Source organism: Pholcus phalangioides, unplaced genomic scaffold, assembly GCF_987345545.1.
Source record: "Pholcus phalangioides strain wild (caught in Gottingen) unplaced genomic scaffold, Ppha-v1.0 ptg000008l_1, whole genome shotgun sequence".
In the NCBI taxonomy this organism is placed as follows: Eukaryota; Metazoa; Arthropoda; class Arachnida; order Araneae; family Pholcidae; genus Pholcus; species Pholcus phalangioides.
The window spans coordinates 13,810,617-13,954,795 of NW_028301601.1; the positions used below are offsets into that span (position 1 = coordinate 13,810,617).

The window sequence follows — 144,179 nt, forward strand, 5'->3', positions numbered from 1 at the left end:
TCTCACATACTCACTAGGTCACTTACTCACATACTCACTAGGTCACTCACTCACATACTCACTGGGTCACTCACTCACATACTCACTAGGTCACTCACTCACATACTCACTAGGTCACTCACTCACATACTCACTCTCCATATTCACTAGGTCACTCACTCACATACTCACTCTCCATACTCACTAGGTCACTCGCTCACATACTCACTAGGTCACTCACTCACATACTCACTCTCCATACTCACTAGGTCACTCACTCACATACTCACTAGGTCACTCACTCACTCACATACTCACTAGGTCACTCACTCACATACTCACTCTCCATACTCACTAGGCCGCTCACTCACTCACTGGGTTACTCACTCACTCATTCAATTACTAGGTCACTTACTCACTAACTCACGTACTCAGTACGTCACTCACTCACTCCTCTCTCACTGACTCAGTAACTCAATCGCTCACTCCCACGCTAACTGACTCGCATCGAACTGTTGTCGGTGAATTATTAGTCGATGAATTTTCCTAGTGGTGAATTGTTGTCGGTGAATTTTCCGGACACGAATCTGAAGACCCACACGTCGTTATGCCTGAAAAGAAAAAGTGTTTAACCAGTGCGTGCTACCAGCACTGACATACGGAGCTGAAACACGGACACTCACAAGCATGACGATACAAAGGCTACGGACAACACAAAGGGACTTGGAAAGATGTATGTTACGGCTCAATTACATTGGGCGAGTTTACTAGCTATTTTCCGGCGAGTGAGTGAGTAGCTGGCGAGCAAACCGGTTTTGACTAGCGCAGCGAATTTTAATTACACAGGACTAGTAAAATCGCTCACCAGATGAGCGTGCTAAAGTGGCTCTGTAGCTCCTTTCCCCCCCCCCATCGATTATGACGTGATATTTGAACGGCCCCTTATATACTGGGGGGGGGGGGAGAAATGTACACGTAATTGCAATTAGAAAATATTTTACTGATATTTTCAATAGTAATTTATATTAATAATGCATAATAAATTGAAAAAAAAATTGAATTGCAATCTTTTCTCTCTCTCTCATTCATTGATGATTTCTTGTTGACAGGACCGCACTTGTACAAATTTCTCCTCTACGAGCAGCCGGAAAACGCCGACGTGTCCATCAACCCGATAACAGCATTCGTCAGGACGGGATTCAACATCAGAGAATTCACTGAAGAAAATCGTCTCGGGAATCCTGTTGCTGGTAATTTCTTGAGCTCGGTCTCCGGTGTGTTTCACGGTTAGGGCGTATTAAACAGCCCGAAGCGACGATGATATCAACTATTGACAAGCATCTGAGAAGATGGCATCCTAAAGATATTCCAAGTGCTGCGATAAGGTAAATAAAAATAAACCGTGTTTTTGCCTGATAAACTGTAAGATCAGTCGTGATCCAGGCTCTGTCCCAAGAGGGATATAAGCCTTTTACCCCGAGAGCCTGATAAACTGGAAACAGATAGTATTGGAGCGTACATGTTAGAACAATTCCATCACCAAACTCCAGAGATTCCGACTTTCATACAACTAAAGTCAGAATTGTTTTCAACAGCTGGGCTGATGCGAAGATGAATTCAGGAAAGAAATTGTGTGAACTTTCCTTGCGGGGAATCGAAAATCCACGTCCTCCCACTTCACCTGGTAAGCACTCCAGACCACAAAAAGGCAACGAACATCAATCTTTCCTTGGGGTCCGTGTGCGCTGGACGGTCGGACCTAACGTAAGACAGAGCTCACAATTACTCACATTGCCACCAGATGGTGACTTAACAAAGGATTACGTCACTGACCACTATCCATTTCAACAGCTGGTGATGCGAAGATGAATTTAGGCTGAACACATAGTGAAACGAAGAGCAAAGCAACGATGGGAGAATAGATCCGAGCAGCGAAATCAAACACGCTGATTCCAATGCACCTGCGTATAGTGGCGGGCGCGCATCGCAGCAGAACGGGAATTCCGCCACAAGCGATAATAGCAGTGCGTTCAAGATATTTTATTTTCGCCGCTCTGGTCGCTTGCGTGTAGCTTCAAGATGTCCGTCGAAGGGCTTGTTTTCGCCGTTAAAAAAGCGGTAGTGAGGTCAAAAAATGTCACCAGAATCGTTGATGTCAAGTTCTCGACGCACTTCAAAATGGTGTGGACGACCAAATGAAAACAGCAAGTACCGAGTATAATTTTCATATATTTCCCGTCAAACGTCTTTCGTGCGCACGTGCTCAACCAAACCGAAAATGATTTACATTTTGAGTTTTAAGCTAATTTATCATGCACCGTGTGTGGGTACATGTATTTGAGTAGTCTGAATTGAAAATCATGCATATTTCTATGGAAAAATTGGCAAATTTCATTTTTTTGTTTATTTTCTTTGTGTACCGTCAATATTTCCATACTGGAAGCGTAGCGAATGCTTTTTATGCTGCATTTTTGGGTGTCAATAATTACGTTTCTTGCGTGAAAAAATGAAACAATGAAACCAACAAATATTTCTACAAATAAAGTTATTCGGGGGAGGGTTTTCCACTTCTACCCTTCCACCTATCCTAATAATATAAGTGGGGGGGGGGACACTTCGAGAAGTGATCGCACTCGAGTGCCGCGGGAAAAGATGTGGGGAGGAAAGCGATCGAAATATGAGGAATATTTCCGTAGTTTATACCTAAAAATAGTGATATTCACACAACACTGCTATTTCTAGTATTACGTCAGCATCGGATTTGCTGACTTTTGATCGCAAGGGAGGGAGGGGGGTTAGTTACAAGGATGACGTTACTCTCCGCTACCATACGAAGGTTTTTAACAACTGGCTGTTGCGAAGATATATTTTGGAAAGAGAGAAAATTCAACTGCCCCTGCGGGGAATCGAACCCACGTCCTCTCACTTTCCGGGTGAACGCTCTAGACCAGTGTTTCTCAACCTTTTTTTGCCCGTGGCCCCCTTTGAACCATATTTTTTTCTCGTGGCTCCCCTGTCTTACCCCCAGAGTTTTCAACTCTCATCTAGAAGCAAGACACTTTATATGTATTGAAATGATTTTTTTCAGTGAATTTATACTGAACGAAAATTTTGCAAAGAAAATTGGCCTCCAGACCACTAGCCTAGAATTTATTGATCTCCCCGCTAGTCCGAGTTCTACCAGGACAACATCATGGGGCCTCCACCTTAGGCAAAGTGATGGTATGGTAGTCCCATACTTTAGCTGGAAATAAACAGCCTACATATTTCCTACTTATTTTCAAAATTTATTGTACTATACAAAATATCATAAGATGGGGTCAGTTATGGGCATGAGGCCCCTCACAAGAGTGGGACTCACAGAGCTACAGCCCGGGGCCTAATATGGTTTTCATCATTTTTTTTTTTTTTTCATACAATAAATTTCATATAGGGAAGGGGTTCCGAAATATTTAGCCGGGGACTTGAGGAAAAACCCCATCCTAGGGAACTTGTTGCAAAATGTAGGCAGCGAGGCCTGGGTGGGTCCATGCCCTAAAGAAGCCCCTGGTTTTATGGGTGGTTTTGTTGGATTCTCTCTCTCACTATATATGAGTGTTAGTCACTAATATAAAATCTTTATTTCTTCACGCCTTAATTTTTCTTCTCAGCTCTCCAAACCACCTGTCATGGCTCCTTTCTCCATTTTCTTCCGTGGCCCCCTTGAAGTATCCCAGTACCACAAGGGGGCCACATGGCCCCCGGTTGAGAACCACCGGCCTAATCGAACATTTAATGAAATACAATTATTTAAAAATATTCACATGTTCTATTTTGTGACATTTCCAGCTGCTACAAATCACAGTAAAAAAAATTATCTCAGGAAAAAAAAATCGCTCATCACGGCATGATGACCATATTTCGTTAGAAAAATATGGGAAATTATATGAACAAAAATACGGGACATCACTGAGAATGTCAGCAAAATTACAAACTGTTAAAATTTCTGAAAAAGGGTGAGAAACGACGGGACACTGGAAATCGCGGTGAATTGAACTGTAATTTACCGAAAAAATGCTGAGCGTGTGGCAAACGCGCGAGATGAGAATTTAATAATTATAGTCACGTAATTATCAAAATATTTTATGATTTACAAAAAATCACCTTCATTTACGATTCCAGTGAACATTTTAAATTCAAATTAACTTCGTTGTACTAGTAATAAGCATGGAAATTGCATAAATGAAGTCGGCACAGTCAAATTTACGTGGAAGCACGAGAATGGCCCGTAAAATACGGGACATGTGGTTGCCCTACTGATAATATGCTGTGAATTTTGGTGGTTCCCGTCGAATTGTTACAAACATTTTTTTTTTTTCCCTGAAAAGATGAAAAAAACGCCGATTTATATTTTGAATATCCACGGTTAATATCTTCCACGGTTGTCACAAAAGGGCCCTTCAGCACATTTATTGCACTTTTAAAATTATTATTCAATTAATACTACTATGCTGTTATATTAATAATGACCATACGTCGGGTATTTCTCGGAACATCCCGTATTTTCACGCAATTTTGGCCATCCTGTGACTTTTCGGAAGATGTCCCTTTTTTTTCTACGAAATCTCAATCAACTTTTATTCTTCATATTGAAATCACTAGTATTAAAACGATCTCTTCCTAACCCATAATACGATAATACGATAATTACGACTATCAAATAGGAATATTCATTTCATATATGGCCCATGATACACATGCTAATAAATTCGCAATTCTACTAATTTTAACGAATTTGAATGACTAATTAGTTAACTAATTAGGATCGTAATTAGCATCAGGATCGATGTGATTAATAAATGACAAACCTTCGAATTTATGAAAGGTTGGATAAATCGCATTACGAATTTTCACGAGCTTGAATGACTAATTAGTTAATTGATTATGATTTCGATTAACATCAGGATGGTGATGATCAATAAATGACGAGAATTCAAATTTTATGAAAGTTGCTAAATTTCAGCATTTACCAAAGTGCTTGGGGAAAGTCCGAAATGTATTTGTTTACAAGCGTTTTTGGGCCTTTTACCGTTAATATATCTATATAATTATACATATATATATATAATTAATAAATATATATATATGTAAAACTATCGAAACAAGCTACAGTAGACATGGTTATGCCGATATTGTCTTAATACAGCGCCATCTGTGATTCATTATATTTAAAAAAAGGTGTATATATATATATATATACACATACACATATATATATATATATATAATATAAATATATATATAAATAAACTTTAACGTTGAGACAGATACAGATACAGATAGATTAACGTCCTCTATGCCTGCTAAGGGCTTTAGGACAGCTTTAGTTCAAAACGTCAGAGTGCAATCTTGTATAAAAACATTTGCGAAGATGAACAGGAACAACAGAACTGTAGGGAACAAAGTACAATGAAGAAACAGTCTTAGCAAAAAAAAAAAAAAAAAAACAACAAAACAAAACAAACAAACTGGTAGATGATGCAAAGAAAAAAAAACCACAAAAATCTCAGCTTCTAGAAAAATGAAAGCAGCCAATGTTAAAAACGGTTACATTTTCCCATGAAAATTTCAAATTCCTTGATCAAAGTGCTCGGAGTCACTTCAATGAGTGTGTGCCAGTCAGATACCTGATTATTACCAAGGCCTACATTCTGCAGAAAGCATTCCCTAAAAGTTGACCATTTGGGACACGTAAATAAGAAATGATTGTTAGATTCACAATTGTTGCCACAGATACAGATAGGTGAACTTATTTGATGAATTCTGTGAAGGTAACCATTGGTAGGTGCTCTGTTGGTCATGAGACGATAAAAGAGTGATTCAAACTTGCGGCTAGTAAAATAGGGCGAAAATTTTTTAACAGCATCGAAGAAACGATCTGCAACTGGATAAAGGGGTTGATTACAAAAATATTGATGAATTGATGATTGCCAATTTTTGTGTGAAAGATTAATCACATCCTCGAAGTAAGCATATGTAGGGAAAACTGGATTTTCGGAATCAACTGCTGTACGTGCTAGATGATCTGCAAGCTCATTGTAGAAGACCCCCTTGTGGCCTGGACACCAAACTAATGAGATTCTTGTCGCCCGCAATGATGCTAAATATAAGGCATAAAAAGTTGCTAAAACCACGGAATGTGATTTTGGGTTGATGTTGGCGATTGCTTGAATAGCTGATTTGCTATCGGATAAAATTATGTAGTTTTCATTACTGACAATGAATTTTAGTGCTGCGATCATTATTGCAACACATTCTCCAGTGAAGACAGATGAGCAATCATGGAGCGCTGCTTGAAATGAATTACGAGTTTTTGCACAGAAAATTCCAATAGAGGTATGAGCTCCTTTTGAGGCATCTGTAGCTATAATAGTAGAACAAGACCAGAATTTTTGTTCATGTTCATAAAAAAGTTGCTTTGTGAGGAGATCATTTGATGATGTTTGAAATGGAAGAGAACTGGTTGTGAAATCAATATTGGTGATAAGCCAAGGAGGATTCGCAAAAAACAGAGGTTGAGGAGGAATAAGTAAATTGTTGTCCTTGATGAATTGAATAATAGAAGGATCCAAAATTTTAGTATGTAAGCCTTGACGGTCAAAACTGAAATTAGAACAGATATGTTTGAACACAGAGCTGTAATGGGAAGCTCTTGCTTTGATAATATGATTAGTAGCATTTTTTAACAAAAACAGTGAAAATGGAGGTTTTCCACAGATGCTGAGTAACAGAGGAATCGGTGTTGAGATTGGAAGACCAGTAGCAATGCGAAGAGATTGGTGATAGATAGCAGAACACTTTTGAATATTTTTCTTGGAGCTATTATGCCACAAGAATGAACTGTAATTCATAAAGCTTGAAGTAATGTTAGAACAGATAGCCAAAAGTTTATGCCCTTTAGCTCCACGAAGCCTGCCTGCAATCAACTTCATGATATTACAAATGTTAATGGCTTTTTTGGAAATGTGATTGATCTGGGGGCTCCAACTCAGCTTTTGATCCCAAATAACTCCAAGAATCTTGATATTTTCCTCGTAATTTATCTGAGCACCGTTGATTTGGATATTTGGGAGAAAAGGAACATTTTTTTTCGTAAAAATGCTGTAACTGCATTTTTCAGTAGACAGAACAAATCCCCACTGATCCATCCAATTTGAAACAAGGTTTAAGGCAGAATTCAATTCGTCTGTAACGACATTCAAGTCTGATTTACTGATCCAAAGAAAAATGTCATCAGCATAAATGAAGGGATGAATGGAGTTGGGAAGGTGAGAAAGAATGTCAGAAATATAAATATTAAATAGCCATGGAGAAGTAACACATCCTTGAGGCAATCCCCTTTTTAAGTCAATCCAATCTGACTGATGGTTTCTCCAACTAATGATGCATCTTCTGTCCATCAAAAAATTCTCCATCCATTTAACGAAAGTACCATGAAACCCAAAAGATTTGAGCTTGTATAAAAGAGCAGAATAGATGACAGAGTCATAGGCGCCTTTAATATCAAGAGAAACAATGACGCCAAATTCTTTGAGCCTGAAAGTATTAGAAATAAAGCATTTTAAGTCATTAAGAAGGTTTTGAGATCCAGAACGTGGTTTAAAGGCATAAATGTTCGCTGGGAAGAGTTTGTATTTTAATGAGATCCAGTTGAGTCTGTACAGAATTATTCGTTCCAAAATCTTCAGTTTTACGTTTGTTAATGTCAGTGGACGATAAGACTTAGGACAACTTGGGTTTTTATTAGGTTTGAGTAAAAAAATTACTTTTCCATACTTCCAATCCACTGGAATAGTTCCAGAGAGCCAAATTTTGTTGTATTCAGCACACAAAAGATGAATTTGATAGTCAGGAATTAAAGAGTATGATTTAGCGTTGATACCATCAGGACCTGGCGATGTGTTTGGAGTACGGCGAATTGCAGATTTGAGCTCTCCAATGGTAATCGGAACATTCATTAAACTAGAGAAGTCTTGATGGGGGCCACTGAAACAGTCAAAGACCTTGTGAGTGTAATTATTTATAAGAGATGACTGGAGAAGATTTAGCTGATCCATAGGGTCCACCACTTCTAAATTATTGACCTGGAACACAAGATGACGATCCACTTGGAGTTTAGACTGGATGAGTTTGAGTTTTCTAAGAATTGTAAAAATCTTAGGATAAGTGGCATGAATAAAAATATTTTCTGACATAAATTCCCTTTTTCGGAGGTTGAGCTCCTTCTTGAATTTTGCATTATTTTTCTTAAAGATGATCCAACACGGAGGCCAAGGGCATCTCAGATATTGTCTGAATGACCTTTTCTTGCAGATGAGCAATGATCTTAAGGATGAATCAAAATACTCATTATACTGGTGAGGATGTGATTGCACCTTTTTTGTAGCTGATATGCAGGATTTTTCTACATGATCAGAAAAAGAGCAAGTATTGTCAAATGATGTCAACTTTTCCTTGAAAAAATCCCAGTTTGTGATGGCTATTTTGCGAGAAAATTTATTTACCCGAAGATTGATGTCGAGACAAATAGGCAGATGATCACTATCGTAAAGGGAGTCACTGCTGTACCAGTTAATTTTACCCATTAAGTTTGAAGAACAAAAACATAAATCTATTGTGTTCGACGAATTGCTTGAAAAATGAGTGGCACACTTGGGTTGGATCAGACAAACTGGGTTTTGTTGAAGCCACAAAAAAAGATTTCTGCCAGCTGTGTCTGTCCGAGGACTGTTCCAAGAAGAATGGGACGAATTAAAATCACCAACAATGATGAATGGAGATGAGATTTTAGAAAGAATAGTATTCATGACTGTAGGGATTTCGGAAGTGTCAGCCAAATAGGTGTTTGCTATATGAATGTACTTGTTATGGAAATGAATCTTGATAATGATTACTTCAACGCCTTGAAGACAGAATTTATGAATAACGTGTGAAGGGTATGTAGAGCGAACAGCAGTGAGAACACCACCTCTGCCTGAGCTGTTGTCTCGGTCACATCTGTATATTATAAAGTTTGGTAAGTGGAAACGGTCATTACATGTAAGGAATGTCTCCTGGAGACAAAGTACATCATAATCTTTTTGAAAACGAAGAAGGTGTAATCTCTTGTTATTGATGCTGCGCAAGTTCCATTGAAGCACCTTCAATGATGTAAACATACAGAAAATTGAATAATCTTGACTAAAGTAGAAAGAACAAAATCTTGAAAACCATGAATAGCTTATTCAATGAAGTAAAATTGAAAATTAACATATCTGCAAATCTAGCAGTTGAACACAAAAACAGTACCGACTTGTACTGAAATAAGAGAGGGGAAAAAGAAAAAAAAAAAAAAAATTATCATTGATTATGATGGTTTGAACAGTTTCGCTTTGGTGTGACTGTAGAGGACTCTAGCAATGGCTGCTGTGCAGGAGTATCCTTTGAAAGAGGAACTTGTACTTTATTTTTCTTATGAGGCAGTTCACTGGTGAATGCGGATGCGATCAGCTCACTGTTAAGTGCAGATGACAATAGTGGTACAGCTTCCTTGATGACTTGAGATATCAGATCTGGAACAATTGACTGAATAGCTTCAGTGATCAGTGCATGCATGGAGATTTTCACATCTTCAATTATTTTTTCATGCATTGATTCGATTTCTTTACGGACCAAATTTTGGATATCGATTTTTAAGTCTGTGATAGTTGATGGCACACAATTTATACTTGCTCTGTCAGCAAAAGTTGGCGATTTATCTTGGAAGAATTTGCGAGCTTGATGAATTGGAATCCGCTTGATTGTTTTGTACTTGATTATTTCTGCCTCTTTAATATATGTTGGGCACTTCTTGTCCATGGGATCATGACCTTGAGCGCAGTTTATACATTTAGGAGCATTTGAACATGATTCTGTATCATGATGATCACCACAGGTCCTACAGATAGTGATCGTAACTGGACAAAATTTAGTACGATGGGTAAATTTGAAGCAACGAGTGCATTGGCTTGGTTTTTCTATAAACTCTTGAGGATGGAAGATTTGGAACCATAATTTGAGATCAGCAGGAATGGAACTGCCCAAGATGGTAATTAACAAAGTATTTGTGGGTATGTTATTTTTCACAAAACGTCTAATGCACAATGGAACCAAACCATTGTCCATCAGCTCTAACGCCACATCACTCAGCTTTTCGGAACATGGAATATCTCTCAGAAGCAGTTTTGAAGATAATGTATCAGTAAGTAGAGTCGCTCTGACCCGAATATTTCCAATAGAGGACAGCGATAGGGCCTCCAATACAACTTCAGGTGATGCTGAAGTGAGAAGTAGGTCACCATTTCTTGCGAATCGGATTTCATCGATGAGTTTTGCATTCAGGAATTTTTGTTCAAGGCACATACGTAATTCCTTGGGCTTTGATTTAGGGATGGTCGTATCTCCAACAATCTTGACGGTGAACTGTAAGTTTGATCCAGATAGATTTTGAATAATGTCCTTGGGGCCGATGTCCGAAACCCAGAGATTATTTTCCGCCGATGTAGAAGGTAAGTCATTCAATGTCTCCATGGGAGAAAACATATTAGAGGATAGAGAATTCAATGATTGATGGTATTCATTGGGAGAGAACAATGCAGTATTAGAAGTATCTACACCTACGTCACTGAAGAAACACCCCAGATACTAACTAGTTGGCCAAAAAGAGCAAAAAAAATATTATATATACGTTTGAACACTGAAAAAAACAACAAAAGCGAAGAATTAAGCGAAACAGAGAAAAAAAAAAAAAACCCTGAAAATTTAGCAAACAGGAAGAAAAAGCCGACCTCAAACGCGTGACGAATAAGCCGCCATTTTTCATCACCACTCAAACGTTGAGACACTGCAACAAGTTGCAGTGTGACAGCTCCGGCCCTATTTGTGGTATTGACTTGACTTGACTTTATTATTCAGGGTTTTCAGCATCTAAGGCTACTCCCTGTAGTGAAGATGACTCTTTCTGGTGAAACGTGATAAGGGACAGGACGCCTAACGGTGAAAGTTTTAAGTAATAAGAAATACGCATGCCATTTTCCATTATAATTTTGCCGGAAATACGGCACAAAATTTCCAATTCTCGCCAACAGCGCAAATTCTTGTCAAAAAAATTGCAAATTGTTCGCCGAGTATTTGGCGATTGTTCGCCAAGTAATTGACTGTTTGAATGAACAAATGAGTGATGAGTGACAAAGTGATTGGCCATACGCGCTAGTGATCAAGTGGGTGACTGAGTAATTTATTGTATGAGTGAGCGATTGATTGACCGCACGAGTGACTGTATCTCTCTTAACGGGCATGTTACCTCTATTAACGGCCCACTTCCCAGATCATTTAAGTGACCCACGACGCATTTACGTTTGGGCTTCCGAGTTGGGTCGTAAAAATCCACCAAGCCAGAGGTACTCGAGTTATGGGTCTAAACACGGACTTGATTGGTAGGAGGTCCCGAGTAGAACCGTCATTTCAACTTTTTCCGAGGGAGAGCAAAGACCACATGCTTAATATGTCATCATCATCGTCCAAAAACCCTGTATAATTATTATTATTGTATCATCATCGTCAAACATTTTCAATCCACTGCTTCCAATCCATTTTCCTCCTCTGAATTTTTTTCCAGTTGGAGCCAGTTGTCCTTCCTTACCTTCAGGGCTTGCCCACAGCCATATTTCAACAGGATAATGCGCGACCACACGTGGCACGCATTGTCCAAAGGTTCTTCGTCAATCGACAGATTGAATTGCTTCCCTGGCCAGCTCGCTCTCCGGATCTTTCGCCGATAGAAAACATGTGGTCCATGGTTGCTCAACGATTGACCAAGATTACATCCCCAGCTGCCACATCAGATCAACTTTGGCAACGCGTGGAAGCTGCTTGGTCTGCTGTACCCCAAGAACACATCCAAAGTCTCTTTGAATCAATGCCGAGGCGTGTGGCAGCGGTGATCTCCAACAATGGCGGCTACTCTGGCTACTGATTTTGGCAGGAACCACACTTCACAGAAGTCTATAAATTTAATCATTTGATGCTTGGTCAACATGTTATCTACAAAATAAATATTGTTGCGATATCTCTTGTCTTTCTTGGTGTTGCAATTTGGGTGGCCAGCAGTGTATTTTAACTGTACACTATCTACCAATAAGTATTTGGACACCTATGCAAATGACGATATCTACGGTCCTGAGATACGTCACGCCCTCCGCCGGTATATATCGTGTAGGAAACAACATCGGCATTAGTCGCATGCAAGATGCCGCGCAGTTCGGAGCTCTGATTTCGAGAAAGGTATAATTATAGGGTATCACAAAAATGACCGATCCTTAAGGGACATATCTAGCGAGCTGAAGTACCCAAAATCGACAGTGGCCTATGTGATTAAGAAGTGGAAGGTGAGCTGTGATTGTCGGAATTTGCCCCGAGTCGGCAGACCAACGAAACTGGGAGATAGAGACCGACGGGTGCTGTCCAGAGAAATTCGGAAGAACCGCACCCAACCGATGGCCCTCATCCGCGAGGAGTTTCAACAGGCATCCGGGAGTATTGTTTCAATGAATACCATCCGTAAGGAAGCACATCTGATTGGTTTTCATGGTCGTGCTGCTGCCCATAAGCCTTTGATCACAAAGTCCAACCGCGTTGCTCGGTTAATGTGGTGCAAAGCACATCGAAATTGGACCGTAGATCAGTGGAAACGGGTTCTTTGGAGCGACGAGGTTCACCCTCTACCGTTCGGATGGCAGGGTCTGGGTCTGCCTGGAGATCGTCTCCTGCCAGAATGCATTATGCCGACAGTCAAGTTCGGCGGAGGTGGAATTATGGTCTGGGGGTGTTTCTCCTGGTATGGACTGGGACCCTTGGTCCCCATTCATGGTAAGCTCAACGCCGATGCCTACTGCACTATTTTGGATGACAATGTGCTTCCTACGTTGTGGCAGTTTTACAGGGTGGACCCCTGTTACTTCCAGGACGACAATGCCAGCTGTCATACTGCGAGGTTAACCAAGGCTTGGTATGGTGCCAATGGGGTTCATCGAATGGACTGGCCTGCCCAGAGCCCGGACCTGAACCCTATCGAGAACCTCTGAGACGAGTTGGATCGCCGAATTAAGGGGTGCCCTACCCGTCCAAAATCGGTGAAGGAACTGACATGTCTTCTCCAAGCCGAGTGGAAGAAAATACCACTAGCCGTCACACAAGGACTTGTGGAAAGTATGCCCCGGAGGGTTCACGCTGTAATTGCCTCTCGTGAAGGCTCTACCAACTATTGATTTTGAATAAAGTTAGTTTTTCTTTTCTATCACAGGTGTCCAAATACTTATTGGTAGATAGTGTATATGTGGATGATATTCTGGTATTTTCTCAAGATTGTGATACAATTTTTGAATTGAATGGGTATTTGAAAAGGGAATTATCTGTTGAATACATGGGACTAGTGAAACACCGTTTTGGTGTGGAGTTCAATCATAAGAATGGGAAAATTTCAATGAGTCAATCTGATTATATTAGAGATCTTTTAGATCGTTTCAACATGGCTGATTGCAATCCCATAACAACTCCAATAGACAGCACAAAGCTCAATGATAATGAAGAAACTGATTTTCCCTACGGGGAATTAGTTGGGGCTTTGATGTATTTAACTGTTTGTACTAGACCAGATATTGCTCACGCAGTCAGTAACTTAAGTCAATATTTAACATGTTTTGATAATTCTCACTGTATTGCTGCAAAACGTGTGTTGAGATATTTGAAGAAAACAGTTAATTATGGCTTAATTTTTGAATGTTGCAATGATTATTTATATGGTTATACAGATGCAGATTGAGGAAATGATAATAATCATAAATCTTATACTGGATATTGTTTTGTACTAAGTGGAACTGTAATTTCATGGGAATCCCATAAGCCAAAGACTGTTGCTTCAAGTTCAACTGAAGCAGAATACATGGCACTTACAGAAGGTGTTAAGGAAGCCATTTATTTACAAAAAGTGATTTCAGAGTTAGGAATGCATGATATATGTGAAACTAAAATATTTGTTGATAATCACAGTTAGTCGAACATATCGTAAACATATCGATATCCGACATCGTTTTGTTAGAGAGGCTTTAAATGAAAATATTATATCATTAGAATATGTGTCTACGACTCAGATGGGAGGTGATATTTTAACCAAAAGGTCCCTCACGATGTAAACATGTCAACTGTCTGAAATTGCTTTGTGTACGTAGTTTCTGAATTATAATTTTTTGGAAACAATCAAAATTTGCATTTAGGGGAGAACTGATGCTATGGAATGCAATTTCCGTATTGAGCTCAGCGACCTTATGCGATAATATGAGCTACTTATCAGTTGCTATTTGGCCGTCGTATCGTAGGCACGTTTGTATCTTTGTTATAATCCCGCTTCACTTTATTTTATGCGTAGTAAATGTTTATATTATACATAATGTGTCTATGGATTCTTTCACTGATGTTGAGCCATTTTATATTAAAATATTTTAGGTAGAACAAAAACTTCGACACAGTTAGACGCGGAAAATTTCATAGTATTTAAACATTGGAACATTTGCGTGCACCAACTCCCTTAAACGCATCATTCTCTTCCTAGATTCGAACATCGGTTGTGGAGGTTTCATCATGTGCAAACTAATTTTGAAAACACCAGGTACTAAACGCTATTCACTGCTTCAAAAGTTGCAACCATTTAGTCGGTCGAAAAGTAAGACATTGAAAACATTTGGGATTACTCAGAGTTCATTATTCTTTCTTTAAATGATTCGGAGAAATGAGGGGAAATATTTTCCGAGGGGAGCCCGTGCTTTTACTAAAAGAAAAGGCTTCACATTTTGCATACGTATTTGGCAAAAATGATTTAAACGCAAAATGTTTAACGTCCACAATCGCATCAAGGCGGAAAAAAGACAAGGTTTGACACATATTTTTGTTGATGGCATTCAATACATGAAAATTTTAAATTTTTAACATGTATTACTGTAATCTATTAATTTTAAGAATGCTTAGATTATTGAAAGGTACATATTATACATGTAAATTTTATTTTGTGCTTAAACGCATCATTTTTCCAAGACGGTACCGATATAATGCAGTTCGCGTATAACGAATAGTTTCAACTACATTATGAACGGGTCCGACTGTATTTTATATTTTTAATGTATGAACCAACAAACAAGTCAGTTCCATAGTAACGGGACGAAATTTTAAACTTGATGATTACATATAAAATACAGGTGAACTTGGTTAATTCGAATATTGGGAATTCCCCTTGAGTTTCTACTTTATTATAATGTTGAAATTACATGCTTAATTTGATTTTTTCCCCTACAGATTAGATAATTTGAAGTTGGATTCTGATATGGATTTGCAATGCAGAATATAACATGTAACCTTTCTCTCTATATTTCAACATTAAAAAAATTACAATACAAACAAATCTGAACTTTATTTGTTTCAGTTATAAGAAGCAATGATTTGGTTATCAGTTTCACACACTGGCTTTTGTCTCCCTGCTGCAGATGGTGTTTCAACGAAATTTGGATGACTTCATTAGCACCCATCAATCGCAGATGTAAATGATTCTGTATGAGTGTACTGTAATAATTTTCCCTTCAGACAATTTTTTAACGCTGGGCTGCTGAAATCCCAGTGACTTTCTTGAGAAAACATGTTGAAGATTCATATCTCTCTAGCATTATTGTTTGTTTATTTTGAAACACCAATGCAACATTTTTCACCACGCCCAATCGAGATTCATACGCCTTTTTGTTCAACTTTAAAAAAAATTAACTTGAAATGTGAACATTGGTGAAAAAGTAGAGAATAAAGCCACATTGAATTTTCTCACGACGAGGTCGAAAACTAATCTAAGAAAGAGCAACGGCTATTCCAGCACTTGCAAAAACTACACAAAAATTAGGAATTTAAAACGCGAAAATCGCATCTTTGATTCTCTAAATCAACTTGAAGATTTTGTGCAATGAGCATCCATAAGAAAATTACACAGTTATGAACAAAATAATTTTTATCATCGTTCACGTTTTATACAAACACTAGTTGCAAGAAAGAAAATTAGCATAGTTAAGTGATAGCATTCAATACATTTTTCATAATTAAGTATTTTCGATTTTTTGTGGTAATATAGCCATTCTATATTGGTGAATTCCATAATTCTAACATTTTCCTGTCCCTTTGAGATTCGAATTAACCAAGTTCGACTGCTTAAGTTTAATATCCCTTCCATGTCACACAAATAGAATATCAAAAGACGGCATTTACATACAATAAATAACTATAAAGTAATGTCTCGGATTTTATTAATAAATGAATATTGACACACCCAATCAAAAATAAAAACCATCTTCAACATGTAGCGCCACTGAAGTAGTATGTCTATATAATACTCTATCATTACATATTCATTGTGTAAAAAATGATGAAAATATATAACGCTGTAGGAGGTAGAATATCTATCTGTACAATGGAAAAAATACTCGCTATACAAGTCAAAAATATCTTGAAGCACGTCACTCTCCTTTACACCTACGAAACAAAAGATTTTAATTAGTCCAAAAAAACTTGATAAACAAATACACGCATGTGTATTGCAGAACAACAACGCATTCATAAATATTAGAAAGATCTTGAAAACTCAGATTTGACTAACTGGGAAATACAAAAGTTTTGAATGTACATGCTCAACTATACAGGGTGCTAACCATTGACCTCATGATTCCTTGTGAAAAACTAATACAGAGAAAAGTGCTTTCAGTTCTTCTATTTTACCCATAATTAATTAGTTATAATGCTTTAAACGCTGATGACCTCACTTCAAAATCCTGCCAAGTTCACCGAACGTACACCAAACTTACAACTTGGCATTTTTGAAGGTATTAATATTCTATTAACCTTAAAAGAAGATCGAGAAAGCGAAAACTAGTCTTTTTTCCCATTCTGTCTGTGTGTTGCACTTTTCAAATTTTCATGCGATTTTGTTATTACAATTTTCTCAGATTGCAGTTTTTGTGGTCGCCACAGTGGTGGTCGGTTGAAGCTGGTTTTCTGTGGTTCTCAACTTCAAGGTGCGAATGTGAGCCGATCTCCCCTTTAAAAAGTCTCGCCACAGACCTTAAAACAGTACAAATGTAATTCAATCATAGCACATCACTCACTTCACTTCTGAAATATAGATGGCAGGCAGCACTGAAAAATCAAACAGTGCATACGCACTCACACAGTTAGTTCCGACACAACTCACTCGGTAGTAAATCGCCCATAGATGGTGATAGATGTTATGAGTGTGTTTCACACAATACTCAAAACCACATTTAGAAAAACAAGCAGTAAAGAGGAAATTTTCATTCTGAAAATTGAGAATTAAGGGGTGGGAGTGGCATGATTTTTCAGGAAAGAAATAAGGAACAAAATATATAAGAGCATCTCAAAATTAGTAGTGCCTAGGGCGACAAGAGCCAGAGGCCCCTTTCGCACACAACAATTTTGGTCATTCGAGAAAAGTGTCCGCAGCCATTTTACCATGGGAGGGGAGTCAGCAGTCAAGCCCCAATCCCACGATTACTTGGTACGCGACGCAGCGTTAGATAATTACAGTAAAAGATAATAAAAGTCTTTGTCAGGATCCGAGTTCGTCTCGGGAAAGCAATAATTTTTATGGCTTTCAATACAAAGGCCACGGAACGGGAGGAACATCTAGCCAACAATAGGGAACGTTCAGACACTTCGAAACTGATAGAGAAGGAAGACTGCTCGTTTGCACTCCTGCGTATTGTCCTACAGCTAATATACTTCACACTATGTTAGTCCCCTATTGCACCCCCCCCCCCCGAATTTTTTCTCCCCACCAAGCGTCTTCTTTTGAAATGTCCAAACAAGTACAGGATTTCCTTCACGCCAGCTGTGGTTTTTGCGGCTTATGTGTCCAACAAAGACTTTTTATCTTCACCTTAATTATCTTACCCTGCGTCGCGTACCAAGCAATCGTGGGATAAGGCTTTATGAACCTGAAGAGCAAAACTTGGGGGGGGGGGGATATATTAAGCTGATGTCATTATGCCCAAGGTTTCTTGAATATATAAGGTTAGCCATTAACAAACCCGCGCTTCAGAATGAAACTCATCACGTGACCCCCACTCGAACGGGAGCATAATGTCAAATTGTTGGTTTTTAATGAATTTTTTCGCACATTGTTCATGCTCAAAACTTCATTTTTTTCTGAGCGGATTCCACAAAAATCGTGTGTTATCAAAAAATATATATATTTTAATTTATTTGATTTTCCTCCCCTATTCCTGTATGCAATGTTAAGTCAATGGAAGCAAGTAGCTTCTCTCTTCCACAAGAGGGAAATTCCAGAAACCTTGAGGGGAAATTAGGGGCCATTCAAGTATTACGTAAGCAGATTTTCAGCCATTTTTGACCCCCTCCCCATCAACAAAAGTCAGCAAAACACTGAAGGAAATGAGGAACAGACACTGAGGAAAGCCTCATGATAATGAAATCTCATTAAGATTTTTGAAATTAAGTATACAAATTGGTAAGAAATCGCAGGACCGCAGCTAGGAGCGAGCAGGCAGGTCTGGTGCCCTGGGCACCGGACGAGAGGGGGAGCAAAATTTCACCCATTAACTTCTCCTTCAATATTAAAAAGAAGTACTAAAGCGCATGCTTGAACCGGCTGATCGTCAAACTGAAAGATACCCAGGCCACATCGCCATCTGGCAATATCGGCTCATTGTCCCCACGGACTGGATACCTCTGGCAACTTATTTATAAAAAAACATACATTACAAAATATACATAACATTACAATCATAACTACAAAATCGTACTGCGTATAAAATCAGTTATACGTGTATGAACAAGTCTACGTATAAAATCGGAAATCACGCATATAATCCTATATTCGATATTAAATCTTATAATTCGAATATAAAATACTAAATCCCATATTGAAATCAATAATAAATCAGATAAAATTCATAATCGATTTCATCCTCAATTTAAATCGCTCGATTTCCACGATCATTATACTGTTCTTGTGCTATCAGTCAGTCTTCTTTATAGTTGATGTTTCTTTGTGAACGGCAAGGTGGTGCAGTTTGTACTTGTGCTATAGGCCGATAAGGCGTCCGTGGGATCACTTTGTCTTCATTGTCTTCTATCCATCTAATTATTTTCTTGACTTTATTCACTCTATTTTTGTTTTTAAAAATCTCTCTGATCCAGAGTGTGGAATTTTTAGCAGCGGGCACAGCCATGTGATTTAGATGTGCAGTTAATTTACATGCTGTCAAGTAATGGATGGGAGTGCCGATTTCACCGCAAAGGCAATGATCTGTTCCTCCTTTTTTTGAAGCAGTGAAGGTAGTTTGGAGAGCCCCGGTCGACCAATCATCTAGTTGCAGCCCTGAGCAATCATTTCTAGTTAGGTGGGGGGGGGGGGGGCTGTTTAGAAAAATCAGTTTGTCTGTGGGCCCAATCAAGATACTTTTCCCTTCAAGTACGCCAGCGCCGCGAGATATGTTAGGAATTGTGTTGATGACAGTGACAGGGGTTTGATTCCCGAATTGTGAGCTGCAGCAATCTAGGGACGCCGTTCCTATTTGAGCCGTAAATATTCTACTGATAGTTTTATTGAACACCGGCTTATTACTACATGCGATAATTCAATACCACGAACATCCCGGCACCTCAGTGAGCTGCGGCACACAGTTTGATTACAGAATAATAACGGGACTGCTATTAAGAAACAGAGTGCCGCGGTACACTAATGCAGCGGTTCTCAACCTATAGTCATATGCAGGCTGCAGACACGATCTATGGGAGAGGGGTGATCAGGGTAACAACCTTCCACCCCAAGCGAAATATGTAACATTGCCCTTAATGCGATAATTCATGAAATTTCATGACTTCTATATGATAATATTGTAATCAATCAATCCGTCGAAAATTACCTGTATCAACGTCTTCGATTAAATAACAAATTCAATAACGCTTCAGCTAAAAAATAAGACAAGGCATGATGGAGAAAAAATGGGGAATGTCCCGGAAATGCAAAAAAAAAACACCCCTCCCAACAGCGAGCTCTATATCCGCCTCAGTCATATGGCCCCCTCGCTATCCTAGGATATTCTAAGGGGACTCATGGAAGAAAATCAGCTGAAAGAGAAGTCACACAAAGTGGTGATGAGGGCCACAGAGAGCTGTGATGAAATAAATTTTTCTCATGAAATATGTTGGGGAAAAATGTGACTATTCATTCAGAATCCAGCAGAACTGTCCATGAAACCAGGGCCATCTTAGCTCATGTCTCCATGTTGGCATAGCCCGAGAACATGACCTTCGATAGTAAATATGCTCATTTGATAATTTTTGTCGCACCACATTCATTTCCTGCACATGAGGGACCTACAATTTATTGTCGATTCCGAACGGCAGTCTCTTTTAAACACATCTAGAGGTTGGTGCGCTAACCCCTCAGAGTGGGGCTCCCTGCGGTAGCAATCTTTTCTTGTGGTCATGTCACCGTATCTTTTGTACTCGTGTCAGGAAAGTTTCTGACAAGGATGAACCGTTTATCAAACTCGCGACACTTCTAAATATCCTTCGGTACTTTAGGCGAGTATCTTATTGACCTGGGCTACCGCTCCCGTAAGTATGTAAGCCAAGTTTTTCAAACAACAATATTCTTTCTTGGTCTACAGAGTATCGTTATATACAGGTTTCACCGTAATTTAATACATAGGTGCACAAACTCTGCCCCTCAAGCCAATCTGATAGATCCATTCGATAATTTTATTCGGCTCAGTGTGCAATTACGACAAAAAAAAAATAAAAAATTACCTACAAATACATTTGGTTAAACCAAGTGAGCACAACTTCCGTCCCCCGGGCCTGAGGTTGAAGGTGTTTAACCCCCCCCCCCCCCAATAATCAATAAACATATAATGCAACGCACCACTTTCCACTTCTGTTTAAGGGCTAGAGTCCCGTACATCGAGGCAACCAGAAACTGTCAGCCCCCAAGAGAATCCATCCAGCTCGTGAAAAAATGTTAAGAAAGTAACCAGTGCTTACAACACGATAATTGTATCAGTTTGTGGCCCGTAAGCTGTTTCCATCTCATATACAGCCCGTAGACTAAAAAGTGCACGTCTGGGTAAAACTTAAACGATATCGAATTATATAATAATGCTCTACTGATTATGGTGCAGTAGTAACTGTACACAAATCATTCCAGCATCAATTGATCATTAAGAACACACCAACGAATAAGGCAAATACATGAAAATAAAAAGTCCTAATGCATTTCAACACCAATGGGTGCCGTCTTCAGAGGAAAATTTAACCACTAGTCACGCTGACCGAGTTTCCCACTTGGGTTGAATACCAAATCGTAACGCTCGGTTGCTCAGCGGAAGAAGCTCAGTCAGCCTGACTAGTGGTTAAATTTTCCTCTGAAGACGGCACCCATTGGTGTTGAAATGCATTAGGACTTTTTATTTTCGTGTATTTGCCTTATTCATTGGTGTCTTCTTAATATTCTTGGGAAAAGTTGATCAACTCTTCTATCAATTGATCTTTCTCAAATTAATTTAATTCCTCCTTTTTGATCATACGGCCCAAGCGGAAAAATTTGAACATATATGGCGGGGCCCTGAATCAGACATCAGGGGGGGGGGGAGAGAGTATCCGTGATCTGGAATGCAGACATTTACTAAATCAGTGAACGCATGTTGTTTAAATGTCTCCCTCCTGAGCAGGGCCGCAACTAGGAGGGAATAAATGGGTCTAGTGTCCGAACCTTGGGGGGGGGGGGGGGGGAGGCACATATTTTATCCTCTAACCTCTTCTTCGGACAAAATTCGTGCTTGCCCAAAGCCGCTTGAAAGATATCATACTCTTAATGCAGCTTTGTGCTTGCCCCAGCTGACCAAGCTTATAGTAGTTTTCGCCGGCGCAAAGGATTATGGGATAGAAGGTCGATGTCGCCCTCCCATGGAAGAAGGAATAACACCACGTATTCTTTCCTCCATGTCGACCTCCAATCCACGCCAAGAAACATGGGCTTTTTTCAATGAGCTTCTCTCCCACCTTTTTTCTTCCCTACGAGGGGAAAAAAGTTGTCATGCCGGTAATTATCACCAAAGCAACCCCTAATCTTGCACATGTGAATGGGGCTAAAGATGCTTTTATTGGCACCGGTCGGAACTTTGGTAAGAGTCTTTGGGCTATGGTTGACCATCTGGGGGTATAGAAACAGTGTCAAGTGGATATAAATTGAATCCGAATGGATGAATTCGATAACAATACGATTTTTTAAACTTAGGTCGGAACCGAAGTGGAATGAAGCTGGTCGATTCAGAACAACATCCGCTTGCAGTTACTAATTGGACTATAAAGAAATCATAGTACAGAATGGTTGGCGGGGTCATGCGATTCCGTTTACTGGTCCTAACGACAGCTCTGACATTTTCCTAAAAAAAAGGGGGACAAATGTGGTGCTTGGCAGAACCCACATTTTTATGAACTGTATACAGTATTACAAAACTACATTCGATTATAAACGCAGGATTACCAACAAAACGGAAAAAAGCTTCTCTTCATTTTACACTTTCCTGATGAAAACAAAATAAGTAAATATCAAATGTAGCTGCTCATTTCTGATAATTTCATACGTTTTGTATTTTGTGAGAGTTTTCTCTAATGATAATTTATGAACAATTGACACAATTCAATCTTAGGTAATTTGGATTCCTCTGTAATACATGTATTCAATAAGGCGCATATTCTTATACGATGCATCGATAAATTGAAAAAAGTTTGAGCTAGTGCTTGTTTAAGAAATCAAAATAAAAAAGGAATATTTATTGTGTTTTAATTTCATTTTGGGTGCAAAACCACATGAAGGTGACTCACATCCTGGTCTTAATACAGGGACAACAACTAAATCATGTTTTCTCTGCAATTTTTATATTGTACCGTCTTACTTGCTTTTCAGATGAGTAACAAACACGACAGGTTTACATTTTAAACTATTTCTGTATGTCAGAGATAATGGGCACCGTGTGCCAAAAGGAAAATTTTACAAGAGAGCCGTTTAAAGTGAATATGTTATTTATTGAAATTGGACTTGGATGTTCCTATGTGTATAGTGTAATGAAAATACAGCGAATTTAATAGCATTATCTCAATATTAACGAAAGTGGACATAGTGCCTTCTACATATACACAGTATTTTAATTGTTATGTTATATTAATAACCCTTATTTCATGGAACGAGCATTGCGTTGTCTACGTTTTGAAAAACGTGATTTTAGAGACTAGTGGTGGTGCTTACACTGAGAGAGATGTGACGTGTATGTTCATTATCGTTTCAGAAGAAACAATTTCCAAAAGACTGGCCTATTGTATCACATGATATTCAACAGTCAATTAACCGAGTAGCATTTTTAAAATTGGCAAGTATTTCACAAGCATTACTGAGCATGTAGCAAGTATTTCTGAAATTAAAAATAAGCATTTAATAAATTTTATATCAGGAAATGTACGCCGGATGCGGGGTCTTTTGTTAAGTTCATAAACAAAATGTTATATATTGATGATTCTTTTTTTCCAATACAGCGACGCATATGTTCATATGGTGATTGTATTAAACTACATGTACTGCAATAAAAAATATACGCAATGACATATAGAAATAAAAGACCACAATAAAATATATATTAGTTTTAGTTCATTTTGTTTTTAATTCGAATATAAAAAATAATTACAACTTAGTAAATCTCACATTAATTCGTATTTAGAATCAATTTTTAATATAATAAATTTGATTATTCAGGCCTGTAGAATTGAAATTTTGGAAAACTCTGGAAACTGATGAACATGCCAAGTTTTGGAAACTATGATGCATTTTTTGTCACTGATTTTAAACGTGGCTCATTTTTGAGTCTCGTGTAAATATTTTTCACAAAAAATGTTTTCTGTATCACAGGAGAAAATCTATAAAATATGTATTATTCTAACCTTTTAAGTACTAAATTAACTTTTCAAAGACTTTTTCACATAATCTTTGTATTATATTTTTTATTATGTAGCTTTCAATATAAAAGTAGCGTAGGGAAAAGAACAAAGGCAGTTTAATTAACAAGAATTTCCTTGTTTCTACGTATTCACTTGAATTCGAAAACCAGAGGAAAGTTGAGGGAAAAACAGCAAAAACTAACGAACAATGCTTTTTCCCCAATTTTTCTCTGATTTTGGAATTCGGACATCTCTGTGAATATTGCACTTAAAAACGTGAAAATTTCTTCATTGGCATCAGAAGAGACAGGGCAACAACTTTTTAATCTGGTTTTTGGGTGCAGGTTGTCCATATAAAAAAAGTTAATTTTTTTATATGGACAACCTGGACCCTAAAAAAAGTTAATTTTTTTATTTTATTTCAATAACAGTAAAAATCCCTTGAAAAATGAATAGCGTAGCTGAAATTCCTGACTTTGCACATTTACATTCCTCAAGAATGACTTTAATGCCTGTCATCGTTTTCATGCTATTCCTTGGGACACTGTACATTCAAGTAATGCGAGAATTTAAATCACACGAGTGGTGGGCCGCGTCTAGAATTTTAATCGGCCCACGAAACTATTTTGGAAAATTATTTCATTATTTCAAAATATGCTTTAGGATGTGCTGTTAAAGATAATATGTACAGATATTATGTAATGCATTGTTGATTTTGTTGCTAGACTATAACCAAGTACGCACAAAGTATCTTGGCTCCATTGATTGATGCTGGGATACTTTCATATTCGAATGTATGCACCATACATTGGAATTAAATTTATCAGTGATTTTTCATTCATGTGTAGACGCCTGTGGGCCGGAGGTTGAGCAACCCTCTCCCCCGTTATATGGCAATCATTAGATTGGAATAAGATACAAATACAGGACAGAAAAGTAAAATTTATAGGAGCAACCACAGTACCACTTTTTTTTAATGGTTTATTAGTAATGACATGGGAGGGGGTGAAAGGGGGGAGGTAAAAAAGCCATGGGGGCAGCAAAAGTTGTATAGCCCAAAGGTGGCAAAAAACATAAATACAGCCCTGGTCTGTTTAATAAAAATCCTTCTTTAATCTTCTTTTTACAGTGGACATTTATTTTAAAGTGGGCTGATGTGTCTTTCTGAGACATTTTTCCTGATCTTACAGCATTTGAACATTCTTCTAATTTTTCAGCTCCAAAATCAGCATACTTTCTGCCACCAAGACACCTCTTGTAAGGGGCGTTTCGGGACATTTTTGGTTTCAGATCTGCAAATGAATGCACATGAACCATGTAGCTAAACCAGTTAATGAAAGGGAATTGACAAAAAGTGATGATAATTATATTTACAGTGAAATTTTAAAATGTATAATTAAACATGCAGCTAGGGATTACTTGGAAACATTTCCTGGCTGGGTCCCAGTGTAATCACATTTTTAATTTATCAGCACTGTTCATTATATATGAAATGTAAAATTCTCTTTACCATGCATGTGACTGCAGTGCATAAAAAAACGAAAGAGAAACTTATCAGGTCACAAAAATTTGTGTTTTTATCACAAAGCAACATAACCTAAACTAAGAAAATGCGGAGAGCTGAATAAAATGAGAAAAGGCTGTAGAAGGCTTTTTAATAGAGCTAAAAAAGGTGGTAAGTGGCAGGAATATAAAACTACACTCGCTGCTGCTTATACCAAAGCGATCAGAGATTCCAAAAGAGTCTTTTGGAGAAAATATTGTGATATTAATGATATCCCTTCTACAGCAAGGTTGGTCAAAATGATGTCCAGACAGAAACTGTAGTTTGAATACCATCAAGTTACTTAATGGTAAATTTACAGAATCTGGGAAAGAAACTCTAGCTGAAATGTTTAGAGTAAATTTTCCAGGTTCTATTCCGACTGATGACAGTGCTAGTCATAATGCTCTTCCTACAACTACTTGTAGTAATAGTAAATGGGATCTAGCCAAGAAGGTGGTCACATATGACAAAATTATTGTGGGCTATAAACTCTTTCAAACCATATAAAACTCCTGATATGGATGGAATTATTCCAAACAAGTTTTTACTCCAATTCTCTGCAGAATTTACAGAGCATCTATTGCTTTTGGGCATGTGCCAACTGCCTGGAGGCACACTAAGGTAATCTTTATACCAAAAATTGGTAAAGATAATTACTATGAGGTTAAATCTTTTAGACCAATCAGTCTCATGTCTTACTTACTGAAGACGATGGAGAAACTCATTGATAGATATATTAGAGAGGATGTTTAAATGACAGCACCGCTGTCTACCTTTCAATACGCTTATCGACCAGGCAAATCCACTGATACTGCTTTATATAATTTGTCTCATACATTAGAGTGAAACATAAATGTTAAAGAAATAGCAATAGCTGTATTTCTTGATATTGAGGGAGCCTTTGATAAGGTTCCTATTGACACTATTCCTCGAGCTCTTGAGAGAAGAAGTGTTAATAAGACAATTATTAATTGGATCAATAATTTGTTATCCTTCAGGTGCATAAACGTATCTCTATGTGGAGATAACATGACGATTCATGCACAAGCTAGATGCCCGCAGGGAGGTGTACTCTATCTCCTATCTTGTGGTGTCTAGTTAAGAACTCAATTCTGGAGAAAATGGCCAAATCTGGAATGACTTGCATTGGTTATTAGGATGGAACGAAATTTTTTTTTTTTGAAATTGCCATTGTAATAGAATTTTAAATATGCCTTTATGTGAAGAAATGCCATTTCGAAGTTTTTTCCCCAAAATTCAAACTTCTTGAGGTTCCTCATCTCCCCTGAAGTTTTATGCACGTGTGGAATTCTGTAACATGACACTGCAGAGGAGGCTTTCCTTTTCCCCGGAACACATGATTTGTTCAGTGACCTCGATGTTTTTCCCTTGTTTTCAGTATTCATTTGCAAACTTACCCCTCAACCGAGAGGGTGTATAACAGTCAAAATGACGACCAGAAGCTTTTATCGTTGTGACATTTTAGGAAATCCTAAGGAGATGGATTCTTGGGTCTTGCCCACCTATGGCGATGTTATGCTGTGTTATTTGCTGACTCAACGCAATATGAAGACACAACAATCAAGAAAAGATGCAGCTATTGCAGACATTCTTGAAATTATCATGTCAAAGATAGAAAATATTTGGAAAACTGCTTCAATTCCTACGGTTTCCCACCAATGGATATGCAAAATTTTCAGACATTTACTGTAAATAGAAGAATCTTCAGAAAAATATGAAAGCAAAGAAAGATTCTCAAACTTTCAAGTTGAACTTGGAAATCTTTTCAGTGCAAAGCACGGAAATTGTTCGACATTGCAGCATGCAAATGTGATTTTGAAGACTTTAAATGTGACAAGTTGAGAAAGGTCCTAAATTTAGAGCAAGATTTCTTGCAAGATCAACGACGTACACGCAAGATGGCCGGCCATTGGACGAGTAGATGTCCTAAGAACGAAGAAATTGAAAAACAAAGGAAAATGAAAATGGTATCCCATTTGAAGTCATCTCAAGAAGAAATGGCGGAAACTAGTTCATGAACCACTGAAAACTCGTCTATATCCAATGATTCTGAGGAAACTGACCTATATGAGCCAAAACACAGTTTGCCGTTGAAGTTAGCATTTCCATCTACAAGTACTGAAGCTGGTTCATCAATCGGTGCTGAAGCAAGTACTTTATTTGCTTTTGAAGTTCTACCATCATCCTCACAGATGAGAACTGAAGTACCAAATGTTGATCTTGCTTGTGATAGAACTGGTGTGTCTGATCGATCAGCTGCCATTATTGCGAATGCTGTACTGGAAGATGTTGGGTTATTGACGAAAGAGAAGCTAAATATGACAATAGACAGGATGAAAATAAGGCGTGAAAGAGCATCACAGAGAGTTCACTTGCAAGATAAAATTCCTAGAACAAAATGTGCGAGGAATATATTTTGATGGTCAAAAAGACAAAACCTTAGTTAATGTCAAAGAAGAACCATATCTGAAGAACACATAACCATATTGCAGGAACCCGGGTCAATTTATCTCGGTCACACAACTCCAAGAAGCAGTAGAGCGAGGGATATAAAGTCATCAATCCTAGACTTTTTGAAGCAAGATTTTGATAAGAAGGAATTGATGGCAATCGGATGAGACGGGACTGTTACCAATACTAGTTATAAAAATGGTGTTATCAGATTCATAGACAAAGAAATAGGCCATCCATCCCTTTCAATGGCTTATTTGTCTTTTTCACTTTAATGAGTTACCTCTAAGGCATCTTGTGAACAATCTAGATCAGTGATTTCCAATGTGGGCATTAACGCCTCTTGGGGGGTGATGGAATGTTCCGGGGGGGGGGGGGGGGGCAGTAGAAACTACGGGTATAACATGGGATGGGTTAGATTGTGTTGGGGGCGATGGGAGAAAAAACTTCTACGCCCACCTACAGAGAATTTATTGCTCTCATTACTCTCAGATGAGAATCTCATTTACAAAAAATGGGAAGAAAATCAAGAGAATTCTGAAAATTAGAAATGAAGGAGTATCAGAAGCAGAAATCTGTACATTCCATGTTGCGAAAATAAACTTTTCTGCTAAACACTATTTGGAACCAATTGCATGGGATCAAGTGCGAGTGACTGAACCACCTATTATAAAAAATCAGGAACTGGTTTCACAAAAATTATCTGAACCTGCTTTTCCATATACTTCGAATTTTCCGTGTCACACACAAGCAGTTGAACGGTGCGTACAACTCGTAACTGAAGCATCTCTTGCTGTATCAGCAGTCGTGAAGCCTTCATTCAAGCCAGAATATAATCAAGGAGTACTCTTCCATCGTTTGAAAAAAAAAAGCGGACTATTTTACAAAAAATGAAATGCAATAACAGTGTGATAACAGAGGAATCAATAGAGGTATTCTTCTGACACCTATATCGTCAAATTACGGTTTTTTTTTTAAAATTTGGAACATTTTTATAGTTTTGTCCCCCCCCCCCCCAAAAAAAGGGTTAACTTTCATCTCCCTCTATCAATCACTATATTCGGAGTGCTTGAAAAATTCTCCTTTCAACTGCCATTACAACTGCAAATTGGAGAGCTGTTTGGAAAGATTTTTATAATGTGTACTTAGCGAAGTCTTTTTGCTCGACCTTTAGGGTCTGTGAGGAACCTCACGATATTTAAATATTTTCCTAGATTTTGGTATAACTTCTTGAAACCTTGAAAGGCATCTTTTGAATACTAAGGCAACATCAATTTCCAAAAAAAAAGTGAAAAAACACCCTTTTTCGTTCCACCCTATTGGTTATGCTGATAATGTTGTAATTGTTGCTAGGGCCAAGTACGTTGATACTGTATCTAGTATTATTTCTTGATGGCCTTAAGAAGGTCAAAAAGTGGTGTGACAGTGAAGGACTTTCTGTTAACCCACAAAAGCCTTTCTTTGAAGAACATCAATTTCTTTGGTCAAACTCTTGAATATGCCAGTGAAGTTAAATTTCTAGGTGTGTACCTAGATCAGAAATTGACCTGGAAGAAGCATGTTGAGTTTTGTCTGAACACAGCTAAGAGAGCTTTTTGGGCATGCAGGAAATACCATTGGAAGGGCATGGGGATTAAATGCTAGAGTCATCCACTGGATCTACTCAATGATCATATCTCCTATTATTACTTGTGGTTCTGTAATTATTACTGGTGGTCCAGAACAAGATACAATACGGTTAAGTCAGACTTGGTTAAACTACAAAGAATGGTTTGCATGGCCATCTCTGGCTGTATGAAAATCACTCCTACTGAAGCACTCGAACTTTTACTCTGGATGTACCTCTGCACATGCATATAGAGGCTGAAGTAATCATCTGTATGAGAAGATTCAAGAATTTGGGTCATTGGAAAGAGTGCTCACAGTACTTATCATGGGGTGGTCTTGATGTAAATGTTACACAGCACCTGTATCTCAACATGCCAAAAGATGACATGCTTTCCAAATTTGCATTTAATAAGCCTTATATGGTTCAATTCCCTTTTAAACTGGGGCATTGCTCCTAACATTGATAGAAATCTTATCTAGTATACTGATGGCTCTAAGCTTGGAAACAGTACTGGAGCTGGAGTATGCTGTCCTGAAGATGGTACACAGTTATCATATTCTTTAGGTGGCTATACCACTATTTTTCCGGCTGAATAGAGGTATAGCCAATTAAAGGATATGATAACTGTGCACCATCTCCAGGACATCATACTCCAGCTCCAGCCTGAGGCTGAAAAAATCTTCCTCCGATTTCAGCCTGAAAAAATCTTTGCAATTATACAAATACAAATACAACGCAACAACAGGCAAAATGCCCAACGAGGTGGCTGAGAAAAAGATGCCCATAAATGTTATATATTTCAAAAATACAGAAACCCAATTAAAAGTGCAATTAACAAAAAAAAAAAAAAAAATTCTCACGTGTTGTAAAATTTGCATAGATAGAGGTTTTAGTAGAAGATTCATTTTTATATGTTCTGATAGTCAGGCTACACTGATGGCTCTTCAGAAGTCTGACATCACTTCTCATGTGGTCTGGAAGTGTTACACTGCACTCTGTAATTTATCCAACAATAACAGAGTCAAGCTTTGCTGGCTACCGGGTTATTTAGGTATCTCAGGTAATTAATTGGCTGGCTAGAAGGGGTCCTGGGACTCTGTTCATTAGTCCTGAGCTAGCTTTGGGCATTTCATGGGAATTGATCAGAAATACTGTTTTCAACTCATTCAGAAGAAAACGGTACCAAGATTGGCTGAACATTGATGGTTAGAGACAGGCAAGAGATAAATTGTGACTGCCCTAGTTTTAGGCAGAAGGAGCTGATGAAGCTCAGCAAAAATGGTATTCGTAGAGCTGTTTGGTTTACTTACTGGCCCCGTACTCTCAAAAGGCATCTTAATTCTTAATATCATAGGAGTTAGTAGTGACTCAACCTGTTTGTATATATAAGGAAGAAACAGCTACTCACTTTCTTTGTGAATGTGAAATGTACTCTGCACACAGGTTTGAGCACCTGAGTCATCATTTGATTGAACCATGGGAGCTTCAAGACATTCCTATTAGATCTATGCTGAACTTTGTTTCAACTACAGGTCTCTATTAAAGACTTCTATTTTCTTTTGGGGATAGTACAATAGACCTCTGGTCACTGTGCTAGGTTCTGTGGAGCCACCCACCCATAAATGCAGGAAGAACAGAAACATGGTAGTTAGCACCTGAGGCACTAGCCAGTGATGCTATCTGTTGAAGAGATGTGGAATCATGTTTATATTTGCATAACAGCAGACCCCAGAAGTGATTTAAAACATTTTTTTGTCTTGGGCTCAAGTAACCCTAGTTTATAGTACTGTATTGGTATAAAACAGGGGTGTAAAACTCGCAGTCTTCGAAAGGACTGTTGGCAGTCACAAGATCCAAACACACACAATATATTTATTATATTGAGTTATTTTTCACTTTAAGAATTTTTCACAAACATATCTTTTTTTTTCACTAAAAAGTATACAGAATATATGTCAAAAAATTATGAAACTGAATGAATTGGTAGCAAAAGCTCATACATATATGAAATCAGCTACATATTTGCCAAAAATTCCAAGCTTTTCAGTGTCTCTCTTAGATATATGCAAGCATTTCATGATATTACTTATACCAAGACATACTGTGATCCAAGGAATAACTGCAACAGGTGATAATTTGGATGACCCAAATAAGGGTTATCCCAAGTGTCTTCTCAATAAATTTGATTTAAAAAAATAGCGGAACTTTGGTTAACAAGCAAAAATATTGTGCAAATTTTGACTGTTAATGAGCTATGATTCACATTATGAGCAAAAATTTTACACTTTGTACATTTTTTTTCACGTTATCACAACTGAGGTGATGGTTTTATTGCTTTCGTCCACAAAGGTACTGTGGAATTCTCCCCTTACAGTCCCCAGTTAGCATGCTTCACTCAAAAAATGGACACACGAGTGAGCTTGACTGTTTACAATATAAAACTAGATGTAGTATTGTAACTACACGAATGTGCGCTTGAAGCTTTTTTTTTAAATTCTGCTGGGAGGAAACTGGGCTGATTTACTATTGAACATGATTTTGAGGAGCTAGCCCATGAACAGGAGCAAACATTTGTCGAAGAGATTGTGTCCTTGGAGAAGATCATGGGACAGAAGGTGCATGAGGATGAAATTCAAGAACTAGTGGTAGAACATGGCTAGTAGTTGAAAGTAGATTAACTGATGGATCTCCTTTGCATGCAACAGCAACAGTTTATGGATGGTACCTCATCTCAGGAAGAGAGAAGTGAAAAGTCCTTCACATCAAATGAGATTAAAGACATGTACACAATGTGGGAATCTGAGCAAAATTTTGTAGAAAATAACCAATCAAATAAAGCTGCAGCGGAGCGAGCAATGACTCTTTCCAACGACGCAATGTAATTTTCACTTCCAAGCAATCCTAAAAAGGAGGCAAAACAAGTGTCATTGGATAGGTTTTTTTTCTCAAAGTCACACAAAAATAATAAGTTTGCAAACCACAGAGTCTGTAAATCAACCTAAACTAGGTTGATAGGATAGGTCTTAGGGATCTTAGGGATAGATACGAGGATAGTTCTCCCCCTCTCGTCGTTTAGAATAAGTTAATTTGTAAACATTATCGTATTGTATGTTTATTTATGGCATTAGTATTACGTTATAGATATTTTATATTGTGTTATTTATTATATTTTTATTGTGTTATTTATTATATTTTTATTGTGTTATTTATTATATTTTTATTGTGTTATTTATTATATTTTTATTGTGTTATTTATTATATTTTTATTGTGTTATTTATTATATTTTTATTGTGTTATTTATTATATTTTTATTGTGTTATTTATTATATTTTTATTGTGTTATTTATTATATTTTTATTGTGTTCTATCATTGATTGAATGGCTTTTTTATTAGTCATTTTTATGTGAATGAATAATTGTGGAACAAATTATCCGAGTTTCCATTATTTCCTATGGGGCAGTTTGATTTAATTTACGAGCAATTCAGATAACAAGTGCATTGGCAGAACGAATTAAGCTTGTCAACCGAAGTTTCACTGTAATTTGAAAGAAGCCATACTAACAACTTGAGGAAAAAAGATGAAAAATATATCAAACACACATACATACCTTTCCTGCATAGGAAAACCAAAGGCTCACACAGTGTAAAACAGCAGATAGGCTTTACTTGTCTGAAAAATAAAATTGAAACATTGTCTATATTTTATAGCAATTATACAGTGACACTTTATCTTAAACTGTTCCCAAAAGTTACTTTGCATAATGAAAATCGCCAATCCTAAATTCAATCTTCCTGTATAAAATAATCTGAACTGATTTTTTTTTTTTTTTTTTTGTTCCACAACTACAAAATATTCATAAAGTAATAACTCCATAATCAAGACTGAACTATAATCTGAACATATTTGCCCAGATATATATAAAAATATATATAGATATATTTTTTCAAGATCTCAGGCCTTTGATAATTTTTTTAAGACCGAATCAACCATAAAATTTTTTTTTACTATTTCTCCCAATGATTCCAACTGCTAATTTTGAGAGTTATCCTTAACAAATGACAGCTTCTGACCAAAAACTGCAACTTTCATCTGATTCGTTACAATCACAGGCAAGTTATTGGAAATATTCAGGGTGAGTTGAAAGATATGTGTTGGAGTTAGCATAAGCTTGGGAAATTGTAACTCCAAAAACTTTGAAGAACTGGCACAATTTAAGGTTGATTTTAATAAAATTTACTTCGCTAGCTGACCACTATGATAGAAACTTTAACACTTTTCAACCACTATGATAGAAAACTCAAACCAACTGGTCAACAATCTAACTAGTACACCATTCTTCTCAAAAATCTGGCAACAGTTTCTACAATAATTTTTTTCTCCATCATCTAATGATAATCTCTCTCTCATCTGTGATTGGCTCCACCATTTTTCTTCCTTCTCCTTCTAATGCGGCCAGTGAGTTTGACTCTTTTTCGTAGTATATGGAATAACTCCCGCTATATGTAGTTTTTTTCCTTTTCTTTCCATTTTTTTTAGCTACTGAAGAAGGAACTTGATATAGTTATGATATGCATTTAGCTGTTATCTTCATATCTGAGGTTTATTTAATTTGTATTTCTCATATGTATTAACCACTGTGATGCAAAATTACTTTTTCCACAGAACATAAAACATGTTAATGAATACAAAAGCTTTGACTTTTATTGGGTTAACTTTCTAGTAGGGCTTTTGAGAGGGAAATATTTCATGGGCATTCTCTGAAATTTTTTCCTATTTTCCAAATTACCGACAATTTTTATATAGAAATGTCCTCTCCACTTGTTAATACAAGATTCATTGAAAGACTGGTTATTTGTGGAGATGAGGATTACAAGGAAGAAAATTCATCACTGCCCCCACGGGAACTCGAACCCCGGTCTCTCGCTTGTCGAGACAGATATGTACGGAGCCTTTCAACATATATATATATATATATACACTCCAAGGTTGAAATATTCTATCTGTTTCCATAGCTTAGATGGTAGAGCAATCATCCAGTAAGCAAGAGAACAGGGTTCGAGTCCCTGTGGAGTCAGTGATGAATTTTCTTCCTTGTAATCTTCATCTCCACAAATAACCAGTCTTTCAATGAATCTTGTATTAACAAGTGGAGAGGATATTTCTATATGCATGTGGCCAAAAGTATCTTCAACAACCCCCAATACAATACAGTATACAAAGTAGTAAAACCAATTTTTCGAGGTCGCATAATCGTGATGGACTGTGAAAAGAGAGGGGAAAAAAGTTGGGTAGTATTTCTTTACTTTTTCTTCTTGGAACTAGGAAAGGACATGTGAACCAAATTTTTATGCATCCTTTTTTAGAATTTCTGGGTATTTGACGAATTGCCTCCATTTGCATTTGTTCACTGGGGGCATATAAAATTTTAACTTTTAAATATTTATGCTGAATTTTCCCTTCAACTTATTTAACTTTGATCATACAGAATAAGAACAGAAATAAAAGGATGAGGAAAAGTTTTTTTTAATGCAAAAATAGTTAAATATGGTAATCAATATTTTACATGTCAACTTTTATTTTCACAAAGAAAAAAAAATCACACACAAATGGAAACATTAAGAATTGTTTGCTTACTTTAATTGATGAAGCACTTGTTTCAGTTACACTGCAGTCATCATAATAATACCATTTTCCATTACGATAATTTTTGCAGTAAGCCGTATCTAAAGAAAAAAATAATAACAAAAATAAGTTTATCTCCTTATATTCTTTCCACCAACATACAGTCAGGCCTTGGTTTGGCATTACCTTTGGAGATTGAATAGTGACTTCATATAAGCAGGGTGATTAATAGAGAGTTTGAGAATGTATATGTATGAGAATGTTCACCGCTAGGAAAATTCACGACCAACAATTCACCGCCATGCAATTCACCGCTAGGAAAATTCACCGACCAACAATTCACCGCTAGGAAAATTCACCGACCAACAATTCACCGCTAGGAAAATTCACCGACCAACAATTCACCGCCATGCAATTCACCGCTAGGAAAATTCACCGACGACAGTTCGATGCGAGTCAGTTACTGAGTGAGTGACCCAGTGAGTGACCGAGTGAGTAAGTGATTCAGTGAGCGAGTGGGTTACTGATTCAATGAGCGAGTAAGTCAGTCCGTGAATGAGTGAGTGAGCGATCTAGTGAGTGAGTGATCTATTGAGTCAGTAAGTGCCATATCCTAAAGATATGGCGGAAAGTTTAAATAATGACTTTATGAGAAGAAATTCAGATGATACGAATTTGGGTTGCTGTATTTTCGAAATATATGAGATCCATATTTTTATGGGCATCTTTTTCTCAGCCACCTCGTTGTGAATTTTGCCTGTTGTGATGTTGTATTTGTATTTATTCTGATCTGCATATTTATCGACACCTCTAAACACCCTTTGGTACTTTAGGTGAGTATCTTATCGACCTGGGCTACCGCGCCCGCTTCAGGTGAAACAGTTACACAAAAATTCTCAAGCTATCAGGGTTCCAGGATTTTTGGAGTTCCGTCACTTTTGATTCCATGGAACACCAGTTGGAAAACCCTGCTATAGAACATGTACTTGTTTAGGTACATATTGTGAACGTAGACCATATTTTGAAAATTCCTAGAGGTGCTTACCCAGGCCGTCTTAAGCGTATCATGGGCCCCTGAACCATGTGTTTTTTCCTGAGGCCTAATTTGGCAAATTCACTTGGTTACTCCTGAACTTTTTTACCAGATCTAATTTTCGTGACGCCCCATTTTCTTTTGAAACCTCCCCACAGGAGGCCGTACCCAAGTAGGCCTATGTGTTAAGATGGCACTGCGTTTACTACACATACATACAGTGAGTATATATTCTTCCCCCTCCTGGAAAAAGTTGCAATGACTGGCCTGGTTTACCATTTCATTCAGTGACGTCGGAGCCGGGGGTGATTCAGCACTACTGTAATTTGTGGCATGGATCCAGGTACACCCAACATTGATTCAGAAATTAAAATTTCTAATATAAAACTAAAGACGAGCACCCACATTTTCGAAACACTACTAATGCCACTGATTTCATTATAATTTCAAAATAATATCAATTTAAATAATGATATTGTGTATTTATCTGTGAGCTGAAATTCTGTTGAAATTTCATTAAATGCTTTTTCGTTGATCTCTTTTTTTGAATATCCTTTCAACTGATAATTATTTACTCAGGATGTTTTTCAATTTTTGAAACAAATTTTTTTAATTTAACGCTGAGTCACCCATCATCCAAACTCGAATGACAAAAATATCAAGGAATGCTAAGTGGTTTTGCAATAAAGGTTGGTAAGCGACTAGCATGCCAGTCGACAAGTGACTGAGTTGGGTTGGATATTTTGTCTCCAATACGCCAATTTCCTTGCGTGAAGGCTTCCACAGCGATATACGTGTTCGTATTCTGGATATGGTTTTCCTTATCAGTCACCAGACTTTAGTTCCCCATGTGAGGAGGGTCCAACAGTTTTTTTTTTTTTCAAATTGAGCACAACTCAGGTCTATCGCCATGGGCAATTTACTACCTAGTGAGCTGTGCCAGAAGTGTAAGTGTGTGTACCTAATAGTCTGATTGCGTATCTAGTGTTGTGTATGATTTTTCAGCGCTGCAGTACCTTTGGTGTGTTGCTAAGTACACTTGCCCAGAATGTAAGCAGGTCGGAATGTCCCAGGTTCGATTTCCAGAGGTGGCAAATCACTTTTCTTTCCAAATATTTGTTTCGGTATATAATATCCAGAAAATTCATTTTATCAGTATATTTCAGGCTGAAAAAATACCATCTCTTAATAAATTTTTCAAGCATATAAAATATTGATTCTGGTTTGTATTATTGATTTTGTCACATGTCTGACAGGGTATGTACATTTTTGGAGATTTGTCCAGCTCTGGCTGCAACAAGAAACAAAAATTCACTCCGTCACCCAGGGCCAGTATCCATTTTGGTGGCCCCCCCCCCCCTGTAATTTTGAACGTAAAAAACTATGAAATCAGCTCCCTTAATGGTCCAGTCCCAGAGCACCAAACACCCTGCCCTCCCCTAGTTGTGGCCCTTGCTACAGGTCCCTACTAAGGACATTGGTTAGGAAAATACAAAACCTTGGGTAAGGAAAATATCGGCCAAATGGGAAAATATAGAAAATATATTCCAATAGACTGTTAGTAATAGTAATCTGGTCACAGTGCTAGGTTCCACAGAACCACCCATGTCTGTCTAAAATTGAACAGTAATTTTCTGTTAATTTTACTACTTTATTTGGAGCATCCTAAATATAACTGTAACATGACTACCTAGGATCCTTCATAAATTCCACATTTTTCATTAATTTTTCTAATTTAGACCCACCGTAAACCACCCGAGGTACCCACTGGTATTCCGACTCGGCCCAGCTAAGTTAGCTAAGTTCAGCAGTCGGGTGGGGTTTCCCAGCTATTAGGCAAGAATGGTGTGTTATTGCCAGAGGTCGGGCTGCTGATGTCCTATATAAATTCTGTTAACAACTGTGTGGGGATCCCCTGGGCCTCGTCCTGTTACCTTCCTCTCCTGGTAATAGGGTCCCGCGGATCACTGGTGGGGACCCCGCAGAGAGTTGTCCTTGATAATAATGTTCACTGATTCTGAGGCAATCACAAAATTAAAATATGCCTGCATTTTTTAAATATGTGAAGCAATTTACAAATAATAAATATAGGACTTAACACATGATATGTCCATATATATAACAGTAACACACATTCACAAAATACTGAAATAAGTTTAGATTTCACTAATTCAGGTTAAGTTAATACAGATTACTTACAGTGTCCACCTTCCAACATCCCAACATGATTCTGAAATGAAAAATGACACATCATCACACAATGAAAATATACACAATATTTATAAAACATTAGAAACACATTTTTATACATTCTTTATATATTAAAAATAACTTGAGAAGTAATCCCTTTACGAATGGGTTTATATCAACAAATTTGGACAATATATAGTCTTATTTTTTTCGAAACATAGGGTTTGATGCAATGATGATCAGCTTCTGCTGCTAGCAGTGGTGATTTTTTTTTTTTTTAGAATTGAAACTGACTGGCATTTGTGCTTTAAAGTTAAAAGGCAGTTGTATACCATCTTCAGCTGCACGATCGCAGATATTATCGGGACTTTGCGATAGAAAGCTTGATGAGTAGCTGAAATTTAAATAACAGACTGTAGTTATCCAATCTGATTTTTGGGGTTCAAATGGAGCAAGGGAAAATCCGAAAATTGATTCGAAAAAAATCTGTGACCTACTTTCAAATTTTAGTAACTTTTTTCTGGATAATGCAAGACTGGATGGATCATCGATTTGACTCAAGAAAGCCTGTCTTGGGGTAAAGTTATGAAAGATAAATAAAAATTGAATATTTTTGAATGGAAAAATTTTTTGTTCAAATAAAAAAATATCTTCTTAGTGCTTGCAGAGTGTGAAAAGCACAAATGGCTGGCCTGCAATTTTCTTTCCCCCACATTGCAGTAGTAAAACTACTTTCACAACATTACAAATACTTCCCAAGGTCACAACATACCATGACTATGGAAGATGGTAGAAAGTTGTGCTAAAGTATGGAGTGTTTTTTGAAAAAAACACTCTCTTGGAAAGAATTGTTTTGTGTTGCGGCATGCTGAAACAAAGTTTTGACGTCCTTTTCCAGAATTCCGGGAATTTGATACACTGAGAGCGTCACTGGCACCACTGATACATACAAGGCAGGTACAAAAGTATTTAAGGAGCTCCAAGCGTGCACACACACACACACACACAAAGCAATCACAAACACAAGCACTATTTCGGATAGAAGAATATCAAAATACACTTTCGGAGCATGGAACAGAGTTCTCACCCATGAGCAGTACCTAGAGTATATTTTCCTCAAGTTGAAAAAATTGTAATACTTATGGATGCGGATTTTAATGCTTATTCTTTTTCTGTTTCCAATTTTGATTACACACACGCAACACCCTGCATTTTTTTTTTTAAATATTAACAATTTTTTTTTACCGTATATTGGTATCCAAGATACCTCATTTGCCTATAACTCCTCGAGAAAAAAAAAAACCCTTGCAAACTTGCAAATGTCAATGTTTGCCAATTCAGGGATTAATATAGTTTATTCTCTTAATGTTTTAATAATAGAAAAATTAAAAATCTGCACTTACCACAACTCCATATAATTTGTAAAATTTGCTTTTCATTCCAGCAAATTCAATTTTAAAATCATGAGGGAAGTCTACATAAACTTGAAGCTTGCTTTTCCAACGTCCATCATAAGAGAACCTAAAATATGAGGAGTTATTACTACATTTGAGTTCACATATATATATATATATATAAAACATACCTCTCCCAAGAATTCTAGAAGTGTAGTTATTATACCTGGGTTGGCCGGTTTTTGACAACTTAAATCATGGTTTAATCTGTCATGTTAAGAATTTCAAATATTGTCTTTCAAAAAAAAAAAATTCCATAGGAAATACATTGATTGCTTGAAAAATTTAAAGTGCATTGGCATACACACAAGGGGTGGGGGTTCAGAACCCCTTGATCCAAAATTATAGTGTTACTTTAAAGGGAAAAAATGTAAATCCCCCCCCCCCCCCCAGAAAGGAAGAAAAAAATTTGACTCCCCCACATTGAGAATATCCTACATACCCCTATGTTACACAAAGAATAAATATTCAATATGATTATAAATGGGGGTTTTGGATGTACAAAACTGTACTTGACTGACCAGAACTTCAAAAAGCAAACATAAAACATGAGAACCAATAGATTTTTAAAATCAAAGTAACACACTAAAAATTGATCGAAATTGAAAATTTAAAAAATTACCAAAATTCAAATTAAAAATATCCAAAACCTGTATTTTACCAAAAATGACATGAAAGCAAATACATTCTTCTCTGATTTTATAGGCCTTACACTATAGAAACTACCCAAACTCATTCGAGAGCCATCAAAACTCATTTAGCCATCCAAAATATGAAAGTCTGAGTTTGCAAGGTTTTGGACAGCACTATAAGTAAATATGGTTGATGATCATTATAACCATCCCGCATTACAGCCTAGCAACCATTCCATTAACTAGTATTGGCTCAAACTTTTCCCATAATGACTACCCAATTTTTGGCATTAAGGAGTGAAGTGTCATTTAATGTTCAGGAACAACATTGATACAAGTACAGACGGAAGAATGCCAACAATTAATTTATTAGATTATACTCAACACGCACAAAAAAACATTATTATAAAAAGTTAAGAACAACTAAACATAATCAGATCAAAATAAAGGGAAAAAAATCAACAAGGTTTATAATCATTGTGGGTGTGGCCAGACAACACACATGAACATTTGATTATGCACAACGGCTGAGAAAAATATATGCAAAACATAGTCAATATTGTGACAGTTTGAGCACAATGAGTACTCCCCATTCAGTCTTTTATACGATCCACTTGGAAAGTGACAACAGGGTGAAATCAATGACCATATCTTGTCACATAGTGGCAAATTCGACCACCACATTTTTCGCATAGAATAACTACTACTTTATCGCACAATAACTCTAGTCATATATTGCTATATGGCGATTTCCAACTAGTAAAGTTGGGTGGGAACTGAAGGCGCCATCTATCGGCGGTTGCCCCAGGTTCGATAGGTGAAGAACTTTTTATGATGTTTTTTTGGTTGGATTCGAACCCATAGATCTTGACGGCAACCTCCATAGTGAAAGGCGAGCATCTTACCATTGTGACACTCAAGTGCACATAGAGGAACTGAAACAAACTAAAATGTTTCATTCAAAAAAACATAGTTTTGTGAATGAAAACTATGCGCAGCATGTAAGAAGCCACAGCGTATCTATGAAAATGATTTTTCTCCACTTATTTTTCTTAATGTGGTTCACACTTCCAGCACCTTATTTACTGGAAATCACAACCCCAAAAACAAACAATGAACTACAAAATTTAAAAAAAAGATGCAGATAAAAATATGGTTGCCATCCCAGAGAATGGATAGCTTCCCAATTTTCCCCATGATGAACATTATAGGTCAATATGGTTTAGGAAAGAGACTTTTTTTATGGATATTATTCTGAGGTGTACTCTGAAAGTCTCGTCCTGCCAGGAATCGAACCGTGGTCTGCCTGCAATACCGGGCAAGCACGCTATCGTTATACACCACAGGAGATGCAATCTCATTTTTGTTCAGGTACTGTGGCATCCAAAAACAGAAAATGTCTAAATCTGCGATGTACGTCGCAGAACAATTTGTGCTGCTGCAGAGCAATCTAAGAATTTTAAGAAAAATGCAGAAAACACTGTTATGGGCATTTTTACTGCAGAACAATGCAAAAAATTCTGCTTTAAGGCTGTGGCGTGACGTGGTGCTGAAGTAAATGCTCTTTAGTAACCTCTCCTATAACTTCAACAAATGGCGGCAGTAGCAGGAACAATATTTTTTCCCTTCAACATATCATGATACAAAATGTGAAATAAGGAGGGAAAGGTGTATATGGATAGGATGCTTACCCAGATTGCAAGAGGACCAGGGTTCAATTCTTGGTGGAGACCAGTTGACTTTGAGTTAACTTTAGCATAATACCCAGAAAGAGAAGCCTCTTTCCTTCTTACATTGAGCAGAGTAAAATCATCACATTCTTGCTACTGCTGCCACATGGGGCTTTTTGCTCAAGTTGAGGGGGGTTATTAAAGTCTTACTTCAGCGGGTCACACCACAGTACATGAAATAAGAAGGGAAAGGCGATGTCTTTTCTGGTGTATATTGATAGCAAGCTTGCCTAGATTGGAGGAGGACCAGGGTTTGATTCCCAGCAGAGACAAGTTGAATTTTGAATTCACCTCAACATAATATCCAGCAAAACAGTCTCTTTACTTCATATATTAGGCTGAGAAAAAATAATCTCATATCCCCTGTGTGGTTTTGTTAATGAAAATCGAGCTTAATTCTTTTTAGGAATTTTAAAGAATTTTTCTTTTCAAACTTGATTTAAAATTTTTTTTAAACTCTGGAAAAACTGCATTAAATGCAGGAAAACCGTTTTATCTGGATTTAATGCTGTTTTTTTTTCAACTCTCCTCTGTTTTTAAATTCAAACATCTCAGTTATGATTGCACTTAGAAATGTGGAATATTTTTGTTGGTATCAGGACAGACAGGGCAACAACTTTCTAATTGGGTTTTGAGACACACTGAGACTGTATAGAGAGTTAAATTTTTTATTTAATAACTGTAGAACCCCTTCAACATGAATGACATATGAGTACTACACATTATTTGAATACCTTTCCCAATTAGAAGTATGCCTCTAGGATCAACAGTTTGACACTAAAATGTCATACGCCCTGTTACCTAAGCACTCTGTATATATATATACATTGGCGTACGCAAAGGGGGGGTTAGGGTTCTAACCTCCCTCCCCCCCGAACCAAGATTATATTATTGTATAAGATTATGTTATACAGTGTTATTTGCATGAAAAAACGTAACCCCCCCCCCCCCATCAGAAGAAAAAAAATCTGAAACCCCCCTCGAGAAAATTCTACATACGCCTATGTATATATAGGAGCTCAAAATATTATTTTCAAGGGAAAGGTAAAAAAAAATTTTTTTTCTACGTTTTTTTTTTTGGGGGGGGGGGGGGCATTGTGACCAATTCTTTTTCTAAACATATCTTGTTGTCTTAAGTCTAATTAATTAAATGTGCATATAAAATTTTATGCACCAATACCAACTTTTTAGTCATCATGGGAACATACACTCATCAAGCCCTGCGCTAAGCAATGCATTTTATTTATCTTCATACTTGCAATATCACCAGATATATATATACCTTTTCAACTGGATGATAAGAACATTTGGAAGTTTCAAAAAAGTTGAAAACTTTTCTGCCTCTCGTTTTTCCTTACATGATGGACAGTCCCAAGCAGCTTCACCAGAAATCCTTTCAGGCTTCATAAATGTTGCCAAACATTCCTGAAAAGGCATAGAAACAAAAACTAAAGTACAGTAAATTCTTCTCTACACTCTAAGCACTATGTATTTCTGGTTGACACTATAAGCTGAGATTCTGTTTGCTTTTAATTTCTTTCGAATTCCTTCATTAACACTAGAAACGCTGGACTTATATGCTATACCTATAAAGGCCACCAATAGTCCCGTTGACCCCTGCTTCTTTTTCGTGCAATGTATTCATATACAGTCGAATCCCTTTTAATGAATACCTTTAGAGCAAAAATCTCATTTTATATAACGAATACTTTTCTAATCCCCAAAATAAGTTTACATAGGAACAATGCTAGGTAACTGGGAATTCCTTTATAACAAAATTTTGTTTTAACGAAGTCATTTCTCCGGTCTCTTGGCATTCGTTATAATGGGATTTGACTGTACATACATAATCATGCTAAAATTCCAAACTATACAATAGCAAGCATTGTAACTCTTAGTAAATTTATTTGTTTTGATGAACATAACTTTTTCAAGGATATAAAATGTGTTTATAAAAAGACTTTCTATCTTCAGGAGTGAATAACCAGGAGACAACTGATAACAAGATTTACAAATAAAAAAAGATTAATAAACATTGTGTGTATACCAATACTCTGAAAAATCAAACTTCTAATTAATCAAAATAAAAATTATTAATGTAATTAATATTAACACTATTCCCATATTTAATTATTCAATATAAATATTTCTTAAATTTTAACAAAAACCAACTTTTGAAATTTAATTATTTTAAAGCAGTCATCTTCAACTCATTGCTCGTGAGCACCACGGTGCTCCCTGAAGTACCCAGTGTGCCAGATGCTCGTGTCCGATTTCGTGCTCACGAGCACTTGATAAGCATTCCAATTAAACACCTTGTACAAATTACACTAATGTGTATGTCTGATGAACTTGATGGCATATAAAAATGGATAGGAGAACAGCTAGAAATGTTGTCAGTCTTCATTATGGAAGGTGTATAGTAATTGCTTGCATAATCTAAAACAATGATTTGACATTATATGTTTCATTGTTATACAAGTGATTTTACTTGACTGTTTTTTCTCTATACCTTTAATTTTATAGGTGCTGTATATATGCTGTATTATATTTTGGGGGTAAGCACTCATGGACAAAGATACGAAGAGGGGTTACATGGAGGCATTGCCCCCCCCCCCCCCAGTATCAAAGATGTAGCTGACTGATCCAATGCATATGCGAAAAAATGAACTGACAATCATTCCCCCCCCCCAGACTTTCAAGTCTATCTCTGCCTATAGGGGGGGGGGGGACTTACCATATTTGTAGCACACCAGATGATATTTGTTTAATTAAAAAAATACTTACTTGTAGAGTACATTTGGATGATGATATGGGCAACGAAACACATGAAAAAATCTCGTAACTATTAGAGATATGACTACAGCTGCAACAAGTTAAGCTAGATTTGAGAAGTCCTTCAAAAATCTCAGAAATTTTTGATCTGTTCCTGGTTTGGTGATGATTCCAGAAGCTCCCAGCTGCTTCTTTATCGGGCAGAGTATCAATGTTTTGAAGAGGAGCAATATCTTGTCCCTAGTGAGAGAGAATGTTTTATTCAATAACAGCAGAACTGTAGAATTATTTGTTCAACTGATTATACTATGTATGTACAGGGCATCCATAATTAAAAGACAGTATTTTAAAGTAGCCTACAGGTGAAGCCAGTCATCAGAAAATTGTGAAATTTTGTGGACTTCATGGGATGGGAATTTGTTTCAGGGGGAAAAATTAGTTGCACATGTCACCACCAGAGGGCGTTTTATTAAGAAATGACACATTGAGGCAAACGTTTACAATTTTAACAATTGTTAAAAACTTACAATTTTTACCGCAACAAAACATGTTTGCCATGATGGCCATCATTTTCAGATAACATATAAAATCACAAGATGGCATGTTCCCCAACTGACTGATGTGTGTGCGGGGAAATGTTCAGCACGTGGTGTGAAATGCTGCCTTTAAGGTCAGGTAAAGTTCTTGGATTGTCACGACTTACCAGACATTTCAAATACTCCCAAAGCCAAAAATTGCATGGATCAAGGTCCGAGAATTGGAGAGGTCATAGATTAGGGAAGTGCCAGCTGATGATACGTTCTTCTGTAAAATGAGTTTTAGGAACATTCTTAGCACACACTGCAATGTGTGGAGGAGCTCCATCTTGCATAAAGATTGTCTGCAAGGCAGTGGCGTGCTTGCAGAGCCAGAACAGTTTTGTTCTGTAATAGCAATGCATGTCGCTTCCCGGTGATTGAACATGTCCATAAGATATGTAGAACGTAACTCCTTGCAAAAGTAGGGACGAGAATAAATGATGCAGTAAATCCACACCATACTGTCACTTTTGGTGAATGCAATGGAACCTCTAAGATAGCGTGCAGATTTTCTGGCTCCCAAATTCGGCAGTAGTGAGTATTGACTGCACCAACCAAGTGAAAATGTGCTTCGTTTGTCCAGAGGATATTCCAAGGCCATTCTGAATCGACCCCAACACAAGCTAGAAACAGCAGTGAGAACAGGAGTTGAGCATTATAATCACGTGGAAGCAACCACTGCACAAGTGAAAGTTTGTACAGATAATATCTGAGAATGTTCCACATGATTTTACGGACAACTGAACGTGGCCTATCCAATGCCTGTGCTACACCTCTGACACTAGTGATACTACAAGAATTTGAAGCTCTGTCCTCTCATCTATAGAAACAGGTTTTCTTCCTCTTTCAGGACGAACAGCCAACAATCCTGTGGTTTCAAATTTTGTTATCATACTCCAAAGGTTTTAACATTCACTGGACCTCTAAGTCCTCTAAGTCTGATATTCCCGTAGAGCAGTTACTGAGGAATTGCTGTTTTGGTAAAACAATTTGACCAAAAAAAGCAAGATTTCGTAAGCTTATTGACGTTGTCACCAGTGAACACATTGAGAATCAAGATCTCTGTAAATGTTTCTAGGTTTTATAACAGCTGCTGCATGACATCACATAAATTTACACGTTTACTACAGGTATGCAAAGTGAAACGCCCTCTGGTGGTAGCATGTGCAACTAGTTTTTCCCCTTCTGAAACAAATTCCCATCACTTCATGAAGTCCTCCACAAAATTTCACACTTTTCTGATGACTGGTTTCGACTGTAGGCTACTTTAAAATAGGATCTTTTATAATTATGGACACCCTATATATACACTTATATTATACAATCAAACCTAGGTAGTAATAGACCTCTAAAAATACTAAAACTTTAATTACTCATTCAAATATCAAATACTCAATAACCACACACATTGGTTACATATTTATTCTTGAAAAAAAAAATCATTTTAATAAGGTATTACGATCGTAATACTAAATCAAACTTTATTTGCTATCAAGTCTCACAATATTGGTAAATGTGCTGTGCTTCGAACAGTCAGAATTCCATGATGAGCTTCCTTGACATTTTGATATTTTTTGATCATCTATTTATGATTTCGGAAGGTTTTTATTTTAATTGTATTGTATATGTTTTACCCTCTTTGTAACATTAATTGGATCTTCTATGTAAGGGTATGGTTTTAGGTTTCAATTTACTTATATTATTGTTAAGTAATTGTTAGAAAATGTGTATATTTTGCTCCATTTCTGATCAGCGACCATGGCCGATCAGTTCCGTTGTTGTGTTGAATGTATTTATCTATTGTGTAAATTATAAAAACTTTCATTTAACTTTGTCTCAAGGGCAGGTGGGTGCAAACTTCCATCAGTAAAAATAGAATCCTTGTTGTACACTTTGTAATAAGACTTGTTGCACATATTGTGTGAACCTGGCCAGTTCACTTGGTATGATATGCTACTCTTTTTTACAAATGAAATGGTTTTAATCTTGTATGAATATGTAAATATTTTCTGGATATTATGTTGAGGTGAACTCGGAAAGAAAAGTCATCTTGTCCCCACTGGGACGCGAGGAAGGAAGGAAGGGTCGTGTCTCCAGTGGTATAGATGATAACATGCTTGCCCAGTATGCAAGAGGACCTGAGTTCGAGTCCCAGTGGAAACTAGATTACTTATGACACAAAAGTTATCTTGACATGTTGGATACAAAAACGTCCAACACGGTAAAGTCTTGAAGTGTTTACATTAGATTGGGATAGGAGGCAACTTGTTGAATTAGATAGAATCATGATTGTAAGATAGGTCATACCAAGTTATGGTGAATGAGGAATTTTCTTGATTGGAAAAATGGAGTACCTTAAGGAAGTGTCCTTGGTCCCAATCATTTATTCTTTTTCAACTTTTCATCTATAAGCTCAATCAAAGTATCAATAAGATTGTGAGCAAATTCACAGACGATGTGATGTGAAGCTTATGGGAGTAGTCGGATATCAAAGTGATAGTGAGAGGCTCCAGATGAACTTGAAAACTTGAACATGATTGCTGCATGGGCTAACAATTGGAGCATGGCCTTTAGCAGTGACGAGTGCATGGTCCCTCATTTTGATTCCAACAACCCACATTTCACTCGCAAGTTGAAAGGTGATATTATTCCAGATGCAACTAGTATCACCAATTAAAGATTTCTCATTGATGAGCGACTCAAGTTTTCAAAACATTGTCCCGCGGTGGTAAAAAAAAACAACAAACAAATAGAATACTTAGTTTTATTCTAAAAAGGGTCTCTTTGCATTGTGCTTAAAGTAGAGTCTTATATAATTTTGTGACAGGGTATGTCTCGGCCCTGTGTAAAAGGAAGAAATACATTTGAACTCTCCCTCCCTTCCTTCAGGATTCTCATTGCTAACCCTATAAAAGAATTTTTCCATTGCCTTTACCTCAGCATTATCTTATTTTTTATTTTCTCCCCCGTGATAATTCAAAAATATGTTGCACGACATACATAGGAAAAGGGTAGCTGGGAGGGAGAGAAAGAATGGAAACCTCTCTGCTCTCATCTTTTTTTCATTTCCCAGGTGTAGACAATGATACCAGCTTGAGATTTTGAGGTCTGATCTCTGCTATATACGTAGTTCAACTACTACTACTACTTAACCGTACATGAACCTCGTACACATTCCTCAACAGAATTTCTAATAAATTGGTACATGCTGGAATGTGCATGCATGTGTTGTGAACCTAATGGTAAGTTTTTCTGTGTAATGCTGCCACCTGCCATCAATTATTCTAAGTATGAGTGAAGTGTAATGATTGAATAATTGTATTGTTGTAGGCCCGTTACTCTCTGCAGCAAGACTGTTTAACGGGGAGATGGGCTCGCATTTGCCCCTCGATGTTGGGAACCACAGAAAACTAACTTCAGCTAACCACCACTGCAGAGACCATGGGGTTGCTAGTTCAACTGCACATATCAAAATTTGTTGCAAAAAGCCTGTAAACAAAGGGGTTAAAACAATAACAAGAGTCATGAAAATTCTTGCGCCCAGTCCTCGAATCTCTAACCACAGACAGACTTGCCTGCACAGACAAAAGAAGTATCTTCGTCTTTTTAGTTGTAATCATGTGATGCTCTGCAGACAACACAAATATGTAAAGCCTTTTATAGACTAGTCTTTATCTAAGAGAATTTATTATTGGTATACATCGGACTCGTATAGCGATGTACTGCAGTTCGTCAAATTGAAATTTGTTTACAATTTTTGCCGGTAGTGCAAGACATTTCTTGTTAATCGAGTAAAGATCTGTTTAAAACTGCTCTTCTTACGAAACACTCATAAACTTATTATGTTACCATTACCGCAGAGTTATTTGTAATCCAAAGTTTTGCTTTGATGGCAAACAATAAAATGTAGGAAAAAAAATCTCATTTATGAATACCTGGTTTAGATCTCCGTGTAGTTTATCCATGAAAACAAGAAGAAACTCGTGTGAATCTTGTTGTTCTGAACCCTTACACATTGGGATATATTTGCTGAGTACATTCTAAATAAAGTAATTTTCTAATTAGAAAATGTTATACACTAAAAATATGTTGAACAAATGACAAATGCTAAAGTTTTTGCAAACATATATGGCTGAAATAAAAATTGTGAATGTGCCTTCCTTTCAAACAAAGCACAATTCACGTCTATCACCATGGGCAATTTGCTACCAATTGAGTTGTTCCAAAAGTGTGAGTGTGTGTACCTAACAGTCTGAGTGTGGAGATAATGTTTTGCGTGAGTTTTAGTACTGCCATCTACATTTCAAATTGTGAGTGAAGTGGAATGATTGAATATTTGTACTGTTATACACCTGTTGCTCTTTGTGGCGAGACATTTTAACAAGGAGATCAGCTTGCATTCATGACTTGAAGTTGAGAACCACAGAAAACAAACTTCAGCCGACCACCGCTGTGAAGTTTGAACCCGGGTTATCTCGATGCAAGATGATCACTCGACCACCACATAGGCTGTGTCTGAGGTTGTAATCTTATTGTAATCTCTACTCTTTACGTAGAGTAGGTCTTTACTATAACATGATTTTTTTCCTACATTTTTAGAATTAAAATTGAAAAAGATATAAATAATTTTCAGAAGAACTACACAAAGTTTGATTTTTTTTTTTTTAATTTAAATTCCACAAACAGGGTCTCAGCATTTAAATTTCTGAACCGGCATGACGTGTTAAAATTAGTTATCCGTCATGGGCACAATTAAAAAGTTTTTGAAATGAGCAATTCACCATGGCAACTAGAGAATCTGCATTGGGTGCATAAAATTTATTTTAATTATGATTCAATTACAGTACATCTTTTGCCATAAGAAAGGAGCAAAAAATTTCTGGTGCGCTGTTTTGGGAGTATATTTTGGCTGGTGCCTAAATATATATATTTATTTATTTTTGATTTGTCAAGCTCTAGAATGAGTAAGTGCGACTTATACTGTAAAACTAAAATTTCAAAATTTACTCGAACATATTTTATTATCATGATCGCCATTACAACGCCCCTCTCTACGAGAAATGCAAATCCCAATTATTTTGATCCTATTTAAGATGGGTTTCCATCTCATACAGTGTCTGTCTTAGACAAGTTTCACTGTACTATCAATTTTTTTGAGTTGAAGCCCTTTTTGCACATTTTTGTTGCATGTGCCAAGCAAAGAATTTTTTTGCAAAGTTTATTTAGGTAACTCTGAAGCGATAGAGTTTAGAAGAGATCTTCACTTTATCAAGGTAAATACAAAAAATATCTCAAACAGGCTTAATGAATAGTGAAGGGAAATTTTCAGCTGTGAAAGAACCTGGTTAAGGTACATAAACTTAAAACCTCTTTAAGCCTGCTTCTCCCTACTCGATTCCTCAGAAAAACGACGCTTTTGAAGACGCTTTTTGACGCTTTTGATTGGCCACCTAATACAAGTGAGTATATAAGTAAAAAAATATTACCTCTTTGATCAAGGGTCTTCAAACTTTCAGACATGATGGGCCAAATTCAAACTTCCCACGGAGCCTATGGGCCACCAACCTGAGGTATTTAGAATTACGAGATGGAATTTATATTTATAGCGTTTTATCTTCACAGAAGGGTCAATAGGGGCACAAAATAATTGAAGACTTCATTTATTCTGAAATTATATCTTTTAATAATTCTGAAATAATTTCTTTGTGCTGGAAAAATTTCCGATTGATCACTTGTTTTAATTATTCTGAAAATGATTAATTTACAATTATTTACTGAAATTATTTATTCTGGTAATTCTGTAATCCCGAAAATACAGTCCATCTAAGACAGACAATGTACCAGATGGGAAACTTGTCTTAAACAGAATCAAAATATAGTCTGTTAAATGATTAGTGCTTTTATTTGCATCTTTATAAAACAGAAATCTGTCTAAAACGGAACATTATTTCAGTCTATTTGATCTACTGACGTTCAGTTTCATATAGGTTTCACAGTATTACTTTCATTGATTTAGAATTTTTTTTTTAGTAATTCTGGAGAATTATTTTTTTCGTCAATTATGAAATAATTTTTTTCGTCAATTATGAAATAATTTTTATCTCTAATTCATAAATTATTTCTTTCACTGATTCCGAAAATATTTGTTTCAAAAATTATTGCTTTTAGTAATTCTGGAATTATTCTTCCATTAATTAGAAATAATTTTACAAAATTCAATAATTCGAAAATTTTTTCTTGCAAAAATTCTAACACACACATTATTTCTTTTAATAATTCCAAAATTTAATTCATTAATTTCAAACTATTTCTTTCAAAAATTCTGAAATTTCTTTCAATAATCCAAAGTCATTTCTTTTAAAAATTCTGAAATTATTTTTTTCACAAAGAAATTTTTCAGAATATCTGTGAATACTGTAGGTAGATATGGTTTTTTTGAGGCAGAATTTCCCCCCGAAAACTGTTTGGGCCGCGTGTTCCGTCTCTCACTGGCCTATGGGTATAATCAAATTATCTTTTCTTAATCATCTGTGTCTTTAATGTTTTTAGAAATTTTCTAAAAATGGTTGGCAGGCCACAGCAATAAGCTCCAAGGGTGAAATGTGGCTCGTGGGCTATACGTTGAAGACCCCTGTCTTAGATGCTACTATAGTTGCAATTGCTATACCTTAAAGTCTTTAGGAGAAAAACTCCTATACTGTCCAGCCCATAATGACTTTATTACAACAGCAAATTCTTCTGCCACTTCTCCATTTGTACCTTGCCTATTGTTTCTGAGTAAGAAATGAATGCAAATTAGATTACTATAACTTGTCTCAATGAAAATTATAAAAATTTAATTTCACTTAAATAAAGTGATTAGCATGCTAGTCTTCTACCAACTATATAATAAACTTAGGATTAATCAAGTTCTCGGACCCTATAAGCAATGAATATAGCAAATAAAAACTTAATCTTGACAAATTTTGACAAACAATGGGTGCCATTCTCAGAGGAAGAAATAGCTAATAATATAGACCATATGATCTTGTTGACCAGATGTTCCCATCAGAACAAGTCTGACACTTCTACACAGGTTGCTCAATGGATAAAGTAAATAGCATATTTAATCAAGTGAAATTTTTTTTGAAGGGAAGGGCTTAGAAGCAAGAAAATCACAGGTATTTAACACAATATAATCTTATAATAAATAATCTAACAACGAATGTGAGTACACAAAGATCACACCCAGGCTTTAGCAACAAAAAAAATGCCACCAAGAGTTATCCCATGACCGCACAGCAGCAGCAGCAGCATTATCATGTCTAAAATTAGCTCTAGGGACCCCTCCATGAGAAGCAACTTATGTGGCCATAAGAGAATCTGAATCAGGATTGTAAAAAACCCAGGTTTTTTGGGTATAATGGGGAAAATTGAATTTCCTTTTTCCACAACCTCAAAATATCTAACTTAAACACGTATGTACATCCTTTGTGTGTATATCTTATAATGCGTCTAAATATACATTTTTGGTGCATGTTGAACTATGTATTTGATTAATAAAATTTACCATACAAAAAGAAAAAAATTGTTCACACACGAACACACCCACTTCTGTGTAATTGTATCTGAACCTTGAGTTGCATGCAGAACTGTAGCAAGAAGATTTGTTTCAGTAAAATAAATGAATTTGGATAATGAAAATTCTGAGAAATCAAGATGGTGCCTGAATTTTATTCTCCAAATTATTCAAACCCAAGCAGAAAATGTATCCAAAAGTGTCCCGATCCGTCAAAAATAAAACCTTTAGCTATGTAACCAGAACCATTAAGTGTTTTTTTTTAATCAAACAAAAACTTTCAGGAGCTAAAGTCATGTGTACTTCTTTTTTTTCAAACACATTTTATTCAAAAACAAACAATTTTCCCCAAAAAAACCCAGCCCGGGGAGGGGGAGAAATGGGTATATACCCAGGGAGCAAATTTGACAACCCTGACCTGAACAGCATTGTAACGTGTCTCTCCAGTGAGCGCAGCCAATCACTATATCTCAATTCCTGTTTCAGGGATGCTAAGATGTAGCTTGATGTGGAAAATACAAATGACCGTACATAATAAGTTTAAAATCTATATATATAAAATTGATTTTCTGTGTGTGTGTGTGTATGTTCTCTATACAAATCTACAATTTTAGAATTTTAGATCGATCGTCGCCAAATTTTGCATATATACCAAATGGGACCCGACTTGAACGATAGGCTACTTTAAAATTTCGTCAGCCCAGGGCAAATGCCCCAAATGGGCAAAAAACTGTCCGGCAACAATGGTTTTTGGGCCTCAACAATCACTTTCCGAACGTTTACTTTGGTTACCGTGGTTCCCTAGCAATGCGTTTCAGACGTGTATATGCCTTTACAACGGTTTGCCACTTCTTTAATCCTGTTAGTATACGTATAATAGTTTATGCCTTTATAATGGTTTGCCACATTTTCAATATACTCTCAGTAATGAGGCTTTTTGAATAGACGTCATAATTATCATCAGCATCGCTTTGAGAGTCAGGAAAAGGGTGATCCTCATAGGAATCAGTGCTGAAATTGTCGATTTTACTGTAGAAATGCGGAAATTAGTGGGATTTTCCGCCCCATCAATAATTTTAAAAATTGTATTGAATTCTCGATTTTTGAAATATTCAGTTCGCTTAGAGATATACGAAGCCCAGGAGATTAAATACGAAGTAATTAGCCAAACCTATACTTTTGAGTTGGATATTCGAGCAATATCATTGATTTCATTTATACCTTCTCAAGTATGAAAATTAATGTCTCCATATTGTCTCTTTTGATATTTATTTGCATAAATTCCTGTGGGTTAGGATATTTTAAAATTAGTTATGAGCCCGTGAAAAGTGCATCGAAAAAATTCCACAGCTTTAACCAAGGATTTTTGGAAGCTGGAACAGACAGATGGATAACTTGAAGTTCGAGGGGGGGGGGGGGATCGAAATACCTAGCGCCCCTTAAAAAAAGAAAAATATATATTCATTTCTACGTTTCTGTGTAAATCTAGATTTGTTTATTTCATGAATCGCGCAGGTCGCCATATTGGTTAACTTGGACACGGTTTGTATGTCCCTCAAGAAAAAGAGAGGGAGATATCACGTGATCCAAAAAAGCCTCATTGAAGAAAACCCGGGCAGCGCCGGGTATTATAGCTAGTTTAATATAAAGGTAACTAATTACAATAGAAAACAATGAATTACAAGATATATATATATATATATATATATATATATATATATATATATATATATATATATATATATATATATATATATATATATATATATTTATTTATTTATTTTTAGTTGGATTGCATAGTGACTACATTTGATTTGATCATTTTTGTCACACCACTGTCATTTTCTGCACATGAGAGCTAATTAGACAGGGACATACAATTTATTGCCGATTCTGAACAACAGGCTTGTTTTTTATACTCGTCGAAAAGTTGGTGCGCTAACCCCTCAATTGGGGAACTCCCTGCAGTAGCAATTTTTTCTGTGGTCATGTCACCGTTTCTGTTGTACACCTGTGTCAGGAAAGTTTTCTGACAAGGACGAACCAGGTATCGAACTCGTGACACCTCTAAACATCCTGTGGATCTTTTGGCGAGTATCTTATTGACCTGGGCTACCGCGCCCCTAGTGACTACATCAATTCCTCAGAACGAATCAGTAGAAAAGCTGTTTTTTTTTTCTTTTTCAATTTGAAAGGCAGTACCTACTGCCATCTGATATCAGTTTTGTGTGTTGAGCTTTCTTCTGTTCTTAACAGTATGGTGCCATTATTGCTCAGATCCCTACAGAAGAGTGGTAGTCATATATGAAAGCTATCAAGCAAATTAAGGGTTAAGGCCCTGACCATGGTTGTTGTTGAAATTTGAATCATAATTGCAGACAACTCTGCCATAGAACATTCTCTGCCCTATGACAGTTCAGCTTCGTATGAGTAATAAAAGACTCACTTTTACTACTGGTCCTCCTGTACAGCAAATCAGGACCTATACATTTACGTAACTGCACTTTGAGATGCCCAACAAAGCAAAAACATTTTAAAATGTGTAGTTTAATATGTTAGTTTCTTTATATAATACAGTCGAATTATATTTTAATGATTATCGTTATAACGAAAATCTTGTTTTAAAGAACACTTTTCTAATCTCCGAGATAAGTTTACATCACAACAATGCAAAGACTTGGAATTTCTTTATAATGAAATTTTGTTTTAATGAAGTGATTTCTCTAGTCTCTTGGAGTTCATTTTAACGGGATTCGACTGTATCTGATTTTTTGCTTTTCTGACAACTGTGTTATGAACTAAAAAAAAAAATTACTTTCATGACTGAAAATAAATTGAAAAAGTAAATTTCAGTCTTTTTTTGATCGTATAAATATTGCGAATCTGATCAAAACATATACTTACTTCCTCAAATGTTGTCTATAATTATCAGACTGAAAGTAGAGAGATATTTGCTCAGTATTTGAAAGGCACTGTATTGTGGCATTCATGTAGCAAGTATTACCAAGATTTTTCAGACCAGTAGTACCACGGACCTTTTGACAACACAATAGTAAATAAGTTTTAACGTAATTTAATTAGAAAAGTTTTATTTGAGAGATTAAGTGAAAAAAAATCTGATATCTACCTTAATCAATCAAATAAGAGAAACTTCAAAAGTAAATCACTGTTCAACAAAGTGTGAAAATCACTTTACATAGCATTAAAATTGATGAACAACCCATAGGCGGAGATAGACTTGAAAGTCTGGGGGGGGGCACAGTAATTATTGGTGGAGGGCACGATGATGATGATGTCAATTCATACATTCACCTATACATTAGATCTGTCAACTCCATCTTTGATGCTGGGGGCATTGCCCTCCCCCGCCCCGTATCTCCACCCATGGAACAACCTTTTGAAATTATATGCAATGTATCCCGCTCATAACATTCCCACTTATGAGTATTTTTCCGCTTAGTGCTACTCATTTTTGTGGTACCAACTCTCACTGATACTCATTGAGATTTCCCATATACAGGTCCCCCCCCCCCCTTTACATCATTTATCCGAACCAGTTGTTTGTAACTGTATTTTTTTACTCTTTTTGACATGTCAAAAGGTATGAAACCCCCTTAAAGATTAACTTCAAAATGTAGTTATTCAAGTGTAGTATTTGGTTTAATTATACTTACTGTGGCATTTCCATAAATGGGATTAAGATCTCGCATTCGTAGAGAACCAATTTCATTTTTCATAGCTAAAGATCTGGCCAACCTATAGAAGGAAAAGCAAATTATACTCTACTACATTTTCATGTCTATTTCCAAGCCAATGTTTTTTAATACACGTTTTTATGCTATATAGTCCCATATGACAAATAAGTCAGCTTTCTTTCTTAAACTTTACATTATGTACAACATGATTATTTTTTTAATTACAATTTAAAAGAGCAAAATAATAAATGGCTCATGGCTCTTACTTGAAACTTATAGAAATTTCATGCACCGCATGAAGTTTGTACTCGACCAATCTGGCCAATATCAATCTTTTAGAAGTGCCTAAAAAGTTTGATATCAGCCACATTGGTGGCTGATACATTGGTGGCTCCACATTAGTGGAGCACAAACAAAATTGTAGACTGGGTCAAGTTGCCAAGTCAGCCATAGTGGAGCATGCCCTGACCAAGGATCACAAAATTCTCTTCACAAACACACAAGTGTTATCCAGTGACATGAGATATTTTCCATGCATTTTTACAGAAGCAATCGAAATTCAAAAAGCACAAGTACTGCTTCAACAGAAAGGAAAAGAGAATAAAGATTAACAGTGCTTGGTTTCACATCTTAAAGATGATGAAATTGACACCCACACACTAGCCCTTACAAATAACTCCAGCCAATGGGGAAAATCTTGCTCAACTGACCAATCCCGACAAAGCAGTGCGACTCAAGCAAGGAGAAGGCATAAGTAGTAGCCTTTTTGAAAATGTTGATATGCAAACAAAATGTCAAAAGATAAAAACTTTGTCACATTGGCCAAAAAACCGGAAAACTATGAATTTTACTTAATGTGAGGAATGTAGTTCAGGTGCCCACAAACCAGGGAAAGGTTTTTCTTGTTTTTGGCATTCTCAGTAAAAAACCCTTCATTTTCATCTCATTCAACCATCTCTCTCAAAAATTTCAGATATCATCTACACTTATCCTTGACTTCAATTGTCCACAGGTCAAGCTTCAAAGCTCCAAAAAGTGGAAAATGACCCTACACCCCTTAGTTCTTCCTCATACTTAGGTATGAGGAAGAATTTTTGACCAATAAATGACAAAAATAGAAAAGAATTACACAAATAATTGTTGAAACATATAAGAGAAATGTCATGAAAATTTATTAACTGGCCAATCTACAAATTACTTTGAAAAATTAGTTGTAATAATTCAATGAGAACTGTAGTCGATTTAAACAGGGTTTAGCTATCTTGTGTAGAGTTGAAGAGGTTTCTCCCCATTAAATTCAACTTTGTCCTATACATGGGAACGATAAAAGTCGAGTCATCCTGTATTTGTCATTCATTTTGATGTGAAAGGGACGATAAATAATTGGTGATTCAGGAGAGAAGCAAAGAAATGACTACTCCAAAGCCCAATCCCATTGCACTCCGCCATCGGGATCTTGTGCAGGTGCTGTGGTCTCAATTTGTTGCTGCTTTGGAAAAAAAGAGCATAATGGGGAATGAGGAAAGTACTATGCCCAGTTCTGTCCTCACAACGTTGGCTTACTTGAAGAAGTCTCTTTTTGCCCTTGCACCAGGCAATTTCTAGCTGGATTGTTGAGAGGAATGTCCATAGTAGAAACAATATCATACTTTTCTAGAAATTACAGTGGACTCTCCTAAGATGGAATTTATCGTGGTTGCAGCCTTGAAAGCACTAAGTTCGGATTTTCAGTGGAATAAAATGTGACAAATTTTAATTTTTCAACAGACATTTTACATGTCCTATATTACACCTAAAAGTCAAACAATGAACAAAATTTAGCGTACCACTCTAGAACACACTTTAACATTTCCAAAACGATCACGATTATGCAAATTATATTGTAAACGTGACTACTGCAGCTCGTCTGACGCTACCTATCATTTCTGGCAAGAACTTTGTTCCCCACCTGAAATTTCATTAATATTTTGTAATATTTTATTTTTTGGGTTTTGTCTACTTCTGTTATGAAAACAAATGTTGCTGTAAAAAATTAAATATTATTATTTCTGTTTTTTAAAACACCTTAAAATAATGGAATCAACTCATTTCTTACACATCAGTGGAGAAAAAGGTAGTTTTAAAAAATTGACTTTTTTCTGTTGTTTTGATGGTTTTTCATAATTTTCCAGCTATAGCGATTCTGACTAGTAACGAATCTCTTAATACAACAAATGAAATTTTTTTCCCTATCCAAAGAGATGCTATTTTATCAGATCAGATATAGCTGACATAGTATTGAACTAAATTTTCAACTCCTTGTAGTTTTTTTATAACATGGCTGGAATGCCTACTGAACTCAAATCAAAAATGGAATGAAGCAATTCTCCCTTTTTTTTGTTAGGAATAGTAATGGAATTTCAACATCAAACAAGAAAATTGATTTATGACCAGTATACTATCCATTGTTGTCTATCGGAGTAGCAGATACATAGTAGTGTTTATCATTTCTGCGTGTGTGAATCAACAACATAATATCCCAGAAAACACATCCACCTGACATGACTTTTGTAATGGTTAGACAAGCTGTGAAGGAAAATGTAAAAAGTAAGAATTGAACTAAAGAATAAAAAAAAATGAACCCACAGAAAAAATAATTAATACATAACTCATCAGACAGATTTACTTTTAAAGTAAGAATTTTTCTAGCTTCATACTTTGGTTTCAATGAACGATCAACTGTGGGATGTCTTGAGGTCTTTGTATCAGCAATTTCATCAGCAACCATTTGGGCAATGTTAGGTGAAGAATATGATCGTGTCAAATTTGATGATCCACCTGTCATATCAAAATCTCTAAGACCAGTAGTGTATTCTTTTTCACTTGGATACTGTCCGTCTATGAAATAGAATGTAATGTATATTTGAGATATTTTAAAATTTTATTCAGAAAATCATGTTTGCATATTTAAAACTGAATTATTTAAACTAAAGTACAGTCAATACATCATATGCCAACTTCTGACGAGTTGAAGTTTAAGTGATTAAAATTTGTTTGCTGTTCAAGTTGAAGTTTCCTCTCAGCTTTAGAATCATCAATATTATAGTGTTAAAGTTTTTCCTTAACTCCAGACATGCCAACACCGGCTTGAAGCTTCTCAGTAGAGATGAATGTTGAGCTTTACTATGGAGGTAAGAACCTGACCCCAGGCAATGTAATCATAGCCCATTAAAAGAAATCACTCAGAAATTTATTATTATTATTTTTCAAATTGATAGTCCATTCAAATACAGCAACTCCATAGGCACTGCAACCTAGGAGCTCATGTCATGTGAGCCTGCCCAAGTAACTTTGTGACGTCGCAGAATCCCTCAATAATTTATGAATACTCAATGCAATCTTTCCCTGAAAAAGTTTCCTTGTGGGTCTTATATACGGACATAAAGCAACCCTAAATCTTCGTATCAATATTATATTGGATTATAACTTGCAGCTGGAGTTGTAGATCATATTTTGGAGTTATCACTAATTGAAATCAAAGAGGTTACAAAACCATCAATTGCTCAAGTAAGTGCAGCTTCCTTCAATTTCTGACCGACGAAGAAAATACTACAACTGCGACAAAAAGTTGTGGATTTGAGGCAAGCAAGGAAACATTCTCGTGATCGTAGCCAGTCCCATTATTGACAAAAAAGTCCCCTGAGTACATCTGAGATATGTTGACATTATCACAAGTTCCGTTCCAATGTAAAAAGTGCACAAAAGAACCCACCAGCTCCTGCTGGGGAAACGACAGGGTTGGTAAAAAAACCGGTTTTTTTGAAAAAAACCAAAAAACCTGGTTTTTTTGGTTTAAACCAGGTTTTTTTGGTTTAAACCGGTTTTTTTGTTTTAAATAGTATTAACATTAAAAACAATGAAATTTCTGAAAAATCATTCAAACTTCCAATAATTAACAAAAATAAAATGTTTATTAATGTAATTAACACTATTCCCATGCTAATTAATCAATAAATATTTATTAAATTTTAACAAAAACCAACTTTTGCCATTTAATTATTTTTTGCTTAACCCAATGGATTACTGTGTGTTTGAAAATTATTTTAATGTTGTTATTAATCATATAATATATAAAGGTTTTTCTCCAGTTACTTTCAGTATACTTAATTATGAAGCTATTTTGCAAAAAGTAATAAAAATTAGGTGAATATAATGCATTTAATGATGCATAAATAATGCAGATTAATTAACGATGATTTACGATATACAGGGTGATTATAACTAAGGTTCTGATTTCAAAACACTAAAAGAAGAGCGATTGTCAGAATGACTTGAAAATTGACATGAATATTCCTGAAAAAATTCAATTTTAGTTGATAAAGGGGAAAAAATACTTAAAAATGTAAAATTAATGACATCATCCAACATGTGGGAAATTTGCTCGCAGAATGGAAACGATAGCCAGTCAAGGCAAAACCATAACTTAATTATAGCATTGCACGAGTCCATAATTCACGGAAACATCACAAAAAAAATGAAGTAATTGAACAAATAACTACAACTTACTCAAAAAATGTTAAATATGTTGTCCACCGTGTGTTCTGGCTATGAGGTTGAAAGCACAAAAATTCTTGTTCAACAGCAGAATCGGAATATGCCATGGTCATAATGTGGATGTGCTTGCAATTCAGCTTTATTAAACCAAACGCGCCTCCTTTCCCCCGTTCATATTTCTGAGGAATGAGGAACTTCTAACATATAGGGAATGTGCTGGAGATTACAATTCATCAAAGTTTGCAATCTGACCACTGTTTATAACATTTTGAGGTACCCCCCACAGCCAGTAGTTGCAAGGGTTAAGGTGCATCCTGTCAAAATGGGTCTTCAGCAGCTGCTTTGCTGGTATTGCAATGTGCATCTTGATAGAAGTTCTATCTACACACTGATGCTGTGAAAGTGCCGAAATGATGTGGTTGCACAAAATAGATTATACTGCGGGCCAAGTACAGCATCGTCTACTTGCACATTTTGCACTTTTTTCTTTTGCGAAAGAAACGTCCATTACTTCAGGAGTATCCATGTAAATTTTCAAGTCATTCCGATCAATACTTATTGTATAGTTTTGGAATCAAATCTTTAATTATAATCACCCAGTATATAGCTGATTATTTTTCAAAAATCTGTTACTACTATACAGTAGAACCTTGATTAACTGGGCTTAACAGTGTGAAAATATAAAAAAAAACAACTATTGAATATTAAGACTGGGAGATATACAGTAGGAGATGTGCTACTTTTTATGGGAAAGAAAATGAAAATGTGAGATAATGTAACAACTAGTACACTAGTCTTTGTCCTTTAAGGACAGCTGGTGTCTTTATTGGATTATAGGACCACCTGCCCCTAGCATGATGGTGTCACTACTGTAGCTGCTTCTTTGTGAAGGGAAAAAGAAACCCAGTGAGATAATACACCACTACATTTAGATGTGTGATGCAATCCTTATTCATGAATTTTCTAAAGATAGAGCATCAGAATGTAGCCAAAGGTTAGAAAATGTTGTAAGAATGAGAAGTTTTGGCTTTTATATATAACTTTAAAGGACTAAGATACTTCATATGAAAAATATATATATACTCTGGCCACTTTTATGAGACTTTTTGAAAAAAACCACTTATAAAATCTTATGTCATTTAAAGATATACCGTCAGAATGTACCCCAAGGATATAAAATGAGGTAAAAATGAAACATTTTGGCTAATAATGAACAAATATGATATTTTTCAGGGAAAAAAAAATGATATTTAGGCCACTTTTATCTGATTTTTTGAAAAAACCAAAGTGGTTTTTTTAAAAAAACCAGTTGGTTAAAACCAAGGTTTAAACCATGGTTTAAACCAACGTGGTTTAAACCAAACAACCCTGGGAAACGACAATGCTCAAGGGTAGCAATGACATACCACTTGCTGATAAGTTCTCATCGTCAATTCATTCTTGATCAGAAAACCAACATTTGCTTTCTCATAGATACTGGTAGTGACTACTCTCTTATAACAGCAACTACAAAATGATAAACTTCCAGTGATTCAAAATTTCAAAGCTGCTAATGGCACCAGAATTCAATTCTCTTTCACAATGAGTTTAGGACTTAAGAAACTGCTAGTGTTTTCATTTATAATGTTTCATGTGTGATCATTGGAGCCCACTTTCTTTATTATTTCAACTTACTACGTTAACTTAGAAATAGAAAATTAGTTGATTTAAATACTCAATTGGAAGTTTCAGAACATTTGAATAATACAGATCTTTACTCTGTTAAAGTGGTGTCAGAAGATAGTATCTACCAAAAATTACTGTTTGAGTTTCCTGATATCATGAACACAACACAATGAATTACATAAACACTTCTGGCCCACTGCTAAACCTTGCAGGCTGGATCGAACAAAAATGAAACTGGCTAAAGCTGTTTTTCAAAAAATTCTCAATTTCTGTCACTTATGATTTCCACATATATGATAAGAGTAATTTCTCTTCTCCTCTACACGTTTCTAAATAAAAATTATCTGGATTGGCCATTAGTGTCAGACTACATGTCGCCACAGTGGTGGTCGGCTGAAGTTGGTTTTCTGTGGTTCCCAACTTCGAGGCGCGAATGCGAGCTGATCTCCCTGTTAAAAAGTCTCACCACAGAGAGCAACAGGCCTACAAACAGTACAAATATTCAGTCACTACACATCACTCACTTCACTTCTGAGATATAGATGGCAGCACTGAAAAATCATACACAACATTAGATACGCACTCAGACTGTTCGGTACACACACTTACACTTCCGGCACAACTCACTAGGTAGAAAATTGCCTATGGCAATAGACCTGAGTTGTGCTCGGTTAAAAAAAAAAGTGTCAGACTACAGAGCCTTAAATGCTTGTACCATCAAGGACAAATATAGCAACCTAAACATTTCTTCACTGCAGAACTTCATGGGGAAAAATATATTTTCAGCCAAACACTGACCCCCCCCCCCCCCCAATCCCAGTCAGAAAAATTTTGTTAGCAGCTTAAAATATTTCATATCTTCAGAAAGGGGGGATTGATGACGTAAGCAAACTTCAAACCCCCCTCCCCCCCTTGTCATCAGAAGTCAGCAGATCCGAAACCCCCTACCCCCCGATGCTGACATAATACTTGAATGACCCCCAATAGCAAAAGTGTAAACATATCTTTAAATGGGATATAAAAAGGGACCAGGGTGCTTGGGTGAATTGTATTAGCTCAAATTTCTTCATTGGCCGCTACATATTTGAGTAATCTACATTTGGACTGCAATTTACGTATTGTGATTTAAAGTTTTCATAAAAAATTTTTGTAGTAATGCATTTGCAAAGATTACCTCTTTTTTTATTATGTTCTTTATAGCTTTTATTCTCTCCATCATCTTTTTCATGAAATACAGGAGATTGTATTCCTTTTATGCTTTCCTGCTCTTTCATTTTCCTGATTTTCCTCAATCTGGGAAAAAAATGTTTCATAAAAATTATTTAAAAAAGAAAGAGCATTATGTTCAATATTTTTTTTATTGAAATTAGTAACTAGAGCATCCTCATAGCTACATCAATATGAATAGATAATAACATGAATCTGCTAAGTTTCTTCTTCCTAAATGTGTACATTCTTTTGTTTGTTTTGGAGGTTTAAAAAACATTTACTGACGAAAACGAGTACAAGTAAAAAATGTATGTATAAGAGCATAATTTGAATGATTGATCATAAATAGGCGGATTATTAAAGGGGAGGGTCCATTTAAAAATCTTCCAAGTTGTTCATTTCATAATCCTTTGCCTAACATAATCATAGAAAGATTCACCAACAAAAAAAAGGCAAATAAAGAAAAAAAACCACAATTTTATGGTTTTAACCTTTTCCTATTTTGTTGATTAATTTTCTATGAGATTTTTAAATGTAGTTGGTATTTTTTTGATTCTACAAATGCACAAAAGAAAAAACAATGTGAACAACAATCCCACATACTAATTTTTTTTTATAAATCAATAAAAACCTGTGAAGATTTAAATACGGTGTTTCCCAGAATGAAACAGCTACATTCAATTTTCTATAAATAACAGAACTGATTTTCCCAAAGTGAACAGGAGCAAAGTGCCGATGGAAATGTAACATATATTTATATTTCTTATGGGAGTAAAGTAATTGATGAAATAGAATCGAGACTTGTCTCAAAATGAAGTCACTTAAATGAACTTGAGTTCAAACACATTTTCAATGGCAGATAAATTCTCATCTTTTTTTCTTTATCCTGTAAATTGAATTGAAGAAAATACAATTAAAATGGGTTTTTTTTTCTAATGCTTTTCCTGAAAAGAGTGCGTGGTTTTTTTTTCTCCCAAATCATGTCAGCAAAGAAATACATAGAATAGGAAAGATAAAGTTCATAGTTATAGGATAGAAAGTTTTGGTAAATGTTATAAATCCGGTGATTACATTTTTGAGATAAATACAATGATGCAAATCAGGTTTTAATGCTTTTTCTGGTCTGAGCACCAGACTTCCGGCCCTCTTTTGCAACGAAATTGTTTCACACTACATCTCAAGAGGTTTGTAGAGCAAATAGAAACCAATGGTGTTGTCAGATAGATATTCTTAAGACAAATACAATGATACCACTTATGTTTTAACAGAGCCGTCTAAGATCATCATGGGTCCCGGGGTCAAGGCATTTTTCTGAGGCCCTACCTGGAAAATTCTTGAAAAATTCAACTACTTCTCTTTCTTCTGAGGCCCATCTTCTCTTGAGGCCCGGGTGAGACCATGCATTAAGACGACACTGTGTTTTAATATCTTTTCTGATCTGAGCACAAGGTTTGCAGCTCGCTTTTGTAACAAAATTGTTTTATGCTATATCTTGAGAGGTTTGCCACATACAACAAATAGTGTAATCTGGTAAGAATTTTTGAGACAAATCAAATCACTCCGGTTTTAATGACTCTGCTGGTCTGAGCACCAGGCGTGCGGCCCACTTTTGTAACAAATTTTTTATGCTATATCTCAAGAGGTTTGTAACGCGAATAGAAACCAATGGTGTCGTGTGATATGCATTTTTGAGACAAATGCAATCAAAGATGGTGCTGTACTCTAATTTACCTGGGTCCCAGGGTATTAAAAAATCTGGGTACCTTTTGAGTGAAAGTGGGTCCTTCTTGAAAAAAAGTATAGGTCCCCCCATAATTCACTGGTATTTTTATGAATTTTTTCTAGCATGCCCCAGGTGTTTAATCACCTGCTTATATCTCTTAGTTGAGACAGAGCGGCAGGCCATGTTCTGCGTAGGAGGAAGAGGTATCTCTGTGAATCAAATAAAAATAATTCTTTTCTAAAAACTTGTTCTATCCAAAGGTTCGTTTACTTTTATAGTCTTCTAGTAGGAAAAGCTTGCAAAGAAGCTCATTAACACTGAGAATTTAACAAATGTAATAAATCTAAAACAAATATACAGTCAATCCTGCTTCTAACGTTCCATTTAGAAAGTTTTAGTACAACTTATTTTCACAGTCCCAACTCTAAGTAATTCTTTCTAATTAAGATTTCCCGTTTAAAATGTTTTCCCGCTTACAACGTTTTTTATGACAGTTTTTTGAAAAACGTTATAAGCAGGATTCATTGTAATAAAAAGTTAAAGGCACACATTTATATATTTACTAATAAATCAATCTATTAATTTCCTTCTGATTGATTTTCCATTTCATTAAAAAAATCTTGGCTCTTTCAATAATATAAATCCTTGTGAAGTGATTTCCTGGTAGACTGATTTTATTTTTCCCCCCTGATGGTCCACCACTCTGATCTGTCGCCATTCAACTGCAGCATATTTTCACATCTGAATATGGGAGCTATGTCAGATTTGTGTGTTGGTGAAACTTAACAGTGTGTGCCCAGCATTTGGTATGTTTTGTGTTTAGTAGGTGGTGCCGTCTATCTACTTCACCAAACACCAACTCTGGCCATATCGCTATATTGCAATTTACTGCCATTAATGAGATGAGTTGGAAATGAAGGTGCTGTCTATCAGTGGTCACTTCAAGTTCCTTAGGGAAAATATCTTATCTATATCCTCCCTTGGGTTCGAACCCGGGACCATGGCAACAACCTTCACGGTGGTAGACGAGAATCTTTCCATCATGCCACTCGGGCGTGCTGTCTATCTAGGGCTGCAACTAGATACTTTCTCAAATGGGGCAAGCATACATTTTTTTGGCACCCTCATGTAATGTAGAATAAGCTGTTATAAAGGTTGAATTTGGCACACCCCCCTCTAGTCCAGAGCCGGGGGACGGGTGAGTCCATAACAACTGTTCATTGTGCTTTTCGTTGCAATATACTGGTGTTGAAATTTCTACCGCTGAAGAGCATTAGGGGAATGGTATAATCAATTCAGAGACACGGGCTGTCTTTGTAAAGGGAAATCGCCTGGCCGTCCCCGCATGTCCGAAAATGTGGAGTGCATCCAACAGAGTTTTCCACGTAGGCCACAGAAATCTACTCGCAGTGGATGCAAACATGCTCACAAAAGTTTGGGACGAATTTGACTACCGTAGAGACATATGCTGTGCATCCCAAGGTGGACATATTTAGCACCTTTAATTTGGTTTCTAAAAAAAAGGTTAGCCATGTAATATAAAATTAATCTTAAGTGTCTATGTTCAATATTTTTCATAATATACACATTTCAAATCAGGTGATTCTTTTTGAAACACCCTGTATAACAGATGGCATATAGATGCGAGTGAAAGATTGTTTTTTTCTAAGAAAAGTGTCAATATATATATATATAACAGACTCTTTCTATTCTGTAAGATTTCATTATTGTTGATAAGAATAATAACCAGAAGTTTGCATATGTAGATTTTGTGCTGCCACAGATCATATGAAGGAATTTATGATAATTCTTTTTTAGGTAGTTGTCTGATAATTCCAATTAGAAAAAAGTATCATTCTTCATTGAAAAGCACTAGTAAATTAAGACTGATTGGCCAAAAAAAATCTCTCATCAAAAGAATATTTTCTTGTCTTGCTGGACAAGAATGTCGATGCTGTCAAACTTATTCTGCTTGTTTAAAGTCTATTAATGAACATACTTTAAGGTAGTAGTTTGAGGGGAGAAATATTACTTGTGCTTTTCTTTTTTCCTCTATCCTATCTAAAAATAGTTAATGAAACAGAGACCTGTCATTTTGCAAGTCATTTGCAATTCAAAGTTGCCAATTTTTTTTGAAACTTTTTAGAAAAAATAAAAGTTAATCAAAATGTAAAACATATCAGGGCTTGACAAATCAAAAAAATTTTAGGCGCCAGCCAAATTTCTTAGGAGCCAAGAATGATTTTAATCTCAAGAAAAACTGTTCTAAATAATGTTTTTTCAACATATATATATTTCCAGGGCTTTATATCCTTTTTGTATGTTAAAAGACACACTTTCATTAAATCCGAAAATTTTGTGAAATTGTGATAGACTTCAATTTAACAATCACATACAGAAAATTTTAGGCACAATACTGATTTTCTAGTCGCCAGTATTACCTCTTAACTTCTTCTTGGATACGTATTTTCTGCAATTCTTTAGCCTCGACATCTTGAAAGTGGTTTGTTTGAAGTTCGCCTCTATCACATAGCAACTAAAAACAAAAAAAAACTCATAATCATGCTGTATGGACCAAATCAATGAATCTAATCAATTCTTGACTATACTCCAAACCTTCAATTTCAACAATAATTTTGTTTGTGACTTCATAAACGCAGTATAGTGAAGTTTCACTAGCAAGCATTTCAGCAATAGGTTCAGCCTTTACCAACTTAATTCAACCGACCAAGCCAAAAGAAAAAAATTCAAGAACCAAATGATTTCATCTTTCATTAATTCATCTTGATTAAAATATCAAAATCAGACATTTTGGATTTTTGACTAAATTCCTATAAGTATAATTTAGGTCAGATTCAAAATTTACTTTTCAGTGTACCAAATTTTCTGGAGAAATTTAAGAATTGCATGTGAATGAGCACCATACCGATTCTATAAGCATATTAACATCAAAAAGACTTTATTACTTGGATTCAAGAAGAAAATGGAAAAAGTCAATATCTTGAATGCAAAACAAAAATGTATAAAGGGTCTTGGAAATGAAATTTCCTTGAATTATCGAGAACCCTGCACTTTCAAGATACCAATGTATTTGGTATTATTTATTCCTTTATACTGGCAAATGCGATATATTAAAATTTATAATATTTTTTTCTTAACTCCAGTTTTAATTTCTAAAAGGTGTCTGCGTGAATTGTATTTTTATTTTTTCACTTTTGTTTCCCATCTATAATTAAACCCATAATTCATGAATGCAGGGTTAATGTTTCTAGACAGGAATTCTCGCCCGCTCGATCTTGGGAATTTTTTTTACAATTCCCCGTTCTTGAAATTTCAAGAAAACTTCCTGGGAAATCGGAAAAAATATTGTTGCGACACAGTAATACTTACAATGGAATACAAAAAATTTAAATAAAAAAAAATTCAGTGGGAAATATTCGTTGAAAAATCTACTAATTTTCTTCAACATTGTTTGGGAAAGAATTAGAGGAAACAAACTTTTAAACTTTTCTGAATTCATTCATAAGAATATCGATCAATTTAAGAAAACCATTGGCATTTTCCTCAATATCTGAAAAGCATTTCATAGTGTGAACCACCAAATCCTTCTTTCGAAATTATATCATTCCGGAATTAGAGGTAATGCATTCAACATACTCTGATCTTATCACTAACCAAAAAAATTTAACTAATAAACACTTAAGTGATGTCCAAAAGATAATTACCAGAGTTCCCCCCCCCCCCCAAGGTTCAGTGTTAGGACCACATTACTTTTTAAAATCTTTATTAATGACTTATGTAATTAAGCAATTTACGGTAAAATGATCATTTGCTGATGATACTGTGATATTGTAATTCAGGGAAAATTACTAAACACTCATTAACTGTATTAACAGTGATCTTTCAATTCTTCTGGATTTGTTTCTTAATAACAATCTAAAGATAAATGTTTCTAAAATTAAATTTACTAACGTTTCATTAACAAATATTCAGCAAACCGGTTTTAATCCAACTTTCCATCATAACTATTCTCCAGCATCAGCCGATGTACATGCCAACCTCTTGATCAAATTTCTACTATATATCTTTGTGTTCATATTGATCAAAATTTCATTCCCACTTAGAATATCCAGACTCGTCAACATTGGCTTAAAGCTTGTCAGTAGTGATGAACGTTCAACTTTGCCTAGTGGGGGTTACCTCCTCCCCCCCCTTCCCAGGACAACATGATCATATTGCAATAAAAATCATTCAAAAATTTAATTTTTTAAAGAAATTTTAACTGAAAATCCATTAGCTACAGCACCTCATTGGCACTAATACCTAGAGGGCTCAGGCCACATGAGCTAACCCCCCCCCCCCGCCTTCCGAGGTCCCCGAGTCCCTTAATAATTCATGAATATCCAATGCAATCTCAACCTGCATACGCCCTTGTGGGCTGTATATATATGGACGTCTAGCAACCCTAGAGACCGCCCCATCCGGATTTATTCATATCAGATGGGTGGAGATACGCAGGGGGGGGGGGCATTGCCCCTCCCAACATCAAAGGCGAAGTCATCTGATCTAATGCACGTGTATATATGAATTGACATCATCATCATGCTCTCCCCCAGACTTCCAAGTCTATCACCACCTGTAAAGCACTTATGACAAAACATTCTTCCTGACACAAGTGCTGCGAGCTCGACTATGCCAATGAAGCCAAGTCCAGACTCACCACGTTGAACCACTCAAAAACCTGTTTTTAGCCCACAGTGTGGGACAGTTTTGGCGGAAAACTAATTTTTGCACGTTTGGGCATCGGGTAGAGCCGTTACCTCCTAGATACTGTACCTCTATGAGGTAAGGGTAGAGCGGTGGGTTTAGACTCAGCTTTACAGATTGCTTCCCTCACATAGACAAAACTGATCATCCCCACTTTCCCAAAGTAATTTTAAAAAATAATAAAAATCAGTTAAGACCCATTTTTTTTTAACTGATTTCCATAGTATTGAGAGTATCTCTTGCCTCTACGTAGTTTATTGCAGCTGGCCATAAAAACTACAGACAATTCATAGCAGTTAGCAACTCTGAATGTTTCCAACCAAAGCTGTATGTTTTGGTTTACAAATTTCACCATTCAACACCATTTGTAAATCTTTCCTAATCACATATTACTAATCAAATTCTTAAAAACTGTAAAAGCAACCTTGCCTACTACCGGGTGGGCTGAAAGTCTGTAGAAACTTTAAAAATTCATAAAAACCGGAAAAATAACCAAAATAAAAAAAGGTTTGCAGGGTTAGCATCGCTAGGTTACAGGAATTTTTTTAAGACAGGAAAAAATGACTAAAAAAACAGCAGATAGGTGGAACTGACATACACAAGTCAAAGATAAGCAAATAACAAACAGAATGCCTCCAAATCGTTTATTACAGCAGTATATGTTCCAAATTACCACAACCATAGGGATAACACATTGCAGGAGAGTCACAAATCCAGCAACGGCAGAGTGCAGCAGGTCTGGATGTATACATGGCACCTCTCGGCGGATCGCATTTTTCAGTTCTGACAGACTAGATGAACCAGATTGATACACCCGGGATTACAAATATCCACATAACCAGAAGTCTGCCGGTTTAAAATCTGGAGACCGAGGAGGCCATGGGAACCTGCAGTTCCAGCTAATGATTTTGTCTTCCCTGAACGTCTGTATCAGGAATGCCTTGACCGGAGTAGCAATGTGACTAGTTGCTCCATCTTGCATAAATGTGATGGTAGAAAGCGCATCTCTTTCCCGCAAACACGGCACAACCTTCGTGCACAGAAGCATTAAATAACACTGCGCATTCACCATAGCCATTTCCCACCCATTTACTGGGCACTGTGGTTCAAAGAAGAAGTGTCCTATGATGAACGAACCTGTGAACCCACACCACACTGTCACTTTTAGGGAATGCAATGGTTTCTGCATATATCCACGTGGATTAGACGTCCAGATGCGACAGTTATGGGTATTAACGTCGCCATGAAGAGAAAAATGAGCTTCATCTGTCCACAAGTTGTTAAAGACCCAGGAGGATTCTGTTTGATTTTAGAGCAAGTCCACCTCGCAAATGTTTCCCTTTTGTACGGTATCTGCTAATAAAAGTTCATAGCACGACTGCAAGCTGTATTGGTACAGATCAAGGATTCCATGAAGAATATTGCATACCGAGGATGGTGGTAAGCCCAAGCATCTGGCAGCTTCAAGAGCACTGCTGGTCCCTGCAGCTGATTCGGACGATAACGCTTCAGTTTCGGCTGCAACAAGCGAAAAATGTGCCTTCCTTAAACATGGTCATCCAGCTCTTACACGATCCTCCAGTGTTCCAGTTTGCTCAAACTGCTCAACAAGCTTTATGAGGCCTGTCGCTGTTAAAGGCCCTTTTCCAGTCCTCACGGTTCTGAACTCGGAATTTACGCAAGGCAATGGTCGCTGATTCCTGGTTTACATAAAACAACTAACTTCACCAACAAAGCTTTATTCTTCGCATTCAGCATCCTTGTTCACATATACGGTTTAAAACAGTAAACTAGTTGTGGATTAGGAGTGCAAGTTCTTATAACAGTCTCATTTGTATATTTCCACTGAAGTCGCTCGTACCAGCACCACCTATCGGCTGTTTTTTTAGTTATTTATTTTTTCCTGTCTTAAAAAAAAATCCTGTGACCTAGCGATGCTAACCCTGCAAACCATTTTTTATTTCGGTTATTTTTCCCATTTTTATACATTTTTAAGGTTTTTACAGACTTTTTGCCCACCCTGTATAAAATCCTAATACTGAGAGAAGCTATACAAAAAAAGCTGCTCCTCCATGGGATGGTTTTAATTTTTATGACAAAAATCTCGATTCAGAACCCACGATTGCACAGTGTTAATCAGCTAAATACGATTTTCTAAGGTTTTGCAACTATGAGTTGGCTATACCTTTGAAAAAAAAGTTCTGTTGCCAAGATGATCTCTCAGACCTATATAACACAAATATGTATACATTAAATATTTCACATCCACATGCTAGCAGTTTGTAGGATAGATGGCACTACCTACTGAACACAAAACATGCCAAATACTGGACACACCCACTTTCACTTGAAAAAGACCCAGATTTTGCTAATAACCCGGGTCCCGGGTAGTTTTTAGCAGCATCTCTGCCACACCTTGTTCAGATAAAGACCAGTAAAAACACAGGATGGTATCTGAAGCTGGGAATTTCAAGGTCGGAAGAATCCCCCCCCCCCCCACATCCTGGAATAGGGCCCCTAGGCTAATCAAATTGATTAGTGTATTTTTTTTAACTTTAAAATGAAGTGAACATGGTTATGCAAGAGAGCGAATAATTCATTTCGCAGTTGTGAAACTACAAATGTCCAATGTTTATAAAGAGAAATACCCCCCAGATTTTACCTTTGGTGAAAATCCAGGTTTGGAACCTGTGATTGTGCAGTGATAATTAGCTAAAAATACTATTTTCCAAGGTTTTCCAATTTTGAGTTGGCTATGTATACTTATTGGTAGTTTTGAGTTGGCTGAATTTTGAACAGGATTCTGGATTTTGACTTTTTGAATTTTTTGACTGGATTTTGAATTTAAATATTAAAGCAAATTTTGCACTTAGTCTCGGGAGAGACAGGGCAACAATTTTCTATTTGGAAGTTAAAGAGCGGGGAACCGTCTGAAAATTGGAATTTTGTAACTATTTTATAAATTGTTTTTCCCAGTTGGATGGCATTTAAGATGATGGGCGACACCATTTGAAACATTTTTTCTAATTGAAAGTTGTCTCTAAAACAAACGGTTTAGGAAATAACCATTGGATACCAATAAGAGTGCACACCCTGTATAATTAAACCATATATAATTATACATTAACCATATATAATTTGGGTATTTTGTACAATATTTTTTTACAGGGTGGATACTACCTACTACTAAACCAGACATGCATCTCGTCCATATTCCTCTGTGGAACCTCTAACGAATTGGTACATGGTGGAATGAGTGTGTATGTATAGTGAACCTTCCGTGAATTTTGTTTCTGTGTAATACTTGTTATGTGTAGTGTTGCCATCTGCAATCAATTTTTTAAACTATGAGTTTTTTCCTCAACTCATAGAGCATGAAGTGTAATGAATGAATAAATATAGCATTGTAGCCCTGTTGCTCTGTGCGGCGAGACTTTTTAACAGGGAGATCGGCTCACATTTGCACCTCAAAGTTGGGAATCGCAGAAAACCAACTTCAGCCGATCACCACTGCGGCGACGATGGGATTTGAACCTGGATACTCGCGATGCGAGTCCGTCACTATGACCACTCGATCACCACAGCGGTGGATACTACGTACTGCCCAATAATTACACACCAGATTCCTTGTGAAAAATCAATGTATAAAAATGCTTTTCATTTTAGGATCAGAGATGCATAATTTGAGAGTCATAACATTTTGAAGTTTTAAGACATGCCATTTTTGTAACAGTCAGATATGGACCAAGCACCCAACGAAAGTAAATTCTTATGCCTGCAAGTGGGTTGCAGCTTTTTGAAAATGAACTGAAATAGTCAATCCTGTTAGAAGCCAAGTTCTGTCTTCTTTTATCACGATTGGTGCTTTTACTCTTTGTGTAGAGTGGCATTATAACCTTGTTATTACATATTAACTTTGTCAGCTATATTGGCAAATTTATCACCTGATTTGTAATGTGTTAGCCAAAGAGATGTACAGTAGCACCTCTGCTAAAGCACACATCGGCTTGTGAATTTTTTGGCTAACAAAGATTTTTTCTGTGATTTTTCTGCCTCAGCTAACAAACATTTTCTTTGATATGGATGCACCCACTAACATAAAACAGCCACGTCGTGAGCGGAATTTTAGCGCCAATTATCATTAAAATTACCGTCACTTGAGCCCGATCAGAATCTTTTCTGATCTATCTTTCTATCTTTTTCTCTCAGATATACCTCCAATTCTCTATCTGAAACTTTTTTAACCGTTTCATGTAAAATGAAAGATTCAGCAAATAGAAAAAGTAATGAAAAAAAAAGAAGAAAAAGGAGCCAATGTTTTCAGAGCATTTATTCTTTCGGTGCAAGAGTCTGGGCATCAAACGGAACAGTCTGGACATTCTAGGAGCTTATCTTTTCCATCTCCATGAATCAGACACAGAAATGGGCTGACCAAAGCACAAATGCAAGGGGAAACCTACGAACTTGACTGGATTGTGTCAACATTAAAGCTGATTTGTTCACAATGTAAAATAAAAAGGTCTTTAGCATCTCATATTCCTGTAAAATTCCAATTTATTCAGTTGTGAATCTGTTCATTTTAGCCTTTGGTCAGCTTTTGCCTTTTTACAGCCCTCCTTGGTGTTTCATAAAACTTATCTTTAAGTTTTGGGCAGTACCTGGAACGAATTAAACGATATTCCATAGAAACCAATAGGAAATCACATTTCGGCTAACAAAAATGATTCTAGAAAAAAATTAGCTTTGTTAGCCGAAGTATCACTGCATTTAAAAATTATTTAGCACTAGTGGGTCAATTTGCCTTGAATTAAACTTTTTCATTTATATAGAAAATTTAAGAGTAGATGATAAAAAAATGTTGTGACTTTTCATGATGCCATATGAATATTAACTCACAAAAATTTTATTCTCATCATGTTTCGTATTCCAGAGCTATAAACATTTATACCCAGAACCGCAGTTTGGGTCATTTAGATCCAACATACTTGATCTATAAGAGAAAAGGGGTTTGCAAATTTCTTGGAATTGGTTACCCCTCTCTGAAATGTATTTCTAAATGAAGATAGTGAAGAGAAAGTGATAACAAGGTCAAGGCCAATTTATTGTCCGAGGAGATTATCTTTTTTCAATGAAGGAACAGCAAGTAGAGCTAAAATTTTTTTCCCTTTTTGTAAACTTGAATATCTGATATTCTGACAGGACTCAAATAAGGTTTCGGCAAAGTAAAAACTCAACTCTAGAAAAAACGTGTAGCTGAAATTTCTGCATGCAAATGATGCTACAAGAAAAGAATAAAATTCTGGCTCGCAGTTGATGTTGACGCCTAGTATGCTTTCAACAGATTTCTAAACTTTTGGGAAAAATCAGCATCCAACAAATCTGTTCCAGAAAAAATAGTGATGCAACTGATCCAGCTATTTGAGAAGAAGGGAAGAAATGACAAATGACAACTTTTTTCACTACATTGTAGCTGGCTCAAAAGATAAGAGCCAAAAAATATGATCTTAGTAGGGATGGTGAGACGGAATTGAAGAGAAGTATCTGACACAATAAAGATAGTGAAACTACAGTTGTATTAAACATCGCTACTGGAAAACAATGATGCCACAATGAAAATTTATCAAGGAAAGAAAGATATGTTTTATTACTCAGTACGTTTATCTGACAGTCAATATCAACAGTAGTAGCCCCAAAAAGCTTCCTCAGAAACTATTTCTCCAATAGTTTAGTATATTTCCCCCTACTATTCAACAAAATTTGGCATATATACAGCCGGTCAAATAAATGGCCAGAAAATATTTAATAAAGGTAGCACCACAGAGAGCTTGTTCAAGTTTTCTACAAAATCCCAGATCACGCTATAATAAATTCCTGGATTTAGTACAGAATGGCAAAAATCTATTTTGAATGCAGTTCCTCTAAAATCTTATTGAAGAGCTATGTTCATCATACGTGTTGCCTTTGCGAAAAAGGAAATGTTTGTACATTCTTGATCATGTAACTGTACGTGAACCATTAATCTTTCACTGGCCGAATTAAGACTTGAATTGATTTTCATATTTTTTTCCCGTTATTTCCTCTTCTGAATCATTAGAGATATCAATCACAAAATTCATGAAAAAAAAAAATTCTTATATGGTTTCTGGACTTGCTCATGTCCATAGAAACAACACACATTAAAATCAAAACAAAAAAAAGTTAAATTTTATTCTTATATAAAAATAGGTGATTTAAAAAAATTAAATTTATGGCATAAAAGTGCTGAAATGAATGAAATTTTTGTTTTGTAAATTAAGTTTGGAATCTCATGCATTCAGGGGAAAAAAATCAAATGCTTTCATGTAAGAAAAAATATATTTTTTAAATTAATAAAACCGATGCTCCCAAATGGGAACATTGGCCGTTAAAAGGTTTAAAAAAATGAAAAGAGTCCGATGTCAGGTAACATGAAAACGTGGAAACAAAACTGTTAATTTTTGAATGGGTAGAGCAACTTCAACATACGGTGAATACGGTGAAAAATCACAAAAAAAATTGCTCCCAACTGCTCATAATAAATTCCATTTATCAGCATGAAATCAATACTTATTTGACTGAATCATATTACAAACTTCATTTGACAATTAATTTGAAACGCTTATTTTATACCTTCGTCATATTACAGGTTTACAGAAAAAAAGTTTTTGTATTGAACAGTGCAAATGCTGTATACAAATTTTTTTACTGAATTACATCACTTTTTAGCCAATTTTGGAGACCATTTTATAATCATAAGCAAATAGAGTTTCCCATTATTGAATATACAACTAAACACATTAAATGTGAGTAGGGGAAAACCCAAGAACAGAAAATAAATTCCAGTTTTCACTATGGGACTCTGTTTCTTCACAGTTTAGATCAATTTGACCCAGTCCACGGTTCCAGGTATACCGAAAGTGCTGCGGTTCTAATGTTAGCCAAAATCAACACTTTTTTGCCAAAAAATGTGATTTTTTTTCTCCTTCGCAATCAAGTCAGAAGAATTTTTGAGGGAAGGTGTACATAGTGCATAGTCTGTACTAGCTATATTTTTTTTTACTATACATCCTTTTAATCACACAAAATGTGGATCAATGAACAGGGCAATATTTTTTGAGCAATTTTAAAATTTCATCAAAGCTGTTACGCGTAAAAAACTACAATGAAGAATGTAAAAAATATTCGCTTGATGAAGGTGTGACTGGCAATTTTTAATCAAGAAAATTATTTTATGAATTGGAATATTCAATATAATTAGTGGGTTTGGAGTTTTCTATTGATCAAGTTACATTTTCATACTAAATTCTACATGTTGCAATGAAGACTTTTCATTTCACTGTGATTGCAGTTGCTGTTTATTGCACTGACACTTTGTCTGTTATGATGCCACGTGATCTTGACAAGAAATATTTTCACAACTTTGAAATTCATTTCAGCCAACATGATTCATGCAAAACTTAATTATTTTTTCAGATGAAGTTTCACTCGGGGTGTATTTATAAGAGGGCTGTTGCTCTGGGCCCCACTTAGCAGAGACTAACTTCAGGCTCACGCCTCCCCAGGCACTACTAATTTTGGTACTCCTTTGATATGATCTTATGTTTGTACTTAATTTTTTCCCCCCAAAAAAATCATGCCCCACTTCTTTGGCTCTCAATTTTCAAAATGAAAGCAATCTCTTTACTGTTTGTTCTTCTAAATATGGTTTTGAATGTTGTTTCAACATGTTTCATACACACTCATAACATAAATGTGATGCCGTAATAATTTTAAACTGTATTAGACTTCACAATTACAACCATGATCGATATCATTTAACAAGTTAATTGTGTTGTAGAATTACAATCAAAAGTCATGATGAAACATGTTTGTAAACCCATGAAAACTTCTAAATTGGAACTACTACTAAACCACACATGTATCTCGTCCACATTCCTCTGCAGAACTTCTAACGAATTGGTACATGTTGGAATGTGCATGTCTGTTTTGAACCTAATGTGAGCTTGTTTCTGTGTAATGCTTGTTATAGTAAAAAATAAATAATAAAATAAAAAATAAATAAATAAAATAAAAAAAATAATAATTTTTGGTACCCACGGTGGGATACCTAATTCTTAATTGGAACTGGAAAAAAACATCTCGAATTTGAAAAGCTCAAAGGGGTAAAAAAAGTCTGCTTTTTCAATATCTCTTTAGACCAATAGAATTTTTAGTACCTTCAAAAATACCAAGTTATACGTTTGGTGTACGTTCTTTGAATTTGGCAGGGACATGAATTGACATAATCAATTTTTAAAGCATTATAATCCATATTTATTGGTCAAATAAAAAAACACTTTTCCCGATTATTTTTTGACACGAAATCGTGTGTAATTATTGGTGGTTCACCCTGTATGTGATATGAAAATCCATATACAATTAAACCACCAATATCGTGCGTATAATTGAATTTCAGGAATTTCACATGGGGGAAGACTCCTATTCTGGGTTTATAATGATACTGATTTCACTTATTAACAATTTATATCCTGACGGTACTCTAAGTACCACTTCACACACACACACACACAAAAATCAAACGCTTATATCTTCGTAATATGACCACTTTTACTGACGGTATCTACAAGGACACAATGAGTGTAGTTCCAACAGCTGGCAGTAAAGGCAGAAATCATTTTTCTTTTTTGCTGAGGGCATTTCATATTTGCCATGTAGCATTAGGAAGAAGTTTTACAGTAGAGTTGATTTGCATGATGTTCATTTGATTAAATTTAGTGACAAATTACCAGTTTATTGGTGCTATTATTTTTTATTCTCTTCTATACTGTACCGGTAAACATTCCCTACATTTTATTTGAAAATTACTATTTTGTCTTCTATCATAGGGTCAAAAATGTATGCCAGTATTGCAAAGTACCGAAGGGAAATGAGAGTAATTTTTTTCCTATAACAAAAATTACTTTAATGTGGAAAACAAAATAATGGGGGTGATTTTTTACTCAGGCAACTACATTGAGTCTTCAAGATCGAGATGGGACAAAAAAAGACATTGTAGCACCTATGATATTCATTAATGGGTGGAGTGGACAAGGCAATGCTGCATTCACTATATGACAGGGACAGAAAGTCAAAAAAATACTGGCACAGACTATTCTTCATGATGCTTGAAATGGCATATGTAAATACCTATGTCATTTATAAAGAAATACATGGTGAAATTTCATTATTGGAGTTTTGAAGAAACTTGGCAATGCAACTCATAGCCCAAGGAAGTAGCCTAGTAAAGAAGAGATGTTGTCCTGCTGTCAGCACCACACCAGAACAGCCAAAGAAGAGAAGGAAAAGTAACTTTTCTGTGCCCAAACACATTACGAAACAATTTCTTGGAGCTGACTGGCCTACATTTGTTCAGCAGAGGAAGTAGAGGGGAAGATGTGAGATGTGCTCCATTCGAAAGTTACAGTCCAAACCTCAAACAAAATGTTCATTTTGCAATGCATTTCTCTGTTGCAAAGAAAAAAAGAATTGTTTCAGAAGTATCATCTCGAGTAGTAGTGTAAATAAAAATGTGTGAATTTTTTTTCCTTATATATCACTCATATTCCTGTTGGTACTTCTAAGCACCAGCTGCATAATTAATCACTAAATTACTGTAAAAAGTATTTTACTCTTTTTTTTTTCCCCTTGGGTTTGCACCAAAACTAATGATGCAAAGATACAATTAAAAATTTACTGGTAAATTAATTCAGGATATAAAGGGTTAATGAACAAGTTAAAAAATCTCAATAATCCGATCTTAAATCAAATACATTTTCTCCCAATAATCTTCTTTTTTTTTTGCCCTGTTTAACAGAAAAACTGATCAGAGTTAATAACTCTTCCATTTCTGCAGTTCTTGTAGAAGCTTTCAAAAATTTATAATTCTGCTATGATCCTTCATGGGAAATATTGTTCTACATCACTGAAAAGAGCACAAAAATCATAAGATTGTATATATATAAAACCATACCCCACCCAAAAAAGCAGTTTCCTTAATCTCTAAGGTAAATAAAAAAAAGTAATTTAGAGCAGTGATAGGGACTAAGTGACTGGTGCGATAGATTAAATTCTAATAGTTACTCTCCATTCTATGATAGATACATACATTTCAAATTATAAGAATTTCCTTTTAATTTTTTCTTTGTAAAATGAAAAGAAAAAAAGAAAATAACCTTCCTCATCTTTTTGTTCTCTTCTTTCAATTGCAAGTACTGAGATTCTAGATGTTTGCCTTTTTGTGAGAGAATAACAATATTTTCTATCAATTCTTCTTCAAGTTTCTGGATTTCAATGCGCTTACTTTCTTCAGCTTCAAGTTCTTTACGCAGCCTTAACTTCTCGAATTCTTTTTCTTTACTTAACTGCTCCAGTTCAACAGTGAGTATGTCTTTCAGAACAGCTTCTTCTTGGCTTAGAGCAGTTGGAATATTGTTATTTGTCCTGTTTGAAATATTTAGGTTTGGATGAGAAGCTGGTTTCAAACTGCGATCCACTTCTGGAATGCATTTCGCGGATGAAACATCTTCCACACATATGGTGTTAGATATCTTTCCTACAGTTTGAATGTCATGTAGATACATGGTACTTTCTTCTGATGGGACAACCTTTTTAGGAAAATCAAGAGCATCATCAGTATTAAGCAGTCCAGGCTTTGTGTGCCTATTCACTAGTGGCACATTGAATGAAAATTTGCTAGGATGTGAATCGTTCATCATGTTATCAGCCACCTGCGAAGCATTTGAAATTTCAGATTTTTCATCACTACTATAGTCAATTATGGACAAATTTTCCAAATTAGGATAAGTGTTACCTACAAATAGAAGAGAAAATTTACAATTTAATTGAATCTTTATAGCTAATTATAAAAAACTGAAGTATCTTGAATACAACTTGCAATTGCAAGCATATCTATATGATTATGATTCATTTCTCTCACCATCACATCATCAATGCACAAATGCAAAATAAGCATGTGCTTAGAGTATCAGGAGAACAAGAGCACCAGAAAAAGGTATAAAATTATTTGTTTTTTTCAATGATTAATTTTTTTTCACCATCAAGTATAAAATTCTGAAAGACCATAATGGTAATAGAAGTATCTTTTATTTCTCTCTCTGGCATAACAGGCATGTTATGGCCACAACTATATTGATATCTTATCCTAAAATTTTAGTTTTACTTGATTGTATAGTTGAAGATCATCAAAAGAATGACACAAAAGAAGAGAAACAAATACAGTGATACCTTGGCTTAAAATTCTTTTTGGCTAATGCAGACATGCTAAAATTTTTTTAGACATTAAAGATCTTTTCCAACTGCATGTATCTATGGAGCTATGAATTATTCTTTTAACTACCTTGGCATTTATGAGAGATTAGGTCGCAACCAGTTTTTTAAAAACAATAAAATCATTAACATTATTAAAACATTAAAAACAATAAAATTTCTGAAAAATCACTCAAACTTTTAATAAGTAAAATAAATTTTATTAATGTAATTAACACTATTTTCATATTAATTAATCTATAAATATTTCCTACACACACACACACACACACAATTTAACAAAAGTAACTTTTGCAATTGAATTATTTTATACACTGAAGAGCCAAAAAAAACTTGTTCACCTGCCTAATATCGTGTAGGGCCCCCGCGAGCCCGCAGAAGTGCCGCAACACGACGTGGCATGGACTTAACTAATGTCTGAAGTAGTGCTGGAGGTAATTGACAACATGAATCCTGCAGGGCTGTCCATAAATCCGTAGGAGTAAGAGGGGGTGGAGATCTCTTCCGAACAGCACATTGCAAGGCATCCCAGCTATGTTCAATAATGTTCATGTCTGGGGATTTAGGTGGCCAGCGGAAGTGTCTAAAGTCAGAAGAGTGTTCCTGGAGCCACTTTGTAGCAATTCTGGACGTGTGGGGTGTCGCATTGTCCTGCTGAAATTGTCCAGGTCCGTCGGAATGCACAATGGACATGAATGGGTGCAGGTGATCAGACAGGATGCTTACGCACCTGTCAGAGTCGTATCTAGACATATCAGGGGTCCCATATCACGCCAACTGCACATGCCCCATACCATCACAGAGCCTCCACCAGCTTGAACAGTCTGACATGTAGGGTCCTTGAACCTGTTGACATGTAGGATCCATGGATTCATGAGGTTGTCTCCATACTTGTACACGTCCATCAGCTCGAAGCAATGGGAACCGAGACTCGTCAGACCAGGCAATGTGTTTCCAGTCCTCAACAGTCCAATGTCAGTGTTGTCGGGCCCAGGCGAGGCGTAAATCTTTGTATCGTGCAGTCATCAAGGGTACACGAGTGGGCCTTCGGCTCCGAAAGCCCATATTGATGATGTTTCGTTGAATGGTTCGCACGCTGACACTTGTTGATGGCCCAGCATTGAAATCTGCAGCAATTTGCGGAAGGGTTTCACGCCTGTCACGTTTAATGATTCTCGTCAGTCGTCTTTGGTCCCGTTGTTGCATGATCTTTTTTCCGGCTGCAGCGATGTCGTAGATTTAATTTTTTACCGGATTCCCAATATTCACGGTACACTCGTGAGATGGTCGTACGTGAAAATCCAAATTTCATCGCTACCTCAGAGATGCTATGTCCCATCTCTCTTGCGCCGACTATAACACCATGTTCAAACTCACTTAAATCTCGATAACCTGCCATTGTAGCAGCAGTAACCGATCTAACAACTATGCCAGACACTTGTTGTGTTATATAGGCGTTGCCGACCGCAGCGCCGTACTCTGATTGGTTCCCTATCTCTTTATTTGCATACACATGCCTGTACCAGTTTTTTTTTGGCTCTTCAGTTTATATATATATATATATATATATATGCCATTTTTAGTGTATTTTTTCAAAAGCCAGGGGAGGGGCAGAGTGTTGAAGGGAGAGAGACGACACCAAGAGAGAAAACTAAACACGCGTCTAGTCAGACAAAGCTCCTCCTTAAACAAAAGAGAAACAAGGACAGCAAAAAAGCACAAGAGAGTGAGGTCATGGTTTTTTTTCCACTCTTCTTTGCAAAAAAAAGGGAAAAAGTGACCTGGGCCTGAAAATACATAATAAAAATGACCAGTTTCTAAAAAGTGACTTTTACTGGAAAAAGTGGCCCATGCCGAGCCCTGGATTTCCCAAATATGTAATTTTAAGGATTATAAATTATACTAAAACTGTATAAAAATTCAAAAATTAATTCTAGATCTTCAAGATGCTCTTCCTCAGTTGTTGAAGCAATGAGTATATCATCTAAATATGTGTAACAGTTCAAGCCTCTTAATACAATACTCTATGAATAGTTAAAATGATTGTGCTGCATTAAAGTCTGATTAGGCTAATAATGGAAGTTTTTTCGACAGACTCGGGATCTAAAGTAATTGATTAACCAAGTCCAATTAAGGAAAATGCAGACTAACTGAAATCACGTGCATGTGGTATAACCTCTCTCTTGCATCAAAGTAATGCATGAAAGAAGAGGGTATTATGCCACAGCAAACTTTGAAAAGGAAAGATGTCTGCTCCAGAAATCAAACCCAGATCCTACGGCAAATAATACACTACAGATAAAATTTTTCTTTCTTACAAACACATATTAATGGTATGACGTGGCTGAGGGAAAACACTGCAGTCTCTCAACTTTAGCAATAGCTGCCCCAGGTAGGGACAGTGCAAAAAGAGATGTTTTATTATCATTTATGCCCACAACACATCTAGGAAAGAGACTTCCATGGATATTATGCTGAGGCAAACTTTGAGAAGAAAAGTTGTCACCTGTAGGAAGAGGGTTCAATTCGCTAAGGAGAGAAATTTAATTAACAAGGAGAGAGAAATTAACAGACACAATTTAAAGCATACATTGGAAAAAAATTACTGTATATACTCATGTATAAGCTGACCCCCCTCCCCCTCCCACTACAGGTCCACCAAAACCACAATAAGTTGAAAATCCGTGTATAAGCCGACCTCAAAAAAACAGTGCATTTCAGAGAAAAAAATCATTTTCATGAGAAATGAATAATTTATGGAAATTTACAATAGAAAATTATTCAAACTTTTTAATCTGTTTCTTCTGAGTCTCCAAGCTCATCATAGGGGGTGCATCATCTTTGTTTTTATCTTCATCTGGGCTGTCATTGCCATCGTCACTTTCAACGAGGATATCATCTTCAGTTCCATCCATCGAATTGCTGATGCAACACTTTTTGAAGGATCGGATGATAATTTCGGTGGAAACAGAATTCCACACTTCATGTACCCATTGGCACACTAGGCCAATGTCAGGTTTCTTCAAGGCACCACTTTTTTTGTAGTTTCTTTATCATTGGAACTTATCCATTTGATCCACAAATTCCTCAGTCTTTGAAAGGCATGTTCATGCTCACATTTAAAGGCTGTACAATAGACATTAGCCCACCTGGTATCAAAGCCAATGATGTTTTTGATTTCTTTGCTTCAGCATTATCGGTTCTGTGGGGTTTGAACATATCCCATACCAATAATGCCACCACCACCAAACCAGTACATGAATACCAATAATGCCAGTTTCTTGAACACTGCTACAAAAATGACTACTGATTGCGAAGGTCGATATTTTCTCATCAAGAACTGACCCGAGTAAAAGCTGACCCCCCACTTGAGGAACGAATTTTTCCACACAAAAAAACTCGGCTTATACATGAGTATATACCACAATTGCTCTAACAGCTACTCTGTTCAGCTAAATTAGAAAATTTCGGAAACAGATCGTAAGTGTACCTGTATTTAACCATAAGTTAAATAAAACTGAAAAAAGTAAGTTTTATTTGTTTCTGTAATTAAACATGTTATTAATACATCTATGTAATTTTAATTTTTCATTTTTATGAATTCTATATTATTTAATTTATATGATTTCTCACGTAACACATACTGAAGCTGACGACACTTCTTTTACGTCATCACTTTGTTTAAGTCGTTACAATTCATTGATGATGTTAATAGTTTTTTCGTATTCTTTGTTTTAATGTGTTTTTTCATGTGAGTGTTCATGAAAAATTAAAAAAATCTTGGTGTCTTGAATGATGTTTTAGGTTTTACTGTACATGCAAAAATAACTAATCACATGCATTGATAAAATGTGTCTGATTTAAATTGAAAAACAAAAATAAAAATTGTTCTAAATTTATTCTTACTATGCTTATCATGTAAGTCCATAGATTGTTGATCAAACTCTGTAAGAGATTTCCTCAAATTAGGTGTTCTTTCCAGACAATCAAATGAATGAGACAACAGCCACTCCTTATATCCACCTTCAACAATTCTAGGTGGGCTCTTTACATTACCATCCTTGTATTTCTGAGAGACAAATAATGAAACATACTGATTCATGCCTTATGTTGAGAATGCATGTTTTATTGGTTACACAAGCAACTCAATCAATAATAACTAAATCTCATTTTGGAATATCACAAGTAACATTTCACACAAACTGGGGTGAGGGTACATCAAAATTCCTTATGCATCTCAATTTTCTAATTTTAATAAATACATTTATTTGAGGGGTGTTATTAATAGCCATCCTATTTATTAATGAGGTGGCATGTGTATCAAGTCTTCTAATTCAAACTACAAACCCCTTCAGAAAAAATAAGGATATCAGTGGTATGCCTAATTCCTTTAAAAATAGTAAAATTAGTATACCGTTGACCATTTTAGCTAACAGAGCATGTAAGTATTACATAATCATCAATTGGGGGGTTGCTTTTGCTTAATTTTGACAACAATGTGGGGAAGGGGTTTTGCATGACGATTACACAAGTAATTGGGTGTGAAAACATGAAAATGAGAAATAATTTTATTCAAATCAGAATTAAGGAAAATCAAATTTAGCAAGGACAAAAATCTGTTACAGCTCCAAATTACAGTGAAGAAGAAAATTGTTTCTTCCAATTGACACTTTTTTTGATTGACAAGTGAAGTGGTTGTGCCAAAAAAAAAAACACTGGTTAAATGTTGATTATAAAACAGCAATCGATCGTTAATTGCCATTTTTCATTGCTGTAACCTCTTTTCATTGCTGTAACCTCAAATCGATGACATATTTTTACTGTATTTATGAATTGCCAGTATTCACAAAAATCTATATTTTTTGGTATACCATTGCTCACAACTTTGCTGAGCAATGCTAAGAATTTAAAAAACAAGCGAAGGACATGGTGTATTTAATCAACTGTTATTTGAGAAAAACCATCATAAAAGATTGTTAATACAGTAAAAATCTCACTGCAACTCTTTTGTCTCTATGTCCAGCTTACTTAATTTTGCTGACAAGGTGGGGGGGGGGGGTCAAAAATGGCCCAAATTCACCTTATGTAATACTTAAATGGCCCCTATTGAAGATAGTATGAGTTAATTCACAACTTTAAACATGAAAAACCTCAGATGAAACAAATTAAGCTCCTAAACCAATCGACTGTGTTGTCATATTATGCTGAGAAACATACCACAATTAAAAAATAAAAATAAAAAGGAATGTTTAACAATTAATGAGTATTAATTTTCATAAAACTATAAATGAGGTTGATTCAAAATATTTACTACTAACAAATAATATGGACAGTTCAAATTTAATTTAAAAACATGTTTTATTTATTCAATATAAATTAATTTTCATCCTATATATACGCCAGGGCTGGACAAGCGCCAGGTTGCTCTCTATGGTGACTAAAAATTTGATATTGACACCAAAACATTTTCTTTGTGTAGTTATTAAATTGCAGGCTGAGAGTAGAACAAAATGTTTGAAATTTAATTGTGTGTGTGTTTTTGTGAGAGATGAGAGGAGGAGGAACTAATCAACATAACAATTGACAATAAAAACCATTTTAAAGAAGTCTAGAATTATATTACAGTTTTTTTAATCTTAAAATGAATAACATAATAAAAGTAATGGAGCAATGATAATGTTATGTCAAAGAAAGTTTTACCAAATGATCGACAATATGATTTTTTAAAATTAAATTTTTGAGTATATTTTTTTCAAGTATACAGTGAAACTCCTGTTTAACGATACTCTAGGGACCAGCCGAAGTAACATATTGGTATAAAGGATTCATTATTATAGATGGAATATATTAACACAATGAAAAGTGCACCTGAACCAGAGAGTAATATCAGTATATAATTGTTATAGAAGGTATCGATATATTGGGTTTTCACTGTGTAACGAAATTTAAATGCAATCAAACCATTGAATTTTTTTAATATTTTCTTTGAAGCATGTGGGAGAAGGTATTTTTGAAGGAGTTTCAGTAGTAAAATTTTTGCATTTATATGACGTTCTAGCATTGCCTCTTAAATGTCTCATCAATGGGGTTTCACTGTATTTTATGACAGAAATATAGTTAATTTTGGAAAAATATGAGATAAAGAAGATAAAGAAAGATAACTCTGTACTTGTACATACATTCAAAATTAAATCTTCCATCACACGCATTGGATGTCCATAATTGAGATTTCTTGCATCTTCAGTGCAATAGTCTATGAGCAAAATACAGTCAAATTCACTTATTTCTCTCCATCTACACAAAGCAGCACCTTTTAAAGCCAATTCAATTTCAGAATAAGTAACACTGAAATTGAGAAAAGGAAATATTTGAAGAATAATTCAAGGAAATGTTGAAGGAAAGCAATCACACACTGACATTAAAAAATTACAAAGCCCAGGGTAAAAGAGTAATGACTAAATTTCCTGTTTTTCACTATATTATCCATATAAATCTGAAGAGTTTTCCAGGTCATTTTACTGGAGGGGGGGGGGGGTGTAGCTTATATACCAAAATGTCACACATAGTGCGGCCTGCAATACTGCAGCTGAATGTTGGCTGTTGGCTTAACAGGAGGAAACTTGAAGTTTATATGTTTTATACTTTTTTCCCATTTACTGCATTTACAAAAATCAATTTCGATACTGTTGCGTAGACACACACATAAGTTTTCTGCACAAGCTCACTAAATTAAATCCCAATGACAGAAACAATGCATGCTTAGAATAAATAAAAAATAAACAAGTAACATGCAAACTCAAACTTACCCAATATTTCCAAAATTATAACGGTTTTTAAATGCGATAGGCTTTTTATTTACATTAGTAATATATATACAGTAAAACCTTGATAAGTCGTCACCTCTTGTTATCGAAAAATTATGATGGCTTAAGCGGAGTGACGACTTAACCGAAGTGCCATCAGTTTAATGTGCAGTACTGTGAAAATTGTATAAATTTAAAGTAATATGACATTTTTTAAAATATGAATTAAATATAAAATATTAATAAAATTTATGGATTGCAAAAGAAAAAATAGACATTTTTACCCTTTAATGAGCTCTTATTACTTAACTTATTATGGTAAAATAAACTGGTACACTTATATTTATACTGGTAATTTTTAATTTAGACCAATCCCACTTTTCACTTGGGGGGGGGGGCTTGGGTAGGGAAAAGCATACATTAGAAGATCTCAACTTTGGAAAAAATATCTGGTTTTTCAACAAAGATATTTTGTTTAAATTTGATGCAATAAATTAGTGGGGCACATGCAGAAATCAGGTCTAACTCGAACAGTCCCCTAACGTATCAAAAACTTGAGTCTACAAATGGACTTCCCCCAGCTAACTTTCGTTCTTTGAACTGTTTCGTTTTGGTACATAAAGCTTTTATGGTGACTTTTAAGCATATGGCAATGCTGTTAACAAGTTTTTTTTTTAGACGGAACCATAAAATTAATCTGTTCCACTCTTCTCCAACTTTTTCATAATGACGGGTTAACCAAAATTTGCAATGAGTAAACGAGGGTTTAATAACATTGTCATCTATGAAAGCTAGACAGGCCTGAAGAAAAATGACTTAACCAGAGTGACGACTTATTGGGGTGACGACTTAACGAAGTTTTACTGTAAATGCTTGATTTTTTTTAAGTGTAGTACACTTATGATGAATGGAATCAGGGAACTATACCCATCTGAATTCATTTGTCATAAAGAGAAACTGTTACTTACAGCAGACTGAATAATTTGGCCATGTGCTAGTCCGGCTATATATAAAAGCTAATATTACACTTTAAAAAAAAATTCTGGAAGGGGAGGACTCAGGAAAGGCATGGCAACTACTTTTCACATTTTTTGGGATTACTGGACAGAAGTACCGTATAAAAAATTAAGGCAACTGTGACTACATGCGTGGAAGTGTTTTTGAAAACACTTATTTTCACAAAACAAGTGGGGTTTAAATTAAAATACTGCATGAAATAAGGAAATCCAGTGAAAATTCTGAAATGTCTAAAAATTGTTGAGATATTCTAAATTGTCCTCAAAAACGGCTAATTTTCAATACTTACGCCAAACACTGTATACCGAAAACCACACAATTTATTCGAATAATTTTGATACTATTTAGAAGACACCAACGAATAAGGCAAATACACAAAAAATACACACAAAATTCGTTGGTGTCTTCTAAATATTCTTGGGCAAAGTGGATCAACTCTTCTAAATTTTGATACTGTATGTTTCTATGACTGTTATCCGCGCAATGAATTAAAAGTTGTAAGATACATTAAATATTCTCTGAGATATGGCAGTTTTCGTGAAACAATATGTGAATTTTCACAAAAAAATTCAAATTTTTCATTCAAACTGCTGTAAAATATTAAATTTTAAACATATGGCCAAGATCCTAGTTCTTTGCACAGCTAATGTTATCTGGAACGCTGTTGAATAATTTTTGAGAAATTAAGTTTTACATGGAATAAAGTAATGAAAAAAATTAATCTTAAAAAAAAAATGTGTTTGAAAATTGTTTGTTGCCTTCGAAACCCTCGTTGCAAATTATTTAAATTAGCTCTAACTTTGTTGTTACTTATTGCATGGACAATAATAAAATAGTTTTGGATTCTGTGTAAAGCATTCTTCCAAATGAATTTATAAAACCATTTTCGAGAATTTTTGAAAAAATCGTCATTTGAACATAGTCAGTTGCCTTACATTTTGTATCTTGGCACATTTGAACCAAAAAAAATGGCATATCTAAAATGATAACGTTAATTTTAAATATTGGTTTTTAATTGATTTTTTAATATGTTTTTCATGTTTCTATAATCAACAGTTCACAATTTATTTTAGCTGAAACAGACTCAAGTTTTCACCCTGTATGCTAACAATATTAGTAAACTTTTAAGACTTCTAAAGATATATACATTAAATATGGCACATCATCAACAAATAGGGGATTTTCTAATGAAATACAAGTTCACTACAATGTTATAGCTTTATTTTTAATTTCAGAAACTCAACAACAAAGTCGACACAAATAGCGGATTTCATTGATGGGTCAAAAAAATTTTTTATTTTGCTCTTATAGTTTTATTTTTGATTTCACAAATTTACTTGTGAAATCTGCTCATTAAATTAAGAAATAGAACACTGGACTAAAAAACCATAAAAGCCCAAAAACATACCCAGGCTTCAAAATTTCTGCAGGAATATTTATGCAATTATGATGCGTTATGTTTTCTTTCTCAAATTCTACAGCTGGCCTCACATCAATGAGCAGAAATTCCACTGAAGTGTCACCTATCATAGCATATAATTCTTTGCAAGACATAGTACGCCTAGAACTTGAATCTGAAAATTACAATATGCTCTGCTTCACAAAAATAAAAATAATGCATCAAAGTAATAGACATAATAAATTGCATTCACATTTGTGCAGTCACTCCAGTTCTGAGGGTATAGTTATATTTTTGAAACATGAAAAACAACCGATACATAAAAATGACATTTTAAAATTAAATTAAGAAGCTAGATTTTACAACCATCAATTTAAGTGTAGTAAAATGCTATATGGAATGCTTTGTGTCTTATAAAACTAGTTCATAGAATGCTGCAATGTGTACCAGAAGTAGAGGATGGTTGGGATAGATGTTATAAAAGACTATTTTTCAATGTCCTGTACATTAATTTTTTTATACGTAAAAACATTTTTAAAAATATTAAAATTTTGAAAGGAAATACCTTTAGTATGTTATTATAATCAAGATTTCTGTCAATTTCATTGCTATTTGAAGGGTAAGAACTCAAAATTTCTCTTTAAGAAATTTATTGCAACCCACCCATTTAATAAAGCCATATATGGTAAACCCTTGACACGCAGACCAAATGTGGCCCTGAAGGTTATCTGACGTGGCTTGCCCCCCTCAAACCTAATTTTGCAAAAATGAACTAAGCGGCACATTCACAAATTGCTTAAATGACCTGCGGCACAATTCAAGAGCATTTAAGTGGCCCGTGGCACATTTTCAGATCACTGAAGTAGGCCTCAAAGATCACTTCCACATTAAAAAATTACTTAAGTAACCCGTGACACAGTTACAGAACACTTAAATGATCCATGGCACATTTAGAGATCCTTGAGTGACATGTGGCACAGTTTTAAAGCACTTAAGCAGCCCCAGTGCGGTTGTACATAACTAAAGTTACCCGAGGAACACTCCCAGATTACTCAAGTGATCTGTGGCATAATTACGGATCACTTGAGTAATGCGTTGCACAGTTCCAAAGCACTTGAGAGGCCCGGACACATTTCCTGAGCACTTGAAGGGTCCGTGAAACATTTAGAGATTACTGAAGTGGCTCTGTAAGGGATTTATCTTTAGGGAGAATGTTAGTTCAGGTGCCCACAAACTAGCGAAAGATTTTTCTCGTTTTTGGCACACCGAGTGGGATGCCATTAAGAATATTTCATATTTTCATAAAGGGTGGTTAATGACGTAAGCATCATCCAAAGTCCCCTCCCACCCATTGATGCTGACATGATACTTCAATGACCCCAAAGTCTTTCAAGCAAAAAACGGTAAACCTAGACAACTGAAAAAAACTGACCAAAATAAATGAAGGTTTTATTTTTACCTTACATTATGCCATAACTGTAGGAAGTTCATTGCAAAAGCAGCTTCACACTAGGACTGGGCGCTATTGAAAATTTTACACACCATGATACATAACTTTACATCACGATACAAAGATGTATCAATATATGCAGAGCTCTGACAATAAAAATTAGAGAAAATAGGCCAAACCCCCCCCCCCCCCCCAAGACAACATAACCATAGCCTTATGGGGGAAAAAACTTTTTTTGTCTTTTTTGTAGTACTAATTCAGTATCCTGTAAGATTAATTCAAACCAAAGCAAAATGACAAATGGCTTGGGGGCCAAAACATACTATAACAACCACACAGATAGTTCTCTTTCCTCTCTGTCTCTCTCTCTCCTCAGGTTTGTTGCATCTTCCAACCAACTATCCCCATGCACAAAATTGCATTAATCCGTCACAGCTTCCGGTGCTATGGCACACTGTTTGGGAATCAACGACAGTATAACTGTTTTAACAAACTCACCTGAAGGCGCGGATCTGTGGGGGGGGGGGGTGATCAAGGGGTTCACCCACCCCAAGCAAAATGCGATAATTCAGGAAATTTTCAGTATGATATTACATTTTCAATCAATCTGTTGAAAATTACTTATATCAACTGTACTCAGATATTGGTAATTATCATGTTCACAATTCATTAACAACAATAATGGTCAGTAATCACCTGTAGGTGAGAGTGGTTTTTTCTTCACATCACATTCAGCAGAATCAGCTGGTTTTCTATCATTATCTTCAATTTCTTTTTTTTCAGCAATAGAACTGCTTAATTTTTTAGCAGTTCTAGCTTTAGTTGCTTCTTCATATCTATATCAATGATACACACATGAGAATGAATAGGCAAATTCAGCTAGAGAAAGGAACTAAAATAGGCTATTTAAAAATTAAATGGAATTAATACAACATTAATAAATTTTCGATACATAAAAAGTTAAACTAAAATGCTACAAGGTTATGAATAGGCAACTACACACAAATCTCCTAGCACTACTCATTTGCATCTGTACATGCACAAATATTGCTGTTGTAAATACAGGGTGAGCAAAATTCAAAACTAATAAAAAAATAAAGAAAGCACTGAATTAATACGCAATCTGCTGAATAGGTTTTGTCTATATAAGGGAGATTTTTAGAGAGAAAAATCAATTAAAAACTCACTGATAGGTGGCACTGACACAGAAAAAAGAACAGATAAATATACAGCTGAAAATGAAAATTATGTGTTTACGATGCATCAAGTGCCCAGCAAAGCTTTTTCTAGCAAACTTGAGATTTCTTTCAGAAAATGAATTATCCATATATGCCAGGAATGAAGAGAATTTATCAGACACTGATTCTCTTAATTTGCAGCATTAGGTGAGCTAAAGTCACACAATATTTTTTAGCATTAAATCAAATGACAGGCATGGCTTAGAATGCTGTAATTTTATATCTAAGTAGGCAGTTTAAATTCTATCTCATAGATGTCATTAGTATTGATCTGAAATGAAATGCTTATAGTGTCTTTATATTTTCTATAAGCTGTATTCAATCATTTTGTCTTTTAGATTGAAAGATAAAAAAATTCTTTGTGTCAATTTTCCTCTGCCTTTGATAACTGTCATGGTGGCTAGAAGATATTACTAATGAAAAAAACCCATTGGGAAATTGAACCGAAAATGTTTCAGTAAAGCAACTAATAATAGTGATTTTCCTGAAGATGAAACAAAGACTGGAAAAAATTCTGGAGAAAGTGACGATGGCATTTGTGAAAAATATGAAGAAAGTGACAAAAATGACAAAATGTCAAGTCCTTTTAACTTGTTCAATGTTTTCAACATATTATATCAGAAGTTCTATGGAAGAAACATACAAAAAAAACCACCATTCTTTTGCTGCTATCGTCATGCCAAGAATGTGCACTTACTTTAAGTTTGGAAAGTAACATTATGAATCTTTATGTGAGTGAAAGAAAAACAAAAACATGGTTTACACTCAAAATTTTATTTTCTCTTTTTTTCTCTGCTCGTCTTTACTTGAAGGGCTGCATATCAAAATATCAATATTTATAATAGGAATCTCTGGATTGGACCAGACTGCCAAAAGATGATGACCTTGGCAATGTATAACAGACAATCTATTTCATTAGAAAATCGTTTACAGAAGTTGGCATCTGTGAAGTAAGAAGGAAAAAAAGGAGAAAAAAATCTAACTCGTCAGTGGACATGTATTTTACTAAAAAGAAACAGATAATGGAAGAGCTAGTGGAGTAGGATTCCTCATTCATAAAAAGTGGAAAAATCACATCATTGCGTTAGATAGCACATCTAATGAAGTTGTAAAGTTGGTTATGCAAATATGAAGTAGATACTGCATATAGATTATTCAAGTGTATGCACCAACAACAAGCTATTCCAAGGAAGAAGTAGGAGACTTTTATGAAGAATTAGACGAGATGAATAGTAAAGGGAACTACCATAACAAAATAGTAATGGGTGACTTCAATGCTAGAATTGGAGAGTAAAGAAATGGCAAAAGCTCATTCTGAAGTTATGGTTATGGTGTACGAAATGACAGAGGAAACAGACTCATCGAATTTCCAGAGAGTGAACAGTTATGCTTTTTCGTTCATTTCAAAAAATTAGCCTTTTAAGAAGAATCCCCAAAAAAAGGTGGACATGGAGAAGCCCAGATGGAAAAACAAGTGATAGACTATATCATATCTAATAAGAAGCATATGATCCAAGACTGTAGTGTTCTCAACAAATTTGATACAGGAAGCGATCACTGACTGGTGAGATGTTGAATAATGCTTAACACTAGAATGGAAAGAGTAACACTTATCAAAAATGCAAAAACTGTCATCGATATGGCAAAGCTTCAAGAACATCGATATAAATTCCAGTTAGAGTGAAGAACAAATTTGATTTGTTATATAATACCACTGAATATGGACAAGATGTCACCATGATGAACAGAAATTTAACCTCTATCCTAAAAGATGTAGCAAAAGAAGTCGCTGGAGAAAAAGAAATCAAACCCGTGAAGAAAGTAGAAGAAACAAAGAAAGTGATGAAAGACCGGAGAGAATTTCAGATTAAAAAAAATAACCTTGAATCAAAAGTGGAATACGCGGAACTTTGTAAGGCGGTACGAAAGCAGATCACAGAAGAGAACAGATCACTGGAAGTCAGGAAGTTCAATTGCAATTTTGTAAAGAAAGCACTGAAAGATAAGAGAAGCTTAAATCAGCAAGATGAAAACTGTATTGGAAGAAAGGAAATTTTTATGCCAAAAGTGGAAATGAAATTATTAGTATTGTTGAGAAACATTGTAATACTCAGTACAAACATGAAACAAAGGACTAGAACAGAGGAAAGGGAACAGGCAAAGTAAATGGAGCAAAATTTGCACAAGTAGTGTTAAATAATCACTTTAAACTGAATGCCCAGGTTAAGATGGGATTTCAATAGGCAAAAAAGCAGGAAAAGAATTTGCTAGTATGCTAGCTGCTTTGTTCAGAAACTGTCTCACCAAAATTGGATGTGCCAGAAGATTGGAATAACACAATGATGGGTTCTTCTTTACAATAAGGCAGAAAAATGGAATATCAAGAATTATTGACCAATCAGTTTCCTATCAGTAATTTATAAAATCTTCGCCAAAGCGCTGACAGGCTTTGGTGGAGGATTGAATCCACATTGGATGCAGCCCAACTAAAAGAGCAAGCAGGTTTTCAAAGTGGATTTAGTACAATGGGTCACATCCAAACAATCACAAGGAAAACGAATTACAATTGTGTATAGCCTTCATTGATTTTCAGAAAGTGTCTGACCTCTTTCTTCCCATCTGCTGAAGTTAATGCTCTAGATGTAATTGGGGTAGAGAAGACTTACATCAATATCAAGAAAATATATGTCAAAGCAACTGCAACCATTCATTTGGATAAAGGAAAAGCAAAGATTAAATTTGGAAAAGGAGTCAGACAGGGTGATACCATCTCATTTAAGCTCTTTATTGCTGTTTTGGAAGTAGTATTCAGAAAACTGGATTGGGATGGGAGAGGCATTAAAATAAATGTAGAATTTCTCAACTATTTGTGTTTTGCAGATGACATTGTTATTATCAGCAGTAATCCAGACGAACTAGAGGAAATGACACAAGAAGGCAAGTATTCAGGTGGATTTGAAAATGAATCTGCAAATGACTAAAGTTATGTTCAACTCCTTTGCTTTGAATAAAAACATCCTGCTCAACGACACAGAGATAGAAGAAGTAGAAAGCTATTTATACCTGGGGCAAGACCTTACCATGGACAACAGAATCATTAATGGAATAAACAGAAGAATCAGGATTTAGTGGAGCACTTTTGGCACAAACTGCGTAATTCTGAAGTGCCACATGCCATTATGCCTGAAAAGAAAAGTGTTCAACCAGCGTGTGGTACCAGCACTGACTTACGGAGCTGAAACATGGACACTCACAAGCAAATTGACACAAAGGAGCATGGAAAGATGTATGTTAGGCATCACAGAGAGACAGAAAACTACTAATCACTTGGATAAGAAGCTACACAAGGGGTATACAGGAAGAATTTAATGTTTAAAATGGAAATATTGCAATAAGACAGGACAACAGAACAATGCAACAATAGATAATTGTGTAACTGTTGCAAAAATATCTATAAATGCATAATATCAGATGGTATCTGATGTTTGGTATAGTTTATTTGATACTAAGCAACCTTTTTTTAGTTGAAAACGTGATTACATTTTTTTTTTTTTTCATATATCTGTAACAGGTTTCATAAGTTAATGTTTGGGACATGTCTTTTCATGGAAATAAGTGCTTGTAATATAATCTTTAACTTTAATGCTTCACTTTAACAATAATAAAATTTATTAAAAAGTATCCAATATTTGGTGCCTTTGTCTGTACAAATTCAGACAATCTTAATCTATACATATAGATTGCAATTTACCTTTTCCCAAGATTTTTTTTCAGAAGTTCAGCCTTTTCTAAAGCAGATCCTGCTAGATCCTTCAATGAAAGAATGTCTTTCAGAACAGCTGCCTGTAAAAATTTATGTTTACACACATAGTATATGTATTTATAAACATCGCTGCATATTTATGCAACAATTTCAATATGAAAAGCATTTTTCATGACCTAGAAGTTAAACTTAGCCTAAAGAATACAGAGTATATTAACCTCAATCAAATTAAACTTTTCTAAAAATTTGAAAGACTGATTGAGAAAGTTAATAATTGTTTATTATATGTGATTGGGTGAACCTTATTGTGTTGTACAAGCTTCTTATCATCTCTCAAGGTTGTGTATTTAGATTGCCCTGTACTTTTCGAGGTCTTGGAAGAAACAACAACTCAGGCCTATCGCTCAGCAATTTACTGCCTGCCACCCTCAAGGGCAAGAATTGAGGTGAAAGAATAGCCAATAACACTCAAGCAGAGTCCCAGAAGTGTTCCACTTGAGTACCCCTACCCAAAACCCCATAATACACACACACAAAAAAGGGTAAACTTGAACAAATGTTCAAGCCCTTTAAAACTATAATTTTTCTCAATATTTTGTGAATGTTAAAAGATTTAGATATGTCTTTGAAATATATTTTACAGATATATTGTTTAAAAAATTTGAACACTTTTCAATTAAAAACAAAAACTTAATATGAAGCTAAATTTGCATTGCCAAAGCCCGGAGAATGCTCAACAGCAACTACCTTCAATGTACACTAGTCACACGTGTGTGACCATGTGCAAACAGAGATGCCACTGACATACTATAGCACATCAAAAACCTGGAATTTTGGAAAAGGATGCAGAGAAATTTTGTTCCTGCATCTTCATGGGATGCTTTCTTTCCAAGTGAAGAAAAATGTACAGAGGTTTTCACCACCAGTAAAACTCTTTTCTTTTTCCTTCCCACCACTACACTGTCTTGTAGTTTTACAATTTTGAAATACAAAGAAAGTACTGTACTGTGCTGTATTGGTATAACCCAGGAGCTATCAGCTATCAAAGAATAGGCTGATTAAATACCAAGCTGCGCCCGCGAATGAGTCTAATGCCAGATTTTTCAATTTTTTAGATTCCCCCCCCCCCCACCTGTGGCTTGTATAACAGAAATTACAGCACTTTCAGGGCTACATACCAAAATTCAAACACGGAATATTATATTTATGATGTACATTCACTTTGTTCCCACAAGATTGCATATACACCTTTGTCAAAAATTTTACAGGATTAATTCACTGATTGTTGAGGAAAAAACATGAAACTTGTGAGCTGAAACATGAATTTATGAGCCATGAATTATGATATCTGCAATTTTCCCATCTAGAGCCTCTATGCAGTTGTGTGGTTATCATGACTCATTGCCATCATGACAGTTTCACATCATGAAAATCTGGGTTTGACACGTATAAATGAGCAGTGGTGGTTGGCTAAATATGTTTTTCTAAGGTTTGCAAGCTTCCATTCAGCTACCCATTTGACAGAAGTTCTGTTGCCATAACGATAAGTATACCTACAACACATATATATATATTAAACTAGCTATAATACCCAGCATTGCCCGGGTTTTCTTCAATGAGGTTTTTTTGGAATCATGTGATATCTGCCTCTTTCTTTGAGGGACATGCAAACCATGTCTAAGTTCACCAATATGGCGACCTCCTGCGCAACTCATGAAAGAAACAAATCTAGATTTAAAGAAACGTAAAAATAAATATATATATATTTTTTAAAGGGTGCTAGGTATTTCGATTCCCCCTCCCCCTTTGAACTTCAAGTTATCCATCTCCGCCAGTTTCTACTTTAAAAAAAGCTTAATTAAAACTGTGGAATTTTTTGATGTACTTTTTACGGGCCCATAATTAATTTTAAAACAACCTAAACTATATGAATTTATGCAGTTGAATATTAAAAGACAATACGGAGATATTAGTTTTCATGCTTGAGAAGATATAAATAAAAGGTTGAAATCAATGTTATTGCACGAATATCCAACTCAAAAGTAGGTCCGGCTAATTGCTTCATATTTAATCTCCTGGGATTCGTATATCTCTAAGCGAACTCAATATTTCAAAAATAGAGTATTTAATACAATTTTTAAAATTATTGATGTGACAGAAAATCCCACCAAATTTCCGCATTTCTACATTAAAATCGGCAATTTTAACACTGATTTCTATGAAGAACACCCTTTTCCTGACCCTCAAAGTGATGCTGATGATGATAACGACGTCATTCAAAAAACCTCATTACTGGGAGTATTGAAAATGTGGCAAACCATTATAAAGGCATAAATATTATACATATACTGACAGCGTTGAAGAAATGACAAACCATTGTAAAGGCATATACACTTCTTAAACGCATTGCTAGAGAACCATGGTAACCAAAGTAAACGTTCGGAAAGTGATTGTTAAGGCCCAAAAACCATTGTTGCCCTACGGTTTTTGCCTATTTGGGGCATTTGCCCTGCTCTAACGAAATTTTAAAGTAGCCTATCACTTAAGTCGGGTCTCATTTGGTATATATGCAAAATTTGGCGACGATCGATCTAAAATTGTAGATTTGTATAGAGAACATACACACACACACAGACAGAAAATCAATTTTATATATATAGATTGCAAATCCACATATTTGGAGGATAGATAGCACCGCCCACTGAACACAAAACATATACAAGACTAGACACACAACCACACTATTAGATTTCACCAACACAAATCTGACATAGCTCCCATATTCAGGTGTGAAATATGTAGTACTTAGATGGTGTTGGTAACAGAGTTGAAGACCAAAAGTAAATCACTTCCAAGGGTTTATACGAACCAGAAGATAATCATATCAGAATCATTTGCTTTAAATGAATCAGAGGATATTATTGAAAGAACTAAGGCTTTCCAAAATGGAAAATTGATCAAAAGATAATCCATCGATTAATAAGTCACGAACAAATAAGGTAAATACACGAAAAATACAAAAACTTCTAATGCATTTCGACACACAATGGGTGTCGTTTTCAGAGGAAAAAATATTTAACCACTAATCACTCTGACCGAGGATCCCACTTGGGTTGAATACCAAATCTTAACTGTTGGTTGCTCAGCGAAAAAAAGTATGTCTGTTCACTTCAAACATTGTGGTCAGAATGGAGCTGAGAGCCTGTATGTGATAATAATGCAGCGTCCTGATTGGATGCTTTCAGAATGGAGCTACCTGATTGGTCTATTCGAATTTTCTTAGAATTCCCACTTGTAATGAATTTAAGCCATTGCATTGTGATCGGTGGTGTAGATTTATTATTGTTTACTATTATATTTTTGAAGGCCCGAATGTATGTGCCATTTACGTATATATATTTATGTGCCAATCATAGGTCATTTACATGCAGAGGTCTCTCTAACAAGCACGATAGATTAAAAAATTGAGTGATCCCTGATGACTAACATTTCAACAGGAACCAAATCCTATTCCAGCAGGCGTTCACGCTTGCTTCGTAGCTGCGAAAAGATGTTAAAAGTATTCATCAAAAGCAATGACATGACTTAAATTCATTACAAGGGGGAATTCTAAGAATATTCGAATAGACCAATCAGGTAGCTTCACTACGCAAGCATCTAATCAAGATGCTGCATTAGTATCACACGCAGGCTCCCAGCTTCATTCTGACCATGGCATTTGAAGTGAACATACTTTTTTCCACTGTGCAGCCAAGAGTTAAGATTTGTCATTAAACCCAAGTGGGATCCTCCGTCAGCGTGTGATTAGTGGTTAAATATTTTTTTCTCTGAAGATGACACCCGTTGGTGTCCCGAAATGCATTAGGATTTTTTGTATTTTTCGTGTATTTGCCTTATGGGTAGGTGACTTCTTAATCTATAGATTATCTTTTGATCAATTTTTCATTTCGGAAAATCTTTAGTTCTTTCAATAATATCCTCTGAATTTGTTTAAAGCAAATGATTCTGATATGATTATCTTCTGGTTCGTATAACCCCATGGGAGTGATTCACTTTTGGTCTTCATTAATATTCTTGGGCAAAGTTGGTCTACTCTTCCATAATCTACATTTACATATCTATATTTATAAACAGGGTGAATGCTCAAGGCCCTTTGCTGCAAATTGCTGGCGAACCGTTGATCCTAGAGGTGTATTTCTTATTAGAAAAAAGTATCCAAATAAAGTATAGACTTCAGATATATCATTCATATTTCAAGACTGTATAGTTATTAAAATAAAAAAATTAAATTTTTTTTTGTCACCTTGCTGTACAAACCCAAATTAGAAAGTGTTCTCCTCCTAATAATAAGTCTAACAAAGAAATTTTCACGCTTCTAAAAGCTGCAGTTTTTGAGTTATTTGGCTTCAATTTATAGTTTAAATCAGGAAAAATTACAGTTCCACTTCAACTCAGTCTTGGCGCAGGAAAATAATTTTCAGCAATGTAGAGATCCCAGTACTATTCCCACAGGCTTTGCAGCCACTCCAGGAAATGATTCTAGAATTCCACTGCATACAAAAACCAATCATTTTTGGTGCACACAAGGACTACTTAGAACAGGACCTATATACAGTTTATTGCAGAATTCAAATGGCAGCGCTCTACACAATTTATTCATATGTCTCACCAAGAGGTTGGTGTGCTAGCCCCGTGGTAGCATTGAGTTTGGTGGTCATTTTATCACTGTTTCTGTTGTACCTAAGTGTCAGGAAAGATTCTGGAAAGGAAGAATTGGGTAGACACTAGGGTGGGTTGAAAAAAATGAAATTTTTATTTTTGAATCCTTATAGTGTGGAAAAGTTGTCCCCTTTAATAAGAAGGAAAAAAACGTAAAAAATTTAAAAATCAGTCGACATCTTCCAGTCACACATTGTAGTTAAAGTTTAAAGAAATTGACAAAATTGAAAAATTTCCTCAATTTTTTTAATATTACTTAAAATTTCATGATCTATAGTTATGTTCCATGACGCTATAGTTTGTTACACTTATTTTATGGTTCAATAAAGTAAAATAAATTAAAACATCATTAATATTTCAATCTTTACTGTTTGCGCAATGTGTTCGAAAAACAGGAATTGACCACCCTATTGGCAAATGAGAGTTAAACTGAGCGCAACAGCGTTAAACTGTGATCGATTTGGAGTATCCGATCCACAGCTGCTACTATAGCTTCAAGTTTTCTGCAAGACATCGGAATGATAACCGACACGTGGTTGGCAAATGAAAAATCAGAAGAGAAAATATTTTTGTCAGGCCGGATTTGAAGTTCACATGTACTCCTAATGAAGAAATTTCTAACCTTTACTTTGATGGCACAAAAGATGATACCGTACTTTGTTTGTTGAAAATGTAAGTGCCAAGCATTTTTGCAAGAACAGAGAACATATCATTCTCTGATTCTGGAATCTGGATTGACTTACATTGGACACGTTTCTCCTTCCTCAAGTTCTCCCACCAACATAAATCGAAGCATTATTTCTCATCTGTCAGAATAGAAATATTGCTTGAAAAGCTAAAAGTGAGCGGGTGTGACTGTACTGTTACTAAAAATGACTGGATGAATGTCGTTATCTGTTAGCTAGAAGTGCATGCGAGAAGACTACTACAGTGGAGCGTATATCTACTGAACTTTAACAAACTCACTTTCCATCATATTTTTGAGCATATAACAGGGTGAAGTTGGTTTTTTACGGTTTCCAACTGTGAGCCAATCTCCCCCCTTTAAAAAGTCAAAAGTGTTCAGAAAACCTGGTAAAATGCCAAAATATGATAAATGGTATTTTAGTATTTTAGAGGTCAACAACTATCACTCACTTCGATTTACACGTACTTGGGGGTTCCATTTTCAAAAGTTCTGGTAAATTTCATACAGCATACTTATACTTTTTGTAGAAGTCTAAAACAGCTATACTCCCACTAATAAAAATACTTAGGGGAAGCTCATAATAATTCCTTGGTCACTGCCTTAAAACTTTGATTCCCTTTTGCTTTCAATGGCCTCATATGCATCTACTATTTGGGTATTACAATTTATTGCTAAAATAAATCAAATACTTAGTATTTTCGTTAAAAGACTATTAATAGTTTCTAGAAATACCCCGGGATATACTTTAAGAGCGGAACTTGGCTGCCCAAGCCTCTGCGTTTTATTTAATAATAATAATAACGTGATCCTCACTTATTCCCAAGGGATCAGCATGATCCATCCAGGGAATTTGTTAGTGTTAGTAAACATCCCTGCCCGAACTGGGATTCGAACCCAGACCTGCACTGTGAGAAGCTAGTTCCCTAACCACTCGACTGCCAGGCGGCGAATATATTTAAAAAATATATTCAAATTATATTTGAAATTCTGGATTCGTTTGCTTGAAATGAACCAATCACGCTTGAGAAGAATAAGTCATGACCAACTATGTCAGTCTTGCAATTTGTCTACCAATAATAAAAAAATAGTTGGGCTTTACAAGTTTAAAATATCTTTGACAGCGCTGGCTTTGGTTTCATTTGGGTTCAATAAAATCCAAGTCTTGTGAAAGCTTATCTTTCGCTGATTATTTAGAGTATAAAAAACAAGTATCCAAACTGATTTCTCCTGCATTGTAAATAGTAAAAATGTTTCTAAAAAGATATAAAAGCAACCTTTCTGATGGAAGATTACTGCTTCCTCCCTTTTCATATATGTTAAAAGGGTTTTTACCCAACTCAGATTTAACCAGACATCAATTTTCATTGATAATAAAAAAAATTTCTATAGACCCCATTGACAATTGCACCCTTTCGATTTTTGAGGATTGGAATCATGTATTGTTTCACTGCGCCCTTATTACTCTATATATAATCCCAGATCCAAATATTTAAATCTTTCCTCAGGTCCCCCCTGTTAATATAGTTCAATTACTTTCGATCACTCACAATGTATACTCAATATATCTATTTGTCTCGGCATGTATTTGCCTATGCTCGCTCTATTTGGACTGTGAGTTCCATATATTTATATTGTTATTAATTTTTTCTTTCATTACTTGTTTTTTTTTTTTTGTCTGTTTAATATGTATGTTAACTATTTTTATTTGTTGGTGTATTTTGATGGGGTTTATTCTTTGTATTTACCATTAACTTTTTCTCCTTGCAATATTTTAATTGTTCTGACACCACCACATATGATTAATTATCTATATTCCCAAACGTTATATATTCTGTAAATATGGCTGTAAAAATCAACAATGTACTGCCACTCATTGAAGGACCTACTGGTCAAATCAATAAAATTATTTATTATTTGTATTTATATTGTCCGATCTATTGCTCACTATCTTACCAACTGTGCCAATGTAGTGACCCTAGGTTCTCCGAATAGTAAGCACTCATTGAGACAAACTTAATAGGAATTTATTAGTAAAAATTAGAACAAGAATGCACACTTAAGATGACGATCACACTTGATCGTTTTCACACACACTTCTCTTTTTTTTTATTTTCAAATGTCTGCCTTAGTTATCGCGATTTTCGTTCCCCTGAGACTTATTCTTCTTTGGCTCTTGAGCCTTATACCATATTGGTCCGACAATATGGTATAAGGCTTTCAACAGGGTGATGCTCATAAAGGACACTACAAATAGATTTGTTTGGTTAATCTTAAATTTCCATTACATATCTGTTGTAACATTTATTTTTCATGATTCTTTCCTATATTCAGATTAAACTGCAATAATTTATCAATACAAATACAGATCTGTCAAAATTACCAAAAATTCAATAAATACATACATTTACACTAGGTCCAGCTCTTTTTTCTACGAACAAAACCAATGACACGAACTTAAAATACATCACATAAGCACGTTCTTCATCCCGCTCTCGGAACTTCATATTTCCTTCTTCTAAAATTCTTTGCGCGGACTTCAAAAGTCTAAATCAATCAAAACAAATTAACACAGACAGATAATTAAATACTCCACTGAAATTTCAATTTGCAAATATACAAAATAAAGTCAGAAAAATACCAAGAAATTAAATAGTAAGAAATAGAGATTACAATAGTACAACTTCATTATAACAAGAGCTAACAACAGAGGGTAAAAAAATTTTGCAAACTTCCCATTATGGATAAATTGAAAGGACAGTAGAAATAAGCAAAAGAAGAAAAAATTTTGTTTTCTTTTTCCTTTTATTTAAAATTTATTTTTAAAAGTGAAACAGTCAAAATCGTCAGAAATTCTAATTCTGTTTAAGGAAAACTTTCATTGTAATCAAATACCATTTTACACTACTTTATCGCACACCAACTCTAGTCATATATAAAGTCCAAATACTTGAGGATAGTATTTGACACCAAATTTACATTTAATTCCCACACTAACAAAATTCTGAATGAAGCACATGGAGTAATGGGGAGTGTACTTTGCTTCTGCCACCTCAAAGCCAAGCTCTCATTGAAAAAAAAAATGTATAGACAATAAGACTGTGCGATATTAAAAATTTAAAATTGTGGTATATCGTCAACCTTACATCACGATACAATGATATATTGATACGCAGGGCTTCCACTTAAAATATTTTAAAGAGTGGATCTTGGGGAGTACCTTCCTAAGACAACATAATTATAGCCTTATGGTGGGGATAGGAACCCAATTTTTTCTTTTCATTTCAAAAAATTTCATAGCATAATTTCAGTATCCTATAAGATTGACTCGAGCCGAAGCAAAATGACTTGGTAACAAACAGTTTTGGCCAAAACAGTGTACTAGCAACCACAGATAATTCTTCTCTGTCTTTCCTCACAATATATACGTAGGCAAGCTAAAAGGCTCAGATAATTATCAGTTCTTACTTATGGAGCTCAAGCTTGGGCATTCTCGCAGAAAGCTAATATTTACAGATCACGAAAGTTTCAAAACTAAGTGCTTAGAAGATTCACGTGAGCACAAAATTACTTTGATTGCCATCCATATATTCATTTTTGAAGAAAATAATCAAGAAATGCTTCGAGAGCCAAGATGAACCAAAGTGTGACATTTTAAGTGACATCTCCAAGTGTCCTGATATCCAAGGCCCAAAAATTTCTTGGATCTCAATTACAGAAAGGAGTTATAAATCTGAACATGCGTTTAATTATTATTAGTTACATAATTACTTTCTAGAAGCATTAGTAAGTAGTAAAATATACTATAGATTTGATTATTAACCTAATGTTATATGGTATATCTCCCCAACACCTGCATTCATTCAATGTGTAAACATATTCAAAAAATGAAGTCTCTCTGCATAACTCAAGCCCTGTGTGCGAATAAGAACAAGCGTAGTTCTTCTCTGCACCCCTTCAGCTAAGTCTATGCCATTTGATCATTGTTGCACCATGGTCATTTTCTGCACATGAGGGCTATTTAGACCGGGACCTACAATTTATTGTCGATTCCAAACGGCAGGCTTATTTTTTATACTCATCGAGAGGTTGGCGTGCTAACCCCTCGATGGGGGACTCCCTGAAATAGCAATTTTTTATGCGGTCATGTCGCCATTTCTATTGTAACCCTATGTCAGGAAAGTTTTCTGACAAGGACGAACCGGGTATCGAATACCAAGTCTATGTCCCTCCGTAGGTATGCTCTCCAAACCCTTACAGCATACTCCAGTCCAGGATGAACTAAGCCTCGGAAAAGAGGAAGAAAGACTTTAGGAGAATGCAAAGAGGCCTTTTTGAAAATGAAACCGAGCACTTTAATTGCTTTTTTTGACCACTGCTGAATAATGTTCAGAAAATCTAAGCTGCTCATCAATGAGAATTCACAAATCGGTGACCCTAGTTGCATCCAGGATAGTGACACCATTAAACTCATAAGAAAACCATGGGTTGTTTCAACCAAAATGAGCTACCATTCACTTGTCAACACTAAACGTCATGCTCCATTCATTTGCCCATGCTCCAATCCTGTTTAAGTTGTCTGTAGCAACTCCCTATTGTTTTGATTCCTGATTACTCCCATTAGCTTCACATCATCTGTGAATTTGCTAGCAATCCCATCGATACCCTGATTGAGTTTATCGATAAAAAGTGAAAAAGTATCGGGCCAAGGACACTTCCTTTAGGAACTCCACTTGTGATACCTGTCCAACCAGAGAAATCCCTGTTCACCATAACTCGTTGTGACCTATCTCTTAACCACAATTCTATCCAATTCAGCAAGTTGGTCCCAATCCCAATCTCGTGTAAACGCTTCAAGTGTTTGCCATGTTGGACCCGATCGAATGCCTTCTGGAAATCAAGGTAAACAACATCTACATTTCCGCCCTTACCCAAAGCCTTTGTCACGTAATCATAGAAGCAAGGGAGGTTAGTTACACATGACTTCCCCTTCCTGAACCCATGCTGATTATCCGACAGTACATTATTCTCATCTATCCACTTCACCAACTACCTTTTGATAATAATTTCCAAAATTTTCGAGAGGAAGCTTGTCAAACTCACTGGACGATAGTTGGACACAGCTTCTCTACTACCCTTCTTTAATATCAGAACAACATTAGCAAGTTTCCAATCCCTTGGGACGATACCCTCAGCAATACTACTCCAGTAGATCTGTACGACTGAAGCCAACAATTCATTAGCACATTCCCTGAGGACCCTGGGATAGATATCTGGTCCTGGTGCTTTGCTTGCACATATGTTTTTTTAGAAGATTTGGCCGATTCCATTTTACTGCCAACCCCTGCCTGGGTTTTTTTTAAGCCCTGAAGTAATGCATAGACTGTTAAGATTTTTATAATATCCTACAACTTCAACTAATCAAGAATAATATAATGTACCTTAAATGCATCAAAGCACAAGGTGCTACGAGCAGGCTGACGTTATGATCTGCCACACAATTTCTTTATATTTGTATGAAATTTAAACATTTTGTTTACATCACAAAAATAAAAAATTTGACATAAAAAAAAAAAGACATCAAAATTGAGAGCATCTACTTTAATGAAGTCAACTGAATGCTTACTTATCTAAGCTAGCTTCTTGTATGTTTGCCATATTCAAGTCTGCCATCTTGTTCAATTCTTCCATTGATTTTGCCAAATACAAGTTCTTCATTTGTCTGTCTACAAATGAATTTTGAAGGGTTTTTTTTATTTACTAGAATATGTTGCAAATTACTTACAAAAACAATATGAAGTGAAACTAAACACTAATTTCATGTCTCAATTTTTAAAAAAATGATCGATTAACAGTGAATGTCTGCAACTAGAATTTTGATATCTCAAAGTAATTTTAATGTTCTGTGTGAAGAAAAGTTGACACATGATGCCCACTTTTACTGTTATCTAATAGCTGTTTTCTAAAACTTTAGTCTTAGAGGAAACGTTTTAATTACAAATAGTTTTAGATGCAGAGTAGATTCTCGCTAATCTAGCACATATCAGACTAGAGTGTGCCAGATTATCAAAATCACCGAATTACTGGAAGTCAAATGAAAAAGCCCCTTTTCATAATATGAAATTCTGTGCACAGACAAACAGTGACATGTTTTTCCTTTTCTATGATCGAAGAAAACCCGCCTAAAAAAAATGCCGGATTACTGGATGGGTCAGATTATCGAGTACTACTACTGCCTACTACACATCATCTTAGAAACTTTTTGAGCGAATAAAAAATATTCCTATTAAAAATTGGAACTCGGTCATCACATCTAAGAAACCCCCCTTATACTTACTTACTCCTCACACCAATAACTGATATCTTCAGGATGACCGCCACATTACTAGGACTACTCATATGGTACGTATATATATAATTTCACTTTCTGAATCTACTTTATTTGTATTTTTATATGTGACTGCACGATTGCTTATAATTTTTGGATATTTTATGGCTTTAAATATGTTTTATCCATTTGAATTTTGATAGTTATAGACTTTAATAGTAGAATGGAAGAATGTCAGGGTTCAGGTAATTATTTAGGCATATGCTTAAAGTACTCTCAGAAACATTTTGCTTACAGCTAGAGTTGGGTATTCTCCCCTGATGAGAGCCCAGACAATAGCAGGGGTGGGAAGTGACAAAGTCCATTTCGGAGCAGCAAAATTCAGGATTCGGAGCAACTTTGGAGCACAAAATATAGGATTCTGAGCAGATATTTATAAATTGGAGCAGTGAAATTAACTTACAAGAATATTTTCGTTGACCCCCAACCCTTTTCGATTGACAGATTATTAATATTTATCCATGGTCCATCCTATCCATCCCGTCAAAAATTTCTAACACTTCAATCACATCCCCCTATATGACACCTGCATTCTGCCAATGTAAACATCTTCAAAAAATGAAGTCTCACTTCATAACTCAAGCATCGTGTGACAACAAGGGCATATGTAGATCTTCTCTGCACCCTTTTCAACCAAATTTAAGTTTTGTAGGTATGGTCTCGAAAATCTTACAGCATACTCCAGTCCAGGATAAACTAAGCCTCGAAAAAGCGGAAGAATGACTTTAGGAGAACGTGAAGAGACCTTTTAAAAATAAAGCTGAGCATTCTATTCGCTTTTTAACTACTGCTGAACAATGTTCAGAAAACCTAAGCCGACCGCCAATGAGAAATCCCAAACTGGTGACCCCCAGTTGCATCTGAGATAGTGACATCATTCAACTCGTAAGAGAACTGTGGGTTGTTTGAACCAAAATGAGTGACCATGCACTTGTCAATGCTAAAGATCATCCATTTATTTGCCAATGATCCAATCCTGTTTAAGTTGGTCTGGAGCAACTCCCTATAGCTTTGATAGGGAGTGAAGTAGAAAATTTTATAACAAAACAGGGTTGGTAAAAAAAATGGTTTTTTTTTTAAAAAAACCAAAAAACCGGGTTTTTTGGTTTAAACCGGTTTTTTGTTTTAAATAGTATTAACATTAAAAACAATGAAATTTCTGAAAAATCATTCAAACTTCTAATAATTAACTAAAATAAAATGTTTATTAATGTAATTAACACTATTCCCATGCTAATTAATCAATAAATATTTATTACATTTTAACAAAAACCAACTTTTGCAATTTAATTATTTTTTGCTTAACTCAATGGATTACTGTGTGTTTGAAAATTCTTTTAATGTTATTATTAATCATATAATATATAAAGGTTTTTCTCCAGTTACTTTCAGTATACTTAATTAGGAAGCTATTTTGCAAAAAGTAATAAAAATTAGGTGAATATAATGTATTTAATGAAGCATAAATAATGCAGATTAATTAGCAATGATTTACGTAATACAGGGTGATTATAACTAAGGTTCTGATTTCAAAACACTGTAAAAAAAGAACGATTGTCAAAATGACTTGAAAATTGACATGAATATTGACGCCGCCTGGCAGTCAAGTGGTTAGGGAACTAGCTTCTCACTGTGCAGGTGTGGGTTCGAATCCCGGTTCGGGCATGGATGTTTACTAACACTAACAAATTCCCTGGACGGATCATGCTGATCCTTGGGAATACGTGAGGATCACGTTAAAAAAAAAATATTCCTGAAAAAATGAAATTTTATTTGGTAAAGGGGAAAAAATACTTAAAAATGTAAAATTAATGACATCATCCAACATGTGGGAAATTTGCTCGCAGAATGGAAAACGATAGCCAGTCATGGCAAAATGATACCTTAATTATAGCATTTCACGATTTCATAATTCATGGAAACATCACAAAAAATGAAGTAATTGAACAAATAACTACAACTTACTTAAGAAATGTTAAATATGTTGTCCACCGCGTGTTCTGGCTATGAGGTCGAAAGCACAAAAATTCTTGTTCAACAACAGAATCGGAGTATGCCATGGTCATAATGTGGATGTGCTTGCAATTCAGCTTTATTAAACCAAACGCCCCCGTTAATATTCCTGAGGAACTTCTAACATATAGGGAATGTGCTGGAGATTGCAATTCACCCAAGTTTGCAATCTGACCACTGTTTATAACATTTTGAGGTACCCCCACAGCCAGAAGTTGCAAGGGTTAAGGTGCATCCTGTCAAAATGGGTCTTCAGCAGCTGCTTTGCTGGTATTGCAATGTGCATCTTGATAGAAGTTCTATCCACACACTGATGCTGTGGAAGTGTCGAAATGATGTGGTTGCACAAAATAGATTATACTGCTGGCCAAGTACAGCATCATCTACTTGCACATTTTGCACTTTTTTCTTTTGCGAAAGAAACTTCCATTGCTTCCAATTTTCAAGTCATTCCGATCAGTACTTATTGTATAGTTTTGGAATCAAAACTTAAATGATAATCACCCTGTATATAGCTGATTATTTTTCATAAATCTGTTACTACTATACAGTAGAACCTTGATTAACTGGGCTTAACAGTGTGTGTGTGTGAAAGTATGAAAAAAAACAACTATTGAATATTAAGACTGCGAGATATACAGTAGGAGATGTGCTACTTCTTATGGGAAAGAAAATGGAAATGTATGTGAGGTAATGTAACTACTAGTACACTAGTCTTTGTCCTTTAAGGACAGCTGGTGTCTTTATTGGATTATAGGACCACCTGGCCCTAGCATGATGGTGTCACTACTGTAGCTGCTTCTTTGTGAAGGGAAAAAGAAACCCTGTGAGATAATACACCACTACATTTAGATGTGTGATGCAATCCTTATTCATGAATTTGCTAAAGATAGAGCATCAAAATGTAGCCAAAGGTTAGAAAATGTTGTAAGAATAAGAAATTTTGGCTTTTGTATATAACTTTAAATAAATAAGATACTTCATATGAAAAATATATATATATATTCTGGCCACTTTTATGAGACTTTTTGAATAAAACCACTTATAAAATCTTATGTCATTTAAAGATATACCATCAGAATGTACCCCAAGGATATAAAATGTGGTAAAAATGAAACATTTTGGCTAATAATTAACCAATATGATATTTTTCAAGGAAAAAAATGATATTTAGGCAACTTTCATTTGATTTTTTAAAAAAAAACCAAAGTTGGTAACAAACCTGTAACAAAAGCAAAAAATTTTGATACGTTTTTACTAATTTTGGAATATTATAACTAATATTCATACAATTTATATGTTGAAAATTAAAATTTTAATTTCAAGCACTCCATTAAATCTTTTGACAAATGAACACTTTCCTTGATTTAAAAGAAAAAAAAAGTACAGAGGGAGAGAGAGGATATTCATGTGAATTTTTTTTTTTTAAATCAGTTTTTATTTTATGCATAAGCAAAAAAAAAAGTCTTAACAAGATCATGATGAATATGTACCTAAATGAACTAATATTGCAAATGAATCTATATTGAACAAACTGACACTGTGATAAATTTCTACCAAAGTGATTTTAGTCTAACCAAATGACATAGACCTCACAGTAGACCACCACTGTGTTGCATGCTGAGCTTAAACCTGAGATTTCACATGGAACCATATAGTGACACACTCTTGAGAAGCTACAAAGAAAGCCCTCAAAGGAATGAGTAGCCATTGTCTTGCTTCAGACATAGTATGGTTAGGTGTGTCTATGATAGCACCGAAAAGGAAAAGCTTCATATTATTTGAGATAATTGTAAAAAAAAACCCAACAAATAATGTAAGTCAATACATAAATTGTGCTGGAATCCATAGTGGAAGATTTGAGCCAAACATTGTAAAAAAACCTTTGGGTGGATCGTCTAATAACATTCAGAACTCAACTACAAAGCCAAGAACACACAATAATAGCTTCAAATCAATGTATTGTATTTCTTGGAAAAAAAGAAATGCATGAGGGGAGGAGACAAATGCTACATAGTCGAAAAAAAACCAAACTTTTTTTTTCAACATAACCAGACTACAGTAACTGCTGCACTCCAAAGCAGAATATGACAAAATCTGTGACATATGTCCTAGAACAATCAGAGCTACTGCAGAACAATTTGGAAGAATTGTAAAAAAAAAGCGCAAAAAAACTATTATGGTAATTTTTACTGCAGAGCATTTCCAGTCGGCTGAGGGCTCATAGCAGAACAATACAAAACATTCTGCTTTAGGGCTGCTGCACCTTATAATGACAAAATTTCTCAGATGTTGGATATTTTTTGGATGTTTGTTATATGTTTGTTTACCAAATGTGAGTAAGCTTTGTGATAAATGAATAAAGTGTGTTACTATAAAATATCTATGTGCCAAGAATAGTTCTGGTGCGTTCTGTAAACATAAGACATTTTTGAATAATTTTTCCCAAACCATGTTTAAAGTTGACACAACATTTTATACTTACTTAATTCATTACAATTTATCCTTGAAAGATATCAGAAAACTCCTGAAAAAATACAAATGATTGTGGCATTTAGAAAAACAATTGACACAAACATTGAGAAACTTAAAAAAAAAAAGAGATGTGAATAGACACATTCAGTCTACTTTATTTTTTTTAATGAGTTCAATACATCAAGCTTATATTACTGGAGAGAGTATGACGTCAGCAGTCTCTGCCTTGGCAGTGCTGAGAACGGTGTCCCCCAACATCATTCTTCGGAAGATCACATGACTCGGTGAAAACAAACACGATCCCCCGTTATTTTCTTATGGCGTACATAGGAGTTTAAAACAATAAATGAAAAAATAATTTAAATAATAATTTTAAAATAATTTTGAAATAATAATTTTCCAAGGCTCAATTTTTAAGCGGCATTGTTTGAGGAAAATAAATCGTAACTTTTTAAATTTTTGATGTAAGCAAGTGAAATTTTCACTAAAATGTTCACAAAAACATACAAAATATGAATAAAAATAATTCATACACTTACATTTCAAATTTATGTGCAAAAAAAATATGTCAACTTTGTTTTTATGGAATTTTCGGTTAGAAAAAATAAAATTTTTCTAATGTATTTTTTGGACCAGAGGCACAGCAATTACCAAAACACCCCTTTTACTTTCAATTTCCCCTAAATATATGAAGTGAAAGACTGCATAAAAAAATAATGGCTTATTTGATTGTTAATATATTTATTCTGAAGTCACCGAATTGACCCTTTACAACTGCTTCGACATTATACGGGAAGTAAAAATTCATGCTTGTCCTGTTTGAAAAAGTATCTAGTCACAGCCCTGGATAGATGGCCCGACCTACTGAACATAAAACATGCCAAATGCTGGACACACAACACACTGTTAAGTTTCACCAATACAAATCTGACGCAGCTCCCATATTCAGATGTGAAAATAAATATATGAATGTGTGTGCTTAACTTTTATTCAGTGTAACATAACATTTTTCAAAAAAAAAACTGTCATAAAAACATAGTAAGCGGGAAAATGCTTTAAATGGGACATCTTAATGAGAATTAGAGATGGGATGAATATTTGGCCACTATTCGGTATTTGGCCAAGTATCTGAAGATTTACACAGTGTATTATCACTGTGTATCAATAGGCCTATTTATTTTTGTAAATGTATTTTTCACCGGATTACTTCACGGTACAACAGTAAAAAGTTCATTGCTGTAATGATGAATAATGGCGGAATAAGTCTCGGCTACATATAATACACACATTGAGACAAATGCTTTTATTCATAAAATCATTTTTGCCATTTTTTTTTCATTTTTTGCCCTGGTTTTTACCAGCTTTTGCCACTGTCCCAATGAAAATACCTTTTTGCCGGTAAAATGCCCAACCCTGATTTAGTCTAGGATGTTTTGTTTTAAATGTGGATCCTTTTATTTAGTCTAAAATGTGTCATTTCGTGATAAGATAAACAGCTACAGTCAATTCGTCATAACTCGAGCGAGATACCTTGAATATCTCTTTAAAGCCCTGTTTACATGTGCAAGAAGCTTTGCTGATTATTTTACCTGCACTGCGACGCTTTTTCCTCATGGGGGGGAAAAGAATAGGTCAGAAATCCGTCAAAAGAGTCCCATCTTTGTTGCGGAATAATGGTGGGTGTGACTTCAACCTCCTCTCCCATAATCCTTTTTGTGCCGCGAAAATTTCTGTTAGCTCCTTCGTCGGCCATCTTGAGCCAACCACCCCTTCAACCCACGTGACCAGTGACGACTTCCGAAAAGAAAGGGGCGGGGAATACCGGCATAAACTAAATGGCATGTAAACGGGTTGCAGTGAAAATCCCTGTTACCAGGAACTGCCTGGGATATTTTATTACGCATGTAAATGGGACTTGAGTCGAAGTTTTTACTGGGCTGAAGAACTTCTAGGTAATGTTAAATGTTTGTCTTTACTCAAAGTTTTCTTCCTTTAAGTCAAAGTTTTCGGGAATGAGAGAAATTTTAAAAATAGCATTTAGCCTTTCAGTGACAAATTGGAGGTGGAGCATATAAATAAAGGAGAACCTCTCCCCTCTCTCTGTCTATTCGTTTTTTTTTTTTTTTTTCCTTTGTAGAAGAGTTTATCTGTTCCAATTTCTTCATCTCCAGTAGATTTGAATCAGAATTCTTGATAAGTCGAACTAACGACAACAAGTTTTTTTGTCAGCCACTGCACATTCGACTAAGAGATTTGACTGTACTTTCTGGATTTCATGCAGACGTGAACTCTGAAAGAAAAGTCATCTGGTCTCTGCGGGGGACTTTTCTTTCCAAGTTCCTTTTAGCATAAAATCCAGAAAATATCTGTTTCCTCGATATACATATTGGACTGAGAAAAAGTCTGTATATTTCAATTTCGGTTTTGTTTAGGTAGTTTCTTTTATGTTATTTCTATATACCATGTGTACATAAATGAATATCCCAACTTTGCAGGGCTATTGAAAGAAAATTAAACAAAGTACAAACTTGTTGTTCATCGGAAATCCAAGATAACAGTTGAAAGTTTAAATTCGACACAGTTCGACATGTGTCTTTAATGTGAGCCCCTTTGGTAACACAGAGGATATCGAGGCAGTACGATAACTCATCCCACACTCTTTTCAGCATGTCTGGTGTGACGGTTTGAAAGGCTGCAGATATGCTTGTCTTAAGTTCGTCAACGTCGTTTGGTAGCGGCGGAACAAACACCTGATGTTTGATGTAGCCCCAGAAAAAAAATCACATGGAGTGATGTCGACTGCGAGGAGGCCACTGATGAAGAGCAATGTCCTGGGGTGCTCGGCGACCAATCCACCACACAGTGTGGCAATTCATTTAAAACCCGACGAACAGCTAAGTGCCAATGGGGTGATGCACACCATCCTGCTGTAGAATGAAATTATCTGATTCTTCTTTCAACTGTGGCAACAACCAAATCTCTAACATATCCAAATAAGTAATCCCATTAACATGGAAAAAGAACGGGCCGCAGAATTTATCATGCGACATAGCACAAAACACATCCACCTTTGGTGAATCGTGTTCCACTTCAATGGGGGAATGTGGATTAAATGCTCCCCAGATGCACATATTGTGGCGATTCACTGTACTGTTTATGTGAAATGTCGCTTCGTCAGTGAACACAACAGGAACGACTCGTCATTATCGAGCTCATGCAGTACGAACTCACAAAATTGTTTCCTTACTTCTTTATCATTTTCAGTAAGCTTTTGGCCTAGCTGCAACTTGTATGGTTTGAATACTAATCTCCTCTGCAACACTTTCCAGACCATCATAACAGGCATTTACAGTTCCTGGCTGGCAAATCGTAAAGCGTTTCGAACACGTTCAACATTTTTTTCACTCACATGTGGGTGACCGGAGCTTTTATCCCTTTGCAAATACACCCTTCATCACGAAATTTCCGAAACCAACGTAAGATACTCCACCAACTGGGTGGAGTACAGGGTTTAAGCTGGATAAAAAATTCCTTTCACAAAAAAACGAAAACGGGGGGGGGGGGGGGGGGGAGGAGTTTTAGGAAAATACTACAATGCTAATGCTAATGTAACGATTGATGGTTGGATGTCTACTCGTTTCATACCTCCTGTACACATTTTTGCGAAAGTGGCTACTACTTCTTTCGCATTTCGCAAAAAATACAACTGTAGCTTAAACCCTGGTGGAACAATTCCATATCCACGATGAAACACTCATTGTACAGTCATAACCGAGTCACTTTTCGAAAATTCAATCTCACAGATTGCTTTCTGTTGCACGGTAAACATCTTAGCGAGAAATGAATCACATACGTTAAACTCGCAGCGTCCAGTCGGACGGCCTCGTGCCGCCATCTATTCCAATCTTCACGAACATAAAATTCAACTGTTATTTTTGATTTCCGATGAACAAGATTGTAGTCTTCTTTGCATAGCCATGCAAAGTTGGGATATTCATTTATGTACACACTGTATATGATTTAGCAAAGAACAATAACAATACCAGCAGGGATTCTCAAGCTTAATATGCTCACCAAAACCCACTAGCTGTGGTTATCACAGCCTCTTTCAACACACAATATTCTGCCTGAAATCCCTTTCCTCACCCCTGATCAAGCTCAAGTCACACCATTTGGGAAACCGTTGTATTACGTATTTGATCCAGGCCTTTAGGCTGAGATCTTTGATCGCGGTCCACCCCCCTCCTATAGTATAAAGAAATAATAATGCAATTTACCCGGGGGGGGGGGCCTACTCTTGTGTCAGTGTGTGGGGGGGGGGGGGACGTTGTTTATTTGGTTAATGCTGCAACCACAATTTCGCAAGGTTAACGGGGAACAAAATTGCGATTTTTCTCACTTTACTGATTATTCCTGGACTGACAGAGAAATGGCGAAATCTTACTTGTCCAAAGAGTTACATAATTTTTTATGACAGTCGCAGTAATTGAATCAGTAGATATCACTGTGTAGATTATTTTAGGGAACTATAGGTTCAAAACAAACTCCTGTGTAGAGAATGGGCGATCTGCTCATGAGCCGTCTAGAAGAGCGGCTCTTTTCAAAGAGCGAGTGAGCGACGGTTCTTGAGAAAAGAACTGCGGCTAATTTACTTACATTTCCATCGCACACAAGCAGCGCCATCTTTAGCTAGAGAACAAAGCTGCATTAAGAGTTCCAACCTTTCAACCGGCTTTGCTAGAGAAGGTCTGCTTAAAGCCGGGTTTTTCCTAGGAACAGGTTTCCTGTGCCGCGCGCAACGTGATTCACCCAGCGCGTCCACTCACCAGTAAGAAAAGCAGCGTGACTGTTTTCCTACAGAGCGCAATACGGCTCACGACAGCGCTTTACGTTGGGCGTGATTGGCCGACTGCTTCTGGAGGAGTCAAATGCGTCGTGCGCCGCGGTTTTGCCGATATTCTCTTCACTCTTGTGTGTTTTATTCCCCTTCCCTTCAAACCGCAGCATGCAGACGACAGAGTAGCTGATGCCAAAGCCATATACTATTAATATAGCCGACCTGATCTGATGCGCCCCGCTAAGAAAAAATTAACGCGCAGCGTGCTTATGTGATACGTTTCTGCCGACGTGAAATTACACATTTCGGTTCACGCGGCGCAAAACACCTATCCCTAGGAAAACCCTAGCTTTAAGTTACATCCACCTCACACAAATATGTCCGCTGCTACTTCCGCTGACTGGCATCCAAGGTCGGTCAAACTGAAAAACCCCCTTAGCTGATGCCAAGGCCATATATAGCCGCCCTGATCTGATGCGTCATGCTAGGAAAACACAAACGCGTAGCGTAATTATGTAACACGTTTCTGCCGGCCCAGTACCCAGCCCCTTTTCGAGTTTGTGATTTTATATTATAGAGTAGATTATACGCGTTGCAATTCGATAACTTTGACCATTTTCCGAATTTTTTATTGCTGTTTTTACAACTATAACTACAAATACAACGCCACAACAGGCAAATTGCCCAACGAGGTGGCTGACTTAAGAACGTCATGGATCCCCCGAGCCATTTTTTGGAGGCCCTACCTACTACTGCTACACCACACATGCACCCCCCACCCCCCGCGCGGAACCCCCAACGAATCGGTACATGCGGCAATGTGCGTGTACGTGTAGTGAAACCTGACGTGAAGTTTTTTGTGTTTCTCTGTAATGCTTGTTATGTGTAGTGCTGCCCTCTGCCACCAGTTTTTCAAACTATGAGTGAAGTGTTATGATTGAATGATTTATCGTTGTAGGACTGTTGCTCTCTGTGGCGAGACTTTTTAACGGGGAGATCGGCTCGCATTTGCGCCTTGAAGTTTGGAACCACAGAAAACCAACTTCAGCCGACCACCTGAATATTTTTGTTTAATTAATGTAAAATTAATAGAAGTAAAGGAATCAAGTACTGGAATTCCATGACCCCCCACAAGGGTGGGGCTGAGAGGCAGGATCGTCGTAATATCATCATGGGCCCACGAGTCAAGGGATTTTTTAGAGGCCCTGCACGAAAAATTCTGGAAAAATTCAACTAAGTCTCCTGTTTTGAAGCACTTCTTCTCTTGAGGCCATTCGGGCACGGCCCGGGGGGGGGGGGGGGGGCTTAAGACGTCACTGCCTAAAGGTTCGCACCAGGCGTTCTACTTTTTCAGTTTTGCATCTGGTAACCCTATCTGAAGACCACATAACCCGTACTTTCACTTATTTGTTCGATCATCCATATTGTCCGAATGTTTCTGTGGAAAGAAATAATTATTTTTTCTACATAAAATCGATTATTACAAATGTACGGTTTTTTTTACCGAAATTTTCGTCTCAAAAAAACTTACTTGCTAAAAAATAACAAAGAACTTTCTCTCTTTTCTCATCACCGTATGAGTTGCTTGAAATTTCGAGATTAGATGGCAGCACCAACAGTATATAAATCATGCCTCAGAATCTCTGTCGTCTGCTTTTCTCCAGGTTACTTGTTTGGGACGTTTCCTTGTGTCTTGAAAAAAATTACTGAACTGGCAGTTCAAACTTCCCGTTCTGTTTGTGAGCTTAGCTTGTAGTGAACGGAACAAACCGTCTGTCGTCTGCTCATTAAGAGGTTCTTTGTTTTGGACGTCGCCTTATGCTCAAATAAAATAACCGAACTTCCAGTTTGAATTTCCAGTTCAGTCTATGAGCTTTGTTTATAAGGAGCTGAGCGGAATAAGGAATATAGTTTTTTTATTTTAAACTTCATCATCACCACAAGAGTCACTTTTAAATTTGAGATTAGATGGCAGCACATTACTATAAAGTGGAGTGTGGAAAAATTCACTTTTTACGATCTTACCTGTCTCCCATGGAGGAAAGAATAACTTCCTCCATGCCTATCTCCTGCTTGTGTGGAGGTCCTTTGTTTCGGATGTCTCCTTGGGTCTTAAAAAAATTATTGAACTAGAAGTTTGATCTTATTATTTCTTTCATTAATACTGAAATTATTTTTTTCATTGATTCTGAAAAATTATATCTTCATTAATTTTGGAATTATCTCTTTCATTGATTCTGAAATGATTTCTTTCATTGATTTTGAAATGATTTCTTTCATTAATGCTGAAATTATTTTTTTCATTAATTTTGGAATCATGACTTTCATCAATGCTGAAATTATTTCTTTTATTAATGCTGGAATTATTTATTTCATTGATTTTGAAATTATATCTCTCATTAACTCTGGAATTATCTCTTTCATTAATTTTGGAATTAGCACTTTCATTAATGCTGAAATTACTTCTTCCATTGATTCAGACATTATATCTCATTAATGCTGATATTATTTCTTTCATTAATGCTGATATTATTTCTTTCATTAATGCTGATATTATTTCTTTCATTAATGCTGAATATATTTCTTTCAGTGATTCTGAAATTATATCTCATTAATTCTGGAATTATTTCTTTCAGTGATTCTGAAATTATATCTCATTAATTCTGGAATTATTTCTTTCATTAATTTTTGGATTTTCAGTTTCTTTAATGCTGAAAGTATTTCTTTCATTGATTCTTAACTTATATCTCATTAATTTTGGAATTATTTCTTTTATTAATGCTGGAATTATTTATTTCATTAATTTTGAAATTATATCTCTCATTAACTCTGGAATTATCTCTTTCATTAGTTTTGGAATTAGCACTTTCATTAATGCTGAAATTACTTCTTCCATTGATTCAGACATTATATCTCATTAATTCTGGTTATTCCTTTCATGAATTTTGGAATTATTTCTTTCATTAATTTTGGAATTATCAGTTTCATCAATGCTGAAATTATCGCTCTCGTTAATTTCGGAATTATCTCTTTCCTTAATTCTGGAATCACCTTTCATTTATTCTCGAATGATCTTCCATTAATGCTGGAGTTATTGCCTTCAATTATTGTGGAATTATCACTTCATTAATGCTGAAATTATTTTTTTCATTAATTTTGGAATTATCTCTTATATTAATTTTGGAATTATCTCTTATATTAATTTTGGAATTATCGCTTTCATTAATGCTGAAATTACTTCTTTCATTAATTCTAAAATTGTATCTCATTAATTCGGAAATTATTACTTTCATTAATGCTGAAATTACTTCTTTCATTGATTCTAAAATTATATCTCATTAATTCTGGAATTATTTTTTTCATTAATTTTTGAATCATGACTTTCATCAATGCTGAAATTATTTCTTTTATTAATGCTGGAATTATTTATTTTATTGATTTTGAAATTATATCTCTCAGTAACTCTGGAATTATCTCTTTCATTAATTTTGGAAGTAGCACTTTCATTAATGCTGAAATTACTTCTTCCATTGATTCAGACATTATATCTCATTAATGCTGAAATTACTTCTTCCATTGATTCAGACATTATATCTCATTAATGCTGAAATTACTTCTTCCATTGATTCAGACATTATATCTCATTAATGCTGATATTATTTCTTTCATTAATGCTGAATATATTTCTTTCAGTGATTCTGAAATTATATCTCATTAATTCTGGAATTATTTCTTTCATTAATTTTGGGACTATCTCTTTCATTAATTTTGGAATTATCAGTTTCTTTAATGCTGAAAGTATTTCTTTCATTGATTCTTAACTTATATCTCATTAATTCTGGTTATCCCTTTCATTAATTTTTGAATTATTTCTTTCATTAATTTTGGAATTATCACTTTCATCAATACTGAAATTATCGCTCTCGTTAATTTTGGAATTATGTCTTTCCTTAATTCTGGAATTATCTCTTTCCTTAATTCTGGAATCACATTTCATTTATTCTCGAATGATCTTTCATTAATGCTGGAGTTATTGCTTTCAATTATTTTGGAATTATCACTTCATTAATGCTGAAATTATTTTTTTCATTAATTTTGGAATTATCGCTTTCATTAATGCTGAAATTACTTCTTTCATTAATTCTAAAATTGTATCTCATTAATTCTAAAATTGTATCTTATTAATTCTGGAATTATTACTTTCATTAATGCTGAAATTACTTCTTTCATTGATTCTAAAATTATATCTCATTAATTCTGGAATTATTTTTTTCATTAATTTTGGAATCATGACTTTCATCAATGCTGAAATTATTTCTTTTATTAATGCTGGAATTATTTATTTCATTGATTTTGAAATTATATCTCTCATTAACTCTGGAATTATCTCTTTCATTAATTTTGGAATTAGCACTTTCATTAATGCTGAAATTACTTCTTCCATTGATTCAGACATTATATCTCATTAATGCTGATATTATTTCTTTCATTAATGCTGAATATATTTCTTTCAGTGATTCTGAAATTATATCTCATTAATTCTGGAATTATTTCTTTCATTAATTCTGGAATTATTTCTTTCATTTATTTTGGGATTATCTCTTTCATTAATTTTGGAATTATCAGTTTCTTTAATGCTGAAAGTATTTCTTTCATTGATTCTTAACTTATATCTCATTAATTCTGGTTATCCCTTTCATTAATTTTGGAATTATCACTTTCATCAATGCTGAAATTATCGCTCTCGTTAATTTTGTAATTATCTCTTTCCTTAATTCTGGAATCATCTTTCATTTATTCTCGAATGATCTTCCATTAATGCTGGAGTTATCGACTTCAATTATTTTGGAATTATCACTTCATTAATCCTGAAATTGCCTCTTTGGGGTCATTCAAGTATTACGTTAGCATCGATGGGGGGTTTCCGATTTGCTGACTTTTGATGACAAGGGGGAGGGGAGTTTGGATGATGCTTACGTCATCAACCATATGAAATATCCTTAATGGCATCTTATTCGGTGCGCCAAAAACGGAAAAAAACCCCTTTCGATAGTTATTGGGCACCTGAACTAACATTCTACCTATTGGTAAGTCCCCTACAAAGACACTTTAGTGATCTCTAAATTTTTCACGGATCCTTCAAGTGCTCTGGAACTGTGCTGTAATTATGCCACGGATCACTTAAGTAATCTGGGAAAGTCCACGGGTAACTTGAGTGATGTAGAACCGCACTGAGGGGCCGTTCAAGTGCCCTAAAACTGTGCCACTTGTCACTCAAGGATCTATAAATGTGCCACGGATCGTTTAAGTGTTCTGTAACTGTTTCGCGGGTTACTTAGGTGATCTTTGAGGCCTATTTCAGTGATCTGAAAATGTGCCACGGTCCACTTAAAATGTGCCACGGGTCATTTAAGCGATTTGTAAATGTGCCACTTAGTTAATTTTTACAAAATTGGGTTTGAGGGGGGCAAGCCACAACAGATAACCTTCAGGGCCATATTTTGCCCGCGGGCAAAGGGTTTACCATGTATGGCTTAAAGGGTGGGTCGCAATAAATTTCTTAAAGATAAATTTAGAGTTATGACCCTTCAAATAGCATTGATATTAACAGAAATTGATTATAATAAGATATAAAGGTATTTTCTTTCGAAATTTTACTTTAAAAAATAATTTTACATTAAAAAATAATTTTTTCTTCGTCTGGGGGGGGAGGCGCACGTGCCCCCTATGCCTTCCCCCCCCCCTCCTCCCGCGTACGTTTCTGATCCCACCATTATGCGTTAGGAGGTAGGGGGCAATGCTGACGAAATTTTGCTGACAAGGGGGGAGGGGGTTAGAGATTTGCTGACTTTTACTGACAAGGGGGGAAGGGGGGTCAAAAATGGCTAAAAATTTGCTTACGTAATACTTGAACGGCCCCTTTCATTGATTTTGGAATTATCTCTTTAATGAAAGAAATAACAATTAATAAAGGAAATTACTCCAAAATTAATGAAAGAAATTATTCCAGTATTTTAATGAAATAAATAATTTAATATTTTTTCATCTTTAAATGAGTTCACTCTATCCTTGTTTTTAATCTTTAAAACGAGACCGAACTACATTTCAATGGGCAAATTGCAGGCGGGAACTTTGTTTTCACCGAGTCACGTGATTTCCTTGCATTTGATGTCGCTGCCGTCGCGGAGGTTGGATGCTCCCTCCAGTAATATAAGTTCGATGCATAAGGCACTTCTGATTTTGCAAGTAGATAGCAGCACCAACAATATTTTTTAAAATGAATGTCTTAAAGTATTCTTTAGAGTATGAAATTAATTTTAATTGCCTTAAAATTGTTAGTGCCATTGCGAATTCGCGGCAAATGCTACAAGGAAAAAAAAACAAAACAAAACAAAAAAATTACTATTGGCGGACGGCGTAACGTTTCGACTCACCCGGTATATACGGGACTCATTACTTCCTAGATACAATATCTATAGGACGTACTGGCCTAGTAGGGAAGAGTGGATGCATTTATCGCGCCCGTGTCCTGCAGCAGGGGTCGCTAGGCTAGGATCTTTATGGGGGCCTTAGAGGGCAGATTTTTCACTGGTCCCTCTATAAAGAATTGATAGTGTGAATAAAACAAAAATTATAAGAAACTAGACTGAAGCCTTTCAGCCCCCCACAGAGGTCGTGCTACCTGTGCAGCCACATGGGACACCTCTCTAGGAAAGGGTGCCAAATCCGTGATTTTTCTGATTCCCTACCAGGCAAATTTGCGTGTATGCTCTTCGAAAATTTCAACTATATCTCATTTTTGTGAGGCCCTTTTTCTCTTGAGATCCCACGGGCCCTGCCCGGGTGTGTCCATGCGTTAAGACGGCACTGCTGACAGGGTTCCAGACCTGGGATCCGGGACTATAACCATTCATTTCTTCAAGGATCTGGCGCCCCTCCTAGAGTGCACATAAATCAGTTTTATTTTATTTTTGTAGTTTTTTTTTAAATATTCCCTCTTTCATCTCGGATATGGCACCCCTCTTGGGGAGTACAAAATCATTTTCCTTATTATTATTTGCCTATTCACCAGTGCAGTCTTACGCACGGGCCAACCCGGACACGTCCCCAGGGAGGGGGGGTGGGGGTGTCTCGAGTGCAGAGCACCAGCTAAATTCCTCGTAAAAATGAGATGTTACAATTTCGAAGAGCAGGAGTAGGGGTCAGAGTTTAAATTCGTAGGCACAGAAATTTTAGCTAGTAGCTTGTTCCGGCTCAAAAAGTATCTAGTTGCGTCCCTGGATTAGGGGTGGGGGGAAGTCTCAGGATGTTCCCAAGACGGCCCTGCTCTTCACCTCGGATTTGTGGCATCTCATCACATATATTTTTCTTTAAGTCACAATAATGCATATAATTTTTTATTGAAATTTCTGCGTAACTAGACTGGGGCAACCGGGGCACTGCCCCAGGGCCCCGAGCCGAATGATGGGGCTCCAAAGAAAATTACTTATTTTGCATAATAATAACCCTTTCAAAAAGGACGCTAAGGAAAAATCTGCCCCGGGGCCACGAAAAGGCACACTATGGCATTGTTGGTGTGGATCCAAGGGCGTAGCGGGCGGGGGGGGGGGACCAGACCCCCAAGTCTCCTCCCCCCCCCCGAAGTGTGAGAAAACGACCGAAAAAAGGGAAAAAGGTGGCCGAATCCATTGTTCTGTCACTTTGCCCCCCCCCCCCGAACGAAATTTCTGGCTACGCCCCTGTGTGGATCAAAGCTGCATTAAGAGTTTCAAGCGGCTTTGGTGTGGATGCACGGAACTGTTCAGTTATACCTGCGCAGGGGGCCTGGCTTATACAGACAGAAAGACAATATAGGCCAGGGGCGTCGGACGTATTTTCGACCAGTGGGTGCTCACACAGGCGTTCGCCGCCCAGGGCCGTCTTAAAAACATCATGGGCCCCTGGGCCGAGTGGTTTTTCTGAGGCCCTACCAGATAAATTCTAGAAAATTCAAATAGATATCATTTTCGTGAGGCCCCTCTACTCTTGAGGCCGTATTCTGTATACCATGGGGGCTTGAGCCTCGGGGCAAAAGTCTCACCATGCGAGACGACATTGGTTACGCGTCACTATGGAGTATAAGCCGCTTCAGTGAAGTGATGCGCAACTGTGTTCCTAGCTAGATAAAATGCATAAAAAAATTAGTTTTCTCCGAGAGTCATTAATGCGCTATAGTTCGAGTGCTTTTACAGACACGGAAACACATTCCCTCTTTTTCTAAACTTTTCTGCCATTATATTTTTCTTTACTCCTGATTTAATAATTTTCCTTATCAGTGCCGTCTTAAGGCATGGGCCCACCCGGGCACGACCCGGGGGCCTCAAGAAAAAAAGGGGATCTGGTTGAGATTTTCGAAAATTTGCCTGGTAGGGCCTCAGAAAAATCATTTGGCCAGGGGACCCCCATGATGCTCTTAAGACGGCCCTGTTCCTTATAGCAGTGCCGGTGCGAGACATCCCAGTTTATATGCTCTGCTACAATATTATATATCTCATCATCTATTTACTACTCTTCGGCTCCATTACTTAATAAATTAATTTTTTATTTTTTATTTCCCGTGATAATATACTTTAGTAATAATTTCTAATAATTCATTATTGGATTCTTATATAAACAAGTCATGGTTTTTCTTTATAATTATTTTTGCTACGAGCCTAATCTATGAAAATATTTTGCTACGTAAATCTTTGAATTTATACGAAATGCTTTCAATGCATGCTTAGGGGTCATTCAAGTATTACGTCAGCATCGGGGGGGGGGGGGAGGGAGAAGGGAGTTCGGATTTGCTGACTTTTGATGACGGGGGGGGGAGGGGTGTTTGAAGGTTGCTTGCGTCATCAACCACCCCTTTTGGAAGATATGAAATAATCTAAGCTGCTGACGAAATTTTGCTGACGGGGGGGGGGGGGGGTCAGTGTTTTGCTGACAAGGGGGAGGGGGTCAAAAATGGCTGAAAATCTGCTTACGTAATACTTGAATGGCCCCTTACTCGCATGTAATTATGATAGGGTATGGTAATTAAGGTAGCTGGATACTTTCGGAATAACATACAATAATTAAAACCTGAAAGTGTTGACTGAAGAGGTCAACACTAAAAATAGGGTCTTTAAGCAGACTGTCGAGCCATCGTGAGAGTAAATTAAATTTCAAATAATTTGGCAAGTACCAACCATATTTATTGTGGCACTAATCGTAACCAATTGAATTAGTATTTAGTCACGCCAGAGAGCACTGGTTATAAATTTTTTCTACAATCCTATGAGGGAGGGGGAACAACAATTAAAATGAATTTTCTTTTTTTTCAGTACGCGATAGTCAATGGCAGCTGAAATGAGGTGTGGCCCATGGAGCCACAGAAGAGGCACCACATCAGGGTTAAGGGGAAAAAATAACTAGAGAAAAGTTTGAAAATTTGTCCTAAGGGTGCAACGAAAAAGATGGGTTTGGCTGTTCTAGCAATCTTCACGCAGTCAGATGCACCAACTTCAGGACAGTAACTAGCTCTTGGGCACCGAATACATCATTAATTTATCATCATGAAAATTTATACCGCAGTAAAATATTTCATTTCGTACTTTGCACAGGGCCGTAACTGTGGGGGGGGGGCGGACTGTAAGCGAGCTGCTCCTGCCCAATATAGTTTTTCTTTACATAAACAAATTTAGATATCAGTGGTTCTAAAAAGTGCACGTTGCGGTTCTTAGGGTGCCCACAAGGGTGAGACTGACAGGGCTCTAGCCCTAGGCCCGAGACGATTCTCGTCATTCTTTGTTTTTCACGCTATAAATGAATTTTTTTTTCAAGCCGAGCACAACTCAGGTCTATCGCCATGGGCAATTTGTGCTGGAAGTGTAAGTATTGTACCTAACAGTCTGAGTGCGTATCTAGTGTTGTGTATGATTTTTTAGTGCTGCCATCTATATCTCAGAAGTGAAGTGAGTGAAGTGTAACGACTGAATATCTGTACTGTTTGTAGGACTGTCGCTCTCTGTGGCGAGACTTTTTAACGGGGAGATCAGCTCGCTTTTGCGCCTTGAAGTTGGGAACCACAGAAAACCAACTTCAGCCGGCCACCACTGTGGTGACGGTGGCGCTCGAAACCGGTCTCCGCGATGCGAGTCCGTCACTATGACCATTCGACCACCACAGCGGCTATAAATGCATTATAAAGGGGCCCGTGAATGTCAGGTTGTGGGCCCCCCCCCCCCCGCAAAAGATACCATGTCCTGGCATCTTTTGCGCCCTTACAATGTCACGGCCTCCACATACTGGAAGAGCCATGCACGAGGGACCCTTGGTTGGCAAATACTTGATATTGTATAAGTGGAACTATTATCTACTCGCGCAGCCATGGCCCCTACATGGGGGGGGGGCGCCTAACAGGGCTCTAGCCCTGGGACCCGGGACGGTTCTCATCATTTTTTTTTTTTTTTTTGCTTTTTTACGCTATAAATTAACTACAGAAGGGGCCGTTAAAAGTATGGCCGAGGGGCCCGCAAAAGATCTCAGCCTAGGGGCCCCGCTACAGGATGTGGGGGGGGGGCCACGCGCGCAGCCCTTTTTAGTACATAATTTCTATGGCGGAGCTCCGTAGATTCGTCTCTTTTATTCATCAAATTTACTGATTTATTTTGTTTTCTTCGAGTGACTGCGGAGCCCTTCACGAAGTACACATGGAGCCCCAAGGACTCCTCTCCGCGGAGCGCCGATTGAGAACCGCTGGTCTAAAGGCGCGTATACACTAGCGCGCCGATCTTGCAACGCACGACCCCCCCCCCCCCCCCCTGCAGCGGTTCTAATCCGCTCGTGGGTACACAAACTTTTCCTTTGTACTCCTTTCTTTTCTTTGTTTTCGTTGAAAAAACCGATTGCAGGTGGATCCAGTGAAAACAGCTCAAGAATCGTTCGCAACACAAGCAGTTACAAATTACAGTACAAATTACAATTACAGTTACAGTTCAGTACAAATTACTGAACAACTAATTGTGAATGCTTTCGTCATTGCATGATCCACGCGCTATTGTATACGCGTCTTAAGGAAATAAATGCACGCACAACTCACCACTGTCAAGACCTTGTAAGCAAATTATCCCATATCTGCTGGCATAGGCGTACGCTGAATTTTCTCGAGGGGGTTCAGATTTTTTTCCGTCAGGGGGGGGGGGGTTTACGTTTTTTTCCTGCAAAATAACACTATAATCTTGGCTCGGGGGGGGGGGGAACCCTTCCGTTTCGCGTACGCCAGTGTCTGCCGGTATCAGTCATAAACAAGGAAACAAATTTTCCTTAAAAAATCTTTGCAGGCATTCAGTCATTCGATTGAAAAGTGTGTCTGCATCACCCCATCAATGCAGAATTTCATTTATTGCAAAATACTTTTACCCTGAGGTAAAGGAAGGACACCTGCGTGCAGGGCCGCAACTAGATGCTTTGGCACCCTGGGCAAGCCGGAATTTTGGCGCCCCTTGCATGAAGAGAAAGCAGGTAAGGAATGAATTCGGCGCACCTCCTGGTTCAGCGCCCAGGGCACCAGACCCGCCTGCTTCCCCCTAGTTGCGCCACTGCCTGCGTGGAACAGAATCGTAAGAAAAAAAGCAGGTGTGGGCTCCAAAAACACCCATCGTAGGTGCCTGAAGCTGTACGAATAACCACTGGATAAGTAGAGCAGAGTTGCTAGGTCCTTAAAAAAAAAAAAAAGAATTTCCAGCCAAAATCCTCTTCAAAAGTAGACAAAAAATAGTCCAAAATATTTGAACTTGTGCTGCCATCTATGAAGCAACGAGTGACCTACAGTTTGACGATATTCTAGCCTGCAAAGGGGTGTAGATTATAGCTCTCTTTTCTTTTGTTATAGTCACTAACCCCCCCCCCCCCCCCCAACACTTTTCACTTTTTAGTAAAAAATATGGTTTTTTGTAACCGAATAAATTAATTTTGAAAATTTGCGAAAGTAAGGGCTACACATTCTCTCTCCTGGAAAAACGGCCCAGAGATGGCCTGGAGTCTAGGCCTTCTTAAAAGCATCATGGGCCCCCCCCCCCGGACAAATTGATTCTACTCAGCCCTCCATCCAGACTGCAAATGCCTACTTACCAATTCACATGCTTAATCTCGCAAATCTTAACCATATCTCATTTATTATCCCCCGCCGCTCTTCATTCAAGTCCTCCGCGACGTGCCCGAGTTGACCCATGCGTCAAGACGGTACTGCCTCAAATTGTGCCTACGAAATTTGGTACAATGATTTTAAAAATTAGGTATGGGTCCCAGACCAGATTTTTCACGGTCTAGTAAACAAAAATTTTAAGAACTCTTCTGGGTTCCTGGCAGGGCCGTTTTAAGAGCATCATGGGCCCCGAGAGCCAAGTGATTTTTCTGATTCCCTACATGGAAAATCCCCGAAAAATACAACTACCTCTCGTTTTTCTGAGGCCCGGGTGGGCTCATGCGTTAAGACAGAACTGGTTCCCGGGCTTGAGCCCTGCCAGCTCCACGCTTGTGGAGGCTACGGTTTCTTCCACAGGCTTCTGTGGTCTAGATCAGCGGTTCTCAACAGGTGCTCCGCGGCCGCTTGAGAAAAATAAAAATAACGGTAAAATTAAAAAATAATAATTATAAATATTTTTAAACAGTAAAAATAAATCAGTAACTTCGATAAATAATCAAGAAATGGGCCTACGGGGCTCCTCCGCCATAGAATTTTTTTACTAAAAAGGGCTCCGCGAGTAAAAAATGTTGAGAACCGCTGGTCTAGATACTCTGTTTCCCAACCGTCGGGCCGGAGCAACACCTATAGCAGAAGGCCTCCGCGCGAAGCTCGTGACGTCACTGAAGTCATCCATTTCCCTTATAGTGTTGGGTATACTACTACCCTTATACTACATTGGATATATTATAACCGATTGGCCGCGGTATCATAAAGGTTGAAAACCACTGATCTAGAGCCTAGGACAGTTTCCCAAGTTTTTGTTTTACGGTCCCTTCAATTATTGGGTGGCAAAGGCATTATGGTTGAAAGTTCTGGCTTTCCATAGTTGAGTGGGACGCCCCCCCCCTCCCACCCCTTCTGCCTGCCTTGTCAGGAAGAAAATGCAACATGAGGTGGGGACTGAAGTGAAAAATAAAAACTTCTTTGTTCGCAAGCAAAGAAAAATAGGGAGAAATTCGCCACGAACACAATTTTGGAAAAACCGCCACCCGCCAAAGCCAAAAATTTCCCGCCGAACCGTTTTCAAGCCAGCCTAATTTGGCGGGAAAACCGCCAATCTGGCAACTCCACCTATTCCTTTCCGCCAATACATCCAGTTTAATTTGTGGACTGGGGGGGGGGGGACCTTGTTACCTCCCAATTTTATTAACGTAATCCCCCTGGGAACCCAACCCGCACTCCCGAAGCCTTTTTTTTCCTGATAGTCTACACCAGTGTTTCCCAAAGTAGGCAATATCGCCCCCCTGGGGGCGATGCAAAAGTCCATGGGGGGCGGTAGAAGCGTTGAATTTAGTATAGGATCCTATGCGTTGACTTGAGTTGGGGGGCGATGGGAATGAAAAAAATTTTGAAGAAGGGGCGATGGAACAAAAAAAGTTTGGGAAACTGGTCTACACCAGGGTTTCTTAACCTTTTTTTGCCCGTGGCCCCCCTTTAAAGCATATTTTTTTCCCGTGGCTCCCCTATTTTTACTAGAGTCTTCGACCTTTCTCTAGAAGCAAGATCCTTTATACGTATTGAACTGATTATTTCAGTGCATTTATGTTGAACGAAAATTTTGCAAATAAGATTGGCCTACAGACCACTGGCCTAGAATTTATTGAGCTCCCCGCTAATCCGAGTTCAGGACCGTCTAAACATCATAGGGCCCCCTAGGCAAAGTGATGCTATGGTAGTCCCATACTTAGCCGGAAATAAACAGCCTACATATTTCCTACTTATTTTCATAATTTATTATACTATATAAAATATCATGAGGGGTGGGATCCCTTCTGAACATGAGACAGCCCCCCCCCCCCTCGGGCATGACCTCTCACAAGAGTGGGACTGACAGAGCTGCAGCACGGGGCCTGATATGGTTTTCATCATTTTTTGGTTTTTTTCACTTTATAAATTTAACTAGCTGATACCCGGCGACGTTGTCCGCCCCGTAAAAAATTTATATACGTATATATAGCTTATTAATTCTTAATCAAAAAAAATTTTGCATCAAGTAAGAAAAAAGTACTTTTATTTTTAAATATTTCAATTAAAATCGCTTGTGGATACACAATATTTTGTGTAGATGTACACAAATTTTTAGGATTACCAACACGCGAACAGGCGACGAAAAGGTGTCCGTGTGAAAAACAGGGCTCAAGTAGGTTGATACCTACCACTGCTAACGACTGGCCTTGAGCTTTGTCGATTGTCATGGCAAAAGCTAAACGAATCGGGAGCTGTAATCGCTTGAAAGTGAATGGCATTTCTTCAGTGATAATTGGGATACGTGGAATGAAGACGTCTTCTCCTTTGCCACATCCAAGTTAGAATCGTTGCTTCAATGATGCAATTGTGCAATTTCTTCACGCAGAGTCTGGTGCCATTGCAGAGTCTCGGTGTCTCCAAATTTCTTAAAAGCATTACAGGTGCTCCGATTTTGAGGGTCAAGTTGTGTGGTGGCACACCCGGAATATCCAAAGAGTTCAGAAATTCTGCAGGATACAGAACTGTCTGCGCTGAGTCTGTGCCAGTGTCAACTGATTTGTAAGATGTAGAGTCTCCCGGAATAATTTTTAGGATTTTTTCGTTGATCTTGTTCACACTGTCATTTTTCGGTGCCAGAATCGCTCTCGTCACAAAGCCACTCATGATTTCGGTAATTTTGTTGAATGTTTGGGAAGACTTTGTCTGCAAGTTCCTGAACTGAGTTTAACAACTGGCAAGGAAGGTAATTTCCTGTAATATTTTGATGCGTAGTTATGGCTAGCAAAATTCTTAATTGTTGCTACTTACATAAAACGTTAATTCCCACGCACAAAAAGTCGTGGCTTGTATTGTCAAGAACGTACAAGAAATTTGCAGACCATGAAGATGACGAAAAGGGAATTCCCCCAAGCCTTCATAGCAGAACAAGTAAAGACGCTTGTGACGTCCCTTTCTGCTGACGCTGAAGTCATTCCCAAGACCAAGAGAACCTGCAAGGATGACCTTCTCTTTCGGAGAACCTTCAGAATCGCAAAACTCATAGAGACGATGGACGATCCAGGCGACGAAAGGAGACTCTCTAATCAGGTATTTGAGAACTTTTATACGTTGACCTCAGTCTGTCATGATGACTCCTGTGATGTTGCGAGGAAGAAGAAGCCGAGAAAGAAATCCGAACCTGCTGCAAAATCGGTGGCTCCGATCTTCCCTCCAGTCCCGTTTCCATCGCTAGGAAAAATTGACACTAGTGAAGGTAATCTGACAATTCCCCTATAGCCGCTGGACCCTCCTGAAATGTCCAATCAAGTTGTGGCGCCGTGAGAGGAAGATGTCGCACTTCTAGTAACCATGATTGTCAACCACACTGAATCAAAAAGGAAGTTCCCCCCCCCCCCATACATATATCTAGCCAAGGCAACTGGAGAAAAATCTCAAAAGATCTGGACAGTATTTGCACTTCAGGATTCAAAGCCAAAACTGTCAACGGAAGAGTGACAGTATCTCTAGAAAGTGCAAACGACCATCGCCTTATAACAATAAGTTCTGTGAGGCAAATGACATTGAATTTCTGCTAGATTGCGGAAAACCAGACTCCTATGTGATAAAAGGTCTGGAAGTTGATTCCTCAAACGAGGATATTTCCCTCTCTTTGCAGGAACTTGATTTCCAGGTGCAAAAGGTTCAGCAACTTCGTCGACGCCGAGATGAAAGGAAGCTTCCCGTCTGGAAGATGGATCTCCCCCAAACTCCAGAGTCTGCGGGCCATCATAGTTCGGGATGTAGAGCGGCAAAAAAATGCGTAAAGTGCATTTTACCGCATCCGTCGAGACTGTGTCCCAACGTGCGTGGCGTGGACAGACCGCAGTGCACAAATTGCAAGCTATTCCATACGGCGAATTATTGAAAATGTCGATATTCGCCGTACAGTAAAGAATACAAGGATGCCGAAAAGAAGGCGAGGTCTTCTCAAGGACTGTCTTCAAGGTCCCAGGCTCGAGTCAAGGAAATTCGACCCTTATGCCCAACTCATGTGGGAAAAAAGAATAGGAAGGAGCGTAACTGCCCGGGTTTTCTTCAATTACTGGGAGGATTGGGAAAGTGACAAACCACTATAAAAAAAGAATTTATCGTTTTGTTCGTAAATGAGCGCACGAAAATACTTGGGTGTTCATTCCCAAATACAGTATTGTATTTTTTAACCTCGCCATCTTCTTACGTGTCTGGTTTGAGATCCATCTTCTATAAGGGGAAGAAGTTTATTATTATTATTTGTCGAATGAAAAGCTTTATTTTTGCATATTTCTCTGGTTTTTTAATTTGAAAACGTAACATGTGTCCATCAACTAAATCATAAACGCAGTGCTGTAATTTGGAAAGAAAATCTTGATTTGTTTTTTTTTTTTTTGGATGGGGAAGGAGTAAACCACGAGTTTACAAAAATCTTCGCTGATAGAACTTTTAATCAACTCTTCAAAAGAACGGAAGAGCCGTGAAAGAGCGGCGGTTCACTTTGGTGAGCGAGCAGTTCAGAGCCGCTCACGGAAAAGAACCGTTTTGCCCATCTCTACTCCCGTGATCTTTAGCTGTATCTTTGCCCATGACACAAGAATGCTTTTGAAGTTTTACGAGACGAAGGGAAGAACCCAGAAACAAACCTCAGTATCTAGATGGAGCATGACCATATGTCCCGTATTTTTGATATTGACAAAAAAGTTTTTTCGTTATTAGTTTATGACTGACTTTATTTGACCATATTTTATCTCAAAAAATTAAGAGTGGTGTGATATTAATATATGACTATAGTCTGTTTCAGGTTAACTTTGCAGTGAAGAGAAAGGTAGAGAGTGTATTCCTTCGCCGCAAAATATAGTTCTCATATATCGGAGGTTTAAGATGAACCTTTATACATAATATTTCAATTTTTTCTATGATTTTGAAAAAAATACTGAAAAAAAGTCATTTTGAACCGATGTTCACTTGTTTAAAATTTTTAAATTATAAAAAATATTGGTTACCATTATTAAAAATCCATAGCAACGGCAACGACACACTGGCGCGATATCCTAGAAATTTTCCCCGCCAAAATCACTGTCGTGTTTTTTTTCGTTACACTATTATATACTGTATATATACATTTTTTTTTTTCGTTATTTGGTTGAATTTTCCATAACGATACAATTTTTCATTCAGTTTTACATGCAGTTGTAGGCTTACATAAAAACGAATATTCAATCAGTTTTATTTTCTCCTAATAATAGGCTTCAGTGAGTTCAGATACTCACTCATAGATTACAAGAAGTGTTTCTCTTCCAGGAGAGTGCCGATACTATTGTGACTTGTGAGAGGCCCTCTATGGGTGCAGAAGTTTTGGTTATAGATCCTCCTTTTTTTAATTATTTATTTTTTCCAATGTTTATGGGATAGTTTTAGTTTCCGATCACGGAGAGTGTTGACACGAGTCGCGACTTCCACTCACGCGAAAGGACGCCATCTTCCACCCTCCTGTTTCTCCAGATGCCCCTTGCCTTTAGTGTCTCTTCAGATAAAATAAGTGAGAGAGGGGGTTCCACAACGGTTTGGGCTTTCATCTTTTATGTGAAAGTTGTATCTTTATTTTCACCAAAGATAGATACGCTAAAGTTCTCTGCTCTTCCATTCCTGAATACTATATTTTTGGTTTTTGAATATTCGTTGTAAACAAAACTCCATAAGAATAATCCGTAATAACCATGAGCAGCACATCAACCGTAACAAAAGACTAAAGCTGTCGGGAAAACAAGTGGCATCGACGTATACCGTTCGGGGAAAGGGGGAGGTCGAGTGATGGAAATTTCGGCAAGAAAAGTGAGTAAAAAAATTCTAAACTTTTCCGTATCATTATTATTATTTGGTGCTATTCCTGCATTTACATGTGAAAACAGAGTTAATCTGCTTCTTCTTAATTTATTTAACATTAATTTTTTCCATATAAATTGAAGAAAAAATTAAAAATCCCCAAGTTTATGAGAGCCATGGTTAATATGCAGTATTTTAAAATTACACGTTGCTTTCATAATATTGTTTAGATTTTTTTTTGTGAATAAATTTCAGCTGAGGGAAGGGAAATATTGCAGAAAAATATGACTTTTTTTGAAATTTTTAATGTTACTTACGGCACATCAATGAAGAGTAAGTGACACGCTGATAGAAGATAATTATTTTTTCTAAATTTTAAAACATTTTCTAATCAAAAAACAAAACAAATGATTTCAAAAACTTCACTTTAATTTCTGAAAGTATCGGCACTGGTTTCTTTTTTTTTAATTCTATAATTATTACTAATTTAACTGTGCAATTACGTTACACGTAAAAATATTTTTCTCAGTGAGATTGGCGAGAATCGGCCATACCTTACCGAGGCTGCGCATCGATAAATTGGTTAAGAGGCTTTCGTTCCCATAGCAACGAGTGATGCGGTTCCCTCGTAGCTTCCCCTTCACTGCAAAGTTAACCTGAAACGGACTATAGGTACCGTATTTCCCGGGACAGTCCCGGTTTTTTTTATTTTTCTGGCCATCCAGACTTTTTGGCAAAAGTGTCCCGGTTTTTCCCGTTTTTTCCATGACGCCTTTTTGGATTTTTATTCTTTATTGAAGTCAAAGATTGAAATTTTTTTCCATCTCATAAATTGTATTATGATAATTACAACTATAAATAAGAACATTAATCTCCTACATTTGTCTTGTTGAACGTTTTAATATGTAGAATTCATTTTAATACACTGCAATTTGCAGTAACGCTTCGTTTCCGGCCACTGAGATTTTTCCGTAATTTCAGCAATATTTGGCAACTTTGTACATTTTTGGCGTTGTTCATGGCGATGTCCCGTATTTGGAATTCAAATTTCCCGTATTTCTCTCGAGGAAATGTGGTCAGCCTATATATGACATTACTTGCCATATTTCCAGGAAATAAAATACGGGTTTAGACGGAAGTCAAAAGTTTTAAGGAGATTTGACTTATGGGAAAATAACATGGAGCTATGTAGCTTTTTTAATCACTTTTGAAAATACAGGAAATGAGCAATGGATCAATGATCAATTAATCAAGTGGCTTTTTATGATCATGTTATCAACATGTTATCATCAGTTATCAACAAAAGAAATCAAACACAGCGCGCGTTTGCATAAGACTCCTTATGCGAAAGGTGTCGGAAAAAGTCCAACCAAACGGCTATCTGCGATATGAGAAAAAGATTTCAAACTCATCACCGAAGACAGTTGTTTGAGGACGGGGGGTGGGGGGGGGGGAACCAGTACTCTATGAAGAGAGATTTTATAAAATCGGCTCGCATTTGCGCCTCGAAGTTGGAAACCACAGAAACCAACCTCAGCCGATCAACGCTAATTTCTGAGACGGAGAACTAAGCTTATCTCCAAGCTAAAATTTGCATGCATAACTTTTCCGTTCGAAGTAACCTAACAAATCCTGGGGGGGGGGGGGAGAAGAGGGATCACTGGGGGGGGGGGAGAAAAAAAAATATAGTACGGACTGTTATGTGAAATATTGCCCTGTGTTTAAGCCAACTCGCACGTTGCTTCGTCCGCCTGCGAGACAGCGGCCACATTATGAACCAAAACGCCACTTGAAAGTAGCTTGTCACATCCAACGAAATATCAGATTTTGACCGTATCGAAACTGAAGTCAACAAACTGATAATTTTCTTATTTGAAAATCTGATTGTTTATATTTTCCGATGGGCTTGAAATCCTGATGATGAATCATTATTATGTTCACTCGAACAGATCATTACCATGTTCACACGGTTACTATGTTCACACATCATTATTATGTTCACACATCATTATTATGTTCACACATCATTATTATGTTCACACATCATTATTATGTTCACACGGTTACTATGTTCACACGGTTACTATGTTCACACATCATTATTATGTTCACACGGTTTCTCTGGAATGAATGGTTCAAACAAATATTCAAAAAAATATTGCGCACGTATTTTAATTCATTTTTTTAAATTCATAGTAGGGCTACAACACGAACCTATATCCTTGATATATGTATTATTGTTGAAAACGATGTGAAAGGTTAAACTTTTCGAGAATAAAATTAACAAAACTGCTTTCTACCACTTTTTGTGATTTTTATCATTATAGGAATGCGTATTTTTGAAGCTACAACTGAAATTTCTCAATGAAACCATAATCTTTTACACACAAAAAAAGAGCAGAGAAAATAATGTATATAATGTTCGTTATTTTCATAAATTAAAAATTAATCAAATTAAATTCAAACATACGTATTTACATTTCAGACAATTTTTGAATAACTATCTTCTAAATGGGAAAACGGGGGGAAGGAGGGGGGGGGAGTAGAAAATTAGTCATGTTTGCAAAAGGGGGGGGGGGCCAGGAATGAGAAATGGTTGAAAGGGTGCCATAGACAACAAAAGGTTGAGAACCACGGCCCTAGGGAACCACGGTAACCAAAGTAAACGTTCGGAAAGTGATTGTTGAGGCCCAAAAACCATTGTTGCCCGACAGTTTTTCGCCCATTTGGGGCATTTGCCCTGCTCTGATGAAATTTTAAAGTAGCCTATCATTCAAGTCGGATCCCATTTTATATATGTAAAGTTTGGCGAAGATCGATCTAAAATTGTAGATTTGTATAGAGAACATACACACACAGACACACAGAAAATCAATTTTATATATATAGATTGCAGAAAAGTGGAATCAAAGCATACAAATTCAGTGATGCTCCGACCATCGGCCTCTTCGTATGACGTCATCGAAACGCACAAGCAGGCCCGGTAGAATATAGACGGCCCTGATACGACCCATAGGTTACGAGATATAGAGGAATACGGGACGTTCGAAAAAAAACTGGACTCTTGGATAAACTTCAAATAGCCTTCTGAATCACTACTTAATTTGCTGTACTGCTGATATGGTGGTGCATTTCATATAGTGGTGCATTACTTATTGTGCTGTATTGCCTAGAGGTAGAATTAAAATTTAGAAATTGCTCAGCGGGAAATTTGGGAAAGAACAGCGTTAAATGAGGAAAAACCGTTTCACCCGCATTTAGCGCTGTTCTTTTCCGAATTTCCTCCGTTTTTCGAATTCTATATATAGTATCTCACGTATGTATTGCGGTGCATCGAGTATTCTGTTGTATTTATGATGGCAGTGCTTGCTTATCGAAATCAGAATGGGAAACTGGCAATGAATAACTATTTCGCAGGCATTTGCAGTGAGTGAGGAATATTTTGCTTTATAATTAAAGAAGATGTGACGAGTAGTTAGCTCCATTGGAGGAGTTGGGGGGGGGGGGGTTGGACCGCGTAGGCGTCAGGGGGGGGGCTTCACCCCCAAGTAACTCTATAATCTTGGCTCAAGGGGCGGGGGGTCAGAACCCCCAAAACCCCCTTCTGCGTACGCCAATGTTCGCATGAATAGTTTTGTCACTGCGTCATTTTTCTGGAACGAATGGTTCAAAAAAATATTTAAAACTTTTCACACGTATTTTATACATAGTTCATTTTTTTTAAATTCATAGAAGGGCTACAACATAACCTATAATACATCCTTAGTACATGTATTATTGTTGAAACGATGTGAAAGGTTGAACATTTCAATTGTGATTCATTTCTGTGTGGTTACTCCCTCATTATATACTACTTTTATCCGCACGAAGAGAATAAAATTAATAAAACCGCTTGCTACCACTTTTTGCGATTTTTATCATTATAAGAATGCGTATTTTCGAAGCTACAACTGACATTTCTCAATGAAACCATAACCATTTACACACAAAAGAACTAATTTGGAAATAATGCAAATTTCATCCAGTACAGTAACTTGATGACATTGTGCCGTCTTCAAGCGTAGAATTTACATTGATCGAAAATAATTTATTCTATTTTTTACTGTATTCTATTATATTTGTTTTGCTTTTTCATTATTTTCATAAATTAAAAATTCATCAAATTAAATTCAAACATATTTATACTTCAGACAATTTTTGAATAACTATCTTCTAATGGGAAAACGGGGGAGGGGGGGGGGGAGAAGGAAGGGGGATTATAAAATTATTCATGTTCGCAAGGGGGGCCACAGGAATGAGAAATGGGTGAAAGGGGGCCATGGACAAAAAAAGGTTGAGAACCACTGCTCTAAACCAGCGGTTCACAACCTTTTTTGACCCGCGGAGCCCTTTCTAGTATATAATTTCTGTGGAGGAGCCCCATTAGACCCATTTTTCATTCATTCATCAAAGAGTTACTGATTTAATTTTTTCAAAAATACTTATAATTATTTTTTTCCGAATTTACTGTTTTTTTGTACTTTTCTCGAGCTGCCGCGGAGCCCCTTGGGAGTTCACCCCCGCGGAGCACCGGTTGAGAACCACTGCTGTAAACGATCTTAGTTTTTCGTTTACTTCTTTTTTGTGTGGATATTATTAGATATACAGAGAAAAATCCTTTTTGATAACATCTGGAAGCTTGTCGGACATCCCTTCTGTGAGGGCCACGAAAAATTTTCATTTGTATTCATTTTAACTACGAACAAAATACAGGGCCCCCCATCCAATTTCCCGGTTCCCAATCCGCAGATTTTTAGTGGAGGGCCCCAAACTAGATTTATCTCGGGCTTCCGCTGTTGCAAATTTTATAGTGTTAAACAACAAAAATCATTGAGATTCATCCATGGCCCGCCGAAATGAAACCCGTCAACTTTTCCATGGGGGACCCTGACCGGAAGACTTCTTGGACATCCCCCTGTGAGGGCCACGAAAATTTTTTATTTGTAGTCATTTTACCAATGAATAAAACCTAGGTCCGCCCAATCAAGGAGCCGGAACCCAATTCGCAGATTTTTATGGGGGCGCCTACTGGATATAGCAGCAAGAAAACATTGAGATCCATCAAAGGCTATTGGAAATGAAACCTTATACTCTCCCCGTGAAAGTATATGTGCAATACCACTCCCCGGCGTGACCCCGAGCTTGTGTGCTTCGATCACTGGTGATATATGTATATTATACATATAAGTACATCGCGGCATGGCCCCCAAAAGGGCAGGACTGCCAGGGGGCCGGAAGGATTCTTACCAATTTTTAATTTTTCACAGTATAAGTATATTCACCATACACATAATGTTTTTTTTAAATTTAAAAACCGCTGTGGTGGTTGAGTGGTTATAGTGACGGACTCGCGCTGCGAGGATCCGGGTTCGAACCCCACAGTGGTGGTAGGCTGAAGTTGGTTTTCTGTGGTTCCCAACTTCAAGGCGCAAATGCGAGCCGATCTCCCCGTTAAAAAGTCTCGCCACAGAGAGCAACAGTCCTACAACGATAAATCATTCAATCATAACACTTCACTCATAGTTAGAAAAACTGGTGGCAGATGGCAGCACTACACATAACAAGCATTACAGGGAAACAAAAAACTTCACGTCAGGTTTCATACACGTGCATGCACATTCCCGCATGTACCGATTCGTTGGGGAGTTCCCCGATCGTTATCTTTTTTCGGTCGCTTGGCGCGCCTAATCTGTGGAGTCACTTTTAACGTCAAGCGTTGGCGAAACTTCGCCACAACGTCTCTCCGTGTATGTGTTACGGTAAAAGCCCGAAGAGTGGTAAATCCTAGGTATTACCAAGTCGAGTTGGTAAAAGCCCGAAATACGATTGAAAACGTATGCATTTCGAGCTTTTACCAAGCCCTTTGGTAAAAGCTAACATGTAGTAACTTTCATAAAAATTAGTAAAAATGCGAATTTTCTAATTTTCTTAAATTTGAAAGCTTTTAATTTATCAATCGCAATGATCCTGATGCTAATTAAGATCATAATTAATTAACTAATTACTCATTAAAATTCGTGAAAATTACTAAAAGCATCAAGATCGTTGTGATTAATAAATAAAAAGCTTTCAAATTTATGAAAATTAGTAAATTCGCAATTTTAGTAATTTTCATGAAAGTTACTGATGGGTCAAACGGTTCCCGATAGTTAAATGAAAACTTCACCAAAAAACGTAACCGATTTCCGTTGGATAGAAACAGGCCCTTTTTGAGTTTGGGATTTTATGTTATAGAACTAGGAGGGGGGGGGCTCTGCCCCCCTGCCACCTTCGGCGGACAACTCCCATTCCTTCTTCACAACATATCTTGTTTATTTCATCCCACTTTATCAGAGTGCTATGGAAAGGGACATGTGAAAGCACCAGCTTACTGAGAAGAAGTGGATTTTACAATAATAAAGCAACAAAAAACAAACGTGATTCATCAAGTACCCCCAGAAACCTTCTCCATGAGGGTCCCCAGACCCCAATTCGCTGAATTTTAGTATGATCATAGACTGGATTAATCTCGGGCTACCGATGTTGCAAACTTTACAATGTTAAACCATAAAAATGTATCAGATACATCCAGGGGCCCCCGAAATGGAACCTGTCAACTTTTTCATGGGGCCCTGACCTGGAGGCATGTTGGACATCCCTCCTGTGAGGGGCCACGGAAATTTTTCATTTTCATTAATTTTACAACGAATAAAATCCAGGGCCCCACATCCAGTAGTGGAGACCCAATACGCAGATTTTTAGTGGGGACCCATACTGCATTTATCTCGAGCATCAGTGGTTGCAAATTCCACAATTTTAAATAACAGAGAAAAATGAGATTAATTCAGGGCCCCGAAAATGAAACCTGTCAATTTCTACATGAGGCCCCCGATTTGGAATCTTGTCCGACGTCCCCCGCTGCGAGTGCCACGAAAAATTTTCATTTGTATTCATTTTACCAACGAATAAAATCCAGGGACCCAACCAATTACCCGGGACCCAATTCGCCAATTTTCAGTGGGGTCGCAGACTGGCTTTATCTCGGGCTACCGATGGTGCAAATTTTACAATGTTAAACAATAAAAATGTAGGAGATTC

The 144,179-nt window shown here is 36.4% G+C and overlaps 2 protein-coding genes across 4 annotated transcripts in view; one reads left to right on the plus strand and one right to left on the minus strand.

The window, feature by feature from the left end:
* Nucleotides 1-2,360, plus strand: part of LOC149083862 (protein D1-like) — an 8,674-nt gene extending 6,314 nt beyond the window's left edge. The window contains exon 4 of the mRNA XM_089235414.1: nt 1,089-2,360. Within this exon, the coding sequence (XP_089091540.1) occupies nt 1,089-1,270 (182 nt within the window). The 3' untranslated portion in view covers nt 1,271-2,360. The remainder of the gene's footprint in view (nt 1-1,088) is intronic.
* Nucleotides 2,361-16,347: 13,987 nt separating this feature from the next.
* LOC149083863 (ubiquitin carboxyl-terminal hydrolase 8-like) lies at nt 16,348-118,778 on the minus strand. 3 transcript variants are annotated; one of them, XM_089234244.1, is made up of 24 exons: nt 118,622-118,778; nt 114,188-114,229; nt 108,928-109,027; nt 105,707-105,848; nt 97,886-97,977; nt 93,593-93,732; nt 91,456-91,621; nt 88,407-88,572; nt 86,134-86,296; nt 81,114-81,751; nt 68,559-68,653; nt 64,360-64,478; nt 59,684-59,864; nt 56,967-57,048; nt 56,197-56,327; nt 52,402-52,507; nt 49,670-49,774; nt 45,169-45,396; nt 43,664-43,806; nt 39,969-40,086; nt 38,575-38,605; nt 35,355-35,443; nt 33,328-33,389; nt 16,348-16,590 (listed from the first exon to the last, which is right to left on the minus strand). In XM_089234244.1, the coding sequence occupies exons 3-23, from the start codon at nt 109,017-109,019 to the stop codon at nt 33,354-33,356; spliced, it is 3,063 nt and encodes a 1,020-aa protein (XP_089090370.1). In that variant the 5' UTR covers nt 109,020-109,027; nt 114,188-114,229; nt 118,622-118,778; the 3' UTR covers nt 16,348-16,590; nt 33,328-33,353. The 3 variants fall into 3 exon arrangements, with proteins under 3 accessions (XP_089090370.1, XP_089090371.1, XP_089090372.1); XM_089234245.1 differs by lacking the exon at nt 118,622-118,778 and adding an exon at nt 114,373-114,436; XM_089234246.1 differs by lacking the exon at nt 16,348-16,590 and adding an exon at nt 31,569-32,618.
* Between the last annotated feature and the right edge of the window lie 25,401 nt (nt 118,779-144,179).

What these genes read in the sequence shown, in the direction of transcription:
- LOC149083863 (XM_089234244.1), bottom strand. Translation starts at nt 109,019, where the DNA reads ATGAAGAACTTGTATTTGGCAAAATCAATGGAAGAATTGAACAAGATG. An exon ending in AAAACCACTCTCACCTACAG is followed by an intron (nt 91,622 to 93,592) that starts GTGATTACTGAC and finishes TGTAATTTTCAG; the next exon opens with ATTCAAGTTCTAGGCGTACT. An exon ending in TATAGACAACATTTGAGGAA is followed by an intron (nt 52,508 to 56,196) that starts GTAAGTATATGT and finishes TTTCTTACTCAG; the next exon opens with AAACAATAGGCAAGGTACAA.